Source organism: Platichthys flesus, chromosome 21, assembly GCF_949316205.1.
Source record: "Platichthys flesus chromosome 21, fPlaFle2.1, whole genome shotgun sequence".
Lineage (NCBI taxonomy): Eukaryota > Metazoa > Chordata > Actinopteri > Pleuronectiformes > Pleuronectidae > Platichthys > Platichthys flesus.
Window position 1 is genome coordinate 6,785,824 of NC_084965.1, and position 136,612 is coordinate 6,922,435.

At 44.0% G+C, this 136,612-nt stretch overlaps 2 protein-coding genes across 6 annotated transcripts; both read right to left on the reverse strand.

Moving 5' to 3' along the window:
• Window positions 1-12,896: 12,896 nt before the first annotated feature.
• plod2 (procollagen-lysine, 2-oxoglutarate 5-dioxygenase 2) lies at window positions 12,897-54,465 on the reverse strand. Of its 2 annotated transcripts, XM_062379664.1 has the most exons (20): window positions 54,216-54,464; window positions 32,485-32,576; window positions 31,493-31,629; window positions 28,684-28,847; window positions 26,378-26,490; window positions 25,819-25,882; window positions 25,457-25,554; window positions 23,886-23,987; window positions 21,949-22,074; window positions 21,719-21,840; window positions 20,547-20,651; window positions 19,551-19,676; window positions 18,333-18,474; window positions 17,445-17,507; window positions 16,211-16,324; window positions 15,840-15,905; window positions 15,560-15,664; window positions 14,427-14,573; window positions 14,084-14,209; window positions 12,897-13,916 (listed from the first exon to the last, which is right to left on the reverse strand). In XM_062379664.1, exons 1-20 carry the CDS (start codon window positions 54,316-54,318, stop codon window positions 13,761-13,763), a joined length of 2,271 nt encoding a protein of 756 aa, XP_062235648.1. In that variant the 5' UTR covers window positions 54,319-54,464; the 3' UTR covers window positions 12,897-13,760. The 2 variants fall into 2 exon arrangements, with proteins under 2 accessions (XP_062235648.1, XP_062235649.1); XM_062379665.1 differs by lacking the exon at window positions 17,445-17,507 and having other exon boundaries at window positions 54,216-54,465.
• A 6,599-nt stretch (window positions 54,466-61,064) lies between these two features.
• si:ch73-206p6.1 (phospholipid scramblase 2) lies at window positions 61,065-69,847 on the reverse strand. Of its 4 annotated transcripts, XR_009912026.1 has the most exons (9): window positions 67,996-69,847; window positions 67,292-67,419; window positions 66,284-66,326; window positions 65,949-66,169; window positions 65,625-65,786; window positions 65,015-65,176; window positions 64,106-64,268; window positions 61,412-61,453; window positions 61,066-61,254 (listed from the first exon to the last, which is right to left on the reverse strand). XR_009912026.1 is itself a non-coding variant. In XM_062380101.1 (7 exons), exons 2-7 carry the CDS (start codon window positions 67,352-67,354, stop codon window positions 64,239-64,241), a joined length of 681 nt encoding a protein of 226 aa, XP_062236085.1. In that variant the 5' UTR covers window positions 67,355-67,419; window positions 67,996-69,847; the 3' UTR covers window positions 64,055-64,238. The 4 variants fall into 4 exon arrangements, 1 of the variants encoding a protein (XP_062236085.1); XR_009912025.1 differs by having other exon boundaries at window positions 61,065-61,453; window positions 67,292-67,365; XR_009912023.1 differs by having other exon boundaries at window positions 61,065-61,453.
• Window positions 69,848-136,612: the final 66,765 nt, after the last annotated feature.

Below are 136,612 nucleotides of genomic sequence, written 5' to 3' on the forward strand. Positions count from 1 at the left end.
CAGGATGAGCTCTCCCCCCCCCCCCCCCCGTGCCACCTGATGTTGTCTCTGGGGACGGGGGACTTTTGGCAGATAAGCGTCCTCGTCCTCTTGAGAACCCCAAATCCCTCACATTCTATTACGCCTCTGCCACCCAGACAACACCTCGAGTCCCCGATGGCACCGGCATCCATCATATCAGCCCGGACACCGGCACAGAGAAGATAAACCGGAGCCTCCTCCACGACCAGTCATCTCCTCCTCCACTTGCTCAGTCTCCTCTCATCAAGCGGCGGGGGCTGAATCCCAATTATCTCCGACAACACTTGCACAACTTATTCCCTCCGTCTGCCGCCCTAACCCAAAAAAAAGGCCCGGGCGCCATTGTGTTCTGTGAGCTCAAAAGGCGAAACATGACTCAAGTTTATGACAAAAGATATGGGCCGTGCAATTTGTTTGTAGAAGGGGGAGGCGGGAAATAAAATGCACATGATTCTAGATTCATGCTTTTTGTCAGAGGCATCACTGATTCTGTTCTGGGCCTCGTGAAAACATCGACTTATACTTTGCAGATGAGGCTCATTTCTGATCCCATTTTCAGAGGGATCCAGCAGGCAGCCACATTAAACCACCGTGCACTGCTGTTTACCATCACCCCCCCCCCCCCCCCCAACAACACCACCATCACCACCAACCCCCTGCCCGACCCGCTTTCAAGCCCCAGTGGCATTCCCTTCTATTCGGCTGATGAAAGAGATTGCTTGGGTCTTGCACTAATGAATTGCCATTATTATTAAATGATGTTTGTAAATTATGACCCAGTTTGCTCCCGATGACTGGTGCAGAAACTCAAAACCCACATCGTCAATTAGGAGCTCACAGCTAGTGAGTTTTGTGTTAGTTTCAGTGGGTGTGTGAGTGTGAGTGTGTGTGTGTGTGTGTGTGTGTGTGTGTGTGTGAGAGAGAGAGTTAAACAGTTCTTTTGGATGCTGGTTGGAGCTCATTCCATTTGCAGCTCACCGGCGCCGCCTTGTGGCTCTAAGATGAACAAACCTCATTTTTACCTCCTTAAATTAAATTTGAGTAGAAATACATTAAAATATCAAACATTATTATTTTATTGACATAAAAAAAACAAAACACACAGTTTCATGTTCGCCTCGAGAGAAACAGTCAATAAAACATCTGGTTATATTTGGGGGAGGGGGGGGGGGATTTAATAGATGTTTTATTATAATTTCACAGAAATCAAATGTCATGAGAATATTTTCTTGGCCCAAGTATCTCCAGGCAAAGATCAACACAGGCAAAGCACGTGCCTGCATATCTAATGGCGGCTCCTTCATTAGGGCTGGTTCCGTGTCCCGTCCTCGGCCACTAGGGGGAAGAAGAGGGGAACAGATGCAAACACAGAGCTTCTCATCTCCCTGATCAAATATTTCCTTTCCATTTGAAAATCCGCTTTGTTGTTAATGATGTTGACAACAACTTCTATCCACTTGTGATAATTCTGATGGCTGATCATTTGACAAATGCAAATGAGCAAATGTTAATTCGTTTTGATGTGTGTGTGTGTGTGTGTTATTTTTAAACCTCTCCCTGCAGTTTTGATTAATTTTGCAGCAGAAGAATGGGAGGGGTTTCGTGCTCGGGACGGGGTCGAGCTCGTGGTGGCACCTTGTGGATCCTGGCGAGATCATGAGACACGTTTTAAACTCAAGTGAATCCAAACTTTGAACCGCATCCAGTCGGTCCCTGTTTAGTCTGTATTAAAGATGGCAGCGTGGAGATAAAGGCACTGGCACAACACTAATAAATAGTATTTGTGGATGTGTATTTTTGACATCACAGAATACTAAATCATTTCGAGAATTCAAATATTACCTTTCACCTTTGCATTTATATATCACGGCAATACTTTCAACGTGTGAACATCCTCTGTTCTCCTGTGCGAGTGAAAGGTGTTTGTTTAGTGTGAAATGTGGCTCCATGTTGGACTCAATTTGACCCCAACCACCCCCCCCACACACACACACACACGGACGGTAGTTCCAGGTGACATGTGTGTTTTAAGTACACATACACTTCACTGGTCCTTTCCCTCCCTCAGCTTGGACAGCTGTGTTGACGAAGGAGTCGGGGGTCGATCTGGTGTAAACAGCCTTACAACTGCACTGCATGGTCAGACCCCGGCTCACATCTCTGACCCTGCTCCATCCCCACGGGCCCTGCAGGTCACTCAGGTCCCCTGACCAGGACAGCTCATTCCAAAAACCACCTTAAAAACTCAAAGGTCATCATGCTTTCGATGTTCTCACCCAAACATTATGAAAATACTCTTTTCTATACTCTATACTTTATTCATACTGGTTATGTGTCACCATGAACACTGTACTGCTTTTTATTGTGTTTCTGTTCCTGTTTTTTCACTGTAATTTATTGCATATATTTGACCTGCTACTTTCTGCTGTGATTGTATTTAACATCATGTTACTTATAGAAAGCTGCTATTAAATAAATGTACCTACTATGTTCATGGTCCACTTCATCAACTTCTGTTATGTGCATGGAGTCGACAGCAAGATATTAAAAAGTCTGATTTTAGCTGATCAAGCAGAAATGTTTAACAGTGATTTGCTGTTTCCTCAGATATCAATGAGGAATGAATTTCCTCCAAACTTGGTAGAAGGACGCAGTCGGGAAGAACCCATTCAACTTTGTAGCTGATCTGGCTCCAGGAATTTCTCTTTTACATTGCGGGATATATTTTCACAGATTTTCCGAGAAATAATTCATGGATCAGGCGCATTTACAGGACTGATTTAAGTGTGGGCCATTTGGTGCGGCTTGATAGAATTTAGTGGACAGTTGGGCCTTGGCAGATGTATCCACACTTTTGAGTGCCAAGCTAGTTTCCTGGAATGACATCCTAATGCAGTACATGTCTATAATTGAAGAAGTCGCAATGAACGAGGTGGAGTGACTCAGACTGATCTTGTGTGAATACGCTGTGGGTTTTATTTTGTATCAGCACCAGTAGATTATTACCATCAACCCGCTTCATGTCCATAGATGAGGCCGATGCTCTCCCATCAGGCCCTAAAACTTTCTCAATACAAAGAGAAAAATGTATTTTTACACGAGCTTTAAAAAAAGTTTAAATTTGTATGTGCAACTTCTCTTCATTTCAGAAACACCAGAACTCTTGGGAGGGCAGGTTGTCCGACTGCCATTGCTCCACCGTCTCTCTGAATATATGACTGTGCATTTGATCATCGTTAATTATCTAACCGGCGTGGAATGTATCCAGCTCTATCAGCCCTTAGTCCCAGAGTCAGTCCCAGGGAGGAAACTCTCGGGATGAGTCGTCATTCTCTGGAAATCTTCTCGGCTTCTCTGTGAATACGCACCCCCCTCACTCCTGTCGCTGCATTTCACTGTTTGTGCTGATTTTTACCAACACGTCCACGGTGTTTCATCAGATCCCGGTAATAACACCGTTCAATTTGGCTTTTAGTTTTAAGTTCCCTCCATGCCGGGTGAAAAACTCACTTAATGCCTGTTTTTTGTGGCACTACCCTGCAATTTGAACAGGCTGGATTACAGCGCATATCAGGGAAATTACCCAAATCACGCCGCCTCCTGTTATTTTCTTTATGGCTTAAAGTGAAATGATATTATCTCAGCACCTGGTCTATGTGTGGCTCCCTGTGCGTTACAGGCTCAAACCCCACACTGTCTCCATTAGAGATGAATTTCACAGCTCCGTCCCTTCCACACATCCTGCAGCAGCGGTGAGAGCGGGAAGGGTCACATTCCTGACCCACCGAGGCGAAAGGGAAATGATGTCACCTCTCCCAGACTACCATGACTCATTAGTTTCAGACCGCGCTTTAATGCTGCCCCACATTTTAAACCCCGGTCCCTCTCCGTGTCTTTGGCAGTGCCACTGTGAGGAAAAACACCTGGGCCATTACATTTCTCTCTCAACACCCGTATCCTTGTTTTTTTCCCTTCGTGCATGAAAAACAAGCCAAGGTTTTTGACCGTGCTCCCGTCCACGTTACAGTCCACAAAAAGAGTTGTTTTTCTTATGAAGCACATTTTACTGCCTTGTTAGCGAGCTGTAAATTCTTCACTCCATGCGATGCGTCCCTGTTTGCTGTGGCGGGGAGTGCGGCAAAGATTTAGAGCAATACACAGGATTGATGATTCCTGTTTTGGCACAGGAGACCGTCCTCCATGTCTTTCTCTCCATCATGGCTCACTTGAGAGTCTCCTCGGATCATTATCGCTAATGTACGCGAGTCCCCGGGCTCTGAGGAGTCTTCTGCAGTGCTAAGGTTAAGTGATATGAATATTAAAAAATAAATCCTTGTGAACATCTGTGAAAGGTATTGAGTTCTATCAGTTATTTCCATTTTCATGCCGTACAGTGTAAAACAAGTTTAGAACCAGCAGCAATACCAAACCTACACATGCTGCAGTAATTAGATTCCTTCAAGTGCAGAGGTAGAGAGTTCAGTCTCAGTATCTGCACATTGTGGGCGGGACAGATGTATATTCATAGCTGGGTGTGCAAATTAATTGGCTTCCCGTGCAAGTGAAAATTGCCTGAATTTGTGTGTAAGTGCGCACGTAGGCAAACGTACGCCACCGCTGACTGACCACAGGTATTTCAGCCCACTGCCTAAATCAAATGAGTGTAGTGTGTGAGTCTGTGAGTGGGTGTAATGAAGTTGTGCCTGTCTGGAGCAGCTTATCACAGATATATCTTCCCCTGCATCTGCATGTGAGATGGGAATTTGATACAGATACACACAAATTCTATCTATCTATCTATCTCTCTATCTATCTATCTCGGATTTGTTCAATGTGATATCAGTTTTTTATCTCCTACAATCAGGCCTCCAGTCTAAACTCCTGAACAAATATTTGCAGTATAATTTATATGACTGTTAATAAAGGAACATTGTTTCCCTGGATGGAGAGGTAATCTAATCATTTTTCCACAGCCCTCTCTTTACCAGCATTATCATAAAAGGCGTTTTACTCTGCAGAACCATATGGAGCTAAAGATTGAATGCGCATATGGAAAAAAACCCTCAATGTGCTTTCAACATATATGAATGAGGTCACGGAGGCTCATGTATAAATATATATTAAAGTTAGTTTTTGGCGTCCGGATCCTCTTTCAGTCCACGTCTGGGTTGATCATCTGCAGCTTGGTCTCACCAGCAGAGATGAGTTTCCCAGTTACGATGTACACTACTCCAGCTGTTTTATGAGGATTCACACACACGCCAGCTTTGAGACAAGCAGTGAATTATGGGTCTGTCTCAAAGGACTGCTCATGCGTTTGATGCTGTTCCTGATGTATTACAGGTGGAGACTTACAGTAGAAGTTAATAAAAGAAACGTAAACTTTTTTATGAAACTGTTTGAAAAGCTCGTACCGGGCTGTATTTTTTTTATCGTCTCTGCCATTAATTTTGCCTCAATGCAATGAAGTATTTGAAGTATTTCTGGATCACATCCTAGGCTTGAGACCGTAGTACTTGAGAACATAGTACTTCACTACTCTGTAGCCCACACTCTTGCAGGGTTTGCCCTCACGAGGGCTTCCACCAGCTTGACATAAATATGTTAAGGTTTGAAGAAGGGAGATGAACCCAGATGCAGACGTATTCAACAAAAAGAGTATTTAATATAATAAAAGGCTTTAACTGGACAAACACAAAACAAACACTAAGGAGTGGAAAAACTGAAAAGCAAGAAGAGTACAAAAACACAAGGAAGCTACAAGGGACTCAAGGTGAAGAGGCTCAGGGAATCAGGAGAAGGCAGGACAGGGAATCAGGACAGCGGGTAGAAGAACAACACCATGGAACAACAGGAACAACAAGAACAACCAGAACAAGAAGAGCAACAACACAAGAAGGAAGAACAAACCAGTGAGCACAACAATGATCTGACAAGGACAAAGAGAAGAACAGAGGCTTATATATACAGAGGGGAAGGCAGGGGCAATTAAACACAGGTGAAACACATTAGGATTGGGATGACAATCAACAGGAAGTCAAGACAGAAACAACACCAGGAAAGCAAGACTACAAAATAAAACAGGAAACAGAAAACTCACAGACAGAAATCCATAAACTAAAATGACAGAACATTACAAAATAGGCTCTTTAGACTCGGCTGCAAGGAGACAGGGATGGACCTGACACTGGTCCAAAGCCTTGGCGGCTTCACACACACCACGAGCAAGGCCACCGTGGTCAAGCGCGGCCTTGAGCCCTTCAGGGAGAGCGGTGTTGACGTGCACCGCCCCTCCGGCAGCAGTGCCTTCCTCTGCCATTGTAGCTGTGTGATGGACGGAGGACGTTAGGTTCCCGACCTCCTCTTCCCAGGCAGCGGGTAATCGCTTCGTCACTCGTCTGTGCGGCACTTTCTTTTATCAGTCGACCCATCGCAACACATTGGGTCAACTGGCCAATCAGAGACGACTGGGCTTGTCTCGGGGGGGGGGGGGGGGACCAGAGAACTAAGAGTTGTACCTCAGTGCTCCCAGGTTCCAGGGAACATTTGGGCAATTGTCTGCGAGCCTTGAGAGGGGAGAGCTTGCGTAGAGCGGTCCGAGTTTAGGAGCTTTATGTGTAAGGCTATGCTAGAAGAGATACACGTACTCAAGTGGAAACACATGTGCGCCTGCACTACGCATGTATTCAGCAATAAATCGGAGATATTGTGGATTTTGACCACATGAATGAGCTCACTGGCCTCGCCTCATAGCAGAAGATATTAAACGTGTGTGCTATTTTTAACATTGTTGTTCGGTGGTCTGAAAGTGGTGGAGAGGCAAGGAGCAGATGAGAGGGGGAACTTTTGACCTTTGGGAACCCATCTCAGGCTCTGTGTATGTGTGTGTGTTTCCCACTTAGTTTCTGACCTCTGGGTGTTAGTTGTTTTGGTGGGGAGGACAACAGGGCGTGGAGGGGGGGGGGGGGGGGGGGGGTGGAGCTCCTGTGTGTGGTCGCCTCATGGCCACCACTTGACTCTGGCGCTGTGCTCTCCACTTGTTTCCAGACCAAACCTCGACCTTCAGTGGCTAAATGTTCTCCTCCATCTGGAGAGGACCCTCTGCTGAGTTCAGGTTCACTCTGTAATTTTATTAAACCACTGCTGATATTACACAGAGCAGCACATGACAGATATAACTGAAACGTACTGAACACCACAGACAATATGAAATTGCTAACATACGCTACTTCAGTCATTTTCTGACAGTGAGTGAAGACAATTCATAAGATTTGATTATAGCGTAAAAGCCCATAAAGTACAGTTTTAAGTTGTTTTTTTTAAACAGTACAGTGCATTTGTTGTATTTATTTTTCAGTTCTCTCCTAAATACACCTAAAAGTATTCATATTTAAGGATTTGAGATGTCCAGATGTTGTTAAGCTTAGCCAAATGTGAAATTAAAAAGTAGTCAACCCATTTAAAGTGACTCATTGTCCACACAGGATACCTCTCCTCATCTTTATCTAAATTCTTGGGTGAAAAAGACAAAGGTTTAATTGAATCTTAAAGCCTTTCACTCATGTACAATCATGACGTGTGCCTCTCTTGGCAAAACCCCCCTCTCCTGAAATCTAATATTAAAGTATAACACGGCTAGATTCACTTGACCCACATCATAAATGATCCTATCCGAGGTTGTGAAAGTCAAAACAAAACTGGGATTTTGGCGGCGGGCCTAGACGGAGGCAGGATGCCACAACAGAGCCGTACAGACCACAAGGTCCAGTGTGGAGGATTCGCTTGGTGCATGTGACAGAGGGGAAAATAAATCCCTCTCTTGTGGTGGTTCTTTTATGTCCGAGCCAAAGAGCCAGTTAGAAGGATTAGGGTGGATCACCACTGGTTTTGTCTTGATGAGCTGTGGTCACCAGATTGCCAGTTTGCTGTTGTGTCGCTTCGGGCTCCTCAGAGGGCTCCAGGTCCGCCTCCACAGAGGGACTCTTGGGTCTTTGGTTTTCTGATTGGACCTGAAGAAGTGCTAAGTACAAATCCAACAAGAGCCACACGACAGGAACGTGCAATTATATCGCAGTGATGGATAGACATGCAGTAGGAGAACGCTCTCTATGGCATTAAGTCCGGAGCAGTGATGGGAATGCTCACGTGTCACGAACGCTTGAAGCACGACCCTGCACTGCTGCGTCTGCTCGTCCATCAGGGAATCTATCAGTGACAGATACACACTTAGACACTGGGATGAAAGGAAAGATGAATGTGGTGGATGTATTTCTTGTTCTTGGATGAGCCTTTTGGAACCTTGGGATAACATTTGACTCATCACAGAATTCACAGGTTCAGATGTTTTCCTGGATGTTATTTGGATGATTTAAGAAAAGCACAGTGATGCTTTCCCGGATTTTCCTCTCTGTTATATTCGGTATGACGCTGTCGGTGCATTGTACTCACATTTATTAGCTTCAGGTCGTTTCCTGCTCAACAAAAAGCAAACAATATCATTGTATTTTTTACAGTTTATTTTATTTTTAGAAGTCTTTTTAACCACCAAGGAGGTTATGCTTTTACTTTTAAGCAAAAACTTCACAGATTGATGCAAAACTTAGTTGGAGGGGTGCAGTCTGGGTCAAGGAAGAACCTGTTTAATGTCGGTGTTGGGCCTAGATCCAATACATTTTATTTTAATTTTCTTTAACTTCGCAAGAATAATAGATCAAGCTTGACAAAACTGGCTTTGGTGGAGTCATTTTATACAGAACTCCCTTCGAAGTAATGTTTTTTTCTATACCGGTAAAGTGAGGTTGGTATAAAGGACATGTAGTCTATTTTAGTCGTATCTTCAGTTATGGTGTTTATATTTTAGCTGTAATGCGTTTCTGCGGTGCTTTAATTCAAGCTGAAAACCTAAATTAAAACGTGGATATATCAAGGTTCATCCTCAGTCAACTGACTGTCCCTTAACATCAGTTTTTCCCTTGCGTCATGGACATGGTGAACGTGGGTGGTCGCTTCCAGTATCGCGCCAAAAATCACAAACCAACTCTGGTGAAAGTAGCAAGGGAAACGATGATGTGTCAACAAACCCGACACAGTTTGTTGACAGACCTCAACAAACTTTGCAGGAAGTAGCTTCCTCTGACATCGGGGTTATTTCACAGATCAAAGACCCGTCGAGGTATTCCATCACTTTCTCATTGAACAGTTTAACACATTTCGACATCAGCTCTCCCTGTTTCCAAAACCCTGTCCCTACATATATGAGGAATGTGCTTAAATAAACTCTCACCGTCTGCGAATAGAAAATCCATAAAACGTTCCTTGCCTGACACGGAGGTTGAAGATGTAGTTCCTTGAGGAAACAAGTGCCATCAATGTGATTGCTCCAATAAGATCAAGACGCCATGCAGTATATTTCACTTGACACACAATCCGCTCATAAAACACTCCCGTCAGAGTTTCTGCTTTCGCTCGCAGGTGTGTGATTAACTCCTGTGCAGCCGCGTATTTGCTCTTCATTACATCCCAGCGCTCGCTTGTCACATGGAATATTAATGATTAATGTTGCTCCTTCTCCTGTCTGAGGTATTATTGCCAGGCTCCTCACCCTCACAGCGGCACACTGCAGTTTTTAAAAATGGCACAGACAGGGTGTACCCACATGGGGGCTCTTGGGGTCTGAACACCGTCCTTCTGTTGCCCCCCCCCCCCCCCATATTGCCCATATTAACCTAAGACACGTGGCCTCCACGTAAACACCAAAATACCCTCCACTCCCTCTCTTTCATCTGCACCTCGAACTTGCAAAGTGTAGATTGAAGGAGCAGCAGCACCAGACTAAACACACTAAAGGAATCATTCAGAACTACCCCCCCCCCCCCCCGAAAATAGCTCATAAAAGACATGTTGTGCAACTTGCATTTGACTCTGCTCACCACAGACGGAGCCTCTGTGGCTGCTCCCCCGTCCTCCACCCATCCACGTCCTCCTCCTTACTTTTGTCCTTTTTTTTTTTTTTTTACATAAATCAATATCTGTCTGGGGACGCGGGGCTGCTGATTGTTTTTACAGAGCGTCTCTGTGTAATTTGGCTAAATGGCACCCGCGCCCGGTTGACTCCGGGATGGTAAACAGTCTGGCTGGCGAAAAGGGAGTGTGCAGATCGTCTGGAAAGCATACAATCAACCGTAATTGCTGTTGTGGACCCTGGATGTATTTGATTACTTACCTGGATGATGGGTGTGATGGCAGCCTTGAAATAATAAGTGGTATTTGGGTTGAATTACACAATATGGATCATATTCAATGTGTCATGTTCTACCTAACAAGTCTGGATCCATTATTATGTCGCCTATAATCATAGTTGGTCGCCTGCCACACGAGAGATTTCCAACAGAGAAGTGATCAAGGACTTTGCACACATGAATTCCCTTGGTCTTTTTTTAAGAGCCCAATAAAATGTTACAAAAAAACGAAAACCTTTTACAATGTGTGAGAGTGGCTACTGTTGCCAGAGTCAGTGGGTTGAAGTTGTTAAAATCAAAGAAGTGAAGTCTCCTTCTCTTCAGCTGCTGCAGGACTCAAACTCACCACTCGATAATGGACGTACACAGGTTCTAAACAACAAGCGTGGTTCTGAGTCAACAGGGATAATGTAACGTGATGTAACTGCAACTGGAACCAATGAATACGTTTGATACTTAGGTTTTTTTGTGTTCTCCGGCACTATTATAAACAAGCACCCGAATGTTCCTCATGTGCAAATATGGATCATCATAATAAACTATAGATCATTTTTATTAATTTACAATGACAGTGACGTTGATTGCTCGAAACAACAGTTTCTATTTGATTCTTTAGTTTGGTGCATGCCCCTTAAAGCCCCATCAGACCTCATACCTCAGCGTTTCCAGCTTCTCAAAGAATGTGAAACATGGTGCGGATGCTCAAGCTGCCAGGTAATAAATTGCACAGAGGGGGTCACACTGGTTTCACACTCAGACGTTCTTTCATTTAATGTGGCTACGTCACACACTACTATATGCTACTAGATATATATCGGCTTCTTTGGTCCATTTGCAAGAAATGTGAAACTTGACGGATTTAACTCCATTTGAACGGCACTCACAAGTAGAAAAATACACAAATGAACCCACTGAGACGCGTACACACACACACGCACTGACATGTGTATATGCATTGAGTATTTCCTCTCTGTTCACAGGTTCTCAACCAGTTCTTTTCCACTAATCTCTGACTGTCAGTTGCACTGTGCGTGAACCCAGATACCTCCACTCCTATCCCTCCCCATCTTCTCTAAATACAATCTGAGTAATATACAGAAAGTCAATCGTCTGGAACCTTTACACTCACACCCCCACACCCCCCCCCCACACACACACACACACGCACGCACACACAGAGACACACACCCAAGCACAAGTTTGTACTTCTATCTTAGTGAGGACACTCATTGACATAATGCATTCCCTAGCCTCTCACCCAAACCTTAACCATCCAAACTAAAGGCTTAACCCGAACCTAAAGTTAAACTTAACCCTAAAGCCAAGTCTTAACAATCAAACAGTCCTTTTAAAAAGTGAGGACACACCCGGTCATGCCAGGTCGGCCATGTACTGCAACAACCCCTGGATTCATTCCCTCAAGTGGTGAATATGAAAATGGTGCAGATGTGACCCACAGGCCAGGAACCGCTCCTGCTCGCACATATGCATGACTGTCCTCCTCCAAACCATCAGCACCAGATAGCACATCCTGTATTTGCCCACACATACACTGGCCTCAGGCACTTCACATTCTGGGATCCTTGCAAACACTTAATTTAAATCCCGTGTTTAGTCAGGACCCGTGTGGGTGCCTCGGTAGTGGCTAAATCGCTGTCTGCTACTGGGCACCCTGCAGTTTGTGGAACACTCAAATCTACTTTGGTCGAGTCTCATGTTACCCATCGTTAGAGCTGCTGACCCCGAGCGTGAGTATTCACTGGGTTACAGGGGGGGAACCTGTGAGAACCTGTGAGGAATGCAGGTTTTTACTGCGCCTGGCAGGAATCAATGTCACCTTTCATGAGGAGGACGGAGGGAAGTGACGGCCACAAAGGGCTCTTTCAGCAGCGTGTTGACCCAAGGCCCCCCCCTCCCTTACACATCAGCTCCGCAGACATGCAGCCTTCACACAGACTTTACAGGGGAGCAGATACACGGGCCCTGTATCCGGGGAGTCCACCCTGCAGGGGTCGTCTCTCCAGGGAGTCATGTGTGCTAAAAAATTACGATAAGATCTGATAGGGAGGTGGGATTCCAGAAGATGTTTCACCAGTGAACTGATAATGATCAGTGTTGTGGTTTAGAAACATGGAACTGCTGCAGAGAAATCACAGTTCTCTTGTATATCTGGTTGTCGAAAGTTATATTTATGAACCATTCCCAGCTGATATACTTCCCCCCCATCACCAGGCTCACAGCCACCATCTGTGCAACTCCTCTGAAGTTGCGTTTGCATGTTTACACTCAGGCCCTCGCGTAAACTGAGCTACGTTGATTTACATCACCACACCACACCACACCCTAAACACTGCTCCCTCAGCCCCGTGCAGAGCTGGACTCCACAAACAGGCCTGATTGTTTCTACATGTGACGTGTTCGCGGCAGAGCAACTTGACAGACTTGGAAGAAGCGCCGGTAACAGAGATAACACAATGGAAACCTCTCTGCAGTGGAGCGTAATCCCGTCCAGACTTTGCTTTGCTTCTGCCAGAATCTGCACAGGCGGATAAATGTCTTCTTCCTTTTCGAGAGGAGCAGGAGAAGCTGCAGAGCAAGGCTGGTGTGAGCCGATTTCTCAGAGTGAAAAAAAGAACATTGAATTTCTTATAAAGAATTTTATTAAAATTTGACAATAAGTTAAACAACTTAATTCTCTGAGTCCCAAAATCCATTCACACACATCTTTGCAGAGGAATATCGAAGAAAAATATTTTCAAATGAATGTTGCCAATCTCCAAAACAAGAACGAAGCCTTTCAAGTAAAACAGAAAATAAAACTTCATTCAAACTGAATTCATATTGAATTCTGCCTCTTTGTTTTTTGATATTATATTTTCCTGATGTGCAAAATTACAAAAATATATTTTATTTTTTTTCGCTGGGCACAAATTATTCGACTGAAATCACACATCTGGATCGTTTAAGGGCGGAAAACAATTAACACCCCAACAATGTATGATTTGAATTTTAACGCAGAAACATGGATTGTTGATTAGCACCAGTAGAAACGTGTGACTTTACAGTATAAATGCATTCAGTGACATCTTACCTAAAAACGCAAATAGATACACAACAGCTGCACGACAGCAGGGTACAGCTAGCAAAGGCACGAGTGTGTGTTACCTGGGAATCATGACAAGCTACAGCACCAGTAAAGTCTGGGATTTTAATGGTTTAAATGGGAAATGGAAGCGCTGTACCCTGCTGGCATCACTTCTCTTACTTGTGCATCTAATGTGTGAACTCCTTTTGTCACCTCCATTTTCCTCTCCAGTCTCTGTTTGACAAAGATTTCCTTTTTTTTATTGCAATCATTTACTCTTTTAAAGCCTTTAAAGAAAAGGATCACATCGGCAAAACATCGGGGGCACAAAGAAAAGAAAAGAAACAGAACAAACGTGACAGAAAGAGAAGCAAAGCAAAGGTCGGAGGACTAATCTACAGCCTGATCGGGGTCGTTCAGGGGTCAATGAAGGACACTGCGATGTAGCGGGTGCCGTTGGTGGTGGGCAGGCCTTCGTGGAGGTGGGTCAAGCGTCCTGGGTGCATGAAGCTCCAGCCTTTCCTGGGTGAGTCTATGGAGCAGTTGTACCGATGGAAACGGCACCCCCCTCCCTGAAGAGGAGATGAGAATGTGAGGGACAGTCGAAGATGGGATTGATAATTGTGGAATGAGTCAGTGGGTCCCGGGAACATTGAGATTAAATCCGACCTGACTGATATCCAGATGTCAAACGGCTCTAATGTCAGAATGACTAATCCTACTTTTCTTTTTTCTTTACCTGAAAGTCTGTGTCTTTGTTGTTGAGGGCGATGTTGATGGTGAAGGTGGAGGAGTCGTGGTGGGGCCTCAGGTACGCTTGTCTCTCGGGCGTGTATTTTACCACGAAATTCATTATGGCGTAACCCTGCGATCGAAGCACATGATAACATCCAGTTACATGTGAATATATCATCCTATGTGAAAGCTGTCAGCTGCTGTTAAAGCTCAAGAATGTCAAAGACGTGTCAAAACTCATCCCAGCGAAATAAGCTAACTTTATTCCTGCTGTTTCAGCTTTTAGGTGAATATCAGTGGAGCTCGTTCGTTATCTCCCCTTCCTTTCTCCCTGTGGACACACTCACCTTTGTGTAGTAGCCAGAGAACACCTTTAACGTGACGGGTGAAATGAACTCTCGGATGAAGTGCAGCCACTCTTTATCGAAGCCGATTTGCTTCATGTGAATATCGTCCGTCGGCACCGTCTCGTAGCCGCCGGTGATCCGCTTGTCCTGAGGAGGAGGAGGAGGAGAGAAGATAAAGCAAAACACTGCAGTGTGATTAACGATGGAACAAATGACCCACTGTCCTCTTTGTGTGTGACCGCGGTTTTCAGTGTGGTGATGATGATGATGACGCGTCTATGTGTTTGTCTGCAAAACCGCAGGCTGTGCCGTTGCCTGCGTCAGACCTAATGACCCATCCAGCCCAGCGCTTTCTCCACACAGAGTTAGTCCAAGTATCTGTACACATTTAGTCTCCCAGGCAAACTTTTGGGCAGATTAATGACCAATTTCAATACCACATAAAACCACCTGCATGACTTAAACGCCATAAACACAACATCATCATGTTTTATTCCATTATATTTAAATGTTGGACCTGGAGAAGACGGTGATAAAAATTAAAAGCACACGTGTTTACAGGACCGCGGATCATCAGTTGTGTGTCTGTGTGCCAGATGGCGCGTGTCCTAATAAATACATAAAATAAAAATCTTAAGAACAAGCCATTCGCCGCTCAGCACATCTGGCTCACACGGGGGGCGAGAGAGGTGGATCGGAGATAATGACCCAGCCAATTCACCCGACTGACGGAGGAATGTTTGGAACAATAAAGTTTACAGTGTTATTTACTTACTTTCACTTCCTGTTAAATACAGCACACATTGAACAAAACATTCAAATACTATTAGACTTTGAAGGCTTCAGCTCTACGATAATAAGCATGTAATTCAGACACTTAAAAAGAAGTAAGGATTGCACAAAGTTAATATATTACAGCAAATGTCTTCAACTTGAACCTTAAAGGTCTTGAGTAAATATTTTTCATCAAGAATATAACCGAGTAGGAGTCAGAATTACAGTATTAGCAAAACAGCTACTCACAGGAGTACAATTTATTGAAAAAACTACTATATAATAGGACTATATCTAACGCGTAGCTACCTACATCAGCCACTATGTGTCTCCACGGTGTTCACTGCAGTTCTACTGACCTCATGATTGCCCCCAGACCAGGAACCGAAGTGCTCCATCTCCTCCACTATTTCATCGCAGGCCTTCACCGAGAACACTGGGAACCAGAAGACATCTGTGCAGGGCTGTAAACATGCATAAAGAGACGACTGAGAATACACTTCACTGACGCCTTCACCTCCAGCTGCCCTGACTGATGCGATACCCAGATCCTGCTTGCTAAAAGCAGATGTCGGGATTCCTGCACGACATCACGTCATTTCTCTTTACTGTATATGTCAAACACACTTAAAAACAAACCTGCTCCAGTAAGTTTTCAGTGAAAATTCGAGTGTAGTTTTCGTGGATGTATTTCTCCTTCCAGTCCTGGAAATAGAAAGAATTTCTGATTAGTGGCCTTTTTTTTATTTGGACTGTTTTCTGACCTGCATACCTCGAGGAGATAATCCTCTCTCCTGCAAGGCACGTCCCGGTGTGCCAACTAAATTAAATCACCCGGCCTTATCAGTCAGGAGTCTTATCACACTGAAGTCATTAAGTCAAATCTGTCTCCCATCTCTGATCCATTATGTCTAATAACCTTTACAGGTGGCTGCTCCTTATCGCTGCTGCTCAGAAAAGAAATGTCTATTTTTACGATTGACGAATAAGGAGAGATCATAACGACTTACCACAGGGTTTTGAAATATCTGCCACAAGTCACTGTTGTAATGAGAAGTGTTATAATTGGCGGTGGAGATGAGCCTCCCGAAGTCGTGACGGTTTGTTACGTACATGAAGACTCCCTGCAGCAGCCGGGGGGAAAAAACATCAAGTCACTTTCACAGATTTTAGGGAGGCAAGCAGTCTCAGTAATGTCTCACAGGAAGCATTCATAACAGCTATAACACGTGCAGATCTACAGTGCATGAGGTGCACTGCAGCTTATAACTATGGTAAATGTTTATGACTCTTTTAAGGTTAGCCCTGTTATAAAATAGAAAGAATAGAAAAAAAAAAAAACTTGTGGCAAACTACTTAAAAGCTTCATTTGCACAAAAACTCAAATCAAGTGTGATTTCAGTGTGTTTGAAGACACTGAAATCAACTGTGATAATCTTAGAGAGAACCAAAAACAGAGACAGGTGCCATATAAATAATTTAAGATTATTTATGGGTTGTGGAGGAGGGGGGTTGGGGGGGTGGGGCAGTCAGGTGAGAGGATTGGGAGAACAGGAACAGAGGGGGGGTGCTGGGCAGGTTGGGATAAAGCAAGTCCAGGAATGATATTCCCTCTATGTTGAAGCATTGGGGGTGGGAGGGGGGCTGTGTTGGGGGAGGGTGTGGACTCTGTCAGACTAGGCTTCCTAAATGACAAAAGTTGATGAATCGGTGATTGATTCTGCAAATGTTTGTTTTCAAATGGTGGGTGAAAGCTGAGGTTTGCAGCCGATGGTTTAAGACTGACAAGAATTTCCTTGGAGCCTAGTCTGAATTCAGTCGGTGTGTTTAGAGGTTGCAGGTGGTTGCATGTGTTTGCTGTGGGGTGGGGCTGCTCTCTGTAAAGCATCAGGACAGGGGACTTGCATGAGGAACTCCACTTTCTCCTCCCTCATCTCCTCTAGGAAGTGATCATTACAAAAGGGCAGAGCTCAGGTCTTTCTTTCTCTCTACCTCAGACAAGTCTGCTTGTCTTATCACAAGAAAAAAGGTCAACATCGATTTCCAAAGAGCTGCCAATCATCGTTTTTACGTACGGACATGAGGCAGCAACAAGGACAGCAACTTAGACTCCAAATTTGAACTCGGCGGAGCCAAGAAATCTTTAGTCAAATGAGAGTCTGTCAAGGAATGATCCAGATTCTCAGTGCTAACCCATTGGAAATGGATGTTTCACAAAGCAGAGTAATCAAAACAAGTGGAAACCTTTGGGGGCCTGAGCATATGGAATGATTCCGGAGAAGGGGAGTCTTTTTCTCTGTGACTGGTCTAAAATGAAGGAGAAGCATCGTGTAAATAGAATAACATGAATCATTGTTTCAGAATCAGAGACACGATAGAATGGTAAAACATGTCACATACATGGAAACTCAGGAGGAGGGGGAACACGCCTGCATGAAACAAAGGAGCAAGATTCCCTCTGAAGCTGATGTTTTTTGTGGGTTAACACGGAAGAGGAGTGCATGCTGGGAAAATCCATCCAAAAGTAACCCGGGGATTGGATCCGGCGGGGTAGTCGTTACGAGCGGAAAACAGGGGACAGGGGACATGTCAGTGAGGTTAAGCGTTAGCTGGAGACACATTTTTTAAAAGCTTGTAAACCCGTCAAGGAAAGGAAAACACATTCAGTCACACACAAGGTGGGTTTTGTCGGCTTTAGCACAGCCAGGCGCTGAGACAGGCTGCGCTGTCTGTGCTCATGTGACAACGAGGGCGAAAGAAAGTGAAGGATGATGGGATATAAGTGGAGCAAGGAACCTTTACACACCATAGAGAAACCATAAACAGGCAAGGATCATGCCTCGATGACAGACAAAGACATTTCAGTCCGCTCATACTTGCCCAGCTTCCATCTTTGGTTTCCGTTGAGCTGTTCACTTTTGTCAGGGTTAAGATTCATTGCATTTATAAATTTATAACGCTAATCAAATTTCCTCTAGTACAGACGTTAATCTTCTGGTATAAATGTCCTAAAAGTAGCTACGTCTTTACACAGACAGGTTTTAGACACGTTTTGTAAAGACTATATGGCTAAAATACAGAATATTAGTTTAGAGACGTGAATCCTTAAAGGTGGAAGCCGGGCCTTCTTACCAGGTCTCTGGCATTTCTACACAAAGCCATGTCCGGGTCCAGTTTCTCCAGGACAAAGTAGTTCCTCTCTTTCATTTCAGTCCTCAACACTTGGCCCTTGACCAGGTAAATGTGTGCCATGTAAGGAATGTTCCACAGGCCTCTAGAAACAACAAGAGAGGAAGAGCTCACTTTGCAGCAGCCAACCGCCCAAACGCTGGAGGAGACTTTGCATTACAGTCGTCAAGTCATCCGTGACTACAGGTGAGGAGTTGTTTGGAGATGGTACATGTTGGAAAAGACATTTCAATAAGTCCACAGAGGAGGTTGTGTTTTTCGCCCTTGTCCTTCGGTGTGTTTGTCAGCAGGACTACAAATTTTTGCATGGATTGACGAATCATTTTCCTTGACATTTTGAGGGTCATATTTTTAGAGCACTGTCACCTATGAGTGGGGCAATTTGATGCTAATCCAATAGAAATACATATCCAGCAGATTTAAATGTGGTTTCATAGGGTTTTTAGTGGTTACTGCTGGGCAGCATCAAATACAATCCGGTAAATACCACTAATGTGCAGCTGAGGGCATTTGAATTCGGGCAGGGACAAACAGTTTTAGAACTATTACTTAGAACCACGTCCAAATGAACATAACAGTTGTGCAAAATATAATTTTTTCACCCTGGATTAGCAGCAGCTCCTCTCATTTTGGGACGAATAGTTCCATTAGGCTTTAGAATCTCTCACCACACACGTCCTGTGTTGTCCTGGAAAGTCAAACTATTCCCGGATCCCAGCTCCCATCACCTCCTCACCCCTCTATCTACCAGGAGTGGAGGAGTTGCTAATGCAGCGACAGAAACCTGATCCCTCACTGTCGTCCACGGGTGATTAAACCTGGGTTTCCACTGCGGTGGGCGGATGTTTATTCCTCTGCGCCATCTGGCCGCTATTTCAACTTATTTTCAATCTCGTAAAATAAAAAAAACAAGAAAGTTTGAGTCTGTCAGAGAGGAGAAGTGTATTTGACTTCTGCTTTTCTCACGCCTCAGGCTGTGGTACTCTTTAATGACTTTGCATGTGTGCAACGTAGAGTTGAGCTTGTTGTTTATGGCTTAGCACGGGCACCAGTCGTTTCAGCACAATAATTACAGTCGTGAACAACAATAAACATATATACATGGCGTGTGTGAACCGTAACAATGCAGAGCCGTAGCTGTGTGTGCCACTTGTGACTTACATGCGTTTTCTCTGCACAATGTCCACGTAGTCTTCGGAGCGGGCATAATAACCATCGAGACTCAGGGCTCCCCAGAAGTTGGACCACAGCTTCCCGTGACGGGTGACAACGGGACCAATTATTTTTCTGTAGGGAAGCAGGAGACAGAGCGGGGAGATGGTAATTCTGTCGAGGCAGATTAAACTCAGTGACATCTCGCAGACGGCCGACCAACTAATGCACCGAGTGCCTCGCTGGAGAAGAGGAGGAGATCAGCCTCCCATTGGAAAGATGTACGCTCGCAGCCAAGTCGGTAACAGATCGTAGAAAGTGTATAACGCAAACCAGAGCTGTACGTAATGCTGGACTGGATCGCTTGCTGCAGTTCGGCTTTCTTTTGTCTGTTTCTTTCAATTTGCATGAGAAACTGTAACACTGGATTTTTTCCACTGCTTTTTCTTCTAGTCCCACAAACCACAATGAAACAAATTATTTTTCTATTATATAAAGAAACTAGGCAGGCTTTTTAAAAATCGGGCATGGGTAGATATGTGCTAAGTTATATGCTAAGGCTAAAATGTCTGGAATAAGATAAATTGGCATTTTAATTCCACAGGTTTTGTGCCAGTAGAAAATTCTCATGCTGTCTTTAAATATCCTAGAAAGGCTTTTGCTTTGCATGCTTCCAACAGGTCACAATGCAATCCCACAACCACATTGACATCTAGTTTGTGGGAAGCCTTCTTCACAGTCCTGAGCTGCAGAAGGAAAAAAGCTCTGCGTGTTTGTTTTTTGTATAACGCAAAGTGGCATTTCAGGGGTTAGAGCAATGGACTCCTTCACTGTTTCCATGTGGTCAGGCAAAAAACAGGAAGCCAGAGCCTCTTATTTTTAAACTTCAATTCACTCGGCTGTAATGTTCCTCTGCTTTGGCCAATGGAGGCAAGAATTCAATGCTTCAACGATCACAGCGGCTGACCAGGAGGTCTGCTGGTCTACCCTCTACAGTGTGTTTACCTGTTTTGCTCGATGAGGAGCTTCAGTGTCTGTCTGTTGGTGAGCATGACGTCCGAATCCATGCTGAAGTAGAAGTCACACGAAGCGTCCTGACGGCAAAGATCCCTGATCCCAAAAAACAAAAAGACACAGACATGGCAGAGAAAGACGTGATTGTATATTCCAGCCCTGATTACAGTCAGAGAAATACTTGGAAGTAATCACCACCACAAGTTGAAATTTATCAGCGCCTAAGTATAAGATGTCACTTTTAATTGCACAGTCAGACTCTCACTGACTATCTTTAAGCCTCCAGTGGATAATAGGATTGTAGGAAGATTAGAGGCTTCTCATAAACCCTAGACTTCTTCATTATAGGGATGTCCTGACCAGCGCTCTTTGGGGCTGCGTTGCTTTTGATCCGATCGCTGTGTTGAGGCCTCACAGATTGAAATATCACTGTGACAACAGACTGTTAGTCAACACTCAACAATGACAGGAAGGTCCCTGTAGGGGGGAAGCTGCACCTGAGATGCTGCCACGGAGTAAATCACTTCCACATTCTCCTCCAGTCTAACGAGCAACATTTTGAGCTGACCATAGACAATAGCTCTACCGATATATCTGTTGGCTGAAATGAGCCATTCTCTGACATCAGTATCAGCATTAATATTAGCTTATAACACAATAAACAAGGCAAAAAAGATTTACATATTATTCTATCATGTCTCATTTATATTTCTTGAACAAAATCTTGTTTTATATTTGTGGATGTTGTTCTCCTAGCTTACAGATACAGACGAAGCAGATGAAACGGAGCAGTACTACCGAAAATCAGGAGGCGGCAGTGTAGCCAATAGCTCAAGACACTTGAGAAAGATATTGCAAGAAGAGACTTTGCCGTTGGTAAGAAACGACAGCAAATACAACATTAATTCAAACAGCTGCTGTTGCTCCATAAACTCCTTCACCGTTAACATATTTCAACTCTGCTTTAATTCACAAAGTAAAATATTTAGAAAAGATTTCTTAAATAGAAACCACGAGGAAGCTTAGAAAAAGCCTTCAGCAGGCACCTTTTCTAAAGGCTATGATTAATCTGTGCCAACGCTGCCATAACATGGCTCCATCAATTCTGTTCTTCAGACCACAGGTTCTGAGAGATGATAGATTTAGAGAAGCGGCGTGCTTACATGGCCATGTTCCTGGCCTCTCCCTGGCTCAGATTCTCTTCTGGTCCCACAACCTTGAAGCTGCTGAACACATTCCGGTTTTCTTCCCAGAACTTCTGGATGTGCTTCTCGTGGTAAACCTCCTGAGGAGAGAGAGCCAGTGGATAATTGATCGGTAGTCAAACAGGAATGGATCATGTTTGATAGAGATGTTGGAAAAAAGAAGAAATTCAGAGCAGCTGGAGACTGACATTGTTGTGGATAAAAAGGTGGATTTTGTCATGAGGATAATCCAGGGTCAGCAGCCGCTGGAAGAATTCGGGAAGAAATGGTGTCGGCTGCTCGATGAACACGCCGACCAACACATTCGGAGATTCCTGTTTAGATTAGAGGAGAGACAAATTACGACTTTTTTAAACAAATAGGCCTGGTGAGGGAACACTGTTTAGAATCAATCATGGAGGATTTTGACGTTTCGCATTAGACATAAACAAACAGAGATATTACAGATGGGATCCATGAAAGCATTATCTTGTCCTTAGTACCACCTCATAACATTTAGTTAACGGATGTGGCCCTTGTGCGTGTTCTCTACAGTGTTCTTTCTTACAAATATACTTTAAGTTGACATTATAACACGTTAACAAACTGCTTTACAGGATCTCTAACCCACACTGCCACTTGTGACTCTCTATAAAGAACATCACATGTATACCATTATCGCTCAGACAGCTAAGCCTAAAATGACATACAGAAAATGATGCAAGAGACGAAGAGAAGAGGAAACATTTTCCCATGACACTCCAGCTCCAGCCCACACAGCTCGGTCTGGACTCTTGATCCTCTTGACCAGTTCACAGAGAAGGTCTCGGCCAGGGATCAAAGGGGATCCGAGCAGAACCGTCTAATTTGCAAGTTCCGCAATGACTGTATTTCAGGCACATGAAGGGAGAGCATCCAGCCAGTTGGAGCTTGAAGTTGTCACAGAATGACAGTGGAAAGCCAGCAAAGGGAAAGGGAGTGGCAGAAAGGGACAGGGAATAGCAACCGAAAACTGGAAGCAACACCTATTACACAAGAGACACAACTACAGTATAAAGCAAAGAGGTCTGGCTGGCACCGGAGCGGTTCTGGTGGTGTAACACAGTGTCTATATACGACCTAAACTCAGTCCTACGACCAAAGTACACAAAGATCCAAATGTTTTTTTTAACCACAAGAAAGGGCCGAATGTCCAGTGTTTCCACATGAGCTGATCTGCCAGGAGTCTCTGTCCCGAACACAGGGTAGCACAGGGGAATGAAATGCCCACTAACTGGTCTATTATTTCAAAGCAGTGTTTTCTTTGTATCCATTATAGAAGGTCACTGAGAGCAGCCTGCACAGAGATGCCTTTCACTTACCTGGGTTTGTCTTGAATCAGCTCCAGATTTAACTATTGAGCCATGTTTATTTAAGGAGTCTGCAGGAATACAGAAAACCCCATGTTGCTGCACTTTTAAACAGGTTTAGAGCGAAGAGTAGATGAAAACAAGGAATATAAAAAAAAAAAACTATATTGACTGTAATTGTGTGTACGCTTCAGAAAGAGAGAAGTACATTTGTAAAACACTAAAACATTTTTGACAGACGCAACCACACAGCCAGAGATATTTCCTAGTTCCTGCCATTCCTGCCGTCTATACGTTGCTGTGCTTGGCTGAACTTCGCGACAAATTTTCAGCAAAACCGCCATAACTTATTATTATGGATATAACCCATACTGCGATGCCCACTAAAAGCAAGGCTGGTCGACAGTGACACCCTTTTAAGTGAGCCCTTCCGAAAACCCCAGAAGCCATATCCTGCACCACAGCAGCGCAGGGCTTCCGCTTCCCCAAGTACTCTGGCACTTATGCTCTTTTAAAATGGGCCAAAAGGACCAATGGGTTCATGACCTGTTGTTGTTGGAACGGGAGAGTGTGTGTGGCACCAATGCTTATCTGTTGACATTGGACTGGCTGGGCACCCCTCCTTCTGTCTAGACTGTCATTGATAGATGGATCGCTCATGCTAGAATAACCAGGCTGTGTTTCATCCTTTCCTCTACAGGGAGGAGGCTGAAGACAGACTTTCCACAGTGGCTATTTAGAAACAGACTCAAGTGGACAGCAAATAGAAATGGAATGGGATCATTTGTGGGACTTACTTTTAACTGAGACAGGTCCACAACATCGTCGTCGCAGTGGCCACACCCATGTTCATAGTTCCAGGTGTCGGGGACATAGTTGGCTAAGGAGTTCAAATACATCTGTAAAGGAAAGAATTCAACGAAGGTGAACAACTGGTTACGGACGATTAATAGCAACATAAGCAACAAGTCCTTGACTCCTCTGTACTGTACAAAAGTACTGTGAACAACTTTGGATTTTCAGATCTACTGGAGGAATGTGAAACGATTGAGAAGAAACACTGGGTAAAGGATATCATGGAAATTTTGACTTGACTATCTAGTGGTAATAAATAGCAATAAACAAACGCATACACTTCTCAAAACAAAGTGTTTTACATGGTTGGACCACGATACAAAATTTCTGGACTAAAACAAATAAAGTGATTTTAAAATATGTGACTGATTGTGCAAGCCTCAGATCTTCAATCCAGTTTGAGGAGTTTCAGAGCTGAGGGGCATTGACAACCACAGCCTGGTCACCTTTAGTCTTGAAGTCCTGATTCATAAACCGCCAGCTGAGCCCTGTCTGAAGATCTGAGGCTGTACTCTGCCTCACATGGGAGTAGAAGAAACTTTGCAATATGGTGATAAGGTGATAAGGAAAATCCTGATAAAGTGGCAGGGTCACAACTCTGTTTACTTAAGAAGTGAGTAAACTGCTACATGCTTCAGTCGAGGGAACACAGCCGTGGTTCTCTTCATTAATGTCGACATATTGCAATCACAATCATAACAGCTGTGTATTTAGTGGGCGTAAATGTTAGAAATTGTCCGGGAACATATAATTTCCATTGCGCTACTGTTTATGAATCATTTATTACAGCCGTTAAAGCGTGATCATGTTTTTGTCACCAGATTGAACTTGGCGTGTGGACCGGAAAATAATATTAACAAATGGTAATAGATCCATCTAGCAGCGTTAGAAAACCACCGCTACGACACAGATTCTGTGATCTACAGTTTAGAGCGTCTCCTCCAGATTCTGAGGCCTCTGGGAAGAGTGACTCAACACTGCGGTGGGTTTGGTTCCTCACCAAGGACGACCAGAGACAGGCAGCTGGTGGTGGAGCGACACGTGTGAAGAGTCAGGGGAAGGAAAAAGACCAGGGAAGAAAATGTGCACGGATGTCCTGCTCTTCGGCCCGCAGAGCCCGTCACTCAAATGTACATGGAATGACGGGGAGGAGAAAATGTACTTTGCATGACAGCGCAGTTTTTGCCAGATCCTTTTTCTCCTCCCCTGAATAAGGAGCTGGCTTTTTTGAAGTGGTTCTGGGAAGTATCACATGAACAGAACGCATATTTCCCAACTGTATGGGAGTTTAGACACTGAAATGCAATCTTTGGCGATGAGTGTTAGCCGGAGGAAGATCTAAAAAGCATTGGCCAATAGAAAGTCATCAGCAAAAAGGACATAGAGTTCAACAACTCAACCCAAAGCTATATGCAGTGTCCTAGATAAGGAGGATTAACTTAGAAGTACACAATGTGCCATGAGTTGAATATATTTATATAACATGTGCGTGAGCTCATTATTCCTTACTTACTTTGGTGTTTCCGTTTCCATGGACCACCACGGGCAGAGAGTCGTGTGCTGTGTTTCTGACTCTCACTCGGTCTGTTCCAAACTTGAGAAGCACTTCGTCTGCCAGAAGGAGGAACATGAGACATTTAAGACCAGGTTATGAAAACTGACTTACCACATGGGCAAGAGCGGCAAGGCTTATTAATTTGCCGGGTAAGTTGCAAAGAAGTTCTCTGAAAATATGCGATCTATCACAGAAGTGTGCAAGCGAAACGGGGATCATGAAACTTGGGTTTTAAATGACATTATTTAGAATGTTTGACAAATATTATGCAGATAATCGGGATATTGAATCATAGAATAAATGTTTGGGCAATTTCTCACCAACTGCCCCGTTCAGGTTCTGGAAAATCTGGCACTTGTGGTCCAAAGTCATATTGAGTCTTTGCTGAAAAACATGAACATAGAGACAGTTACTAAGCTATTCAAGATACAAGCTGTGTCTCGATTCAGGGGCCGCATTTGAAACACTGATTGTGTCACAGCCGTTTCCAAGGCTCCTCCAGATGTGTCCGACTAAAGCTCCAATGGGTGGATCCTTCCCGGCCCAAACCTTCCCATGATTCATTGACTTACATTTTTTTAAAAAGGTTATGGTGCAGGCAAGCATCAAGATGTTTGATACTCGGGTATCAGGCTTCAACTCAACCAAACGGCTAATGGTAAACATCTTAAAAAACCAAGGATCATTAAATTGTGCTTGTCGTGTTTAACTACAGCTCTATCACGGGAATCCATTTGTGGAGCAGTCTGTCTAATTTCAGTTCAACCTTCACTGTGCATGCGGCTACGTAGATGGTAGGGGAGGCCACTGAATTGGGACACAGCTACAGTGTGTTTACCAGGGATCTATTCAGAGTTGTCATAAATACAAGATACTTACTCTCTGTAAGGGATCCACATATATTTTAGTGTAGAAGAGCTGGTCGTCATCGTTGTCATGGAGGTCCCACTGGGAAACCATTCTGTGTATGTACGGGGCACTGCCGATTATACCTGAAAGTAATAAACAGAATGATTCACACATGCAGCCGTTAATTATAGGTTGAGAGTTGTTAATAAGGTTGTATAGCTGGCAGGCGCTTGGTGACAATTATACCCTATCTGCGGGCAGCTTAGTCCCTCTGAAGCTGGAATGCTTCACACAAAGTGTGATTTTTGGCCAAAATCCAAAGCAGGCCAGAAATATGCATAGTCTTTCCCTTCCAACAGTTTGTCGAGAGAATAGTGCAATGAAGGCCTGTCTGGAAGCTGTGATCTATACATCATAAGTGTCCTACAGTGCGCTACCAGCTGAGCCTCTGAACCAGTCCGCATCTCACACCCTCTCTAAATGTACATTCGCATGGCAACCTGTCCTCCTGTTTTCCCTGACGTCTCCTCCGCTTCCTTCTCTCGCTTAAGGTCACTGACCACAGACGTAGATTGCAGGGTATGGCTATGTCGCTGGTCTGTGCCATTTTGCATCCCGTCATTAAAAAAAAGCCTCAGACACTGTAAACAAGTCGCTGGATAAAAGCAAATCACAACATTTCATTTGATTGGTATTGTCAGCAGCTGGTCCACAAAATGATGGCTTTAAAAACAACAGACCCTGGGAAGTGAATTTCTTTTTGGTCCCAATGCCTGTGGGAAAAGAAGTCACTGGTTTGCACTTCTCCCCAGTTTCAGGTTATTAGATGGATCACCTTAAATGAACACACAACCTCAGTGTATCTTGTTTCTATCTGCATCTCACTCTACTCTGTGACCCAGTAGTGAGTCTCCAGATTCTCTAAAACATTCCCTGATGGTCACTTGGGCAGGATCCATAGGAGCGCGATCAAAACCTACAATTTTATAGGAACTGCAGGACATTCGGGGGGCCAAGACAAATCCACATGTCATGTCAATGACAATGAATGCTAAAAAAAGTCTCTGATCAGCCTGAGACATCCAGGCTCCAATATGGGAGGTCAGGCCTGACGACCACAGGGAAGGCAGTAATCCGGTGTCCTGAAGAACGGGCAAGGATGCAGCTGGTCCTGTCATTTTAGGATATACTCATCCTTTGTTAAATCCTTTGCACGTACTCAGGGCACAGATGATATACCCAACATTCTGTGTCGAAAAAAGATGCAGAAAAACAAGTTAAACGACTCCTGCTGATCCAGAACATAGCGGCTCCTTGTAAAATCCAGCAGAGAATTCGAAATGCTCAATAATCAGGCGCAATCATATCAAACAGACCTAACAGTAACCATCACCCCACTGGAACACTGTACTCCCAAAATGCAGGGAAACTTATTCGAGGTTTCTTCCTGCTAAAAGTTTTTCCTTTTCACTTTAGCCAAAAGCCTCGCTCATCGGGGGAATGTTGGGCCTCTGTAAATAATATTGTAAAGAGTCCATCAGTCCTGTCCAGAGGCCCCAGAGATAACTGCTGCTATGAATTTGATCAATAGAAAGTTCACTTGAAGTCACACTGATGTTATGCTTTGGAACAGCTGTACACATGAAGGAGAAATATCAAGGAGGAAAAGGAGGATGATCACTCAAACAATGCATCAAGGGTGATAAACGATTGCAGTTAGTGTTGACAATTGGTTCCTGTCCGCGCATGTCCACTGGGAGAGGACAGACCACTGGGAGGCCGCGTTTCGGGGGTAAATGTACTTCCACAATAATAGAAGTCTGGTGGTTTCATATTCAAAAACTAACACTGGTCTGTCTCTCCACCACCATACATCGGCTACAATAAGGGTAGCTTGTGTTTAGCCCGCCCTCTGAATTCCTGCTCGGTCTGCAAGTCTTTAAGATTTGACAGCTGTTAGCAGAAGATGTAAACACACACACAGACACACACAGACACACACAGACACACACACACACACACACACACACACACACACACAGGGAGGTGTCGGATTTACAAGATTAACACTAATCTACCTCATCGTAAAATCTGTGGCAACCAGACTTGTCTCAATTAGACAAGTATTTGAGTCCGGAAGGGTCTGGGCTAAAAAATGGGGTTAAGAATTTAGACCAATTCAGATTACCACATTATAAAGTAGCAGCTACATGTAACCTGACCATCAAGTAGTTGAGGGTCACAAATGGCCTCTGACGACAAAGTGTTAACATGTCCGGGAGGAGATGTTCAACATTCCGGCATTTCCATCATATTTAGAATTTCTTTGCACCCACCTCCAGAGTTGAGGTAGCGTTTCCCACTGCGGACCGAGGGGTACTTGTCAGCAAGTCTCTTATCCGGCCATATCAGTCCCTCTGCAGCGAATAGCACTTTGTGATTGGCCTGCTGGAACTTCCTGAGAATCTCCTCCGGTCCCCCGGCGAAGATAAGATCGTAGCTGAAGGGGAGAAGTGAAATGCGGTTATCATTTCAGATTTGATCCTTTTACGGGCAGTGTGACAGTTTCACTACCTTTACCTCAGAAGCACAACCTTAGGCTCTGACTTGTGTAAGACGGATAGAGATCTAAATGTAAACAGTGGACATTCTTTGTGAGTGAGCGATTGTCTCTGCAGGCATTCCTGGACTGCCCCGTCAAAAGGTCCCTGCTGTGCCAGACATTTACCCACAAAGACACAGTGTTGATGCACGCAGTGTGGTGACTCTGTGGTGACTTGTTAAAAAGCATTGCAATCACTGGAAGGGCAGTTATTTCTGGGACGTGGAAAATCCTCATGTTCCTTTAATTACTTTATGGCGTGAGGTCGTCGTAGTAAAAGAGCTGGTTCACGCTGGTCACAGGAATCACTGATGTTGAATCTGGACTGGTGTCTGCCTTTTTTGTGTTTCACATTTCAACACATTCACATCACGTCTTTACACTCAAACAGCTTTAAACACCTCGTTTGCTCCGTTTTTCCTCTTAAATCCAACTCCCTCCCTTTCTCTGCTGATTTCTCCAGCTTTGACCTCTTGTCCCTTCTCGTGTCCCCTCCTCTCCCTCACTGTCTCGAGTGTCGATGCCGCGCTGAGCAGCGTCATGGGCGATGATTTACAACCTGTGCGATTGGTCTGTAAGTTTCCTGGGCCGCAAACCCAGAGCAATAAAAGCTAGAAATGCTGCACCAGTTAAATTGAAGTTGCTCTGTCAAGTTTAAATATCTTCTGAATGAGTTATTGAATATAATGCTGAGCCCGATTGGGACCGGGGGTGTGGGTCTGGACCGCTGTCCGCCTACGAGTGACCGTGGATAAATACACACACACCAGTTTACATAAGGTTCCAGAAAAAGCAGGACTTCTTCTTTATACAATCTGAGCTTCCTCAGACCAACAAGTCACGAGAAGAACGGAGTCAGACGAACAGCCGGCGCTAAAACCGTAATTACCAGACAATAATGACCAAACTGGCCAGGGAGCATATTGGCTTGTTTTACACTCTCTCAGGAGTTACTTTCTCTTTCTTAACTCAAGAGTGTGGTTTCTTTCTTTTTTCTGCGAGCATCATTTCTTCATTTCACTTTCAGATTCTGTGAAGATTTCCCTCTGAAACTTCTCTCTCTCTCTCTAATACCCGCTGCGCTCCCACACGCTGTGTGGTGACAGTCGAGCTCTGGGGCAGGATGGCTGAGCATGTGTGTTTCTTAACTTTTTCCATTCATAAACTCTGACACGCAGACACCCTAGGAACACGTCGCCATCAATTCAGTGGTTTCTTACCTAGCAACAGTGTTGGTGTAATTACGTGTAAATACCACTTGAAAACCAAGGATGTAGTGAGGACACAGGCATAATTAAATTCAAGGAAAACCTTTAATGAAATAATGGCACCATTAAAATAGATTTTCTCCCAGAGGTCTTAGATTTGTGTGTATGTTGGGACGTTTTCATTGGTCCACGTAAAACCTGGAGCGAGAGCAGAAATCTGCAGACATCTGCAATAAGTGATGCGAGGAGACTGACTCAAACTGAAGCACAGGACATTTGTGCAGTAGCAGTTAATTGTGGCTGAGTGCAGGCAAACAGCTTTGGGCACAATCAGAGCACTTTATACATGACACAAGTTTTGTTTTTTAGTATAACTGAACGCTCAGTAGAAACCATTTAATTGAGACTCAACTCAAGAGTTAATTTGTGTTGTAAATCAATAGCTGGCAGGACAGAAGCCAGAGGAGAGTCTAGAGCTGCACTGAGTGTCCTTCTGCAAACACAGCTCTAATGGCTCCTCTGATAAACCAACTTATCTTCTTATCTTCCTTTCTGAGATTCAGCACATGCTCAGAAGTTCAGTCAAATATATCAGTTATCAGAAGGGTTGAGGTGTCAGAGTTGCTTTATCGATTTAAATTGCACATGATTGTCTCATCATCTCCTATGAAGTGTGGATCTTATATATTACACAACAAAAACATTTTTTTACAAAAATAAAAATCACCTGTTTCAGGGGCGTGACAACTGTGCAAGTTGTGTCAAGCTACAGTAAGTAGCATCATCTCCTGTTCAATTGAGGAACTATGACCTTCGGAGCTGTTATTATCCCAAATCACTCTCATTACCTCATTCCAACTTTCCATCGGCCTTCAAAACTCATAATTCAGCCACATGCACGTGACCATTACCCTCCTCCTATATTTGCTGATGCCCTGTAATGATCACTCTGCATGAACGAGTGGAGGAAGCAAAGCAGCTATTACAGGCTGCTGTAGTGAAAATGAGTTTTCACTTTAAATACATAGACCTGAACTGTAACTGGAGAGGTTTTGCATCCTTCTTTGTAATAGTTTCATTTTGGCATGGAAGCAGATGAACATCTCTCATGGAAAGAAAATGAAAAAACACAGAAAAATTATATAAATCTGATTTATTGTTTATATATATGTATATTTGTTGGCTGCAAAAATATTGGTCCTTGAAAAGTTGAATTGATAAATATGTCAGATTATAAAGAAAATGCAAAGACGACAAAGAAAGAAGGGGAGGGGGGAAAGCACGTAAAGAATAAAATTAAACTAATTTCAAAAATATCTTTGGTGATCAACGTACCTGTCCACGGACAGGACAACAAGATCCTCCTGGTCAGCCAGAGCCTCCGTGGCCTCCTTCAGTAGTCTGACTTTCTGCCCTCCACCGATAGAACGACCCACATCTCCGCCCTTCCACGCCTCTCCCATTCCCAACACCTAAGACAGAAAACATGAAGGACAAGTTGTGGAGAAATGACGTCAACTGGTCTGACACCAAAATTCCCAGAAAGGAAGCTTTGCAGTGATTAAAACAATCTCTATTCAAAAAGGATTTCACTCGTTTTTTCAATATGCAAGAATGTTCCAAGACCTTCTCCGGAATTAAGGGGGCGTGAGTTTGGCCCGTCCACTGTCATCATGACAATTACACTTGACTCAAGAAAATAGGCCAAAGAATCTTGTCTGGACAATGGATCCGTTATGCTATCCAGTCCAATGATTACTAGAATGACTCACTGTGTTCACTTCTGTCTGTAAAAGCTGCCAGAACAAACTTGTAACATACCCATGAATAACACACACACACACACACACACACACACACACACAAACACACAGAGGTAATTGGTGAGAGAAAAATATGAAGGTTGGAGTTTACGATAATCTTATAGGTCCAAATTACCTGAGGCATTGAGGAAACACCTGAGCTGTCAGGGTTTGCAAGTGTGTGTCTGCAGGAGGTGGAATACAAACTAGTGAGGAGAGATCTGAGGAAACGTGAGCGGCTGTGAACTCGGCGCCCCACGCCACAAAAAGCTATGTTTTTTTAATTTTACTGTTGCTTTTGACCACAGAGGGGAATTCTGCAGCCACACTCGGCAGCGGTCGCCGTAGAGCTCCTATTGCAGCTTGCCGCACCTCACTGTTTTCCCTTAATGGGCCTAATCAATCTTGTGAATTGTGTTTTGAAAAAGGAAACATTTGGCTACCGTGTGAGTGTGTGTGTGTGTTTGTGTAGCATTGTGTGCTGGGACAAACTGTAATTTTGGAAGAGGAGAAAGGGATCCTTACCTTCACGGTGTAGTTGAAATAGTTTGCGGACTGCATAAAGCGGAGGAAGCCATCTGTTTCCTGTGTCGCTACGGTTAAGACAAGCAATTTTTCTGAAAAAGAGAGGAGAGCATATTTACACAGCTAATTACAGGGATTTGGGAATAAACTGTTTCAGCAGAAAGCTTGTGACCTCTCTTTAGTTGTGAATCCGGCTACATGCATTTGTACCTATTTTAGATTATTTAGATTTATACCTCAGTGAAGCGAGTTCCATGTAAACCTCAGACCTAAGTCAACAAACTGGTAACCATTTGGTTTGGGCCTCGGAGGAACAGAGCTGTAGTTTTTAATTGGATTCAATAACAGAGGCGTGTATTTTAAACCTGGACTCGATGGTTTCTATCTTCCTGGGTTAGAGGAACTCCCACAAACCTCCAGGACATTTCCAGTGGTCGTGAGCGCTGAAAGTCTGAGGTTTCAGGAAGGGTTAGACCAAATACAAATTATCACTGACGCTGGATGTGAAGCTCGAGAGGCAAGTCTTCACTTCTTGTGTTCACAGGATGCAGCTTTGATCCGAGCGGCGGCGGAGGCGATCTGTTGATGTGGGCCACGGAGGGAAGTAGTTCTGGTTCGTAAAACACTATTATAACACGTGGGTGGGGAGGGGCACTAATTCCTACCCAGCTGTGAACAGATTATTTGAAAATGCGCTAAACGTTGTTGTGTGTTCGTATTTTGGACAGACCAACAAAAAAAGTTGACAACCCTTTAATACGACTTCAAAAGCCACTTGAAGACTAATTTTTGCTTTTCATGTTTGCAGAGCCGATCTGCTTCCTATTTAATATGCAGCACTATGTTCCAATAAATCCCCTTGTAAATTATTTACCACCCTTCACTGGCAAGTAGAGTTGGAAGCGTCAGAGGAACCATAGGGTGAGCAGAGGCCTTGAAAAGACCTAAAGATTAACACATTTGTATCAGTTCATTTAACAGCAGTTTTTATGAGCCTGGAGTGTGTGGATTACTTTTTTTGTTGACTCCACAGAGAATCTTACATCTGAAACTAATAAAGCGATAACAGATTACATTTTAGATATGTGATGATTTGAACCATCTAGACTCGTTGTAACGACTCCCTAGAAATTAAGCCAAAGCATCTTGATCTGGCTACAATATAGATCATATACCCTGTCTTCTCCATGTTAGCAGATGGGACATCGGTTCAAATTTTTGAACAGATAATGTTCTAGAAAGTTTTCAGATCAGTTTAATAAGTTACAGTTTGACAGGTTAATAAACAACAGGTTGACACGTCACGATTGACAGCTGACTGGTGACTGCCAGTTCGCGCATATGGGCGGGACTACGATACCGCCATTCCCCCGATTTGCTACAACACAGACTCTGGCTCCGATATTTAGGATATTTCAGCTTCACGTCTGGATAATGGGAGGAAGTGGAGACGTCCATCTTTATGAACAGTCTATAAGTACAACCCGACTCCCTCCCACTGGTCATTCAAAGCCTCTGCTGCGGCCATGAAAGGGAAAGTTATGGCACACAAGGGAGAACAAATATGTTGACATAGTGTCTGAATATATACCAGACGCAGACTGTCTGTGTGGACGTTCAAACGTTGGACATAAAATCAAGTTACGGTGGATTTGTCTTATTTTACATTGGAGAGGTGAACGATATATAGGCGCCTTTTCATTTGGACCCAAATCCTCGACCTCCCACTCACTCCTCCGCACTAAAGTACATTACAAGCAGCTCGTTTCCCAGCTTTTCCTATCATTGTGACTTAGCCATTCTCTCATCCCAGTCTAGCCTGTGGCCCTGTCATGGCTCTAATAGCGATTCCAGCAACTGCTGTGACACAGACTTTCTTCTTACAGGTTGGAAATAGTTCCCCCCCTCCACCCACGTCCGCCTCCAGCCTCACAGCTTCAGATGGCACATGTCCTGTTTTGGTGAATTACTTTCCTTTCTCTTTCTGTCTCTATTGACACATGTAAAGCATCGTGGGTGTCTTCAGAGGCCTTACAAAAATTCAAGTTATTACTTTTATTATGGCTAGGAACTGGTCAGAATAAGAACAACATGAGTTTCACATTAGCGCAGCGTGGTGGAACGCAGAGGCTGCTTTGTGCCACAGGTGTGTCCTTGTTCTTGTACTTGGCTTGAAGGCAGGGGATGATGCAGCGTAGTGCTGGGAGCGGACGGTGTCTCGTACATCTGCGAAATGCATTTTCCATGCAGGTTGTTTTAATGGTTACATGAAAGTTTTACAGGCGCCCTACTTCCCTAGAAGAGCGTGTTGTACAACTTTCTACGGCTAAACATTAATAAGTGTTTTGGGCCTGAAAGAGGACAGATTAAAAGTCAGTGCTCAGCCTGAATCTGTGACATAAAAAAAATCGCAAATCATCCTGAAGTCTTTGTGTAGTTTAGGACTCTGAACTTCAGCAGCCACGTAAAGACATTTATGGGATCAGCCCGAAAAATTATGCCTTTCTGAAATAAACACAGAACAACTACCATGTGTTTACTGTCAGCGGGTGAGACTGTTACAACAGTGTTTACTAAAAAACCAACCAGACGGCTGCAGCTCATCCAGAACGCTGCTGCCAAAAGTCCTGGAAAAGATCAAGAAACTACAACACAACACACCGGTTCTCAAAATCACTGCACCGGCTTGATGTGTGTAAAAGAATGGAGTTAAAAATCACTATACTCGTCATCTCTGATTTACTCGAGCGCTGTGAAGCCTTCAACCCGCTCAGGTCACCTGGGATTTACTCTGCGTTCCCAGAATCAAAAGCAGAGCACTTCTTACCCCCCCACCCCTCCCCTCTAGGTTCAAAAGTCAGACTGTGTTAATAGATGGAAGACACATCTACATCACCCCCTAATGTGAATTTGGACTTTTTATAGAAGGCATCTAATGTCGGCTGTGATTGGCCAACCCGCGACCCTCAAGCGTGGATAGAGAGAGACTCAGTGGAAAGTATTCTGGTGCCTTGAGTATTTTCTGCTGGGATCTCTTGGCCTGAAATGTTTGCCTAACATAATACTGCGATTACATCCAGGAAATATGTTTTTTTTTATATATATCTGTGCAATGAACTCAACTCACTTCCAACCGCTTTGTTTGTATTTGTGTGATTTAAAGCAAAGGGTTTAAATTCTGTCAACTATAAGTTTTCCTTCACTGTCATACTCGTGATAAAAAACAGAAACACAGACTTGCTCCTGATAACAGAGAAACCGCCCCCCCCCCCCCCCCCGTGATCCCTCTGTGACTTCTCTTTGACCTCATAGATCCACACACTTTCCTCTGGGGTAAACATGCAGTCCACATGAGTGCATCCCAACAAGTAGCTCCAGCATAAATACGGCCTGGGGATGCAAACCTCTGCAGATTGACATTTTTTATTTGCTATTTTACGAGCGTTGAATTAACACTCGGCCAAGTCTCCTTCGTTCTTCACCCAGTTTCTAGTGGTGAAAGACTCACTCAGAATTCACAGCTGTGAAGATTGAGGCTGGAGTTCTTGGCTGCGTCTCACAGCATTGTCACCAAATTCGACTCAAAGTGCCAAGGGGATAATTATGATGTGTCAATTCACTGCCGAGCGGAGGCCATTTATCTCTGTCTCTCTCAGTGTTACATTAAACTGCCGTTTGACAATAAGCCGATCCCACTCCAGTTTTTGATTAGGGCTTTCCATCACTTCCTGGAAGTCCCCTCCTTATCGGCACGCTGTTTTTCAACAGATTGCTGAATTGCACAACGAGCAATGGATGAAGGCTGAAAGGGAACTGACCTCACACACTGTAAATGTATAGGTGCCTTTTTATACAGAAAACAAAACCCCTGGCAGATAATTTTTTCATCCACACTTTATCTTTACACAGCTAACCTTAGCTAATGTTCACCATCTCCAAAATGTGCACTTTCAGATGCTGCATTAAAACTTTAATGGAGCATAGATTTTACAATGTGGTGTAATAAAAGGAGATGAGGTTTCTTCCAGCATCACTCTCTCAGGTCTCAAGTGGAAAAGGAAAAGTAATCTCAACTATATTTCTGGTCTTAAAAAGCAGATTTGTATTCTATATTGAAATAAACAGTATGTGAACCAAATGCTGCCAGAGAGGTTAAAAAGAACGCAGAAAGAACTAAACCACACTATGGTCTGGAAAAATGTTAACTGCCACTATATAGTATACAGTATTACTTGGAACTATAGGCAAACATACGAAACACTTTAAGCCCATAGCCTCAAACATATATAGATGGTAACTCTATATATTGATATATCTATATCCCGATATTTCAGTTGCTCATAAAAATAAGACTTGGCAGTGATTCGTAAGATGTCATAATCAAACCATTATAACAGAAACAATGAAAACGAAAAAAGATCTTTCTTTCTGATATTTTCAGTTTACCTATAAAATATATTATAAATAACATATCCAACTAAATATATAGAACTAATAATATATATAAGAAACTTCCATTTAGGCTTTTTCATGCAACATGCAGGCCTGATATCAATTCATTGTATTAAGTTTGAGATGTTTTTGTATTCAGACTCGCTACAGAGAAATAGGAATGAGCCTATGTTAATGGTACCTGAGATGAGATTCATGCTGCTCAGATTAATCAGCCGGAGAGAAAACATTTGGAGGACAACAAAACAACACATTTTCTGTCTGCACATGAATGCCAGATGCCAGATGTCCAGTTCTCTTGAAGTGTTTTTTGACGTAAACAGCGTAATTAGAGGAATAATGAGGAAAAGCTTCCAGACACTCGAAAGGAGAAGCTTCTAGACAGCCGCGATTTCAGAGGATGAGTGTGTAGTCAGAGTAAATAAAGCATGTCCTCTTGTCAGTACTGTATGAACAGCCTAGAGCGGGGGGGAGAGGAATGTAGCCCGGTACAGTGCCGCCGTTACTCTTCTCCAAGAATGGGCTTGGACGCCGAGTGGTCTTTCCCTGAGACGCTCGCTCTCTGCACCACATGCGGATCAGCCGTCTAGGTAAACTTTCACACTTAGATGAGTAGAGGTCCTGACTCACTGGCTGGTGCCGAGCCTAAGTAAGCATTTCTTGCAGAACGTAAAGATGAATCGTGGGAATGTGCCCTGGCCTTGAACGTAAGGATAACCGGCTCTCTCCTCTTTTGATGAGAGATTCCTGGACAGCGAGCACAGAGCCCCTGCTCTATTTTGGTCATCAAGGGAAAATAAACAGATTTATACCTGTAAGTCTCACACAAAGAAAGAAAGAAAGAAAAGTGAACTGTGGGGCCAAAGGGAAGTGCAAGTTGTTGAGTCATTGGCCAAAGTAGCTTGACCAATCCGGTGGCAGATGGAAATGGAGACGACCACAAGTCACCTCATCCAGACTTTCACCTCAGGGTTTAACTTTACATTTAGCTTTAACTCAAGGTTTCCTGTGTGTTTCTTCCGTGCACATAAAATAATAATGAAAGGAGACGTCAGGATCACAGTACACAGCGAGTGGTAAGACATTTTTAAAATGTGCTGAGTTTAACAGCCTCCCAGGCTTTGACTTTTCATTGCCGGGCTCATGAGCTTTCGCCAAATTTTGACACTGACCCAACCTGCCAGGTTGTGTAGCTGAAACGTCTTGTGTTGCTGAAACAAACTGAAACCCATCCCATTAACAACTTTCTCTCAAAGGGAACGTTCTCAGCCGTGTTGCATCAGTAGACATTTATGGGACAGGATAAGATTTGATGTGGATACTGCAGATGTGTCATGTAGGATTAGCCAAAAGCACCTTTTCTAGGATTTAAACAAGTTGCTTTAGTTCATTTAAGTTGCTTGAGTTAGTAAAAGGACTGTCACATTGTTTTCACACTGTTGATCGATACCCCGATGGAAATCAAACGTGTTTACATCTGTTCTGAGTAACCACGTTTAAAGGTGGGGTTAAAAGCCAGCTTAAGTTTGACATCTCTTATATATGGTGATAACGGCAAACAAGTTCAAAGTCATAACCCTGACTTCATTGAATTGTTGATACCAGATAAAAAAACATCTGTATATATATTGTGTGTGTATTGGACTGAATGTATATATGAGGGAGAAACACAGATGCAAATCTCGTCTTAGTCCAAAACTGTTCACGCCTCACATACAGTACCCACCATCCCTTCATTTCTCAGCCCTCAGCTATAACAGACACATTTACTACACAACCTACACTAACTGGGTTTTTTTCTAGCTATACGTCCGACTTTTAATGTAACCACAAGCAGTGTCAGTGGTTTTGTTGACATCTGAAAGACAGGAGCCTCCTGACATGCATATGTTCCATTTCAGCTACAGTTACAAATACTATGGTCCTAACGAATGCCAATACTCCATGTGGATATAATTAGCCTCAGACCACGTATTTAAACATCTTCATTAAAAGGAGATCAATGGCGATTGGAGGATTGTGTAGCTGCGAATCAGAAATAATGTCTGTCCATACTATCACACCTGAGAATGCATCACATAGCCATGTACAAACTAAACCAAGGCATGCCCTGTGTCCACGTCTCCATTTTGAGGGGTCTAGAAAACCTCCAGAGAAGCATGGATGCCAAGTGAAACTATAGCAAGAGGGAAATCTGTGGATATTTCTGTAGTAACCAGATTCAAGGGATGCATACACACAGGACTAGAAATCCAAATAGCTCAGAGATAAGCTGGGTGACTGAGTCAAAGTCCACCATGATGGATGAAACACACCATTTCCACAACAACAGGGCAGCGGAGTGCATCTACAGATAGAGGGTGTGTTTTCAACTACATGTGATAAACCACAGGCTCTTCAGCCTCAGGATGTGGCACCATGTCACCAGCACGGGGCCAGGAAACCACTCTGAAGTCTTGTCACACGTCATTTTAAATCAAGAACAGTTTAATTACTTTATCCAAAACAAACCAACATCATAATGTAGAAATAACACTTTCATTTCATCTGGTTTGTGTCATGACCTTTCCTGTTGGGTTGTGTTTCCTCTGTCGGCCACACTCTGCGTTTTAGTGTTGCACATTAAAGCATTCTTTGTTAACAGGAACACACCTGGTTTATTTGAATAAAAACACAATTAAGAGTTTACCACAACAGTGTGCTTTGTTGTTTTTTTTTTGCTTAAATTACTTGGATTGGAAAAGCAAAATATACTTTAATGATATGAGCTGTTGTGTTTTGATCATATTCCCTGCAGAGGTGATCTGAATCAGGTATATTCATGTGCAGCCACATGCTGTTTCCTTGAAAAAGCTCCTGTTTCTACCTGGCGAGTGAATTTAAACTGCTTTTTAAAGATTAAGCACTGAGCGGCTCCCTGGAGAGCATCGTCTGGGATCTGCTCGTTCCTCCCAGCTGGATAATTTGTTTGAAGAGGTGGAGGAAGTAGAAAAATAAAGACAAAAATGTACTCAGGTAAAAATCAAACATTAAGTTTTCTACTTGATTAAAGGCAAATTCTTTTAAATTTTAAGTATTCAAAGTAAAAGTACATCATTATATCTGAGTCTCAGACTCCTTCAAATCTGTTTCATCATTACCAGTGATGCTGCTGCTGCTGGAGGCGGGGTCTAAAGTTACCTCCCCGCCCTGATTGGACAAATTCCTCCTAATGTCCTAATTATTACTAATAATTAAAAACTATGTGAATATTTAACAAAATGCATTGTAAAAGTAATAAATCTACTCAAGCAAAGTTAAAATAGATGAACAATGTACAGTACTGAAGTGAAAGTACATCTCACCCCCCGTTTCCAAAGCCTCTGGTGATTAATGCATGTACAGTTACTAATGATAACAGCTCAAAACAAAGCTATGAGTTGGACGGACATTAAGAATTTTGAACTTTCTGACCTCACAGCTGTATCAATATGAATTTCAGCCAAAATAGCTTTTAAAGATCCCCAGCTGCTCAAGTCCCTCTTCCAGACATTCATTATTTACACAACTTCTATGTTCGTACCATGATCCTGACAAGTCCACTGCTGAAATGTGATCTGCTTTCCGTACGCGTAAGTGTTGCATCCTGGGAAAGCTGCTGCATATCCTGCTGTTGATATCGGTTTCACGGTTGGAAGAAAACACATCAGACACAGCGAAGAAAAGAAACAAGCAGACAACACAGCACATCTGGCTGAAACAGAGGCACGGGATCAACCTTGTGGGGATAAAGTGACAATGTTCTGAGGCGTGATTACAGCCTTTCCCTGCCAACAGGGTTTGTTAGTTTGTTACTCTGGAATTACAGGCAATAGAGAGCTCCATTATCCAGTGTGTAAGTCCCGGGCAATCTAAGGTGGAGTTTCCTTTTCTTTCTCTATAAAACGCTGCCTGTTGACATGTCAGTGAAGTCTGGGAAAGGTCACATCCAAAGACGCCAATTCCACAGGACAGACCGCATCATCATGGTGTTTGTCCCAGTCTCCTGTAAACATTTACCCAGAATTACACACCAGTTACTGTCAGGAATACCAGTGTCTCCACCGAGTGAATAATAACTCATAATGTCGCTGCAATAAAAAGAGCAGTGAATCCTCCGAGGCCTGGTTTAAATCAACCTCTACCGTTTTCACATCGTGATATCTTGATGTTCAGCAGACCTAGAAAGGCACAGAATAGAACACATACCCCTACCTAGGCCCAACTGGCCCATTAAAACATATTTTAAAAACTCAGATATCAGTCTTCATAATATATCTGTGTTGGTTTAATCATGATCCATTAATTAATAGCTTCATGGAAATTGGAGAAAATGTCTAATAAAGACAAATAAAGTTCCTGGGTCCATCTCTTCTATTGACTTTTGCAGATATCTATTCATTTGTTTTTCCTGAAGACAAACACAACATACTACCGACACGTGAAATGTTTTTCTGAATTATCTTGACTCTTTTTCTTTTGTTACCTATTTGCATACCGATATTAGAAAGTATCTGTTTAAGCAACACATATGACAGAATTGAATCAAGAGATATTTAGCCGGCAGACGCAGACAAAAAGATCTACACGTTAAATCCGCTGTGGACTCTGCTCACGCAGCCAGTCAGCAGCCAGTGAAAGGCTCCTTTCAGAGGGCTGGACCGTCTGACTCCACACCACCCAGTTTTTGTAACTTTCCAAAACGGACACACCAACAGCCACGTCTGCTGTTCACTGTGCACAGCCACTGACCAGGTGCTTGGAGGTGAGGAACTGGTAGAGCTCTGCCTTTCTGTTAGACCCCCCCCCCCCCACCACCCCTGTCAGTGCTGAATACCACTGGTCACATCTGTGCTGGAGAGAGTTATAAGTATCGAGCCTGAAACCGCAGTGACACGCTCCCTCCGTCTCTTCACACAGCTGACAGTCAACATAGACAAGGGAATTTGAATACCTGTGTTACATGTCACGTAAATGGTTTCCGTGGATCTCATATTGGTGTCGCACCCACCACTGTTTGGGCTTTGTGTCGCCCCACCCAACAGTGGAGTGACTCTATGAACATCTTGGTGGATGACAGATAAGCTGACGTCTTTCTACAGACTCACACGCGGGCCTCGGAGCAGCTGGACGCGACTCACAGCGATCGTACCGAGTCCTTCAGACTGTTTGCTTCTCGTGTTACTTCTAGTTTTCTCTGGAAAATACAATAAAAAGATGGAAAATGACTCATGAAGTTTGATACGCCACGATGCTCACACTATATATGGTTGGTGTTGTGCATGAGTGCTCCTGACGCCAGGACCCTGATTGGTCTACAAACATCTGATTACTGGTGGACATGGTTTAGTCATTATGACGCAGTTGAAAACGTATGGCTCACGTTTTGCCTCCTGGGCCTCGATCTTGTCTGTCTGGAAATTTAAATTCAACTGTTTGCAAGGTTGAAAAACGCAAAAGTCTATTTTTAATGACTATTATAAGCCTAAAGACCTTCGCCGTAAACATGGCACCTGATAAAATCCTCAGTGAACGCAGCTGCAGTAGAAACAAACAAAACTGAATATGACCCAAATAAACTGCTTTGATAGGAGGTTATTAAATGTTCACTGCACTCAGTCACATAAAGGGAGAACATTTCCATTTACCGATTTCGTCCAAATCCTTTTTATTGTGGGAGGTTTTGTATTCGCTGCCTTACATGAATTCAGAGAACGTTCACGGTTCCCCGGTGATATGAGCCTTCCAAGTAGTTCGTAGCGTTTTTCAGGCAAACATTTTTAACAACCCATGTTAAAGTTTAAAGTGGCTGCTTTGTGGAGGACACCCACCGAGTCCCCCAGACCGGAGGACAATACAGGAGCCTGTGTGAGAGACTGGGGGGGGCAGCTGCTGTGCCCTGATGATGGCACACAACAAAATGCATCTGTGGGACAGAAGCAGATTTCCACACATCCACACTTTTCCTACAAGATGCAAAGTGAAAAGGGCTGTGTTTAACCATAGACTGTATGTGTTTAACTGAAATGATGTCTGGGCAATTAAGAGCAATTTAGCACCAGCAACATGTTAACTGGGGAAAGCTTTACACACAAGTCAATAAAACCGTGACGCATCGCTGCTGCTGCCGTGGGCGAGCACCACTACATGTACTTTATTCTATAGGTCTGAGCAATCAGCGGTAAGAGCCGGTGGCGCTTGGCTCTGCTCCACCAGCATTACATTACAACAGGTTAACGACTCCTGCGCACTGCAGTAAAGTGAGCCGTCATCTGAGAAGCCAGCCGCCACCGGATTTTTTTTGCGCGTCTACTTGTGGCTTTACGGTAAAATAGCTTGGTTGGCTGAAACGGCCTAAAATTACTACAAATACAACTTTATTTTTATTTTTTTTATTTTTCAAACCTTCATGGCGTATCTGCTCATGTAACTTATCATGTATTTTTACTGCAAATTAAAGGGCAAGTCTATAAAAAATCAACAATGTGAACATAATGTAACTATATTTGGATGCTGATTAAAAATATTCCTTGAGAGGTTATAAGCTACTTTAAGTGGATTCCTGTTCATGGTGTCTCTGACTATGCTGATATATATTTTTGTGTACTTTCACTGCAGAATTACTGAGAAAATTAAAGGGCAAATCTGTGAAAGTGGCCCAATGGATTCATAATGTTGCCATATTTGGAAGCTTATTAAACAAATTCATCGAGAGGTTATAAGCTATTTCAAGTCGATTCCTGTTCATGGTGTCTCTGACTATGCTGACATATATTTTTGTGTACTTTTACTGCAGAATTACTGAGAAAATCAAAGGGCAAATCTGTGAAAGTGGCCCAATGCATTCCTAATGTGACCATATTTGGAAGCTTATTAAAAATATTCATTGAGAGGTTATAAGCTATTTCAAGTGGATTCCTGTTCATGCTGTCTCTGACTATGCTGACATATAGTTTTGTGTACTTTTACTGCAGAATTACTGAGAAAATTAAAGGGCAAATCTGTGAAAGTGGCCCAATGGATTCATAATGTTGCCATATTTGGATGCTAATTAAAAATATTCCTTGAGAGGTTATAAGCTACTTTAAGTGGATTCCTGTTCATGGTGTCTCTGACTATGCTGACATATATTTTTGTGTACTTTTACTGCAGAATTACTGAGAAAATTAAAGGGCAAATCTGTGAAAGTGGCCCAATGGATTCATAATGTTGCCATATTTGGAAGCTTATTAAACAAATTCATCGAGAGGTTATAAGCTATTTCAAGTCGATTCCTGTTCATGGTGTCTCTGACTATGCTGACATATATTTTTGTGTACTTTTACTGCAGAATTACTGAGAAAATCAAAGGGCAAATCTGTGAAAGTGGCCCAATGCATTCCTAATGTGACCATATTTGGAAGCTTATTAAACAAATTCCTCGAGAGGTTATAAGCTATTTCAAGTGGATTCCTGTTCATGGTGTCTCTGACTATGCTGACATATAGTTTTGTGTACTTTTACTGCAGAATTACTGAGAAAATTAAAGGGCAAATCTGTGAAAGTGGCACAATGGATTCATAATGTTGCCATATTTGGAAGCTTATTAAAAATATTCCTTGAGAGGTTATAAGCTACTTTAAGTGGATTCCTGTTCGTGGTGTCTCTGACTATGCTGACATATATTTTTGTGTACTTTTACTGCAGAATTTCTGAGAAAATTAAAGGGCAAATCTGTGAAAGTGGCCCAATGGATTCATAATGTTGCCATATTTGGATGCTAATTAAAAATATTCCTTGAGAGGTTATAAGCTACTTTAAGTGGATTCCTGTTCATGGTGTCTCTGACTATGCTGACATATATTTTTGTGTACTTTTACTGCAGAATTACTGAGAAAATTAAAGGGCAAATCTGTGAAAGTGGCCCAATGGATTCATAATGTTGCCATATTTGGAAGCTTATTAAACAAATTCATCGAGAGGTTATAAGCTATTTCAAGTCGATTCCTGTTCATGGTGTCTCTGACTATGCTGACATATATTTTTGTGTACTTTTACTGCAGAATTACTGAGAAAATCAAAGGGCAAATCTGTGAAAGTGGCCCAATGCATTCCTAATGTGACCATATTTGGAAGCTTATTAAAAATATTCATTGAGAGGTTATAAGCTATTTCAAGTGGATTCCTGTTCATGGTGTCTCTGACTATGCTGACATATAGTTTTGTGTACTTTTACTGCAGAATTACTGAGAAAATTAAAGGGCAAATCTGTGAAAGTGGCCCAATGGATTCATAATGTTGCCATATTTGGAAGCTTATTAAAAATATTCCTTGAGAGGTTATAAGCTACTTTAAGTGGATTCCTGTTCATGGTGTCTCTGACTATGCTGACATATATTTTTGTGTACTTTTACTGCAGAATTACTGAGAAAATCAAAGGGCAAATCTGTGAAAGTGGCCCAATGCATTCCTAATGTGACCATATTTGGAAGCTTATTAAAAATATTCATTGAGAGGTTATAAGCTATTTCAAGTGGATTCCTGTTCATGGTGTCTCTGACTATGCTGACATATAGTTTTGTGTACTTTTACTGCAGAATTACTGAGAAAATTAAAGGGCAAATCTGTGAAAGTGGCCCAATGGATTCATAATGTTGCCATATTTGGAAGCTTATTAAAAATATTCCTTGAGAGGTTATAAGCTACTTTAAGGGGATTCCTGTTCGTGGTGTCTCTGACTATGCTGACATATATTTTTGTGTACTTTTACTGCAGAATTTCTGAGAAAATTAAAGGGCAAATCTGTGAAAGTGGCCCAATGGATTCATAATGTTGCCATATTTGGATGCTAATTAAAAATATTCCTTGAGAGGTTATAAGCTACTTTAAGTGGATTCCTGTTCATGGTGTCTCTGACTATGCTGACATATATTTTTGTGTACTTTTACTGCAGAATTACTGAGAAAATTAAAGGGCAAATCTGTGAAAGTGGCCCAATGGATTCATAATGTTGCCATATTTGGAAGCTTATTAAACAAATTCATCGAGAGGTTATAAGCTATTTCAAGTCGATTCCTGTTCATGGTGTCTCTGACTATGCTGACAAATATTTTTGTGTACTTTTACTGCAGAATTACTGAGAAAATCAAAGGGCAAATCTGTGAAAGTGGCCCAATGCATTCCTAATGTGACCATATTTGGAAGCTTATTAAAAATATTCATTGAGAGGTTATAAGCTATTTCAAGTGGATTCCTGTTCATGCTGTCTCTGACTATGCTGACATATATTTTTGTGTACTTTTACTGCAGAATTTCTGAGAAAATCAAAGGGCAAATCTGTGAAAGTGGCCCAATGCATTCATAATGTTGCCATATTTGGAAGCTTATTAAAAATATTCCTTGAGAGGTTATAAGCTATTTCAAGTGGATTCCTGTTCATGCTGTCTCTGACTATGCTGACATATATTTTTGTGTACTTTTACTGCAGAATTTCTGAGAAAATTAAAGGGCAAATCTGTGAAAGTGGCCCAATGGATTCATAATGTAACCATATTTGGAAGCTTATTAAACAAATTCCTCGAGAGGTTATAAGCTATTTCAAGTGGATTCCTGTTCATGGTGTCTCTGACTATGCTGACATATAGTTTTGTGTACTTTTACTGCAGAATTACTGAGAAAATTAAAGGGCAAATTTGTGAAAGTGGCCCAATGGATTCATAATGTTGCCATATTTGGAAGCTTATTAAAAATATTCCTTGAGAGGTTATAAGCTACTTTAAGTGGATTCCTGTTCATGCTGTCTCTGACTATGCTGATACAAATTTTTGGGTACTTTTACTGTAGAATAACTGAGAAAATTAAAGGGCAAATCTGGGAAGTGGCCCAATGCATTCATAATGTTACCTTATTTGGAAGCTTATAAAAAATATTTCTGAGAGGTTATAAGTGACATTGAGTGGATTCCTGTTCATGCTGTCTCTGACTAGTGGCCCAATGCATTCATATTTGGATGAATTTTTAAGATATTCCTTAACAGGTTATGAGTATTTCCAGTGGATTCCTGTTCATAGAGCCTCTGACTATGCAATGTCCACATTAAAATTTAGAAGAAACCTCCTGTTTTCAGACTCATTCCACTTCAACATGATAGTAGACCATCTCTGAGTGTCAGTGACATTATATCAGTAAAGACTGAACAAAATTTTCAAAATGACTCCCCTTTAAACTGAAGAGGGATTTAGTTTTAAATGTGAGATTCTCCGTTTTGATGGACTGGGACAGATAGTACCGCCTTCTTTGCCAGTGGAACCTCCTCTCCGGGCTCCAGGGAGAGTTCTTCGCTCTGATTTTTCTAACTTCACTTCGCCATGGCGGAGAGCCTATGGATAGCCATTGGCTGAGATTGGTCAGCATTTTGACCCGCTGGGTGTCACATTATTTCATTTAGTCATTCTCTTCATATTTAAATATCAGTTACAATATCTGTCCAGTCAGTCTCTGTTGGGGGTCCTTCGTCACCTTTCTGCTCTGCTCACTACCTGCACTCTACTTCACTGTGACACTTTTGCACATCGATGATTCAAACATGGGGCAACCAATAGTCCACTCCTCTTCAGAGTCACCTTCTAATGAATCAGAGTTTGCAGACTCCAGTTGTGGCCCGCTAACAGTCGGACACAAATCACTGACTGTAAAGGAAATGTCCCGGCTAAATATCGCAGCTTGTTCGGAAGGACTTTCAGGATGGCACGCATCCCATGGCTCTCTAACTTCATCTGGCATATGCTGGGGGCTGGAAGTAGCTCTAGGCAGCTGAATTTGTCCTGACTGACGGGAGATGTTTGCTCTTTTATGAAACATTGAGAAGTAACCGTCATCATCCTCATCTGATACATTCAGATACAGTTTTGTCGTTAGCCCCCCTCGTCCATCCTCCTCCTGTTCATTCAGTGAAGGATGACTTCTCGTTCCCTGTGATGCGTATAGACACCGTTCTGGTCCCTGTTTTCTCCACGGTGCGGTTCACGGGGATATCAAAGGTGAGCGGAACCTCGTCCATGTTGGTGATGTGATCTGGCCGGATCTTCTTTTCAGTGATCTTGTTTTTGCAGTATGCGCGGAAAGTGGCCGGCTTTTCTTGGTAATCTTTTGGCAGTTGCTGCATGATGCATGTAATGCATGAATATGATTTTGCTTCGGAAGGCATGGTTCTTCTTTTTGTACCACGGAAGAAAGTGGTCAGTCAGAAACTCTACGTACTTAGCTGAGGTCATTTTCACACCGTCAGGGACCCTGAAGGGGCCTACCAGCTCTCTCCCCATGATTCTGGCCCAAAACATGACTCTGCCACCTCCTTGTTGACGTCTCAGCCTTGTTGGGACATGGTGGCCATTCATCAACCATCCTCTACTCCATCCATCAGGACCCTCAAGGGTTGCAAAGCACTCATCCGTAAACAAAACAGTTTGGAAGTTAGTCTTCATGTAGTCCTGAGCCCACTGCAACCTTTTTTGCTTGTGAGCTTGGATTAGGGGTGGCCGAATAACAGGTTTAAGGACACTTGCAAACCTCTTGAGCATCCTACATCTTGAAGTTCGCGAGACTCCAGAGGCACCAGCGGCTTCAACCACCTGTTTGCTGCTATTCAATGGCATTTTAGTGGCTGCTCTCTTAACCCTACGCATTTGTTTGGCAGAAATCTTCCTTATTTTGCCTTTGTCTGAACGAACCCGCTTGTGCTGTGAATCAGTGACAAATTTCTTCATCGTCTGATGATCACGCGCAATTCTTTTGGAAATATCCAATGTTGTGATACCTTGACCAAGGTATTGCACTATTTGCTGCTTTTCAGCAGCAGAGAGATCCTTTTTCTTCCCCATTTTGCCTGAAACATGTAGCTTGCTTAATAATGTGGAACATCCTTCTTAAGTAGTTTTCCTTTGATTGGGCTCAACTGGCAAACTAATTATCACAGGTGTCTGAGATTGATTTCAATCATCCAAATAGCCCTGAGACACAATACCATCCATCAGTTTAATTCAAAAACTAAAAAATGAATGTTTAAGACCCTTAAATCCAATTTGCATAATAATGTGGAACGTGGTGTACACACACTGTACCGGTAATATTATGTTCCCTTATATTCCACGTGGTGTGAGCACAAGGGGACAGTGAGTGGGGGGCTGCAGCTGTAACGGATGTAGAAATGTGACTCAGGATTTGGTTTTTGGGTCTTTATTCACCTACAGAAACCGCAGACACCTGCAGACACCAACATAGGTTTACTGTTAAAACCTCCTTTTTCTCCATACAAAAGTCCTCAGTGATGAAAAACTAAACTGAGGTCCAACAGGAAGTAACAAACTTTCAGGGAGCACAAAGGTGGTACACAGCAACATCAGCACCACAAGTAGCACTATCTAAATAAAGTAATAACTTAATAAAATTCACAAATACAAATTATAAATAAAATAAATACAGTGCATTCTTAACTCTGTTACACAGTGATCAGTGAAAGAGTCAAAAATGGCTGGAGTAAGCATCCTGAAAACTGCTCCTGAAGGGTCCTTTCACTCTTTTATCCATGTCAGCTTTAACGGGTCAGGAGGGAAGAGGAAACTCCGGCAAGATAGAGGAGTCACGGTCAATGTGAGACTAGAGGATCTGGCGCCAAACTTCCACCTGCAGTTACCGCTTACATTTGGCGTTCTCTGAGTTTTCTACATTTTTCACCCCCTGTTATTAGGGTTTTTATGTGTATTTTTTCCTTTCTCTTGTTGAGGGTTATGGACAGAGGATGTCGCACTTTTGTATTCATTGTATATTTGTATAAATATTACTAATGTAGGGAAAGCCATTGAATACATCAGTATTAAAACATTTTTCAACAACACAATTAAGCCATCATAATTTAGTATGTTTTCTAATGTATTGATGTTCTACTTGTATTCTATGAAATATGCTGCATATCTTATTTTAGTTCCATGTGAAATTTTTATTGCCAAGAAAGTGTATGAACAGTCTATATTATTATTCATTCTGTTAAACAAATCTTATTTCCTGCAACATTAAAACCTTTTGTGGTTACTCTATTTTTGTTTGATTTATTAATTCTCTAGTACTAAGTGACTGTGATCTTGTATGTTATCTTAGATGTTATATGTAATGTTACTTAGTATGTAATTTTTCTATTTTGTAAAGTCGCCTACTGCGTAGATGTTTGCCTGCCATGTCACAATAATTGCACTGCTCCGATGCCGCTGTCATAGGTGCATGTGACAATAAACTTTGATTTGATTTGATTTGATCAAAGTTGACATATGTAAAGTTGACACACTCCAGCTCATATCCTTGTACGTATATTTGGAAATGCTTTTTTGAGAGTACATCTAACAACATGGGGGAAGGTAAGACACCAAAATGATATTCAGTAACTAATTGTTTAAAAAATAAAACTAAATCCCTCTTCAGTTTAAAGGGGAGTCATTTTGAAAATTTAGTTCAGTCTTTACTGATATAATGTCACTGACACTCAGAGATGGTCTACTATCATGTTGAAGTGGAATGAGTCTGACAACAGGAGGTTTCTTCTAAATTTTAATGTGGACATTGCATAGTCAGAGGCTCTATGAACAGGAATCCACTGGAAATACTCATAACCTGTTAAGGAATATCTTAAAAATTCATCCAAATATGAATGCATTGGGCCACTAGTCAGAGACAGCATGAACAGGAATCCACTCAATGTCACTTATAACCTCTCAGAAATATTTTTTATAAGCTTCCAAATAAGGTAACATTATGAATGCATTGGGCCACTTCCCAGATTTGCCCTTTAATTTTCTCAGTTATTCTACAGTAAAAGTACCCAAAAATTTGTATCAGCATAGTCAGAGACAGCATGAACAGGAATCCACTTAAAGTAGCTTATAACCTCTCAAGGAATATTTTTAATAAGCTTCCAAATATGGCAACATTATGAATCCATTGGGCCACTTTCACAGATTTGCCCTTTAATTTTCTCAGTAATTCTGCAGTAAAAGTACACAAAACTATATGTCAGCATAGTCAGAGACACCATGAACAGGAATCCACTTGAAATAGCTTATAACCTCTCGAGGAATTTGTTTAATAAGCTTCCAAATATGGCAACGTTATGAATCCATTGGGCCACTTTCACAGATTTGCCCTTTAATTTTCTCAGAAATTCTGCAGTAAAAGTACACAAAAATATATGTCAGCATAGTCAGAGACACCATGAACAGGAATCCACTTAAAGTAGCTTATAACCTCTCGAGGAATTTGTTTAATAAGCTTCCAAATATGGCAACGTTATGAATCCATTGGGCCACTTTCACAGATTTGCCCTTTAATTTTCTCAGAAATTCTGCAGTAAAAGTACACAAAACTATATGTCAGCATAGTCAGAGACAGCATGAACAGGAATCCACTTGAAATAGCTTATAACCTCTCAATGAAAATTTTAAAATAAGCTTCCAAATATGGTCACATTAGGAATGCATTGGGCCACTTTCACAGATTTGCCCTTTGATTTTCTCAGTAATTCTGCAGTAAAAGTACACAAAAATATATGTCAGCATAGTCAGAGACACCATGAACAGGAATCGACTTGAAATAGCTTATAACCTCTCGATGAATTTGTTTAATAAGCTTCCAAATATGGCAACGTTATGAATCCATTGGGCCACTTTCACAGATTTGCCCTTTAATTTTCTCAGAAATTCTGCAGTAAAAGTACACAAAAATATATGTCAGCATAGTCAGAGACACCATGAACAGGAATCCACTTAAAGTAGCTTATAACCTCTCAAGGAATATTTTTAATAAGCTTCCAAATATGGCAACATTATGAATCCATTGGGCCACTTTCACAAATTTGCCCTTTAATTTTCTCAGTAATTCTGCAGTAAAAGTACACAAAAATATGTGTCAGCATAGTCAGAGACAGCATGAACAGGAATCCACTTGAAATAGCTTATAACCTCTCAAGGAATTTTTTTAATAAGCTTCCAAATATGGTTACATTAGGAATGCATTGGGCCACTTTCACAGATTTGCCCTTTGATTTTCTCAGTAATTCTGCAGTAAAAGTACACAAAAATATATGTCAGCATAGTCAGAGACACCATGAACAGGAATCGACTTGAAATAGCTTATAACCTCTCGATGAATTTGTTTAATAAGCTTCCAAATATGGCAACATTATGAATCCATTGGGCCACTTTCACAGATTTGCCCTTTAATTTTCTCAGTAATTCTGCAGTAAAAGTACACAAAACTATATGTCAGCATAGTCAGAGACACCATGAACAGGAATCCACTTGAAATAGCTTATAACCTCTCGAGGAATCTGTTTAATAAGCTTCCAAATATGGTTACATTATGAATCCATTGGGCCACTTTCACAGATTTGCCCTTTAATTTTCTCAGAAATTCTGCAGTAAAAGTACACAAAAATATATGTCAGCATAGTCAGAGACACCATGAACAGGAATCCACTTAAAGTAGCTTATAACCTCTCAAGGAATATTTTTAATAAGCTTCCAAATATGGCAACATTATGAATCCATTGGGCCACTTTCACAGATTTGCCCTTTAATTTTCTCAGTAATTCTGCAGTAAAAGTACACAAAACTATATGTCAGCATAGTCAGAGACACCATGAACAGGAATCCACTTGAAATAGCTTATAACCTCTCGAGGAATTTGTTTAATAAGCTTCCAAATATGGTTACATTATGAATCCATTGGGCCACTTTCACAGATTTGCCCTTTAATTTTCTCAGTAATTCTGCAGTAAAAGTACACAAAACTATATGTCAGCATAGTCAGAGACAGCATGAACAGGAATCCACTTGAAATAGCTTATAACCTCTCAATGAAAATTTTAAAATAAGCTTCCAAATATGGTCACATTAGGAATGCATTGGGCCACTTTCACAGATTTGCCCTTTGATTTTCTCAGTAATTCTGCAGTAAAAGTACACAAAAATATATGTCAGCATAGTCAGAGACACCATGAACAGGAATCGACTTGAAATAGCTTATAACCTCTCGATGAATTTGTTTAATAAGCTTCCAAATATGGCAACGTTATGAATCCATTGGGCCACTTTCACAGATTTGCCCTTTAATTTTCTCAGAAATTCTGCAGTAAAAGTACACAAAAATATATGTCAGCATAGTCAGAGACACCATGAACAGGAATCCACTTAAAGTAGCTTATAACCTCTCAAGGAATATTTTTAATAAGCTTCCAAATATGGCAACATTATGAATCCATTGGGCCACTTTCACAGATTTGCCCTTTAATTTTCTCAGTAATTCTGCAGTAAAAGTACACAAAAATATGTGTCAGCATAGTCAGAGACAGCATGAACAGGAATCCACTTGAAATAGCTTATAACCTCTCAAGGAATTTTTTTAATAAGCTTCCAAATATGGTTACATTATGAATACATTAATCCTTTCCTACAGACTTGCCCTTCAATTTGAATTAAAAGTACATAATTTACATGAACAGATACACCATGAAGATATGAATAAAATAATCAAATGAGAGACTATAACTAAAATATAGTTGTGTTTACGTTCTTTTTAGGCGCTCACACTATCTCTACCGCTTTACCGTATGAGGCACGAGTAGACGCGCAACAAAAATCTGGTGGCGGCTGGCTTCCCAGATGACGGCTCACTTTACTGCAGTTCCTGCGCTGGGGTTTTACTCACGTAATTGTTTGTTTAACATAAGCATCACATACTAATGGGTTTCTTGTGCATCCTGACGTTGAGTAAATCCTGTCTTGTGACTGACACTTGTGGTTTACTCTTGGATGAACAAAGCAAAAAAAAAAAGGGGCGAACAAGCGAAAGTACTCGAGTGGAGTTGGAGTTGTTTCCAACGGGCTGACATGTGTGTGTCTGTGCGCAGCCAAACATCATGACATCAAAACGGGATTGTGACAAACCGCAGACTGTTCTTTTGTGTTGGGCACCATCATGTAATTTTACGCGCTGGCACGTCGACTGTGCAATCTGCACCTCCTGTACTGTAACATGATGTAAAGTACCCCCCCCCCCCCGAAAAATCACTTCCACTTTCCACTCTTGGCACAGCAGCTCGGAGATGTTCTATGAAACGCTCAAAAGCTGTAAAAGTGTGATGTCGCTTCGTGCGTAATGGCAGACAAATTTGACCGGTGTGAAACCTGACAGGCAACAATAGGAGGGAGAGAAAGTTTTGTCTTTTAATCGAATCTTACCTTTTGGAATAGGCGCAGGAGTCTGAGGTGAGGCGGTGGAGGAGAGAGAAATTGCCAACTTCATCCAGCATGAAAATACAAAGCAAAACGTGAGGTACTCCATGGCTGCGGTGCGTGTTCCCGGACACGGAGCGCCTGGCTGGGTCAGCGACTGGACTGTTGCCTCTCAGACCCACTGCAGCGGACAGCACCAACCCGGGAGGGTCGTTATGTAGCCGCCGGCTCTCGCGATATTAAAGTTATACAGGGAAAGTGGAAGTGGGGGGGTGGCGTAGAGGAGTGTTTTCTCGAGGCTGCGCTCTGTGCGCCGCTGCAGGCTGGGGTCCTATAAGTACTGCAATTCACAGACATTAGAGCGCAACAGGCGTGGTTGCTTAATTGCAACTGCAGCCACTTGGGCTCCTGGTGGAGTCACAGCCCAAAAGAGAGAGAAAGTGAGAGGAGGAGGAGGAGAAGGAGGAGATACAGCACGAGGAGCAACAGAGAAACGCACTGTGTGTTTACGCATGTGGGCTACGTGCGTTTTGCTGAATTGTTGAAAACGCCACATCAACACTCATCAGAGTTTTTAGTTAGGATATGTCCTGGAGACCTGGTTGGTTGTTGGACCAATCAGAAAAGAGCTGCGGGGATACAAGTTCATACAAGTTCACATGAATAGTTCACGTTCATAGTTCACCATTTCCATTCTGAACTCGTTCATAGTTCAGTTAATTTCATAGTTGGAAAGTGAGAATGAAAGACTTAACTTGTTAAAGAAAATTTGCTTTTAATAAATTAATTGATTAGTCGACCAACAGAAAATTACCCGTCAACTATTTAGATATTCTAGAAACATTTCTTTTTACTTTTAATTTCCTGTTGTGTTTCTAATAATTATTAATGTTGATAAACATTTCCTTGACAAATGGGTGGAGGTTTTATTACCTCTGCTAAGGAGGTTATGTTATCATGATTTGTCAGTCAACAGGTTTATGTAATAATGGACCAATAACCACACAACTTGGTAGAAGGAAGCTTCATGAATCAGAGATGAACCTATATGGCTCTGTTGAGCTCTACTGAGTGCCAGTCTAGTGAATGAATCTGGAATCTTCTCTCAAAAAACATCCCCCCCCCCCCCCCATAGGGTTTGTAGTATGAAGCTAATGAGGTGTTTTATAAAGATGTGATCGAAAACGTCAGACCAAGTGAATCCACTTTATTTCAGCATGAACAGAAAAAAAAGAAGGGACCCCTTTTCACTTCACAACAATTCCCAATAGCAGCATGATGCACACAAAGAGATGTATAAAAACCTATTCATTTTGGCAGCATAGTGTGTTTATATAGTGTTTCACCAAAGTGGATGTTTCTCCACTAACATTACGCTGATGTGCTAAAACCGTTCTGTGATATCTGTCTTGGGTGTGGGTAGTTCAGTTTAATGTGTGGGTTGTCAGTTCTAGGCCCACAAAGCCGGCTCTCCAGGAGTAAGCCATCCATCATTTGCCACAGCTCTGACAGAGATTGAACCCTCCATATAGTCCACACGTACACACACACACACACACACACACACACACAGATGTGCAAACACACACAGCAAATTGTTTTTGCTCTAATTTTAAAGTTTTTGCCACTTTTGTTTATTCTTGACTTGCCTGTAAAGTGCAGGGATGGGATGGTGTGGACGTGCTGCAGGAAACACCCCTCAAGCCAAACCTAGAATTTGCTTTCAACATGATGATCACTACACATCAGGTTTAATTATCAAGCCTAACATGACTTCATCAGAGATCTGGGACGTGGAAGTTGGGAGGCCAATCTTGAGAGACTTTAAAATCGTCTATATAGCAATTGTGTTACTTTCCACATCGAGAGTCTGCGAAGTTCAGCGTGATGTCGATTTCTGCTTTCACAGGCACTGGTTCCAAATTTGCATGAACTGAAAAACATGGACTCTGAATTTAAGAGAGAGGCTTCAGGGAAAAGTTCTTCTTCGCTTTGCAAACAAATGAGAAGATGTAAATAGGGCTGCTGCCCACACTGCTTCAGTTAATCTTTAAGAGATCGACAGCAGACAAAGCAGCTCTTCTTTGCATGGAGGGGATTCGATTTGAATCAGGCAGCACAGCATGCATGCTGCACCCTTCGAGGAATATATAAAGCAATCCACTTTGCATCTGTGGTTCAAGATGGAGTATAACCGAGGATAAAGTTGATTAATTGCCTGTTAAATTACACAGGCTACAGTTGGGTGTGGGTTGTGTTGCACAGAATTAGCGGCTGTGTGTGTTCTGCACAAGCCCCCCCTGCCAATTTTCTATGACATAACGATGGCAACACCTACACCCTGCATCAGATGTGTGTAACTCAGATGCGGAGGTTCTTTCCAATCTTTGACGTTTTGAGGAGGTGTCGGTGAAGCGTTTGATATATAACAGTGTTCACACCTGACACTGGGATGTTTTGTGCAAAAGTGAGGCTGAGCACAGCTGTACCCCCCCCCCCCCCCCCCACTGACCCACCTGTTGGCTGCTAAATACCCCTCCTGCTGGCCGCCTCCCACTGAGCAACAGCTCCTGTCACTGCACTCACTCCACAGCATCTGCTCTGAAGAGACGTTTTCAGGCTCAAGTGTGAGAGGTGGAGTAAAACTACAAAATCACATCTTAAAACTAACCATGAATGTATAAGGCTTTATTCATTATTTAAAAATTGTTCACATAACTTACAGTAGTTCCCTTGTCCCTGTTTTAATGATGTGTACGAGGCAATATGGCATGAATATGTCTCTATACTGGCAGTGGGAGAAGTATTCACATCCCCTCCTCAATGAACCACAATGTAAAAGTACTCTCTTGCAGTTAAGCCTTGCATTTATTAATAGAAAAATGTACTCACTCTGTAAGCTGTTTCTGTTCAGAGAAGCATATATATGTTTAATGTGCATTATTTTTTTATTTGCTTCTCCTAGGTTCCATGCACGGCTGTGTAGTAAAACCCCCCCAAAAAGTGTAAAGAGAAAATATACAACTTGCTTTTATGTAGAATGTAAACATGAATGCACATTGCTATTCTTTATTCTGTATATTAATAATTGTCATATCAGCAATCCTGACTGCAGGTACTGATATGTGTGCAAAACAGCTCCAATGGCCTTGCATTCATATGTTCAACCTTGTGATGCAAGAAAAGTTACGGCCATTACTACTTTCAGAAAATTGATAAATTCCTTGATTTGAATTTTAGTCAAATTAACCATTTCTTTATAAAACAGGGGAATAACCGTCCTGTTCTGAACCACTGGTCGACCCAAGGCTCTGGACATTCATATGATATTAACTCTAGACTTCAGGGTCTTTATCGGAGGCATTTGACCTCACAATTGAAAACTAATTCAAAAAAGAGCTAATGATGGGACAGTCAAATAATGACGGCACATGTGTGTGTGTAAAACAGTCAAGTTGCAGATGCCATAGTTGTTCTCTTACAGCTGTGTACACACACACACACACGAGGGAGAGATGATGAGGAAAACAGAAACCAGACGTTAAATCCAACTTCCATTTACCGTCGGATTGTATCTGCGTCTCCCCGCGTGCTCAGCTGACCTTGATTCCAAAGCTTTGTCTCATTTGCGTCTCTCATGAATTATCAGGAGGGACAGAGCGGCCCCTGTGGCTCGATCCATCCTGGGCAACACTTTGCGTGGCACTCTGTGACTGCTGCCAACGCCCAGCCTGTTTCACTAAATGACATCACCAGGCTGGTGGTTTTAAATGCAGGAGTAGAAGCACTAGTTCTTTTTCTTTCTTTTTTTTTTGCAGGGTAAATTGCTTCTCTCCACTGGGGCCCTGTTAACCTTGAGAATGTAGAGCCGTGCCAGAGAACTCAACACACACAAGTTGACTTGGGCATCGAACATTCCTACTGTAATCCAGTATGCAACACTAGAGTGAGCGCATTATTACGTGTGTCTACTGTAACTGTATCTCAAGTTGAGACACTCTCCCCCCAACAAAGGACATTCTCCCCATTGAGAAACCATGAAGACAAACACAATCCCCCTGTGCAGCAGCTTTAACCACGGTATCAACTTCCCCCAGCTGGAAAATATAAGTGTTGGTGGTACAGAACCTCATGTTGCATCTTGGCAGCGAGTCGCAAGGAGTGTGCTGCGTCTCGCTTCAGCTCACCGGCTCAAATCTGAACACCCTCCAAATATTTAGAGAAAGCTGGAGAAACGTCCTCTGGGTTTGATTACACTCTGACAAATATTGTATATGTTACACCGGAAGATGGGGCCATTCGGTTTAGTCGTACATCTTTGTATTTGTTGTCGTTTTGTGAGTTTGTAGTGTGCAGGAGTGGGAAGGATGACGAGGGTTACAATGACCTTCACTCACACAGAAATGGTGAGATAGCGCCAACAGAAGCTGGTAGGGCACATCTGGATGAGCAGCCACACATGCAGAGACCCTGAACTCCAGCAAGCCTGTTTACCAACCTGCACAGACAGCCCCGACTGCTGGACACCCTCCTACCGCTCAGGTGGTTTGTGCTCCCCCCTTACCTTTTTTTATTTTAATTTAACTTAATTCCAGAGCCAAAGAAAACACACAAGCCTCCCCTGTCCTCAGCATCGGCCACCGAAAGACTAAACAGTGTTGCAGCTTCCCGGCGACAGCAGCCCGGCGTCTATTTCTGGCACAGTCGTGGAGACAGTGGGTTTGCCGCCGCTGTCTCAACTTAATCAAGCTGAAAGAAGAAACAGATGATTCTTTAGCTAGACTGGGAAGCAGATGCCCAATATTGTATCACGTAAAAACTAGGAATTCTATCGAGGGAAAAAGAGGGAATAAAAATAACGACACATGGGAAAGTGAGGAGGAAATTGCTCCTCCATTTATCCAATGATTTCCAGGACTCCTACCATCACTGTTTGTGGGTATATAATCTAAAAACAATGTGTTGCCCCTTCAGGCGATATCGAAACCAAAAGCTAACCCTAACCCCTGGTTGTCAGTGGTTGAGCTCCACCTTGGACATCTTAACTCTATTTTTTGACACAACCCTCTATTGGTGGCACGGCCGGATGGTTTTGCAATTGCACGGGTGAGTCACAGATCCTGGAGTCGTGGTCCCCATCGACCGCACCGGAGAAACCACAATTGCGCAATGACTGTAAAAGAATGGGGTTTTATTTTTAAACCCAGAAGCTTTGATCGTTTACATTTGATCGATGGAAAAGGGGGGCCGCTCGTTTCCTCCGCGACCCATCTATCCATCAACCCTCGGACAACTTCTGTCTACGCCAGCTCCTCTTATGAGGCCGGGGGGGGCATCCACTGGCTCGTGGTGTGGTCCGGGGTCTTGTCATCAACAGCTCATTTAATCTTAGCGCAAAGAGCTTTTAACAAGCACAGCAGACTACATCTTTAATATCACCCCAGTGTCTGGCTGCAGAAAGGGGGAACGGGTTTAGACGAGAATTAATTCACTTTGTTCCCAGGCGGTCTTTCATCTGTTGTTTCATACTGGGCTAACTACAGAGACCTGAGCAGCGAGTGACTGTAAACTGCTGAAGGAAAGTTGAAGATTTTTTTCAAACCTGTGCGATTTTGGGGCCCCTGTAAAATTAGCATCTCCACTGATTCCACCTTTTTTCTTTTTAGGGGCAGTGATCCCTCCAAATTACACATAATGAGCTTTTTTCTTGGCCTTTCCTTTAAATGTCATCATTAGGGCGGCCCACGTTAAAAACCACAAGGCTCCAAAAGTGTACCAGACGTAGGTCGAGGAGAGAAGGCGTCTAAAGTAAATGAATCATGTCCTTCCAGTGCCACTTACTGATGTAATATAGTTATAAACAACTCAATTGATTTGCAGGGTATTATTTTGAAGAAACTTAAATATATGCCAAGGAGTTTATGCTTTTACCGCTGTTTCCTGGTTGTTTGGTTGGATAGTTGGTTGGTCAGTTGTTTGTTTGTTTGTTTGGTTGGTTTGATAGTTGGTTGGTCAGATGTTTGTTTGGTTGTTTGACTGGTTTGATAGTTGGTTGGTCAGTTGTTTGTTTGGTTGTTTGACTGGTTTGATAGTTGGTTGGTTGGATGGTTTTTTGTTTTATTGGTTGGATGTGTAATGTGACATAATTATTCAAAAACTACTGAACTGAAATTGGGCTTAGAAAGAGCCCATTAAGACCCATTGCTTTCCCTAACATTGAGAGAAAGGGCAATTTTTTCATTTTGACAAATTACCAATATATTTATCCAGATAAAAATCTTAATCTAGTGGACTTGAAAGTGTTTCGTGATAGGACTCTTGGGCTTTGGCGGATCATTGAGCTCCAAGAGAGCCTTTCTTTGTAATTTCCTGTATTTTGATTCACAGATAATGATTTTCAAAGTCCAAAGAGCTGGTTGACGTCCTTCTAATGGCACACCTTGAGCTAAGCCAGTGTTTACCCCCCCCCCCCTTATATATTACATCTGCTGTCCCCCAGTCTGGTGTTGTGTGGTGTTTTCCCTGGCAACGTTTGCACAGATGTTGCTTTAGCCATTTGTTTATCTCAAGTGGGTTCATGGCACAGATACCAGAAATTCCAGTACGTTGTCGGGAGCCAACGAGTGGTCACCATTAACAATGAGCAAACCCACTTCTCCGTGTGGGACCCACCCACAGGCGCTACAGTCCTTTCTGTGCCATGTTGGACAGAAACACTCACACTCACAGAAGCAAAGTTCCTAATGCTGTTGTTTGTTTGACTTCAAAGTAACTCGTGTAATGAATCATGTCAATTTTAAAGACGCAGCACAACAGAGAGTGATCACACAGTTTACGAGCTGCACAACTTTAATATGATTCTAATTACAAGGGGGGAGTCTATGAAATGGGGTGTTGCACAAAGCAGAATCCCACAAATAAACATCTGCATTTTTTCCCAGACTGGGAAGTCGCAGCCAGCAGATCATCGCCGGGATGACATCATCCGTATGTATCACTGTGAGGCCTCAGCATTAAATTCATTCCAAAGGACGAGTGCTGCTCTCTAAACATGTCATTCAACAAAGCAGGAGATTAGTGTTTAGTATTTCTCAGTGGTTTCGCAAGATATTTGTAGGAAAATAGTAAATCTTAATCTTTGCTAATCACAGCTGTAAAAGGAATTCAAACGCTGTCTGTTTTCATCAAAAAGTAAACTTTACATCATGCCAGAGAACAGGATCCTTCGAAGTTGTGGTCACCATCTGGAGGAAATGAGAAAAAAGTAGTTTAACATTGTTCTAATTTGTGTTTATTTCAAGTCCGGTGATGGCCAAAGTCTGTAGGGTTCATCCTCTGGGGACCATGAGCAACTGTATAAAAATGGTACAGGGGTGAATTGAAGGACACTGTTTTTCTGCTGTAAAAACATTTTCTTTTTAAATCATGTCATGCCTGGCAGAAGTGTACATGCCTCCACTGCTCACATTGTTTTCCAACCACAGCTATAGGAGTCAGGGCTGTACTTACCTCATATGTTCCAGACAACTACGCCAGGGAATGTGTTAAACTAACACTAACACAAAAAGCCTCATTCTTACCATGACTCATGGGAATTCATAGAAGTCAGAGATAGAACACTTATATGAAAGGTTAAATGCAGCGGACCTGTGGCCTCAAATGTTTCTTATCAGAAGAGTTGCAATTCAACACAGTCCTTCTGATCTTCTGTCGATTCAAAATGAAAAGACTCTATTATAACAGAGTTTAAACAGTTTGATAAAAAACACAGTTTGAGCTGAGACGGTAAGAATGGAAGCACGACCTTCATCTTTAGTCAACCCCGGAGCAGCTCTTTCCATTGTTGTGTGATTAAAACAGGGATTTTCTTTACTTTACACCAAATGTTAACTGCTTCAGGTTAATGGGCTTATCTGAAAACGGAGAAAAGTGAATCGTCTAATTTCCGTTTTTTCATGTAATCGTTTCATTTTAATTTTATTGGTCCCATCAATTACTCGCTGCGGCAGTTTTTTCTCTTTTTTTCTTCCTACTTTTCAGATTTCACCTGAGCAGTTTCCGGATGCTGCGTTAGCACAAGATGAAGGCGGCTGTGGCGGTGGCAAATGAGCTCCACTAATTAACAAGCAAGGTTCAGTGGTTTTACATTAACTTTGACAAGGTCTGACCATTGTTACCCTCACTGTTAGTCGGCACTGGAGGGAGGACTCAAGGCCAGATTTTGTTTTTTAAATCTAATTTTGAGGCTCAGTGAGTTTTGGAGTTTAATGGATCTGATGATTTACAAAACAACAGAAAACAAGGACACGCATCACACTTGGGTTTTATTGAAGCTCACAGAGTTAGTTTGCATTCATCGCATGACAAAATGACAACATGGTTCATTAGTTCACAGTATTAGTGCAAAAGTAGAAGAATAAGTACTTTAACTATTAAATATATAACTTACTACAAATAGCTGAATTCCCTTTGTTTCACATTCTGACTTGAATGTTTTGCTTTTAAACACAATCACAGAGCCTTCAGACTTTAGAGGATCCAGTACCAGCCTCTACTGTTAATGCTTTTTAAAATAATGTTAATGGCAAGAATGTACTTCAAATTTCTACATTAAATCGAACAGTTACTTAAGCCATAAAAACAGAGAAATATGCAAAAATACATCCATCTGAAGCACTCGATCACATAGTTTGACTTGCAATGCTGCTTTTAAAAGGTAAATCCACTTATGGTCATTCTACAAACAAGTGTCATTGTATTGAAGGCAGAAAAACAAAACTGTTGACACAAGAAAATATAGGTCTGCCGAAGGAAACACGTCCCAGCGGGCTGTGTATACTACTTCATACAGAAATAAAAAGCCTTTTAAGCTTTTAAGCCTTAATATCTAACTTTGGATGTGACTTCCAGGTGCATACATACGACTGAAGATGCTACAAAGGAACTTTAATGTTGATGTAGCACAAAGCTAATGTCTTTGCTGCAGTACTTTCCTAATCAGACTGATTGCCACACATGTCAAATTATATTCATAATGCTGCATCAGCTGCATTTTCTGAGCTTTGCATTTAAAACTATCAAATATGTAGAGTAAGAGTGGAATAGATTTTTAAAAATCCAGGATGCACCAGGATATCTATTGAAAATATGACATATAACATTAATATATATATATATATGATTTAATGTATAAAACCTCCTCAAACACTGAGGTGTGGGATTCCCAGAGCCAGCAGGTAAACAGCCAACACTATTTTACAGTACCATGCAGTTCAACCTGAGTTTGTCCCAAAAATATTTTGAATATGATCAAAAGTTGAGTTTGTTCAATTGGGCATTATTCTTAAATGAAAAGCTGCCTCCCTCTAGTGGACACGACCGGGACAGCATAAAGACCTGTAAAGTTCCCCCGGAGTCGACGACGCATTATTGTTATGGCACTATCCTATGATAGTTCATATTTCCGTGAACACACACACACACAAACACACAAGTGCCCTCATAGCACACAGACACGAAAAAGCTACGTGCACCTCACACACTGATGGGGACAAATAACACAAAATATATTAATCAATAATTAAGATCTAGGAACGAATGCAGCACACGAGTCCTGCAGGTCTCTCAATATAACGACAAGCTGAGTGATCTCTATAAAGTAACATCTTGACTATTGATCTGACCAAAGCACACAAGGCTGACGAAACCAATCCTTCCTTCACAAACTTTTCATTAACGTGTTTCTGGTCGTAATAGTTCAATTTTAAAGTTTTGGACTCAGGGCCCAGTGTCATGTTTTTCAACCTCAAACAGCAAACGTTAAACCCCCCCCCCCCCCCCCCCCCCCCCCCCCATCAAGGCATCACTGTTCATGCAAAATGAAAACACTTGGACACCTCTCAGTACTTTCTTTACTTTCCGTCGGACAGGTTGCTCCGTGTCAGGGCTTTTGGTGCTGATCATCACGGCTTCATGGCCTTGCTCTTCCAGGAATGTTGAAACGCTTTCTCGGGAAATCCTGCTCGGCCCCTAGTTGTTTGTCTCAAAGAACATGAAGTCCTGTGAAGAGAACAAGAGAAGAGAGTGACAATACTGTAGAAAGGCAAAACATTGACAATGATATTAAGGCCTTGTTGCAGTGAAAATACATCAGCCATGGAGACATATCCGTTCATGGATACATCACCGCTACAATAACATCCATGGAGCATTTTTACTTCCACCAATATAGGATTAGTTTGTGTTTATACTTTCATCAACATTATGACATTTTTCAACATTTTCCTTCATCTCTCAAAGAATTGTTCATGGATCTTGATGAAATAAATCAGGCACATTCAGGGGACTGATATCTATGAGTAGGTGAGTTAGTTACGCACTTAACTAACATTCGCGAATATCTGTGGACAGGTGTTGTAAACTAGCATTTATGCTAATACACTGTAAACAATGCATCTGGTTCGTCCAATGACATTGTCATGTCCATGTCCAAATAAAATCAAATCAAATCAATCAAATCAAGTCATGCAACTGCAGAGGGAAGCTCTGACAAGCTGTTTTGCATTTGTGTCGATCGGCCTGGTTCCACATTTCACACAAACTGTGGAACCATGTGTTGCATGAAGAGGTGCGTACATGAAACATCCAAACACACGTGAAGAGGAAAACATTCCCCATAAAAGCCGGGTCACGTTTCCTTTGCTATGAGAGAATCCTTCGCCAAAGAAGTGTAACTGTAACTAACCATGGATAGATAAATAGATAGATAGATGGAGTCGTGCCAAGATTCCTAACATTGCACTTACGATGAGGAAACACGCGCCGATCATCACAGCCTTGACCTTCACGTCCAGGTCCATGGGGAACTGGATTCCAAAGTTGTCTGCATCTGTGAACATTTCCCGCAGAAGTCCCGTCCACTGTTTACTGATCTTCCCGATTTTACTCACTTCATCCATGGTGAGAATCTGAGGACGGAGAATTAAGATAAAGATCAGATCCTTGAACTCATTCATTTCACTGCAGGGAGATCAGGCTTTTTTTTTTTTTTTTTATGCCAGTTGCCACAGCGACCACAGTAATGACTTCCAATCTGCTGGGTGACATCATGGCTCAGTTGGCTCCTCCCCCTGGTAGAAGGTCTGTGTCATTGACCCAAATCCTTGTCTCGGCTCAGTGTAATGAAAGCAGCTGAGCCGTGGAACAATGGCCAGACTGTACCACACAGGAGAGCCCCCCCCCCCCGTCCAAGCTACAGTGCACTTTGATTGGAAACACATTTTTCTGCTCCAGAGCTCAAGGAGGATCCAGTACAACAAAAAAAAAGCAAACCAGCCCCAGAGGGCGAGAAGGTTACCGTGTCATGTTGTGTTTTCACCAATTTAATGGTTTCTCCTTGTGTTTAGAGAAACCCACCTCAAAGTCAACATCTGGGAGGCAGCTCCATCCACAGAAGGGCCCATGGATCTTCAGCACAGGCTCGCGGTGTTCGTCCGTCACCAGGAATTTAGGGGAGAACGGATGCCACTGTTGCACAACGTACCCCACTGTGTTCCCAGGGGGGGACTGCACCTCCAGCTGAGGGAGGGGTTGTGGGAGAACAGGGTGTGATTAGTAGGCAGGACCTGTTTCCAAAAATACATGTTAATTTGAAGCGATATCGTGAACCGCGACCTCTGCGACCTCTGTCATTTCAGGGACACAGGCGGGTCGTGTTTAGAAAGAAGAGGCTCCACTCACCTCCTGCAAACAGCAAGGGAAGAAGCAGGACATGCACTTCAGCGGTCTGGTGACGGTGATGACCTCCTGTCCGAAGTTGTCGAGCACGTGGATGTTGAAGGAGCGCACGGGGCCGCAGCACTGTCGACTCAGGCAGTCGTTCTCCTCCACGGCGTAGAACACGTTCTGACCCATGGCGTTACGGACTTCATACTTGTTGTTGCTCTCGAAACCGACGAGGGCTGCGTGGGGGGGGGGGCGACACGAGCGGAGGAGTTAGTGGTTAACGTTCCAAACGGCACAGAACAAACCAGGAAGCAGTGGTATTTTTCTGTTTCATTGTTATCATATTGTACCTTCAACTACTTCAACCTTCTGTTTGATGAGCAGCTGGTCCACCTAGAAAACCAGAGAACACAACTTGAATCTGCAACAACAACAACAACAAGAGTGAAGGCCAAGCAGGCGACTGTCTGGAGCCCCGAGCTGAGGAGGGGCCCCTGGGAACAGATGATTATATCAGTCCACAGCAACAATAATTGTGTGAGAACCCAACTTATATTCTATGATCCGATATGTTCAGGTTCCGGCTTGTACAGGTTTGGTAGAGGACTAAAACGTCTACAGGTGTGTATTTGAGAATGTAGTGAAGGTTTGTACTTAACTACTTTACTATTATTTATTTGTACAATGTCAATGAAAGATATGTTTTAGGATTGGAATGATGTGGTTTGATATCAGGTGTTTTTTTACTTTGGTTTGGCTCAACGCTGGGCCCCCAAGGTCCCCTTTGCCCAGGGTCCCCAAGGTCCCTTGAAACGCTCCTGGTAGTAAGGTGACTAAATACTAAATAGTGTGACTGGGCCTCTGTAACTAAAACCAGTAGTGCAGATCAATGGTTGTGGACTAATTTTGTCTAGTCTTTGTTGGTATAATCTTTGCTACTATCTCTCACTGGAATTAGTTTCTTACTGAAAATGACCCAAAATACTCTTTTGTGTGGGTTGACATGTTTTGTGTTCTTTCCTCCTGCTGTGCACGTACTCTGGACTCTCTGTAAACAGGAAACCCATCTATAGCGAGTCCCATGAACCCACAACAGATTGACAGTGAGCCACCGTGCACAATGACACTGAAGCAACTACAGTTTGAATGCAGACATTTAGTTATTCATTTGAAGAGGACACCTAAACCTGCTGTTGTGTATTTGTGCAAGTATAAATATAAAAATAGGGGAAAAAAGTTAAATATAAAACAATTCTATAGACTGGGAGACTGAGTTATAGAAGGCAAAAGGGGAGATGTTCCAAATGAACAGGTGACATTTCATAAAACATGTGCCACATATAAATAAAGAGGCTCACCTGGGTCAGGTATTCTAGTCCTGGGGGGCAGCCTGGTATATCCGGCACAGCATACATATCCATCTTTAACAGACCTGCAGGCAGAGCGGTCGATCAATGGGAGGATTCAATCGGAGATATGGCGCCACCTTGTGTTGGTGCAGGCGAGAGTCATAAACAAATCGACAGATGGATGTTTTTTCTATTTTTCTGTGTAGAATCCGGTGATTTGAACTGTGTGGAGGAATGTTGGAATGCGTGGAGCGACATTATCCATCTGCCACACGGGGAGTATTTTTATTAGAATAAATAAATAAATGGTGGGTTATTTGTTATGGAGCAGGTCCACAGGCTGGGCGGGGCGGGGGGGTGCAGACACTCTATGGTGGGCGACACATAATCTTGGCTGGACTTGTGACGGGAACACACCACCACGAGAAATCCTCTTACTCCGCGTGTGTGTTTGCACATAAACAACACATCACAACGTGTTTGTGAACATGTGGCTCACATCACTGCACATCTTTACGACTCGTTATGTCAAACGTGGACGATTCATCCGTGCGTAAAAAGCGCGCACGCCTTGGAACGATGCGATCCAGTCTTACTCATCCACCAGACACTTTCTACCTCCGATACTCATGTCTCATAAATACATAATGTGTGCTGCAATTAATATTAACCGGGAGATACACAACTGTAACGTTAGAATGAGGGCTACTCACCGCTATTTCACCTGCTACTTAAAATAGAAACAGGCCAGTCCGGAACCAGGACTATGGAATAAAGATCTAATCCCATTGGTCGGCGTCACCGGACTTCCCATATCGCAGGGCCAATCACGAGCAGGAGTGTAGAACCCAGCACAACAGAAGCAGCTGCTAGGCACTAGAGCAAAATACAATAGAATCGATCTTTATGTCAATAATGTGCATAATGAAACAATCTGGGTCAGAGAGGGGATCCACACAGGTCTGTTTATTTCACAGCAATTCTAATATGTTTGATATGTTTTAGGAATGTTTTTCGTTTATTCAACCTCTAGATGTCACCATTGATGCAGATAAACTAAATGAAAAGGGTGAGATTATCTCATATAAACAACGTTTGCATTGATGAATCTCATTTTCTATTTTTCTATTAATTAATCACAACATCACTCTTTCAACTGCTCAGAATAACAATGTCCCTGATGCGTGTGGATCTAGTGGAGAAATGAATGATGTGCTCCCAAAAATAGCACGTCTCTTCTACTGAGCTGTGTTCAGACTGTCAGATGTCGAGCAGTGATTGTGTTGCTTCCCCTGTATTCTGGCAAATCACATGTTATGAGAGAAAGTGTCTCATCAATGCAGCGGTGGAGTCATTCTTCAGAGCTGTAATCACAACCCTGTGCTGCACGTCACTCAGCTGCAGAGAGACAAGCAGTGGAAGCACAGAGGTAAAAGTTCTCTGGATGCGATTGTGAAACGATAAACAGACGTGCTCAGCTAATTCAGGACATTTAGAAATGGCTACATCGGATTCAGGTCGAGTGTGAGAAGGTGTTGAGTGTGGTTTTACTTTTGTGATTCATCTGCAGGAGGTAGAAGACACAGAGACGGTGGACTAGTGGCAGAAACTTGGACTATGGGGAGAGAAGGTCTCTGGTTCGTCTCTGGTTCGACTCCACGGAGAAACAACAAAAAGACGAACCTGGATTGATCTGTCCAAATATCCAAGAGGATTCTCCCTACCCTCTCTAGTGCCCCTGAGCAAGGCACCTTTCTCCCCCAACATCTGCTCCCCGGGCGCCGTACATGGTCGCTCACTGCTCTGTGTGTCCTGCACCAGAAGGGTCAAAAGCAGAGGTTAAATTTCCCTACCTGCATGAGGGTGCCTGTGCATGTCTGTGCATGTGTTTGGGACAAATAAATGCATCTTAATCTTAATCTTTCTGAATGTGTCACTTGTACTGAGACGGAAGTTTCTGAGGTTTTAGCACATGAGTAAAAAAGTTGTGAATCAGTTCACAAACAGATTGTTTAGTCAGAGTGACTAATATTTGTGTCACCAATCAACCAGATTCCTCTCTCGTAAAGGAAGTATTCACAGCTCATCTCATCAAATGATTGAAAACAACAGTGCAGAGAAAGAAAGAAAATAGATCCCTGTTCGTTAAGGAGCAACTATTGACAGATGAAATATGTAAAAGAGCTGAGACCTGACTTCCTGGAGACTGTAAAGTAATTTATTCAAAACAACACACAGACTAGAATGGCACTCACCTGACAAATACTACACTGTGACAATTCAAGAAGTTTTTACCACTGAAAACGTACCTGTGCAGACCTCAATCTGCTTCTCTCATGGTTGTGACCACCAGATGCTGGTGGACATGTTGCTGAGGCTGAAGTCAATAAGTGACCTACCTTGAGACTTTGTGCTGAAGAAAGTGAGTACATGCATGTGTGTGTGTATCTGGTTATGATAAACATTGGTGTTTTAGTAAGTGAGAACACTTCTTACGTCTGTGTCCCTCCGGCGCTCTCTGCCGGGTGAGACTTTCTAATGTTTAGTGACCACAACATAAAAGGATTAAACACTGTCATCATTTTAGTCATGAACATATGAATCAATGGATATATATATGGAAGAAATTCTCCCAGGCTCTCTTCATACCCTTCCACACTGAGAGATGCAGTGAATGCTCAGAAGTTTGAAATGCCTCAGTCAGAAATCAGCGGCTGTCCGACAGTTGATGAATGGAAGATCAAAGATTCACACAAGCTGTCAAATAGGAATCAGAATTTTCACAATTTCACATTCATTTCACTGTTATTATAACTTTCAATGACACATAAAGTACAATATTCCATACATGATATTTCTATTCTTCCTCTGATGAATATGAGCCAACGTTACTTGCTTTGTCTTCTCTGATCTTGTTCCCACTAAATCCTCCAATGTTCATATTTTCTTTTTCACTCAAGTAGAGACACATGTGTGTATAAGTGTGTGTTTGTCTTTGTCTTGGCTTGAATCGAGTAAAAATTTAATAAATAAATAAAAAAACATCTGTCTGCAACATTGATGTTGTGTTGTTCCAAATGACAAAACGTTATATTTATGGCTCATCTATAAACGCATGGACATCATAAAATAGTTTCACCTGATAAAATTGTATTAATTCAACAAGGCCTGAAAAACAGATAAAGAAAGAGTCAAGGAGGAGCACAGGGAGAGATGGTGAACAGGTAAGTAAAGTAAAAGGGTGCACTTTGACTTGAGAGATGGATTTGTCAGCAGCCACCTGTCCTCAGCACCAGAAGGAAGTTACCTGAGGCCTGTGATGGGAGAGCGACATCCTGAGCTTCCATTCTGCCATCTGCCCAAATCCAAACTCATCTTGTTTTCCAGGAAGCTGCCGTCCTCCCCGTGAAACTCTGGAATCAGATGCAGTTAGTGACATAATGAGACAAGACCTCCCTCATCCCTGTCCTACCTCCACCAAGGCCTGACCGGCCCTGGGAATTCCAGGTGGTTACAGGATACTGGTTCTATTTGTCACTGTGCAGCATTTCTGTTTGGATCAGTTCTTCATCAAGGTAAATTCAGTGTTCCCTGGGAAATTGGTGACAATGCAATGGCAATGTTGAAGTAAACTGAGAAAGTGACTTTTTTTTGGACCATGTTCCATCCTTCCACCTGTTTTTAGGAAAATTGGATCATTACTTTTTTTTTTAAATCAAGGGAACAGGTTTAAACCATAAACGTCCTGTGGAACAATGACCTTTAACCTTTTGTGCTTCATACAGTAGGAAACATAATAACTCCACTGACCTGTTTCAAGCATTTATTTTAGCCAGTGCTGAACATTTGGCTGTTTTCGAGTTTGAAGACACAAATATAACAAAGAATATAACGGAGACACACAGTTGATGTGCACTTGAACTTTATGGGCCGGTTATTATACTTTAAATCCACTGGAGAGCAGTGTTGAGCTAATGGTGCTCGGGCCTCGTGGGCCATTACCAAGACTAATGCAGGATTTGCCTTTTCATTGTAAAACAGAACAGTCACAAATAGACTCACAAAGACACACACACGAAATACACACACACACACTACTCCTTTACAAATGACGTGACGTTGTTGGGCCGAGTCTCCTTATTTGCGAATACAAATTACCTGATTTCCTCGAGCGCCACTGATTTCTCCCAGAAACACTAATGAGAACAAACGATGACTCGCGTGCAGATCTGCTGACACTTCAGGCCCGGACGACTGAAACCCCTTTTTTTTAATTGATTCACGTTACCGCCATTTCCTACGGTGACCTGAAATAGCCCAGGAAACGCTCAGTTGTTCTCTGCGTCACAAACAAACCGATGTCTCAAGCCTCGAAATCTGTTTTGCATGGATTTTCTCTCCATGATAGATTCATATTTTTTTTTTTACATTTTTGAGCATGAGTGCGGTTAAATTTAAACCCACTACGTAAAACATGACACAAATGGAGCCGCTAGTAGCATCAAGGGCCCGTTTTATTATCCCGACTGTCCAACGAAAACACCCAAACTTATGTTCTTCATCAGCGAGATCAAAACAAAGTAATGAAACGGCTTTGAAATGGCGGCCATCTCCGCTCCCATCTGAATAAACACAGCGGACAGTCGGGGGGTCTGTGAGAGCCAGTCAGATTGTCTTCCTGAGGCCAAGAGCCCAGTTACTCCCAACAGGGGCTTGGATGTGTGTGTGTGTGTGCGTGTGTGTGTGTGTGTGTGTGTGTGTGTGTGTGTATTTTTGTGCGTGTGTGTACCAATTGTCCCTGCTCTCTACATTCCTACCTGTTTCACCATTTCTCTGTGTGTTTTCTTGTGTGCGTGAAGGTGGTGCTCTTTCCCCGCGTGGGTAATCTTTCGTGCACTCCTAACGAGGTTGTCATATCCGCCGCATAATGAGGAGCCTAAAGATGAATGTGAAAATGCCTCCATTACACCGCTTTCATCCCCTTGTTCATTAGGTTAGCATAAGGTTACAATACATTACTCCGCTTCCCGACGTGCCGCACGTACACAAGCGCACACATTCATGCCCACGATATCACCTGGATAAACTTAACCCTTGACTGAACCTCGACGTCACCCTGACTCTCCTATAAATATCCATCCGACAAGGGTTTTGCATGACAATCTGTGTGTAATTCACCCTCTCGTAAGAAAGCAAACCTATTGTGCACGTCGCCATCATCCGTGCACGTCCAAATTTGCCCCCATTCGCCCGCTTTTGTTATTCCGTCCCTGTCTCCTCACCTCTGCCCGTCCCTCACCTCCCCTCCCCCCCCCCCCCCCCCGCCCCCCCCTTTCACTCCCGTCCCCGCACCCCTGTCAAGTGCTTTGTTTGCTGTGACTTTCCATGTGGTTATCTGAGCGGGGACAGTGTGCCTCACCCTGGCACAGGACCTCAGTTTCCACGGCAGCTTTATAATTGTTTTGGACGCCTTCCAGACGCCACTGGAGGCCGAGGCGTTATTGATGTCAAAAGAAACATGTATGAAACCAGGAGACGTGGAGGCGTCCATATGGTGGCGCACACAGCCTCATGCGAAGCCATTTAACCGTTTTTCAATGGGAGGTTTTGTGATACCGCTGAATAGATCCCGCATGGGTCACATGATATTTCATAATTTTGATCTTTCTGCGTTACAAAGGGATAATAGCACGCAACTGAGCTGTGCAATATTTCCTCTATTAACACCATTAAGGACCTTGTCACAGTGTGCACAGTATGGTGACCTTACTGAATACAATATGTCCATCATAGGGATTTTTTATTATTTGGCGATATGAATAGTAATATGAATGGAAGATAAAAGAAGCTTCTCCGGTTAAAGTGCAATCGCTGTCATTCACTTCAAGTCGCCTTTTGTTTTGACAGGAGAGCCGTTGTGAGTTATCCCAGCGCTCGACACCGTAACCATATTGTCACCGCCAGTGGCACCACACCCCACCCCAACCCCACCCCGCCCCACTACCCACCGACCCCCTTCACGAACACACACACGGCACCTCCGAGCCATGAGATGTGGCCACATTAACCACGACGCCGCCACACTCATTAAAATAACATATAGTGTCAACAGCAGCGCGGCCCCAAGTGGATCAACCCCAAACCGCCTCACTCACAGATCCACAGCCGAGACCAGAGAATCTCTGAGTGGCGTATTCCTCGTTCGACTCAATCAACTCCTCCAGCTTCGGTTAGGTCATAGAACACAATGTGATACAAACCGACTGGAACAGAACAGGGTCCTGACTGATCTTTTTTTTTTTTTTTTACCCCGGTTCTCCCCTGATCTCAAGCCTTCCCCTCCCTCCGCTTAATTTATGACCTGCGAGGAGGAACCCAGGGAGCGAGAAGTGAGTGAGACTGGTGTGAAAGCCCTGAATAGAGCAGGGGCAACAGGCCCTCCAAACAACACAAAAGAGGCACCACAGCTGTTTGGAGGCAAAACAAGCCGTCAGGAGGCACTGTCTCCTGCCCCGAGCCCCCGAGCCTGGCACTCACGCTGACTCTGTGAGCCGGCATGCTACATGAACGCTGCAACGCAATCATCACTTCAGCTTTGTGGGTTGGAAAAACATTCCCCGGGTGAAGTCCACGTGAAATTTTTTAAAAGTTTAAAAGAAAAACAAGTGAAATCACAAACGTTTTCCCCTTGATTGGAATCCCATCGTTTTTGGTAAGACTATTTATGGCGTGCCCCAGGCCGTGTCCCCGAGAAGAGGATGTTTCAAACTGTGACATGTGTGTTTGGAGGGTTTGATCTCGATGTGATGCTAGCAACCGAACAAGAGGAGGAAAAAGAGGGTTGGATGCAAATGAGGCGGAAAAGAAAAGGGGATGAGACCTGCTCTGCTCCACGGCGAGTAGCCAAGAGGAGGAAAAGAGAAAACAGCACAACAGCCGATCGCCTTCAGAAGAGAGGGCCGGATCATCCGAGGGCCCCGCTGAGCCACAGGGAAAAGTGTCACCGGCCTTCGTGAGCTCGCTGGCTGTCAAGTGCCGGTTACCGACTGTCAACCACGGCTAAAAATGATTTCAGAATCCGGGGTTAGAAGTTCAGCGCTGTGCTTCCTTCCCCCAGACTGAAGGGAAAACGTTGTCACTGTCACTTGGCCCGTGATAATTCATTCCCCCCCTGAACAAAACTCTCTCCGCTCCCCCGCTCCTACGGCTGCCTCTTTGGTTTTCCATGCAGGACCCACGTGACCCCTCGGAATGACGGCAACTTTCCGTATAACTTAATTTTCGCCCGTGTTCTCCCCATCGTGACCGTGCTAGAGGAAACACCACTGGTTAAACCCTCAGTCCCTGGACACACCAACTTGAATTTTTTAATATTTGGCAAAATGAGGTCACGTCCAGATTCTTTTTGCATGTCAAATCTTTCTCTAGTGCAAAATATCTGAGAAAGAGAAGTCCCTCTCTCTTCTCTCTTCTCTCTCTCTCTCTCTCTGAGTGTCTGGAGCCATCTGCAGACCACGATCCATCCCCAAACCCCGGGGATCACAAAGGTGTTATTTTTCAAAGCTGCCCCTGTCCACCTCCTGCGGAGCGTGTGCGGCTGCGGTTCAAGGGAAGGTGGGAAACTTCTGAGGCCCTGTTCCACTCCTAGAGCCCCCCCCCCCCCTCCCCTCCCTGTCGCCTGCCTCCTCGTGGGGCAGCCCTTTGAGGGTGTCATAACCGCGGCCTGTATAACATGGGTTACTGCTGACCGCGGTTGGTCACAGTTGATGAAGCCTTTAAAGAAGCTTCCCGGTCTCATGGTTTCTGTTAAAGGAGAAAATTGCAGCAGAGCGACCAGAGGATTACAGACGTGCAGCAGGCGGGACGACTCCGGGGCCGGGGGTGCATTTTGACCCGCGATGGGTAGAGGGTGCTCCAAGTCCATGTTTGAGGAGAATGTTCGTTCGGTGCATTGCAATCCTACACCACCGCCTTCTTCTTACCCCCCCCCCCCCCCACCCCCCACCTAAAATTTGAAATGACCCCTCTCCATTTTAGTTTGGTGCTTCCATGCTGCCTTCACAAAATGAGTCCTCCGTGTTTTGTCTCCATTTCACAAAACAAAAACAAACAAAAAAACCCTTGAAGACTTGGACACTTGCTGTAAATGGATAAAGCTGCAGAACATGCAGCTGTTGTGGTGCCATCCTGTTGTCTCGGGCATGGGGGGGGGGTGGGTGGTAATGGTGCGAGAGGGGTCGCAGCACCCGGTGTTCACCGCAGAGGCCCTGTGGACACGCTGCACCGCCGGCACACCGTAAAACTTGATGTGGGAGACACCGACACGCTGCGACTGATAAAGAGAAAAACTGGACATGTTTTTATTTTCAAAATTTTTGTTGTGCATCAAAATTTCAGTTTTTATATGTTTACTTCCGACACAAAATGAAGTCAGTCACAGTACAAAACAATCTAATCACAGTTTCTTTCTCTTTATGAATAATATATTAGGTACATTGGCACAATTACATATTTAGATTATTGGAAATGACAGATATTTATCAATTTCAGCTTTTAGTACTTTTTCATTTATCTAGATTGTAATTTCAGAATAACTACGTTTTAGATGAATCAATTGTGATTCAATGCTAAAATGAATTTGCTAAGGATTAAATAGAGATTTAAATTATTAACAATTGACACTGATCCTGCAGTTTTCCCATGCAAACGCAGAGTGATTTGAAAATCAATGTTTCACAGTTACAGTTTATTTTCAATAAATTCTTCAGGAAAAAGTTGAATTTTTATGAAATAAGTTTTTATTTTTAAGGTATTTTTTTTTATAATTCTTCTAATTTCGATTTTTTTTTTTTTTTTTATAATAAAATTTCCCATATCTGTGCAGTAAAGAAGCTCATGGAGATGAATGTGCTGCAGACAGTGCGTCAGTATTGAATATTAAATTTATCACCTCCACGTGTGTATAGTGTGTCTATACAGTGTCTCCCCGGGTGCAGGGAGTGTGTTGAACCTGGCCCGAGCCGGACAGATGCAGCGCGGCGGCCACCTTGGCCTGTGTGAGTCAGTGTCGGTGCAAAGGGCAAAGGTCAGCGCGGGTCAGGTCTTCTCCTCTGGTCGGGCTACGTGAGCTGCAGCATGTGGACGAGCAGCTCGGAGTGGACCAGAGGAGGCTCAGCGCCGCACAACGCTCCACTGTTCTTTGTGTTGTGCTTCGATCTGCCTCTCTCTCTTTTTGTCCTGCAAACACACACACACACACACACACAGACACACAGACACACAGACACACACATCCATGCACGCACACTGAAGAGTTCTCTCCACACAGTTGGAAAGACAGGGGTCACCGACTGGATGCTCCCAGCTGAGTACTTCAGTGCAGCCCTTCACTGAAGCACACACACACACACACACACAGACACACACACACACACACACACACACAAACACACACACACACACACACACACACACACACACACACACACAGACGTGCACTGTGTTAATGTCTTCTTCCACGCTGGCACAAAGCTTTGGCCGTGTTGTAGTCTGCATGTCTCCCCGATACTCGACCATTAGCTGGATGTTTTTATCTCATTCATTTTATAATTATTTTTATAATCAGTGAAACTGGGTTTGACAGAAACATTGTCCCACACCTGACTGTCGCTGTAGGAACAACACTCTTCATTGTAAAATCATTTTTAAAAACAAATGCCTTTTGCTTGTCACAGTTCAAACTGGTTTGGGTTTTCCACCAATTCTAACATTTTATTTGGGACATTTTATTGTCAGAAGAAACAAATTGTGTTCTTGATTTAAATAACAACATTTGATTCTCTACGTCCACTGTCACCGCTGCTCTGGCGCAGGTGCTGCAGGACTTCCTGAGTCTTAACCAGGAAACAACTGAGATCTGATCCTGGAGCAGAGCAGCCGTCAGCCTCAATCCTGGAATCCCACTTTGCGACCCCACGTAAAAAAAAAAAGCTGATATGCTTTTTATATTCATATTACAATAACTCGATTAGTAACGGCTCGGGGGAACTTGAACCCATGCAGGACATTTGAAAACAAGGTTTGCGTACAGTGAATGGATATTTCATTAGTCTTACAAGGGATGTCCTGCAGTGATTAGCTGGAAAGCCCATAAAGCTACGGAGATTCTAGTGCAAGGCAAGTTTTTCACATTACAGTAACTTGTAAAAACTTGTAATAGAGATAAAAACAAACTGAACCCACCAAAAAGAATGGACGGGGGGGTCGATTAAATTATACATGGGTAATAGATTTTGCTTTCACTGAACTCTCTTTTGGGTCTAAACTGCTGAACCCTCGTTCGGGCGGCTGATTGAATCGACCACCTCTCAATGCTGCGCTGAATTAAATCACCGGCATAATGCTGCAGTATCGATCGCCAGCACAAAGTGATCCAGTCGCCGTTCATCACACGTGTCAAAATTGGAGAAACATAACCCAGCCGGGCGGTGCGGGGGGGGTGCAGAGGAAGTGGAATTTCACAAAGGAACAGGGAGGTTGATCCCTCCGCCGCTTTGACGTCAGGCATCCATCTACTGGTGTTATTCCTTAATCTGATTCACTTGGCCGCTCAGCGGAGCGACGTTGCCTGTTGGAAAGGTTTCATGTGTGTGATGGATGCTGTTGTCAGAAACGCCAAGGTCAATATGCGACGCAGCGGCAGGAAAAAAAAAAAAAAAAAGGGAAAAAGAGGACTTTCTTGTTTCCAAAGTGCTTCCCATGTATCATCGTCTCTGCCATCTGACCTTGCTTCCCTCTGTAATAACATTCAGAGGGAGGAGGACTGCAGGGTGCAGGCCCGTGAGGCCGCCGCTGATCTCTAAAGCGGGTCACGGCGCCGCGGAGGAGAGGCCCGTGTCACTCATGGCAGCGTGCAGGCGTATTGCTTACAGTGAGACAGATTTGGAAAAACGGAGTTGCACTGTCTGGCGTGGAAAAGCCGGTGGGACAACTACGTCTTGATTTGGGCCTCCTGACGGAAGGGGCCGCGGCTTGAGCTTTCGTTCTGTTCCACGGCAATTAGCTGATACCGAGGAGCATCGTCAGGAAAACAGAGACGAGCGCCGACTTTGGCAAGCGACAAAAACAACGAAGGAGAAGTTGATGCACAAGCAGATGGGAAATTCAAAAAAGCAGTTTGAGCGACAGCGTCAACCTCGGTCGCCTCTTCATCACAGTTTGTGATTTATCGAATCTCATCACCATTAAAACCTAATCTCTGGCTCAGGCTGTTATTAATACCACATGAGGCCGGTGGGCAGACTCAAGGAAAGTGGGATTTTCTTGTCAACATGTCCTGATGCAGAAACTACATGGGCCGATCAAGTTAAATCCCCCCCCCCCCTCCTCCTCCCAACCTGCTGCAGGAGTGTGTTAAAACAGTCCACATGGAATAATAATTTGCGTCTCATCAGGTTTTCCGACACAAGAAAGTAAAATTAACTACCGCTCCTTCTCCTTTGTTAAAAGACACAGAATCCATGAATATTCTAATATTCTTCACCTCAAAAGTTGAACACATTCACTTCACTGAAAACTCTCTTCGAGTTTCCACGTCTCACTGGTTTGTGATTAACTGCAGACCAGTTGTGATGTCATCAAATCCAGTTGAAGGTGCTAAACTTCCTCAGACGAACGGCCTCCACCTCGGGCACACGCATCATTCACATTCTCTGCACAGCGAAGGCCAATCACACAAGTGAAATAATCAAAACACAATTCCTCGACCCGAGGGGCACTCTGAGCTGTTACCGCCATCGCCGCTATACTGTTCATTTTCACTTAGCGCTCGGCTAATGGCTTAATTACTGGTGGAGCTTTAATGGGAATGTCTGACGGGGAGAAAAACAAGACATGTCGAGTTATAACAAGGCTCTGATCAGTGATCACCCAGCAAGGTGGACATCACAACATCAACCACCCCCCCCACCCATCATTTTTTAATTTTTTATTCAAGGAAAGGCGAACCCGATCGGTGTCCCCCCCCACTGGGCCCTCATCACTGACTGTCCACTGATTCACCGCTGCCACAGGGGACACTGACCTCCTCAGCCACCTGGGGACAACCCCCCCCATCCAGAGTTAAATCTGCTCACAGGAAGGAAGCGGCGAGGAGGAGATCCTGTGGTTACGGCCCTGCCCGCCTCCTCCACTCTGTCCAGCTTCTTCTTTTCTTTTTTTTTTTCTAAGGCCAGGGAATAAGAAATACCCCAAGACTTAGAAAATGACTTCAATTAACCGTAATGTTAATCACTATTGCTCAGAAACAAAAGTCAAGCTGAGAAATCCCTTGATGGAAATTGTTATAATTGCCCTAACAGTGGGGATGAATATTTCTCCCCTCTTTAATTACATGTGACTTAATATTTAAATATACCATTTGTGGGTTTTAAAGTATCTTAATCACAGCCATTAATTTTAAATATCTAGCCTTTGGAGTGGCGGGGGAGCAGACAAACACCTTCTGCAGTGCGACTGGTTACGTGTGGCAGGTAACGTTTGCAGAATGTCAGGTATGTATTATGCACGAGGCGCCGCTGACAGGGCCTGTGTGCCTCGACTGGAACAGGTAATTGTGCCCCCCCCGCGTGCGGTGGGAGGTCGGGAGCGATGGGCTGCACACGAGCCGGAGTCGAGTCCCGACGCTTCGACCGAGTCCGCCGCAAACAACGACGCCTCTAAGGGAAACACTCAATCTGAATTGCTGTCGCTGGTTGTGGGAATGAGCTGAGCTTCACTGCAAAGTATCTTTTATATTTGTGTTTACTTCTGAATGTGAGGGATTCAGTGCTGGAACGATTAGTTGTGTTAAGTCGTGTCGGCCGGGAAATCAATCACCCACGGTTTTGGTAATCGCCTAATTAAGTTTGTCATTTGTTAAAGCACAAACGCTAAACTGCTGGTTACAGCTTTTAAATTGTTAGAATTAATGGTTTAAATCATGTGTTGTTGAACAACAAACTCAAATCAAAGAGTTTAGGGGGAATCATTGATATTTTAAAGCCTAAACAGGGAATTCTTCAATAATGAGAATTTTCTGAGGGTATTCAGCCCTTTTGGGATTCACCGCGACCAGGAAGATAATATATTTTTTTTTTAAATGAGTGAGGCGCTGGTCATTAAAATGTTCGTCCCCCCCCCCCTCCCCTCACTGTGGTCATTTAGGAGCTCTGCGTGTGTCGTGGCTTCTCCAGGACCAGGGGTGGCAACCCTGGCGTCCTGGCCCGCAGCCAACAGTGACTCTCCCAATCTGGCCACCTAAATCACCGCCTCGTCTAATTGGCCAAATCTCCCGCTGCTCTCAGACCCCCGCCGCTGCGTGGCAAAGGCCTTCTGAGGAATCAGACAATGTTTGCAAACTGTTAATGTTGTGTGTGGGTCGGCGTCCGGAGGCGCTCCCAACAGTTGTGAACGTGCAGGTTGAAAGGTCGAGGGAAGAACAAAATAAAACAAGATCAATATTCAGCAGAACGTTATTCCTCCATGTTGCGTTGGATTTTCGGCTGAGGCGAGAATAAGTTTCCAGTTGCAGAGCAATTACTGCAATATACACAAATCAACCCGACACTGGGATGCAGAATCTCCACCATGCTGTCACTTATCCGGAGCTGACAGTCAGCCTGAACTGCTGCGGGGCTAACAAACACACACAGGGTTACACGGAGACGCACACATTTCAACGGGCGAGCGCGCGAGCACACAAGTTAAGTTAAGCAGGCCTCAGAGTCACGCAGTGTGAGTGAAAAACAGAGAGTGGGAGCGAGCGAGCAGCTGCAGGAGCCATGGGGTGGGTTGGGCCTTACGGCGAGCAGCGAGGGGGTGGGGGGGTGGGGGGGCTTCGAGGGGGCTGGAGGAGGCTGGGGGGGAGACCCAGAGCTCGGGGCCGCCTGTTTAATTGGAGCTCATTTACACAGCAGTGGAGCAGGAGACACCTGAAGGGCCTTCCCTGCCTTATCAGCTAAATGGCTCCCGCTCCCCCATCCTCCACAAGTCGGATTCCTCCTCTTGTTTACTCACTTGTTTCTCCCTCAGAAAATCACTTCTACGTCTGATATTCTTTCTCTTTTCCTCCACTTGAACCACTGGTTAATAAACTTTGCATTGAAAGTGACTTGGGAGAAGACGCATTCATCTGTGCATAGAGTTTAATTACACTCCCAATTTGAAATGACGCATTCATTTGATAAATCAAGCTGCTGTAGCATTGTGTTGTGAGGGTGTTAATACGAGCTCCACCTTCCTCCTGTAGCTTTGCCAAAGGAGGTAGATGAAGGCGAAGGTGGAGAACAGGAGGGAGCTGCGAGCGGGGAGGGTGATGAGGAGGAAGAGGAGGAGGAGGAGGAGGAGGAAGAGGAGCCAAAAGAAGGAACAACCTACTGTAATCATAGTCATGTTCAATCAGACACCTGCTATTAAGTTGATAAATACACTTTTCCCAGTGTGAGTCAGGATGCACTGAGTACCCCGAAGGCACTGTGCTGCTCTTTAACTACCCACTCTGCCCCGGCTCCCTCGCTCAGCCGCCGACTCCCTCCCCCCATTAACTCACATTTCACCCGGTCTCACAAGATGTCCCCAAGAAATCCATTCCTCACAGGGCTCGGCGTGATGGACTAAATGGGGGTCCTCGAACGGGGGGGACCGAGAACAGATCCGGTGAGTGGTCTCTCTCGCCGCAGCTTTTTCGGGGGAGTGAAAGGGTTTGGGAGTTGGGGACGTTTTTTGGTCCATTAGTAAGTAACTATTTTGTTCTTTTTTCCCCTTCGTGCTTACGGTAATAAGAAAAAATGGGAGCGTCAGAGTGTTCGTGTGTGTGTGTTTGAGTGTGTGTGTGTGTGTGTGTGTGTGTGTGTGTGTGTCTGTGCGTGGAGAGGGCGCACACAGACAAAGCTCCCGGCCTCCTTAATCTCTTGTCTCGCCTTTTCAGCTCCCGTCGGCCCCCACATGCTGGTGATGGGGCCGAGAGGTTCCCCCCCGCCGAGAATCTTACTCAGCACGTTGTCATGGCCGCCGCAACACCTGATAAACATTAAGTACAGGCTGTGATACCTAAGTGTTATTATTGTTGTTGATTCATTTTATGTCCCCTCAGTGTTTTACAGTCTCCGCAGCTGTCGTCCCGCACGATAAGGAAGTGGGTCGGGGACGCCCGCGTGTTCTTTGCATCACTTTTTCCCTTTGGAGCAGAGAAGGTATTTATTTTAGCTCAGATTCTGGATGTAAGTTTTGGGCTTTGGGATTTAATTAGCCAAAGTTATCCGGATAACTTCTTAATCCTGCTTTGGAAGTCAGGGAACTGAACTACAGCTGTTTCAGGGACTGTAGAAAAAGTACAGGGCTGCTGAGGGGAGCGATTTGTCTTTGAACTCTTCTCTCGGGGGCGGAAAAAACTAAACTACAACAATCTTCCCAAAACATGTCAAAATAATATACCAGTGTTAAAGTTGTTCAACTTGTTTGTTTGACTCAAACCTTAAACAGAGTTTCCAGTAAACTCCGGAATAGTCACGTTAGCTCTTTAATCTTCATATCTCGCTCTGTTTATCATTTTTTTTCCTCAACGTTGGCTCAACTCCCGTGGTTTCAAATGTGCATTTTAAATAAACCTGACTTTACTGATACTTTAATGGAACTTTTGATATGTGTCACCAGTGTAAATTCTATCAAAACCCTGATACAGAGACTTTGTACACGTTCTCTTTTCCTTTATACAAAATATCTTCCAGCATCTTTCGTCCTTCTGGTTGTTATTACCCCCCCCCCCCCCCCCCCCGGGTGGCAGCCTCCGGCCCTATATCCATAAGGGATGCGGAGCCGCTGCTGCGAACAAGAGTCTATCTGATCAATAATAAGAGCGTTGAATGTTCAAGCCTCTAATTCTCATGGTTGGAAAAGTTAAGTTGCACAAATTCATCTTTGCTCCTGAGTGAATCCACTAATAACTCTCCAGTCGTCTGCCACAATATTGTGTTTGGGCTCCGCTTGCGTCAATATTATCAATGTTTCTAAAGAATGGGACAAAACAAATTTGTGGAAGCGGTTAAAAGGCAGATTTTCCCCGATGTTAGCCCAGATCAAAACCTGCTTTGAAACATGAATATCCTGTGTAGATGGTCCCCGGGAAATATTTTCCTTTACGTTCCTTTGAGCCCGAAGAGAAAACTCATAACTCTGCGGTCAAAGTTCAAAAGCATCGGAGACTCGAGCACATGAAAAAATAAAGACACAGTTTCCCTCTTAGAAAAAATCACACGTCAAGGATCGAGCTGAAAACTGAGCTGAGGGGGGGGGGGGGGGGGCTCTCTAGCTCTCTATATATCTATCTGTCTATCTGTCTATCTATCTATCTCTCTATCTATCTATCTATCTATCTATCTATCTATCTATCTATTTATCTATCTATCTATCTATCTATCTATCTATCTATCTTACTGTCTATCTATCTATTTATTTTCTATCTTTCGTCCATCCATCATTCTTTTTGTCTTTCTTTTTCCATCTATCAAAACATCGATCTGTCCTTCTCTCCAGTCGTCTATATATATCTATCCATCTATCTATCTATCCATCTATCCATCTATCCATCTATCCATCTATCCATCCATCCATCATGTTTAGTGAGGGTGCGGCACACAGTAAACCAGTGAGCGGGTGAGAGCAGTGCCTCTATATCACAGTGTGAATGAACGACCTCACGTTGACCCGACCAGGGGAGGAAAACACATGTTCTGCTGGTCTTGGCTGGCTGGCTACCTGCAGAGAGGGTTGGGAATTCCTCCAGCAGGAGGGATGGGGAGATGGAGGGATGGAAGAGGTGGAGAAGGAGGAGGAGGAAGAGAGACTGTCTCCATGTGTCCACTCAGCCCCGACGTTAACTGGGAAAGGATGTTGCCTTATTGTTCTCCCTGTGTCCGACATGGCGTCTCGTTGAAAGCGGTTAATAACTGAAGGCGTATAAAAAGTTAGTGGAGAAGTCACTGGGAGTCAGAGCCTGTGAGCTGAATGGAGGTTTGGTGATTATTAATAGTGCATTGAAGTTGTTATAGGATCAATGTGCGGGTGTTAACCTCTGCTGGGGCTGCAGCCTAACAGACGTTTTAACGTGACGTTATAAAGCGGCTTGCCTCTCTCAGACCCGGCTCACGCTGCAGATCCTGTGCTTCCTGCTATGAGCCCCAGCCGGCTCTGTGGCTGCCTATTGTTTTTTTATTACGTGTAAAGCATTTTTCCACTTTCTAAATCTACGGGGGAATGTGAACTCTTTGTCCGCCACCGCCTCCACTCACAATCAGCCTCTGTGCTTTCTCCACCCGCGTTGCAATGAAACGCAGCTCTGGATTTCATTAGCGGTGCCCTCGTGGGTGTGTGCGTGTGTGTTTGTGTGTGTGTGTGTGCACATGTGTTTGTGTGTATGCATGCTTTCATGGATGCAAAATGGAGTCACTTGAAAACCTAAGTGTGTAAATACGAGCCTGTAATTTGCTGCACGCTCATGTGTGTTAACAGTTGTGATACATGTCCACGTGCTGCTATAACAGATTACGTGTTGTAACGTGTGCATGTTTGCATTGGTGAACTTTTTTGCACACGTGGCGGCTCGCTGTTAGCACCACCACCAGAGGCCATGTACTGCAGCTACCCGGCTGTGTTTCAGTGTCCCACTGTTACACACCGTGGAGAGGGGGCCTCGGCCTCATGTTCGGACACGGAGCAGCAGAATGCAGTAAAGGCGGCATGTGGCAGTGGAGGTATGGATGGCTACGGGAGGGTGTGGTCACTGGATAAAGAGACCCATTCCTGTTACTGGGCTCTGGGATGAAGGAAAAGGGGTTGGTAAGGGGGCTGCTGGAGGCGAATCCACATCGCCCCTTTATTTACTTTGACCCCAGGTCCGCGGGAGGCCCGGGGAAGGGCACATGCCAAACTCCCCAGGCGGGCAGAGCCGTCCTGCCCTCTCTCTCACCTCGCTGCCCGCCCCTCTGTCTCCAGTTAGATATATGTGTGTTTGGAGCCGGAGCTGCATGAGCGCCGATGATACCTTCTCTTCTCTTTTCCCACATATGTGGGGTGAGACAGTTGGTCTTAGTTGAAATAAGATTTTGTTAATGCTGTTTGCTTTAGAAACTGAGTCTTGGAAATGTTATTTTACACTATTAGGCTACATGTACTATCCACACTATATCATGTACTGGTATTATAAAGTATTATTCCCAGTAAGAAAATGTGATTCTGTAAAACTAACACACTCTTTGTTAGTTTTAGTGATATTTAATATGTTTAAAGAAAATCCTTCATCATTAAGAGTTCTTTTTTTACAATTATGAGTGTTGAGGTGACGCCGCACATTTTATTCTCTCGCTCTTTTGTGTTTCACTCTAAACGAACCTGTGATTTATATTCTCGCTAAACAGCAAATTAATAGCAAATTAATTCCTCGCTCACAAACAACAAGACACATGAAACTTTAATCTTAAATAAATGTGGCGCGTGTTACTCGAAGGAGGCAATTTTATAAACGTGTAGAACTAATTGTTAAATTATGCACGGGCCTCATCAATCCCTTCCTTAATAAACTTACAATTAGAAGCAGGAGTGGAGGATGATAGAGGGGGGGAAAGAGAGGGGGGGGGCAGTGGCTCTTAAGATGTTAATTATTCAAATGAGACAAAGTGTACCTGCCTGATGTCAATGTCATCACAGTGGTAATTATTACCATGGCAATGCCAACGCCACGGTGAATCGGAGTGTGATTTATTAGTTAAGGCAATTAGGTGCTTTGATTGGAGATGCAAACATGATTTCAAATTAAAAGCCATTTTTCACTTTTATGGGACGTTTTAATTTCTCAGCGCACATTCCTGCTCAGCGACCTTTGACCCCCAGCCAGAGTTCAAATATTTCAATGAATGTTTCTCGGTTTAAATGTTTCTATTAGGAGTTCACGAGAAAAGCCTTTTCAAACTTCAGGGAGGAAATCAAATCTCTGCTGAGGAACTTATATACAACAGCACATCTTTATTTATTACCTTTTAAGGCCCCAGCTTCCTCGTTCACGCCCCGACACGTCCGACGGCGGAGCTCAGCCTGCCGCTGACGTCACGGGCTCTTGTTTAGCGAGGCCGCGGTTAATAGATTGTCAAATCGTGTCACGGTGCAGCGGGTAACTGGGATGACTCCGGGGCAAACGTGTCCTGGTGAACGCGGTGCCCTCCTGCACGGCGAGCTCAGCGTGGTCGGTCGCGGCACAGTGGTGGCGCTGAAAATGTCACCCCGAGATGACAGTCATATTCCATTACAGCCATCGCTCAATACCGTCATGCGGGGCAAATTACAGCGTTTTAAACGGAGCACAATGTCACAAAGGAAAAAGCAATATGGGAATAAAATAAACCAGATTTATCGTGGCGAGGGCTTGATAAGCTCCTAAATTGTGTTTTACTAGTGGATTTGATGGTTAATCGTGATTTCACAGTCGCATTCACGCTTTAGAAAGAGTGAAGTTCTCCAAAAAAAAAAATGAAGACAAAACCCCTTGAAGACAGACATGTTTTGTGTTGAGAGGAACATGCTGTGACACATTGAATGACCAATTACTCTACTGTAAACCGATTTGCCATTGAAAGCTGCAGCCGGTGACAAAATCCATCCAATTCCAGCGGTTGTAAGTGTCCTGAATGTATTGGACTTCTATGGGGACGCGAATGAAGCCGCTGGGCATCCGGCGAGTTCTCAGCTCCATCTTGTTTTCTCTCGCCGAAAGGCTCCGGCGTGGGCCCGCGGTTGCCAGGCGCCTCCTGAGGTGACTCTATCAGAGCCAGTCAAGCCTGAAATCAATCACTCACACCCATCAAAGAGTGGCCTGCACCGCCATTGTGACTGAGCCATCTGGGCCTCAGCACACTGTCTACATCTATCTCTGTGAACTGTATGTGGCTCTGCCTGCGTGCCCTCCTGTGCGTATGACTATATTATACAGTATGTTTGTGTATGAGTTTATTAAAGTGTATATTTGTGTGTTTGTATACTTGTTCAAGTGCAGATGAGCTGAGAGAAACCGGATGAAATTACTAAATCAGGAGTTGTGAATGCAGGAGGAAGCGGTGGCAGCTCTTTGCATCCATCATGCTTCTTTTCTCTTTTTTTTTTGTTACACCTGTTCACAGCCTTCCACTACATGCCTCTCCTGCATGGCATCATCTGCTTGAGCCAGTTTTCCTGTGTGGAGGTCCTTTCTCCTTTGGCCCCTCTCTGGTCCGTCTCCCCGGTCTCCAGTCCGTCCTCTCAGTGCTGAGTGCTAACTGCCCAGCACCGGCAGGCGGAGTGGAGTGGAGCGGCGCTGAGTGAGTGTATGCATGTGTGCGAGTGTGTGTGAGTGTGAGTGTGTGTGTGTTTGTGTGGCAGCTGCCATTGGAGGGCAGTAGAGCACCGGCGCATCCATCTCTATCAAAGTGGGGGCCCCCCCCCTCGCCCCAGAGGGTGCCCGGGTGTAAAGCAGTACTTAGAGGGATGTTGGGAGCACAGAGACAGGCTGGGGGAAATGTGGACAGGTCAGGCCAACGTTGGACTCCAGTGGCTCGATGGACTCGGAGCAGTAGGCGCCCTCACGGCTTCACATGGAGACACACTGACTGGAGCAAGTATATGGAGACAGGGGAAACCTAATTGCAACCAGGAAAGAAAACTGTCACAATTAAGGGCTGCGATCAAATGATAGTAATAATAATTGTTATATGAATGTGTAATTTAAATTGGAATATACCTTTAATGCAATATAATCATCCTGCCGACTCGAATTTACCGAATACAGAAATATGCATATGACACTGAAGATGATATAAATAATGCACTATACATTCGTTCAATAGTGTAAAACCTATGAGGCGTTTACTGGCCAGTCGTAAAACATAATTAGTTTCGATAACTCTAATATTTTAAAGTTATTCTCCTAGTCCTTTAGAGAAATAAGGCTGTAATTTTGATAGGAGGACATCTAAGGTCAAAACTGTTCATCCAGGACCAGGGTTTTTTGAAAAGGACATTTTCCTCTTTTCCCTTTTTGCCTTGACATACAGCCTCTAATCCCTTATTCAATAACAGTTCAATACTGTGAGGATCTGGTGCCGATATCCATCAGCTTCCCTCCTCATATTATTCAAATCCCCTCATATGCATTTGGCCAATAATCTACATTAATGTGAAATGAGCATTAAAGCCTTGTTAATACTGTACAGACACAGTGTCAGGTGACGACTCCTGATTTCAGATTGAAAGTCATGTTTCCAATGATAATCTTTATCTCTATATTAAGGCAAATTAAATTAAAATTTCCAACTCTAAAGGTATTTTTTAAGTTGATATATTATGTAGAGGAATACTATTGACACACTGGTATTGTACAGTGTACTGAAAAAAAAATATGTAAATGTGAATTATCATAATTAATCAAAATAAATTGCAAGAATTCCATTCATGTTTCTTGCAAGAACAATTTGCCATAATTGTTTTTTGCAAAGAATATAGTCATAATATTCTGACTCAGTTGCACCAGGATCATTAATCTCTTTACTTTTAACTTTTAATGTTTATGCTTATCTATAATATTTCAAGCACCTCTTTTTTATTTTATATTTTTACAAATCTAGTAAGTCTAGTGTTTCAATTATTCACAAATGTCACTTACTGCATTTCTGCCATAAATTAATTGATCAAAACCCAAGTTACTTTGGACTCGGCAATAAAAACTAATAGTTAGGAGTAAAGCCACGCAGAGCCATGTGAAAGAAATTAAAAAGCAGCAGCACGTTGTCCCACGTTTAAGTAGCTCTCGGTTCCCTTTAAAACACAGCAGCCCGGAAACTTTCATCTCAGGAATAAAAAAACACATGTTCCTTGTTTTCTGCTTTTACATTAACGTCCATGTTTTCTCCATTCCACTTAGACAAGGGAACTGGGATTCCCCGGGTCCCGAGTGCAATGTCCCAGACCTCGACCGGCTCTTTTATGTAAACAGAAGCTCCTCGCTGTGAAGGGGTCCCATAGTTAAGAATTCCACTTAGAGGGAGCACGTTGAACTCTGCCGCGATACGGGCGCATTCGTGTTCTCGCTCTGCGCCTTAAAGCTACTTCATGTTCCAGCGCTAAATGTGGCCTCAATGCCCTGTTGGCTGAGAGGAAGTACAATAAACAGTTCAAGTTGAGTCACTAACTTGTTTGCTTACAACTGTACTTTATTATGTTCGAGCCTCCGTTAATTCCATGTAAATAAACACGTTAGTCGCCTGTTGATAAAGTCTGCCCCTGAAGACGTGGTCAATATTTACCAGCAGTTCTTATTTAGCTGCTCTTTGGTGAGAAGGATCCAGGAGATAAACCCTGTGAGATCAGTCTGCTGCTGCTGTGTGAGGAAAATAATAGAAACAGTGAGAAGTGCTTTCTAATGTCACTTCTTTCCTTTCTCCCTTTTTTGCAAATATTATTACATGGGAATTGTGCATTAATTCAAAATGAACACAATCCATTTCAATTAATTTGCCAGTGATCCGGAATTCACACTGTTCAGCATCAAATTCTGCAAAAATAATAAACTAATTATTTCCCTCGTTGGTTTAATTGTCGAAGTGACTTTCCTCTTTGTCAGGATTTGGTGTTTTGATAGCGTCGCAACATGCAGCAGGAAACTGAACTTTGCACGATGACGGCAGCGTTTTCCAAAACACCGTTTCCATGTTTACCAGTGCCGCGGGGCGGAAAGGGACCTTTTATTTCCCTCCTGCTAATTGTTTGATTTCCCGGTGCCGCTGGAGAGCTCTGGCGTGCGGTAGGGGAAGCGAGAAGGCCCAGGTTGGCGCACAGGAGCTCGCTCGCTCTCACTTCATTTGTCTGAAACACTGCGATGGCTCCGGGCTACAGCCTCTCTCTCTCTGGAGCTTTAGCAGAAATACCAAACAGTGACATCTGACGCTGTCTGTCTACAGTTCCTCTTTTTTTTGCCATCCCCGTGTTTTCCTCTTTTTTTTTTGATTTTACCCTCCGCCATCTCAAGCTGTTCCTGACACCCTTGCAGTGCCTGTCATTGTTTGCTCTGCAGCCCTCACTCCACTAATAAGGAAAGGATGTAACACCGATGCTTCCACGCTCATCGTACGACAGACCGTGAAATGCTAAATCGTAAATCATTGCTTTTTAAAGTGCAGGTTTTAGAGGGAGGTGTCCCCGGGTGTTTATATTGCCTATATCTGGAGCTTGTCATCGGTTCGTTTGCATAGAGATATGATCCTCTCATCCCACTATGATCCCAGTTCTTACTCCAGCAGGTGGTGGGCTTTAAAAGTTCTTGTTTGTAAGCTGCTGTGGGAGAGATGACACATTTACGATGAGCGGCGCAGGCCAGGCAGCCTGGACACAGCCGGGCAGGGAAGGTTCCCCGCTCGGGGCGTGCAGCGCAGTGCAGTGCATTGTGGGGCTTCCTTCTGAGGGGCTCGAACACCACGTAGGGCGCTGGACTCACCTACCACGGTTTAATCACAGAGGGCCATTCTCATGCAAATGTATGTTAATCAGGACACAGGGAGATTGTTTTAATCGGATTGCAGGTTTTTGTTTTGTTTTCCTCTGCCTTCAGAACTCGGGAATGCACCGGGAACAATAAGTGCCGTGGTCGGGTGGCAGTAAGCCAGTAATTCCTCGCGCAGCTTTTTGACGTTAGCACAATCCCAGCGACAGACAGATTCTCTGCGGGGACCTGCACGGTGATTGGGCTTCTGTGCAATCTCACCCCTGAACCTGGGCGCTGTCCTTTTGAATTAACTTTAAGAGAGGCTGCAAAGCTGGGCTGCTGGAGCTCTCAGATCTGAGACGGAGCCGTGAAGAAGCTGTAAAAAAAAGATACGGAAGACAAAATAAAGAATGTTTCCATGAAAGAAGTACGAGGCAAGGTCAAACGACAGAGAAAGTGAGAAGCTAACTTTTAATGTCACTTCGGAGCTAAACAGCTGTAGTTTTACAGAAACAGTCAAATGAGCACAAGCTGAAATTAAGTCTTTACCTTCTGCTCATTAACCTAAACATGCATCACAATGTAATTCTGTAAGAACAAGGATATAACCGAATCAAAATCGAGTTATATAAATGTCTTGAAATTGCATTACATCATTTATTTGGTGTGCTTGTGATGTGGAGAACGACAGCGGCTGCGAGTGACTGACTTGTGCCACAGCGCCTTGGGTTTTGTGTGACGGATGCCCCTGCCAGTGCCAGTGCATTTCTGCCTGCCAGCAGGCCTTTAATCCCTCCTAATGGGGGTTGTCATCTCACTGCTAATTTAAATGCTCCAACCACGGAGCTCCCCCACCTGGCTAAGATAATCCCAGTGCGAAGGGCCCCCTACCCCACAGCTAGCCGCCTCGTTTCGGGGCCCGGGGGCCCGGGGGCCTCGCCACCCTCCTACACAACAACAGCATCTTTCAATCATCTCTCCCTGATTGTATTAATCTTATCTGTGTTTAATTACATTTTTTAAGATTATTGCTGTATGCCATCTTTGCACACTGTGGGGGCCGCAGAGGGCTGCTCATTTCAAATGCATTTTCATTTGGCCACAAATCCCCATCAAAGACTGCCAGAAATTATAGAGGAGCCATTCTTTCATGGTTGGGGGAGTTTGTAAACTTGAGTCTATACAGTTATGCAGGCGATAGTTTTACATCACATTGTGTTTGAAAATTGCAATGTCTGTAAAATGAGCCATTAGCAGTTATCTTTTATTGAGATTAAAATGAATATACATTAAGGGCCATTGGTAGAAAATAATTCACAAAATAATGTGAGACACAACACTAGAAATACTCTGACAAGTAGTGAAAAGTATTATTTGTAAAATGTACTTTTATGTTCAAACGTGAATGTATTTCTTGAAACTCAACCCCTTGGATCTCTCTATAAATGTTTATTAATTTTCTATTAATACACTGTAGCATTTTATTCTTTAATTTTAAATAGATAAAAATCAAGCAAAATGTCTTTATTTTGAAAAGTTCATTACAAAACAATCAGGAACCAGTTATAGAATTAATAAAAAACTGTAGAATATGTAGCTAAGATCCATATTTAGACCTTTCTCAAATATAATGTCTTGTCAGTTTTATTTCTATTCCTGTAACACCAACCTTCCTTTCCCACAAACTGATCATAAAACATTCAGGCGTTATGGACTCGTGTTTCTCAGGTGTGCATCCCCTCATTAAAAATGCAGAACTTTGCCTTGTACCGACAGTAAGTCATTTTGTTTGTGTCACGGTGCATTATTTACAAAGGGGAGAACAGCTGCAGGAAAACAGAATATTGCAATGTTGGTCGGCTTTGTGGAGGATGAAGAAGGCGTGGAATGAAGAGGTGGAGGATGAAGAGGTGGAGGATGAAGAGGTGGAGGATGCTGGGAAGATGCTCCGGCAGGTCCAGATCAACGTTTACCTGGTGACTCACAGGTGTTTCCGCAGCGACATCATCGTGATTTCCCAGCTCATGAAGCTACGACGGTTGCGGAGTGATTGCAATCAGAAACACGGCTTTTCCTTTTTTTTCAAAGCCAATCAGCCATCTGGTCAGACGAGGACTTTTTTGTTTGATTGCAAACTCCACGCTCGTTTTCTTGGCACTGACCCACTGCGCTCGAAAACTACACAGAGCAATTACAGAGCGTCTTGAGACAGGAACTGCACAAACGCACCATCACTGGATGGAAATACATGAATTAAGTGTTTCTATGAATAACTGCTGTGTATGTGAATTGCTCTTAGCGAGTCCGCCCGGCTGAACCGACGCATCTCAACACCGCTTGGCTTTTATCAATAAAATGCACCATAGCAAAAAATTGTTGGTGTTAAATATTTACACACGGTCAGGATGAAATCTCTCTGCGGCTCAGATCAGCAGCGGTGTAGAGCTGTGACTGTAAAGCTTGTAGCAATCAGCAGGACCTTGTGTAGCACGTTAGTGAGGGATACTGGGGTGACAGCAGCCACACGCAGAGCCCGTTGATGATTTCCTTTTTTTTCCCCCGTGCACATTTCAGGGACCGATCTGAAGTCGAGTCGCGGTGTTTCCACGCTAAGGTGGCGAGTTAAACGCTCGTGTCAGTGCAGCCTGGCGAGGCCCTGATTTGGCGTTTGTGTAGTGGCTCCCCTTGAACCCGAGATACCCGGTCCACCGCCCAGCAGGGGGCGGTGGAGCTGATTATTAAAACATTTTAAAGGATTTGATGTTCAAAGGTGCAGCACCTGAAAGGGGGTGACACCATCGCATTAGATTACGTGCCCGTTATTGTTAATGCTTTCGAGTGGCGCTGCAAAGTAAACGTGATGCCAGCCTCGGATCATTTGAATAATTTGCAGCGTGTGAAGGCAGATATGGATTTTAGGGGGCCGACGGAGTGTGATGCTCCAAAAGGGACAAAGAGATGAGACCCGGCAGCACATGACCATGACTTCAGACATTTAATCAGAGACGGGAAACCTGTGATTTCAGATGTATTTGATCCGTGGGTGTCTCTCTTCTTGTTGAGTGGCCGTGCAATCCAAACGTCACCCGGGTAAATGGACGTGTAATGACGTTCTCTAGATTCCATGACCCTGCAGGCCCACAGATCGGATCAACTCAGAAGCTCCATTACAGCCATTCAGCCCTGACACTGGAAGAGGAGCCCCAGTCCAAGTGTGACACTGGAAGAGGAACCCTGTAATGACTCCCCTTCAACAAAAGCATCACTGATAAAAGGATTTAACTAATTCAATTAGCAGAGTAAAGTACTTTATAACTGTTAATTATGTGGTTCCCTCGGCTGCTCTGGGCCACGAGCACCCTTTGTCTGAAAGGCCCTTGTGTGTCCTAATTGACCTCTGGGGAGCTTTTGGTGTGTGCGTGGGTGTGTGTGTGCGTGGGTGTGTGTGTGTGCATTGGAGGGTGCCTTACACAATCAAATGGCAAGTATAAACAAACTGACAATTTACTTTGGTGTGGAGTGACACTGAGGCACTGAACGCGGGGACACTTGCTTAAATGACCCTGAATGTGCCACCAGAGATTGGCGCCTCTCTCCGGACCGGGCCCCTCAGGAGCCTCAGTGGGGCCCCCTCCTCTGAGAGGGCCCCACTATCGTCTACAACAGGACAACATGCAGTCAGAGTTAAAATGGCTTCCCTAGTTTTGCAGACATAACAGTTATTTTTTTATATTTTTCTAATATTTAAGTCCAATGTATACAAAACTTTAAATTGCAGTCACCGTTAAATACGTTTGTGAGCACCCATACTAAATGTATTTATCTGTTGCTTGCACCATGATGCCAGTGTGCCACATAGTGTCTTATAAAACAACACAAAAAAGTTCTTTACAACTTTGCGGTGCCATCACGGGAAGGCAGGAGACTCTTTTTGTCCTCAACGGTGTCCCCCTTCCAACGCGTGGCCAATCACATTCTTAATCTCCATGGCTGCGGTCCAAAGGTTGATATATGTGACCTGGTCTCTCATCCATTCCCGCCCGAGCCGGCTCCCAGTCAATCTTTTTAACCCCTTCCCCTCTTCCAAGGGGCGCGGCCACCAAAGTCCTAATGACGCCCTTGACAAGTGATCCATCAGTTGGCAATTACAACATCTGTCGCCATGACAAAGCTGCCCGCAAAGATGGCTCCGGCACTTTCTCTCTCTTTCTCTCTCTTTTGGGGCAACTCTTCCTCCCCTGCGATTATGTCTGGGGTTTCGGGGAGAGATGCAGAGTTGGTGGGGTCATTGTGGGTGGAGGTGGGGTGGGTGGGGGGGTTGGCCATTTTGTGCAGTAGAAAGGGGCCGCCCCACAACACAGACAGACATGTTGACAGCAAACACAAACACAGCAAAACAAATGGTTCACGCCTACCTCTTTAGATTTCCATTCAAATGCACTCCACAACTCGGTGAAAGTGCTCTATCTTCTATAGAGGGAAGAACCTACCAGCTGCCATCGTCTCTCCTCGCCATAAAGAGGACCTTTCACTCGGGGAACAATGAGAGGGCTTCTCTTTTCTCTGGGCCCGGGGTCTCCGCCCGCACCGTGTTTCATTTCAATGGCCATAGATCAATGCAGAACAACGCTCCCGAAGTGATAGGGCTCATCTGAGTCGGCCAACGAGACTTTCGTTAGCGAGCGTGCGTTTCCAAAAGGTGATTCGGGGGGGTAACCTACAACTGCCCTTGTAACGTGCCGCATTTAACCAGCAGGTATCTCATCGCAAACACCTCCACACTGTCCAGAGCCCCCTAATCTGTGGAGGTGTGTGTGTGTGTGTGTGTGTGAGTGTGTGTGTGGGGAGGGGAATAAATCCTGTTTTCAGGTGGATACATTTGCAGATGATGCCTTTCATGCTGTCTTTTCTGTGGCTCAGTGGGAGGAAGGTGTGGGACTTTGCCTCGCTTTTCTTTCAACCACTTTAAGTGGAGCACGGGATAGATGGCATGACATCACGGGCCAAGCCGGCAGCACAATGCAAAGGTCACGCTGCCCATTGATCTAGGGGGCCCCTGATAGAAACCCCCTGTATTATGGGTCCGCGCACGCGGGGTCTTACACACACTGAGCCATAGAAACGGACCACAAATGGAGCCTTGTTGTCTCCCCATTCAGGGCCTGCAATCAGCGGATTTACACTTTGATGTGGAGCTGAGGAATAAAGCCCTTTCGAGCACTGACCTTTATCGGCTGACGGATTAAAATCCATAGCTCTCTCTCTCTCTCTGTCTCTCTCTTTCTCTCTCTCTCTCTCTCTCTCTCTCTCCTAACTACATATCTAAGTTACAGTCTAGCTCGCCCGCCACAGATGCCGAGCGTTTTTTCTAAAGCCAGCCCCTTTCTCTCCCTTTATTCTCCTCTCTGCTCTCAGCCTGACTTTTGTGTCGAACATGGAACGAGATTTTTTTTGTGTGAGGAAATGACTGGCTGGATGTTGGTTGACGGGTTTTATTCATGAACCAGTGAACAAACAATAGGAGTAACACTCACAGCCAAAGCTTACTGCCTGACTCGGTGTCAGAGCTCTTTCAATGATAATCCGCTTCAACAAATGCAAAGAAAAACGATGATTCAACAGGAGATTAGGAGAGAAATCCGCCATTTTTATTGCACATACACTGAGGCAGTTGTTTTCTTCCACCTACATCCGACAAGTCTATAGCTGTTTTTAGAAATGAACTCAAGAAAATGGCATCCACACATTTTCCAGACTTTGCCTTTCGCATAAGAGCACAGCAGGAGTCAGATGTGTTCACTACAAAAGGAAAATGTCCGGAACATTCAGGCGAGGGCGTCTAAGTAGAGCATGGAGGAGGCAGGAGGTGACATAATCCTGCTGCAGAAACTATGGCTTCTTCTTTAAAGCAAAATCAACAACAACGTCCTTTATCGCCAAAAGATCTCAAATCTCAAATCTTAAGATATTTGTATTGTCTTTTTTATTTTTCAGTTTTGTGTCTCTCACATGTTTGAAACCTCATCAACACATTCACTCTCTCGCTGTGAAATTTCCCGCTACTTTCTCTCATGGGCTCACTCTTGACAACTCCCGGACATTACCAGGGGTTTGGAAAGTATCGGAATATTCCAACAACTGACTCTCACGTTCAGCCCGTCCGGAGAATGTCCGTAAAATGTCTCGAAAGCTGCTAAATACCAACACTCCCCTTTTCCCATATTTCCTAATTGTTTTCATTATTGGATGGGAAAAAGTTCTTTCTAAATACTGTGCCTTCGAGATGTACAGTAATGGGCCTTGAGACTTTGTGTGGAACAGTTTCCTTCATTCTCACTGTGGAACAAACACAATCCCACCGCCTCCATTCCATGCTTCCGAACGCTTGGCTTCCCATCTATTGTTTTTAAAACCATCCCAGATGCCCACTTGGACATTTCTCTGTCTGCTGGCCTCCCAGCGGTGCCAGCTTGAACCAAATTAACAGAAACAGATTGTGCCTCCTCTCGGCCCACTGTTGGGGCCAACTGGTTTTGATAGCCCCATTCTGCTTGGTCAGAAACACGCTGTAATCCGCTAAAAAACACTTAACAACCAAGTAATGTCACGGTACACCAGCGGCCCGTGCGCCGTGACGCACTTTAAAAATATTGCAGCCACATCCACTTAATTCAGCTAGTGCTTCAGGAAGCCCCACCTGAGAATTGTGAGACTGCCTGCGAAGAGTCAACCATCAGCATTAGAGAGCATTACCAACATGGAACAGAAAAAAAACAACATTCAGGGCTATTTCCCACAAGAAGGTTCCAGCCTCCGAGCCGTTCCCAGAGCTCTTCTGAGTGCAATGAGAATGTCGCTCTGTTTACTGCCGGCGTTCCAGGCCCACATCACCAATTTGAAGGGTGATACGCGACTCGTGCTGGAGCAATTACTGTTCTGTTACTGTGAGCCCTTTTGTTAGGGAGTCGTTAATTTGTTAGCTAAACAATCAAGGGCTTAAGCACTAACCGGGAGTTTAAAGGGATTAGAGCCGTATAGATCACGAACGCGTCCTTTGTTTGCAGCTCGCGGCTCGTGAAAAGGTCTCGGAGCAAAACAATTACATCACACCGCAACAAGGTCCTGAGTGTAAAACAATGACAAGAGAATTGTGCCTTCGGGCAGAAAACACTTTGCACTCCGGAGATGGAGAATTGAGTCGGGAGTGGGGGGGGGGGGGGGGGGGTTGCAGGAGCGAGAGGGGGCATTTTCTGGTTGACGAGCATGAGGTACACGGTCCGTTCAGACAAATGGGGAGAAACAACAAGGTACACAGAGAGACAGCTGCAACAAAACAGAGAGGGAGAGAAAAAAAAAAAACAGTTCCATGAAATATTAATGGGATATATTTACTGACAAGCTACTGTAACCAGCAACTCTCATCAGGCTCTTCAGGGAGAGAGAGAGAGAGAGGGAGAGAGAGAGAGAGAGAGAGAGCTTGTTTTGACTGACAACCGCTAGGTGCAGAGGTACATGCACACAACACGCACCGACACAGAAACACACTCATACGTGCACTTGTGAAATTATGACAGGAGCGGGGGCCAGGGCGACCCCTCCCATACCTCCAGTGCACAGAGAGCATGTGTGTTAGTGTGTGTGTGTGTGTGTGTGTGTGTGTGTGTATTCTGAGAATTGCATGACAAAAAAATGTGTGTTGTTGAAATGAAAAAAAACTCACGATCACCCGTTTCTCCGTGAACATGGCAGGGAGAGTTACGTAAGCGTGAGATAAGACTCCTTTATTCCCTCATGCACGCACCCCCTCTATCTCTCTCCGAGCCCCCCCGCTCCCCAGAATCGCACTCTGACCCAGTAATTCCAAACTTTGCTTACCTAATTTCTGCAGCATATTTCTCTGCCACAGGAGGTGGTTATGACAAATTAGAAGTCTACAAATGCTCCGATGGTGTAGAGGCTCCAGCTGTCACTGGGGAGATGGTGATCAGGTTTCCAAGCTGCATGGTCTCTTGGCGCCACAAAGAGTTCCATATGGTCATCCAAATGCTGCACCTAAATCTGCTCCCAATCTCCACCCCGGAGCTGAGCACTCCCACTGAATTAGTCACGAGGCTTCTGAGCATATGAAGTACAAGACAACGGCAATCATGTGTCCTCCATGTCAAAAAGAAAAAAAAGAAGTGGAAGGAAATCGGAGCGATAAAAGGAACATTCAGCTCAGGCTCACGTTTCGTAAATTCATTTTAAACCACTTCATACATTTTTCTCGAGGGAATTTACAGAGTGAGGCGAGATGTAAGAATACTATAGAGAGAAATCCAACAGTTCCCATAATAAGCAAGTGTTTCGTGAAAGTGGATAGAATCAAACACTCCCTCTTAACAGGAGGAAATGGTGAGAGCAAGAAGGACCAGGCACAGTTGTGTTACTGTACTTACGCACAGTCACACTGGTTGTTATTGTCAATAATAAAAGCTAATATCACAGGTTCAACCGTGTTATTAACAGTTTATAACAATAAAAACAGTTTCAGGAGGTAATCTGGATCGTGCAGCACTGGAGTCACAATCTCTATTTTTCAGTAGAGCAATTTATGGTCCAGTAAGGGCCTGGATACCATGTGACTGATATGAATGATATAGTTACGTCTGGTTCTCAAAAATTAAGAATGCCGGTCTCGGGCCTTCAAAATGGCAGTTCACAAAAAGATGATGTGGTTTTGCCCTGGATTGGGATAACATGAGATGAGTTAAGATATGATGGAGAAGGACTATGTTATTATATTCTGGATTAACAGGGAGACAATGACTTTTCTAATGTTGCAGTCCATAGTTGGACAGGTGGAAATTCAGCAGAAATCCCTTAAATGACAGAACCACACTTCTTCATCCGACGCAGGATATGGAGATGCTTATGGGAAAGGAAAGGTGAGCTGCACCAGACCTGCCAGCTGAACTCTCGCTCCTCTCATGGCTGAGCAGTGAAGAGCAGGGGATTGGTGATCTATAATTAACCAGTGGGTCGGTGTTGATGTCATTGACGCAGCGTGGAGGTAGAAGGTGGCAGTGCCAAGGCACCTGTTGTTGTGGAGTGTGGCATCTGATATCATTACCTACCCAGCCGGAGCGCCAATGTCCCCGCTGGGTCGCGAACTGTCCAAGCTACCGACCACGTTCACCTTTCACTCGCTCTCACACACACACACACACACACACACAAACACACACACACACACACACACACACACACACACGCACAAACACACACTCATCTACTGTCATCATGTCCTCCTTTACATAACTAACTCTGACGGCCCTGACACCTAGAGGGTAGAGATCCACAGAGACTTTCAATTACCGTTAATGATATTTTGATGGGAGCTGGTTAACGCATGCTTTCGGTCAGCATACAGCTGTATAAATATTTGATGGTGGAGGAAATCTTAAACAGAATGTGGGTTCACGGCCGGAGGGGTTTAAAGGAACAGTCCCAACATATCCGTTATGTTTGCAATCAGACCCAGAATCAGATGTTTGAGCCTCGTGAACATTGGTTTGAAGACTGGAATCAGAAGGAAACACACTTTAAAACTTAGCTATTCAACAATGTTTATTTATATCTTTTGTGTCTAAATCAAATATCAAAAATCAAATTTAATTTCTGTTCATGTGGGTAATTCCGGGTTTATTTAAAATGTTGGTCCTAATTGGATTTTGTCACCATCCTCCATGTAAAACAGCCATGTTGGAAACATCCGGTGTTATTCAGTTTCTGGGATCTGCTTGTTTCTGATTTGCCCGGGAGAGAGAATATGAGAGGGAGCTGGAACGTCCACTCACAGAAGCATGAAAAATGAATCGAAACTTTTTACAGTGAGACAATGTGACCGTTCCGGCTTAATGCTGTTTATTGGTGTAGCAGCTTTCCCAAGCAGATCAGAACCACTAAGCCCTCGACACTGAAGGAGGATTTCACAGCCCAAACTGATTTTCAGGCCGGCAGGGGACACGCAGACTGACTCACAGAGAAACCGACACACAGACACACACAGACGAGACAAACAGTAACACACAATCACATATACACACACAGAGAGAAACCGACACACAGACAGACACATAGACGAGACAAACAGAAACACACACACACACACACAGAGAGAGAGAGAAGCCGACAAACAAAAGACAAACTTAGACACGGACAGGGAAACCAACGCACACAGAAAAGACACACACATGACAAAGATGCACACAGAACGGGGAGAAAGATAGGACAGAGACACAAAAAACGGACAGACAGCAACACACACTACAGACAAACTCACACAAACAACGCACTGAGAGGACTGAAACGCATGCTTACACAAACATAAACACCACACACACACACCAACAGACAAACAGAGACACAAAAACACATTTAACACACAGATCACGCACACACAATGTACAGAGATACACAGACACACGCATTGGACAGACACACACACATACGACACCCACACACACAAAATAGAAACAGACGGACACAGAGAACAGAGACACATGCTCTCTCACACACACACACACACACACACACACAAATACAGTGGTAATTTGTTAAAGTATTTTAAAGTAACTGTTTTCATTATATTCCCAGGATTTATAATTATTCAATTTCGGACGCTGCGACCATAAGTCAAGGATTTCTGCAGACGCTGCTGAGTGTCTGCAACAAAGAGCCACTTCTTAATAACTTCATATGTTTTACTCTTCTGTGAATCATTACCGTGGATGCATACATCAATAAATTAGCAGAAAGAGACAAAAAGGGTAGAAATATCTTTTCATTTCAATATACACAAAGCCCTGGGCAAGCAAATCCCATAATGTAATGTGCTTTTTTTAATGAATCAGTAGCTCCCTAGATGTGCAATAAAGACACAGCAGTGCTCTACATTATTGATTCAGCTTCATAACAACCCAGAGTGTCTTTATTCACTGCAATCGGCGGAGCAGGAATCACACACACTTATTTAAAAAATCATTGCACCAATTAGGGAAGTTGGAGCCTCTCTCTCCGCTTTAATAAGTCCTGCGAGATCTGATTTATAATAACTGCAGCATTGTGTTCACGGTGGCGGTGTCTTATTGCTAATTTGAAATCATTTACTATATTACTGAGCAGTCAGGAGGTATTTCACATATCACCGGTATGTACACAGCGGGTCGTGCAGGTAAGTGTGTGCACAAGGGCGGGAGAACACACAAAGGAAGATCCGTCTTGTTGGGTCGGATCTCCGGGTTTAATCATTAATGCCGCGACCACCGCGGTCGCTACAGGAAGTGCATTGGTTTTCTGTCAGGAATCTGTCTGCATAAACCAAAACCTCATGGCTCTGGTCGGGTTTTCAGATCTCGTGGAAATATCGAGAATTTCGTTGTTTTTGTGTCAAATAAACATTAATAACTTTTTGGAATAAACTTTCTGCAGCGTTGCGCTTCAGTCTCTCTCTCGCCCGCTATCTCTCCTGTGGTATTTCTTCAGGGAGCCGATTGCCTTTTCATTAATGTCCCTCAGAGTTAAAGCCCGGCGTCCTCTGGGACCGCGTGTCATTGACTGACAAGGTTGAGGGATTTGAGTGAATTTCCCTGCAATAATGGAAATATCCCGAGCCCCTGGGACAAACAGACAGGAGACCGGCAGGAAAATATCTTAATCTGCATTGACCCTTTGTTGGCACAGCCTCATACCCTTAGAGAGAAGTGCACGTGCACCCAGCCCTGGCGTACGCGCACACCTCCACACACACACAGCGTAGAGTACATCTGGATCGTGTTGCAGTGACCGTCGGCCCCTGAGTGTGCAGCCACAGTGGCAGTGCGTGGGTGAGAGCCAGGGTCCCGTGCACCATGGTGAGGGGCCCTCCATCACTCTGGCTCCTGGCCTGACAGGCCCTGGCTCTGGGGCCTGTCGAGGTCTGGCCGGGTGCACTCAAACTGTGCACTGCTGAGGAAGGGATTCTGTATCCTCCTAATGGATTGCTCACCCACATCACCTGTCTGAGTGGATTCTGTTGACCGACAGACACACAGCCCCATGCAGATGTGCTCACGCAGGCCCAGGCACGCTCACATCTGCAAACAACTTTAAGGAAAGCCACAAATCATACTGAAACGATTCCTTTAAGCACAATCTACTCTGCATCGTCAATGTTTTCTTTGTACAATATGAAAACATTTCTCACTTTTTCCTAAAAACAGCCGAACAGCCTTTTTCTTTAGAGCGGATCGCTTGTAAAGTTCTTTTCTCTTCTAACTGAAAAGGTCACATCCATGCCTCCATCATTTACTCTTAATTCAGACAGAGAGAGAGAGGCTGGTGTCACGCTGCTGGACACCTGCGGACCCCGGCCAGGGCTGAGGCCCTAATCAGGCTAATACATATGTGTCACATCCAGTGACCTACCGGCTCTGTTCATAATAAAGGTCGCTCAGTGAGAAATACTCTGTCCCCCCAGGTCCTCCTTAATGGGGAGCCACTGTAGCTTTTATTACCAAGTGCACACGAGTCACTTGGACACTTACAAGTATGTAAACTGCACCAGATCTTGCACAAAGACATTATTTACTAACTCCTTACAGATTTAAACATAATAACAAAAAAGCCTTTAGGATATTAGGATATTTTGCTTTATTTAAATTAATTTCAGCCTATGATCTCTACTAAACATGGGAGGAAGAAACATTTAAGTTTCCTTAGATAATGGCGTTTTTATTTTGCTTTCACTGACAAAATGAAGTAAAGAAAACACTTTCACAAACTATATCGACTCTGATTTTTCCTCAATATTTATAAATGTAATCTGATTTTGGACTTTTCAATAATTATATATTATTTGGAGATCCGGCGTTTTTCAACATTTCGCACATTGAGGGGACAGATATTTATGAGCATGTGCAATGTTGTGCATTTGCAACACTTGTTTGTATCTGTTGGCTTTTTCACTTTTATTTGAAAGAACACAGAGATGGTAAGAAGAGGTGGTAATAACAGTATAGTACACGTATATAAGTACACGTTTTAAACAAAGCTATTGTATTTGTATAGACAAACAAAACAACCAGCAGATGAAATAACAATAATCATGAGCTTCAGGCCGGAGACTTAAAGATAAGTAGGAAATGTGTTTGGTGTTTACACCTGAATTTCTTCTCTGCTTCAGTCTTCAAAGCCCATTTCCTCAAGGTTAATAACAACATATCCCTTTTCCTCCCAGACAGATACTGTACATCATTTTCAGAAAAACTGTGAAATGCAATTGCCAGGGCATAATAGCCATAGAGGTCAGCTATTGATCCAGGACTGAAGGGGACCTTAGGGGCATGTTAAGAGAGGCTATTGTTGCTTGTCAATGATCCCTTTATGGCCCTGGACTCGACAGGTCTTCCTGCTATAAATCAAGGTTAAACTAGTCCCCTAATAGCAAATCAATGGCGGTCAATAGATATTATCATGTGATTATAATTCAGTCGAGCAAAACATTAGTCAAAACTTAAATAGTCCATCTGGTCGCCGGTGCCGAGTCTCGGTGAGGTTCGTGTATTGATGCAGACTGTTTTCTGAGTTTCCGGGGAAAATGACAACGTCCTCCATTAGTTTAACAGAGAAGGTTGCAGAGATTTGAGAGAACAATGCAGAAGTTATATTGAGATAACCTTTACACAGGAGCAGATATTTCAGCTGCATTACGATTTCCCCCGAAGAGTAACCCACTTGTTATTTAGCCCTAAGCCTCCTCTATCTATGCGACTTCCACCTATTTGAAAGCAGCATCCGTCAGGAGTGTCCGCCACGCTACTAAATGGGGCACGGGGAGATATCTATCTAACGATAACCTTTGCAGCACTGATATTTATGATAAAGACCATTACGCATGTGTGAGTTTCTTGGCGCCAAGGCTAACAACGGTCGTGAAGCGAAGCCGCCATTGGGGGGGGGGGGGGGGGGGGGGGTTCACGTGCGTGTCTGGTGTCACTGGTCTGTGATGCAGCGCAGGTACAGAGCAGGAAGGAAATGTCATCGTTTGGTGAATTTCCAGAGGTTGTGACACGAGCCTCATCGCTAAAACTCCGGTTACGTAAGCACGCAGAGGATAAAAGGAACATGACGTGTTGTTTTTCCATCCCTGTCTCTTAAGGATTGATATCTTTGATGCTCATGGCCTCCTCTGCTCCACTCAGCACAGGCTGCACACTCACCCTTCTGTCGAGGACGGTGTATTCTCCACGCAGCTCAGCCGAGGAAGATGTGAGGAAAGGTCAGGAAGGTGTCACCAAGTTTCAAAACCTTTAAATTTGAACCTACAGCAGCAGTAAGTGTTGATAGAGACATTTCCCGAGTTTCACTTTCGCCTATCAATCTAATTTAATCTGTGTATAAGATGTATATTAATTTAAATGATGTATATACAGTATATAACCAGCTGTATTTCATGGTAATTTCCTTCACTAGACAAACCCTCGCGTTATTAAATACATCTAGAATTCAGTGTCTTAGGTTGTGCGTCTCAATGCTAATGTGCAAAAACGTCGACTACAAAACAAATCAAATTCAAAAGTGTCCTATCAGTTGCATCAACACAGCAGCGGGAAGCCCCCTGTCTTTTATTTTGCATATTCATATGATTACTCTTCCAACGTTCATGTCAGTGCCGTTGTGCTTTGATTCCACATGATAAAAGGCGGTCTCATTTCATTCTTGCACCTTTCTAGTCCAAACGTAGACACTCTGATTTGGTAAAATGTAATTCTAATTTATCATTTTTCTGCCTGAGGCAAAACTCTCTCAGGCCTGGGGCTGTTTGAAAAGCAGTCGGACACAAAGACAGACCCTGGGAACTTTGCCCATGCAGTCAATCAGTCAGACACCCCAGAGTGCCCAGGCCCGAACAGCTTGTTTTTTGTCCACAGATATCAAACAACTTCTCCTCTCCCGTTAGATAATAAAAACATGTAAATAGGAGTGAGTTGTTTCTGTCTCTTTTTTTTTTATTTACTGGAGATGGTTGGTGGATAGTCAGTGTCTCTGTGGTCAGGGGCCGGGCAGCAGAGCGGACATCAAACAGCAGCAGAGGTCTGTGACGGTGAATGCAGCTGGTGTCTGAGTCTCGGTGCTGGACACAGCTACAGGCAGGGCCTCAGCTGCCCCACAATAAAGACACACAGGGGAAGCCTGAGCCTTCAAAGGCTAAACAAATACACTCTCAGCCGTACACAGACGAACACACACACTCGCGAACACACAGGCAAACAAGCACATGAACGCAAAACAACAATTGTTTTCTCCACCAAAATATTATACAGGTTTTTTGGAGAATAATTATGAAATCGTGGTGTGTGTCTTTTTATTTCTTTTCCTTATATCTCATAGAAAGGATCTGTCTTTGGATTTTTTTTCAAAAGGACTCTGAAATGCTCCATATAGGATGGTTTTGTTTGCATTTGTCCAAACACTTTTAAAGCCTGTGTATTGTAAAGTAGATGTAAAAGAGGGGTTTGACATGTTGGCTGCAGGGGGCCCCAGGGAGATCCTAGAGGGTCGGTGGAAAAATGAGAACTCACTCATTTCACTGGAAATTATTCTACACAGAATTGTGACAAATTTATGTTTAATAATTGATTAAATATATTCAATCAGATTTTCAGATCTGTAGACATTGTCTTGGTTAGAAAAATAAACACATAATGAAAAATAATTTCCTTTATCAGGATGTTGGGCCACTATGGATCTGTTTGCAATTTATGTGATGTGAAATATAATCCTGACACTAAGTCTGTGGCTATAACATAGTAGCCATGTTTTTTTTTTTATATTATTTTCATCCAGAGGGAAAAGAGAGAAAAACTGTGAAGGACAAAGAATGAAATCCTGATGGCATGCTGTGGACAGCTTCATGTCTGATGTGGTCCTGACTTCACAGTGGGACTCTGCGTCTGTGCTGTTGACAGCTCCTCCCTCAAGTCCACTCGGGAAAGTGTCTCCAAGGCTCCGAGCCTCATACAGAAATAACACTACTTTATATATTTATTCAAAATAAATGATTTTTCAAATTTGACTTTGGTGAATACAAATCACAAAGTGCCTTTTTACACATTGCTTGTTGATTTGCATCAAATTAAACAATTGTTTTCTCCTTATTAATAATGCATCTATTCATAACCCTTCATAATCATATTTGAAAACATCGTCTCAGAGGACAGATTTCCAGTTTTCATGCATGTGGACTCTCAGCTCCCCTTTCAGCCTGTAGAGGGCATGCCTGAACAGCAATCTTTTCCAGCTCGGTGGGGAGTCCACAGACACACAATATCCCCACAGGAGAAAAGCACAGGGCAACTTTCATCTGTCTATAAAAGGAGGAAATGGTTTTGTTGGATAGAGGAATACTAACGCTCCACTATAGGGGAAATGAAGGTGGGAGCTGTGCTGATTAACTCACGTTTTACAACATTTCACCGAGACTTTACAAATCAAATTGGATTCAAACCGAAGAAATATTACTTAAATCACAGAACTTTGGTGCGGTCCGCGTAGCTTTATTAAGAGCGGGAGATCGTTAAATCGACCAATGAAAAATACACTTTTGTCAAAATACCACGTCCGAACTTTAACTCAGAAGGAATTGAAATCACTCATTAGGGCGGCCTCCTCTTCTCTCTCTTTAAACGGCTTCTCGGGCCCTGAATAAAACATGACTTATCTATTGCGATCGCGTTAGCCGAGCCATTATTCATTTAACCATTTATTTATTACGCCATTCGTCTACATAAATATTTAAGTATGTCTTGGCATCTTTATGGACTGCTTGCTCTGCCGCTCAATTACAAGGCGCACTGTCCTACCACGGCCATATGCCTTCTATCTGGCGACACTATATCTCCACAATTTATGGATGCCAACTCTGTGCAATATCATTCTGTCGGGTTTTATGTACGCCTATGCAAGTATTAATCTGAGCCTAATGACTGGCAACAATATGTTCCAGCCTGTGTCCCCCAATAGGGCCACTATTATATACGTCTAATATGGCATCAAACAAATTGAGATGTCTTTTCCCTGTCATGGTATGGATTAAACGGGGAAGCTGGATTTGAATAGTGGTTTATTGCTCACACGCCATATATTCACACCGTATATCATAAGCCCTTACAAGTTTTCACTTCCCCTCCTGCAACAAAAGCTCCCGCTCGTCTGGCGATGGGAGCACGGAGGCATGCAGGACCGAAGGGGGACGCGAGGAACCGTAAACGCCCACCATGGGTCCTGCTTCAAAGTGATGAACAGCAACAAAAGCAGCACTGGTTGTCTGCTGAGAGACAAAAAGAGCATTTGACCACCTGGGTGCACATCATTTTCTCATGCCGTTTCTCAACCATGACTATCAGGAAATGTCCCCCTTTAACATTACACGCGGCTAACTCAACCCAATTCGCGAGTCACATACACTGTGGCCTCTCGGAGAAAGCTCTCAGCACCGCGACACTTTCTCATGTCACTTCCCCCGCCGGGTCGCCACCAGCCACAGCAGTTGAACGGTGGAGGTTCCCATTATTGCCTGAAAACTGAGGAGAGAAGCCACGGTGAGTTCACGAGGTGGCTGAGGGAGTGTTGACAGCCCAGCTCCCAGCAATCAGGACTCGATTCCTTACCTTCCCATCGCGAACATCCTTTAAACGTGCTATATATCATTATATTGAAGGGTCAGAACTCTAGAATTCCTCTTCAAGAAGCCGTTTAGAGTTTGTGTTCTGGATTTTAACTGTGGATCTTCTGCAAAATCAACAACAAATCAAAGATCCTTGTCCCAAAAGTGAGATTTTTGTCAATTACAGTCAAAAGAACTTCAATTGTTGTTGTGTCCCTTCTCTCTGACTATCTGTTTTTGCATTTATTTGATAAAAATCACAGGATACCTCCCCAGATCATCAACTGTAAGGTTGTGTTATTGATTTAGAATAAACCAACGATCCACCAATAATCTCCTCATGTGAACAGCAAGTTGTGTTTGTGTAAAACCTGTCAAACTAAAAACACATGGAATCCTGTTCTGTTCTTCCACACGATTCACTAATCACACAATCAAATCAACATTTACTTGAACTGTAAGTCCTCTTTCTTACATAATAATAGTGATATATTATAATGGATTTTTATTTAAATATTGAAAAGAGTCAGAAGCCACAGCTACAACACACATGTATCGTGTTGCGTTAGGCACTTTCAGTAGAAACACACCTCCTCCACTACTTTGTAAACATGACCGCTCTCCAGTGACCACCGGCGTCCCGCTGGCTCAGCTTGGCCTGCGAAGTTTGCCTGGCGCATCGGTGACATGTCTGGCATGCCACTGCTGGCTCTCTCTGATTCGTCGGAGAGAGTGCGTGACTGGCAGGCCATGTCCTCCGCGTCTCCGTGCACCGAAAAACAGCCGTCACTCCGGGAGGATGTTTTCAATCCCCGAGCCCTGCACCCCTCACCGCTCGGAGAGAAGGTCAAGTTGGGCCCATCAGTCACTGACCAAAGGGCGGGGCCTAGCAGCTGGTGGCCATCAATGGCTGTTAAGATGTTTAGGCGTCCCGGCCCTATCACATGTCTGTTTTTATGGTTGCCTCTCATATGGTGAGCTCAATCAGGAATTAAGTTTAGGTCACAGGGATGCAAAGAACTTGAATTCAAAGTTAAATAAGCACTCGATGATAAATGAATCCTGATCCATTGTTAGAAAGTTTAAAAAATGCAAAACGTTGCACTTTGATGTAGACTATATAAATACTTGCACATTTGACCTCACGTGAAGAATGCGTCCCACTAACAGGTCGTACGTTAGAGCTCCGACACATTCAGCTGCACGTCACGACTTCAAAGAGGAAGACCCACGAGGCGGTGGTCTGCGTGTTTACCCAGGTTTGGGTCAGTGTTTTCAGGTGCGTCCACACCTTTACATGCCCTTCTCTCACCACTCACTCACACACACACACACACACACACACATCATTTAGACCCAAAACTAGATCTACACTGACGGCCACACACTTTCACTGGTGTTGTTTTAGCGGGGGGGGGGGGGGGGGCAGCAATGGTCTGGAACAGGTCTGTTTTTTAGTGCGGGTCAAACTTTGGCCAGGCCTGAAGGCAGCAGCCATCCGATCCCTCCCGGGGAGCCTCTGGTGTGGGACCCGTTTGAACCTCCACCTGCTGAGAGGACCTCGCTTTAGATACATTGTTCAGGCCTCTGTGAACGCGGCGGAGGGGAGGCGGCACGTTACGTTAAAATCAACAGCCCAGGATCAGGCCACCCTTTGTACTGGGCTTTGAGGGTGACCTCCATTCCTCGGACCATGTAAAGTGAAGATGGAGTGCAGCGGCCTATGTGGTCCCACACATGGGCCCGAGGAGCACCGGCGTAAAGATGTTCTTGTTTTTTAAACTGACAACGATTGTGGTGATTCAACGGGTTACTGCAGAGTCAGCAGAACACACACAGCACTGGGTAATGTGATGATCTATAACGTGAGACAATCAACCGTGAAGAGATTTTACGATTCAGTCTATACCGAGGAGGCGCGTCTCCATCACTGGCGCAGAAGTGATACTCGTCTTGATGTATCGCTAATGATCCGATACATTAAAGACACATATGAAACAACTGCTAACGCAATGCGATCCACCCCCTGATTATGATGCAGTGTGAACACCAGCAAACCCTGGACCTCGATTGTATCAGTCCCCCTGTCCTATTACACTTTGATAACACCGCACGTTACAACAGTGTGAGGAAGCTCAGGGTTGTTGGAACTTCTGCCAGCAGACGGATGAGCTTTACACTTACAGCAGGTCGGGCTGACACGTCAGTGAGCAGGGAGCTGTGATGCTGCTTCTACACTTCTATGGCACGTTCTGCAAATTACATGCATTGTCATATCATCCATCTGTCTTGCAAAAATCTATTGTGTCATCAAACATTTGTTCTGTACCAATTCAGCGGGATTGTCTTCCTCCACGATAATGTAACATTTTTGTTACAAACTCTTTTCCAATGATAAAGGGTACTCTTAACAAGTGTAGAAAATTGAACTACATTCTTCTGGAGATGATGTTACATAAGAAACAATACATCCCAAAAACTGTTGTGAACTGTTATACCGGGGCACATATACAAATCTGGGAATCTCACCATCTCTATTTTATACTCTGTCTCTCTATCCGTCCCTTGCAAAAAAAGATATCTATAGATATGTAGTTCATTAAGTATTGAGAATTAAGGGGATCTATTGGCAGGAATTGTAAACAGAATACATATAGATATTTGCAGATTTTCATTAGTGAAAACCTTAAACTTAACTAAACTTCAACTAAATCTGACTCACCTAACCCTAGAACAGAAGTCTGTGAGTTGGCCAATAGCCGTACGTTAATCCACAATTTAAATAACTCCTCTTTGGTGTAATGGTTCTCCTGTCAGATTGGCTAAAACGGCTACCAAAACCTTTGTTTACTCAGATGCCAATGGGGCATGTGATGGTTCAGGGCTGCTGTTGGAATGCCTGTCCAGGTTTAACAAATATAACCAGTCAAATATATATTTTTCATCAGTTGACTGTATATATATTCAAGAGCTTCTCCTGGCTGCACGTTCAGGTTCCTCTGTGTGGTTTTCCGCCTGTGCACTGTACTTGTCGGAAGGGGCAGGATGAGAAGTCATCCATCTCGAGCTAACAGCCACCAGTCTGGCCCCATGCTGGAGCCCCAGAGAGAGGAAGCCATCGCTCACAGCACAGGAGCACATTCCCCTTCAACACAGGGGGGACATGGCCATTTAACCCATCAAAGCCCGGACTACTTTTCTTTGCTATCATGTGTAACTGTGTGCACCAGCGTCTGCCACAGTGTATGTTTCTGTCATTACACGTGCACATGTTTGTGTGCTTATGTTAATGTGTGCGCAGTCATTATAACCCTGTTACAGTGCTTCCTGTTTGCGTTGGTGGGCCCCTCACTACACTGCGCCTGCCGGTAAGTAGTTAAATAGCAATCCAAGGGTCCCACCACATATGGAGCAGCACAGCCCATCCTTCACATCTTCCTACCTCGACCCCCTATCCCCCATCTCTCCTTGATCCTCCATATATAATTCCTGGAGCACCCGCCCCCCCGGTCTCTGTCCGACTGGCACGACGAGAGCATCCCTGGACACTCGGAGACTTGCAGCATAACCAGCCTGAGGAATTGACACTCCCAGTGTTTCTCCACACGTTTTGTAATGGCACTGTGAGCCCCCCGCCACTGTTGGGATGGAAGGTGTTTAGCACCTCACTGTTTTTACTTTGACAGAGGAAGGACACCAGCACTCCCCTGGCTATATAGGCCTATACCACATCCACTGTTTTCATTTCGACTGTGGGTACGCTTCCTCCCACTGAATCAAAGGTATTTATGTGGGTGGCAGTTTACCTTGGCTAGCTGTGCTGGTCCTGTAAGCTCTGGGCTGGTTTGAGGTTTGAGGCAGATTCAAAACTCTCTGGACAATGCAAGCGTAGGTGACACCAAGGTGAAAAGCTCAATTTGTATGTGGGGTAATGCCTTAGACAGACAGATGCGTGGCCGGGAGATAATGGTTGACCATGCACCATTACAGAAATAGAACTGTCCATGAAGAATGAGATGACAATGAAGGGAACACTGGAAATGAGAGAGGTCTTGCGTGGTGAATACATATGTGCCGAAGCTATTCGGTGAGAAAGGCGAAAACTGAACGGATAGTTAGGTCAAGAAATGAAAGAAAATGGAGTCAATAAAGGTTAGGCACAATGACTTTTAAACAATAAAATTGACGACCCTTGTCTGGGGAGGTATAGTGCAGATGTTGTGAGCCATGACCAAAAGCTATTGTTGACTAACCTCAACTGAGTGCGTTATCTCTGACCCCCGGGGCTAGAAATGGAAAAAGGGAGGGAAGGGCTGAAGAAAATATGAATTGCAGACAAACGTGTGGCGTTGTCACGATGGAGGGAAAAGAAATGAGTCTTTACACATTCAGAGTCAATTGTCTCGATGATCGCACAGCAGCAAGTATCTTCAGGTAATATATTTGTATTCATAAAGAAAGTGCAGCAACACTCTTTTTTTCCCCTCGTCTTTATGGGCAGCGGTCTCCGTGACAGAACAGCATTCTGGGAGAAGACAGACTGCAAAGGTCATAATTATTTGCGGCCATGCTGCTCCTCGCGTAACAGATGGAGACAACCTGAGTCGACATTTTTCAATTAAAAAAGAGAACACAAACAAACAGAAGGGAAGAGAAAACACACACTCACACGTGCACACAGAGACATACACACGCGCGCCGGAAAAACGGAAATGACCTTGAAGACCTGATACCTCATTAAAAGTGATGCTCCGAGCCTGCAAACAGGCTAATTAGACAAATCCTGCTCACACTTCGCAGTAGTGCACATGGTGGGGGGTGCACGGGAGCGCATCATGTTTGTGTGCTGGTTGAATGTTGTAAGGAAGCTTGTTTTTGTCAGATCTCAGTGCAAATATCTGAAGTCAATTAGGTTTGTTAAACAGGAGGGCAAAGTGATACAGACATACACTGAATTAACATATGCACATGAGCATATGGACGCATTAAGTTTTGGATATGGATGGACGACAGCCTCACTCACCGAAATTACAGCAATTCTAGCTCCATATGAGGCGAGGATTAAAATTACATTGAAAATTAATTATGTTTCCATGTCATTTCCCACAAAGTTCACAGCTTCAAAATTTTAGAAACAAGTTTAAATGGCCAAAGTTTGTCATAGTTATGAATAAACAGACTGGAGGAGTTCTGCATGTGTGTGAAAAATAACTGAACTGACGGAAATCGGACAGTTAGCCTCAAGGCTGCTGCAAACTACAGGATAATGCCGACGTGATTGAAAGTGAAGTGTTGGGCCAAACTATCGGCTGCTAACTGCATTGTGGGTGATGGTAAGAAGTTAGATTCAGCTAACAACTGTTGAATAACTTCGACAAAAGTTGACCCTCTTGAGCTAATGGTACAAATCTGCTAACTCACTAATCAAGCTAACTTATCTTATCTCAAACAATTGGTAACAAACACAGTCAGAACCATTAAAGAGTTTCTTTCAGGCTTGTTTTTAAATTCCCCTGCAAACTGGATGTTGAACATACACCCTGCATAACCAGTATATGCACTCGATGGCGACAGGCTGGATGTTTGTTCCACCAAAAAACTAAAGCTTCATGGACATAAAGACCTTTTGACTTAGCGGAGACATAAGGAAACATTTCATTATATAACTTTAATCAAACTAGAAATAATTTAACTTTCTGGACATTACTCACAAACCTAATAATAAGCGTTAGAGTTACGTTCATAACTTAAACTCATACGTTTCTAAGTTGAATCTGAAAAATAGACAAATATGCAACTAAACTGAATTCAAAATAAAAAGATTCATATCGGAAAGTATATTGTGATTTATAGCGGACTGACCCTTAAACAGTAAAGGAAGATAGTAAAGCAATATCAGTAACTTTTTTTGGGGGGGGATTGACAGCAGCATACTGGTAAACATCATCTCAAGCTGACAGCCCCAGAGAACTTAGCCAGAGTGTGACAGCCGTCACAGACCTGCATCCACACATGAAAAGGCTTTGTGTTGAGAAGCCCCTCTACTGAGACAGAAGAGGACATGTTGTTCTCTGTTAGAAACAGCCATTCAGAGAGAGAGGGAGAGAGAGAGAGAGAGAGAGACAGAGAGAGAGAGAGAGAGAGAGTGTGTTGTGTGTGTGTGTGTGTGTGTGTGTGTGCGTTTGTGTGTGTCCTCACAGCGACAGGACAAGGAGTGCTGATTTAGACATAGCCAACCCAAACACAGATGCCCCAGTCCTTCCTTCCTGTGGGTAACAGAAGGAGACACAATGTGTTCAAGAGGCCGGAGCTGACAAAGGGATTAATCCGACGACAACAAATGCTGCAATCTCTGGCACACGTCGGGACGGAAACAAATACACATCATATGGTCGCAGCGGAAAGCCAGACACACAAAAAATTGAAATAAAGTCGAGGTTTCTGTTGTAAAAAAAGGGAGCAACTCAATAGTTCTCTGCCCTGAATGTTATAGTGTCACGTATTTTAGCACCGGCATTACCTCCAGAAAAACCCATTCCTCCAGCCCTGGGAGTGAATCTGCAGCAGCGCTCTTTTTTTTTATTGACATATAGTATCTCCCACTGGTAATCTGTCAATCTCACTATTATCTCCTGCTTTCTCGCCATTCTGGGTTCTCACATCTCTCTCTCTCTCTCTCTTCCTGTGTCTGTCTTTTTTCCCTCACACCCCCGTCTGAATGTTGTCTTTTGGCGGTGGGGGGGGAGGGGGGTCTGATATGAACCTGCGAACATCTGCCTGCGATACAGTGGGAAGAACAGACGAGAGAGAGAGAGAGAGAGAGCGAGAGAGAGAGAGAGAGAGAGAGAGAGATGAGGTTGAGTTCATGTGAACCACCCATGGCGCCGGACTGTTACGGCCATCAGTAAATCTACCGTCTCACTGCTATCAAAGGTGCACTCTCTGCCTCTGTGTCCGTTTTCATGCGTGTGTATGTGTGTGTCCACGTTCTCCTGTGCGTGTCCTCGTCTCTCTGTATGTGTGCGCATGTGTGTGTGTGTGTGTCTGTGTGTTTTCTCCTCAAATAACATAATCCCATAAGAGGGTGAGAGAGACATTTTTTTTTTTTTCCGTTGGTAGGATAAGGGGAGAAAAGAGAGGAAAAAATGATGGCAGCGAGGAGAGAGCAGGCGATGAAGGGAGGGTGGGCGCACAGTAGAGCCGGAGAAAAGCATTAGTAGTTCCAGCCAGCTGCCAAATGATGCCCTTGATTGCCTCTCTTCTTGTGCAGAAACAGAAGGTGTGAGGGGTGATTAGGCCTGAGCTCGATCCCTGATGAACAGATGTTAATAACAAAGCCCATGTTCATTGTGGTTAATAGCCAAGCGCGCCAGGGCTGGCTGCTGAGGCTAGGGGAAAATCTGCCTCCATAGCTCTTCTCCTCTCCGCTCCCTTCATGGGAGAGAGATAGGCTCCCTCTACTAATGTTTTGGCTGTACACTAACGTAATGAGCATGGTATTTGCAAGAAAAGGTAATGATAATCAGTCACGGGGGCGGGAAAGGAAGAAAAAAAAGAGAAAACACAAGCAAATGATGGTGCGTCGCATTCAGGAGATAGAGGAGCTCAGGGTTTGTGCGGTTAACTTTTAGTTGATGATGGGCTTCTGATGGTTTCAGAGATAGAGGGGCGGTAATAGAGCCGGGCTGCAGAGCTCAGATCTCTCTGGTTGATCCTGTTGTCTTCAGGCCGTAATGAAGTCGGCTGTAATGTGCAGGGAAACTGTCGCGATTCAATTTCATCAAAGCTGAAATAAGAGTTGGAACGGTGTGAAAATTATTATAGTGACCGAATTTGTCACCGTCACCGGTGTTATCGCTGTGTTGTTGAAATGTGCACAGACTGAAGTGTTTGTATTTAAATAAAACGATATTCATGTTATTTATCAAAGCAGAGGAGAGAAGGTTGACAACTTGTTACGTTAAGTGCAGACTAACAGAAAAACAATATGTAGTATACACTAATGTTTAAAGTACATTACAAAACACCTTGTCTGTTATATTCATCTATTATCTGTATGTGCAAAATGTGAAATAATTCTATGGTCTGTTTGCATCTTATTTATCTCTTTATTCAGTTGCATGCAATATCTTAATGTCTGATTGTACCATAGGTATCTATTTATCCTTTTACTTATTATTATTATTGCCATTGTGTTCTCCTGTCGAGTGTTCTTGTTTGTTGGCTGAAAGACTAAAGTGAATCTTGGACGTCAGAGTCAGGACAACATATCAGCATCTGTTAGACTCACTCAGTTTGGCGACAGTGGAGCGTTTGTTAGCGATGGCCGGAGCACTAGCAGCTCCTGCTGCTCCGTCCGCCATGTTTGAACAACTAACACGTTGCTTGCTGGTCCTCAATCTTGTAGATTCGCTAACTTTGGTTCATTTTGGACAGAATCAACCGAAATGAAGTGGTAAATAAAGATTAATGGTTAAATTATCATAATATTCATCCCTAGCTGAATTCATTCAATGTTAAACAATAAACTCAGGACATGAAGCTAAATCCACCAGTGCTAACAAGCTTTAATATTTTAAATATAAAATCTGAAAAAATATAAATACAATGGGTTTACAGGACAAGCCAGAAAGTTGTGGAGTTGATGTAGAAATACATCATCATCCCATCCTTGATTATGACACACACACCACCTCCTCCCTTTATAGATTACACAGTTTACTTATAAAACATTCAAGTGGAATGAATTATTGATGTGAAACAGATGCTGTCAATTGAATACTTTTACACCGTCTCCTTGTTCGCAAGGAGAGGAAAAAAAACTTGCTATTCGTTCCTAAGCATGTGTGCGCCGACACCAATTCTCTTTTCCCTCTGTGAACGCAGCATGGAGGGAGACTCATCTCACACTCAGATGTCTCCGTGGGGGAATGGAAAGATGGCAGAGATGCATGCCGAGGCCACTCCTTTTTATCCGGGGCCGCAGAGAGAGAAACATTGGCACTGTATACGGGGGGGGAGATAAATGTGACATTTTTCTGCACCGTGATACCTCACATCTCCAAATTGATGCCTTGTTTGAAATAGACAGAAGGAGGCGTAATGAATGTGCTTTAGTGGCACAAAGGCAGGGAACTCGGACGTGGTGGGCTCTCCGCTCTGCCTCGAATTGCGACCGCTTTGCTTTTTCAGAGAACGCCGAGGTCCGGCTGTTTGTGGTATTCAAATTGAGAAGAGTTGGGGAAAAATGTGCGTTCATCTGCTGTAGCGGGGGGATAATAGTTTAGGATGAGAGCTTCCACTTTTTAAAACCGCTCTTTGTGCTATTTTTGTCATTCAGAAAACACTGAAAGGATTAAAATGATTGTCGTTTTCCTCAGCAGTCACACTGTCATCTCCTTCAGCAACTGAATCATTTATTCCTTACGTGAAATCTCTCGCTGACAGGAAACCATTTGAGTGTATGTGTGAGTGTGTGTGTGTGTGTCTGTGTGTGTGTGTGGCGCACAAACAGGCGCATGGGAGGTCATGGGAGTGCTGGGCTGACAATCAGGGGAGCAGCTGTCACTCACGGCCCCCGTCAGCAGCCGCGCGGTGTCGCATCTTGTGACGACCACATGACTACAATGGCACTTTCCCCGTTCTTTGACACGTATGTATCAGTTTGACGGACTGACATCACAGGAAGTCCTTTATCCTGATGCACACATCCTCTGTAATCATCCCGTTTTTCCTTATGGGTTCAAGAAACCCCTCACTTCAGAAAGACACAAACATATGGATATGGAAACGTATGTCAATGTGTCACAATCACTATATATATATATATATATATATATATATATATATATATATATATGCATATTCGTATATTTAAGCCTTTCCCCCATTGTTTTGAATCGTTATTATTTGCATCTGTCATTTTTGACTATTGTCTCATACTTTCATCTAACATCTCAGACATTTTGGCTCATTTGCCAATTACAGAATTTAAAATACCCTCAATCACAACATGTGGTTGGGAATCAGAGCTGCATATAACTCCTGAGGCACAATAATTATTGTTGGTGAATAAGAACGCCTTGATATCTCTGATGACTCACATTACATTCAGCTCTCTGACATTGGGAACTGTATTTTTGGTGATATCTGGTATTTTTGGGCTGCAGAACTGGACAGTAACACACACTCAACACGGGGCCAGCTGCAGCCTCCTGAGGCACAGACACTATCAATTTGAATGCCAAAAAATTCAGTGGAAACAAGAGAATTATATAGATGACAGCTCAGGTGTTTTCCTTTAAATTGAAAGAAGACAATACTAGTTAAGAGTTATATTCCCAGCGGCATGCTTCCTCTCACAGGCGTCAAGCACCGCTGTTTAATGTACACTCATGCCCCATCTCCCTTCTCCTCCATTATTCCACTCCCCAAACCTCTGTCTCATGCACACTTTCCCCGGGCCCCATGCTGTCCTCCTCTATTTATTGAATACATCTTTTCCTCTGCAACATTTTTCCACCTGAGCTGGCAGTTGCAACTTTTATGGGGGGTGGTGCACACGGGGCCGCGGAGAGAAGAGGGACCCTCGTATTCTCATCGCACGCATCATGCTCCAGCGAGCGAGGGCCATCTCGGCTGAAATGAACGAACAGGGAAGATGACTTAGACTCCACCTTGTTGTTCTCTTGTTTATATTATTTAAGGAGTGATAGCTGCACTCGCGATTGCCCCCACTTTACTTCATGAAAAAATAACAACAATTCAATAGAAGGGCCCCCAGCTGAGCGGGAGGTGAATGGGGGATTTAAAAAAGGGTAAGTAAACAGCAACCTGATCAGCAAAACAATCTATTATTCAATGCCATTTTTGGAGAGATCAGTTTTTTTACATGGCCCCAATTTATCAGGCAAGCCAAGCAGACAAAACACATAAACAAGCCCTCGCCGCGCTGGACTCACTGAGGCATCTTTGATGGTGTCATGTCGCTGGTAACCTTCATCGCGACATCCAAAGAGAACCACTTACTGCCCATCAGGAACGTGTTCAACTGTTTCCAATACATGATATTAGCTCTTACTTTCCCCGCGTGCACGGTGAGAAGCATCGCGGCGTCCACTGTCCACCTCGCCCTCTCACACACGTGCATCACTATGACAGGTGTGTGTGTCTGCATCTATTTTTTTTTTGCTCAACACAACGTGTACGTTCTGTCAGGTGCAGCTTTTCCAGAGATGATGAAACCCTATCAGACACAGGTCAGACCAGGACGAGTGGCGACGTGAAATTCACTCCATTAGACTGATGCCCGGCTTTGTATTCATGGCAAAGGCGAAGCTTTCCAGCAGAATTACACCAGCTTTGTGTAAATAATCAAGGGCTGACCTGTGGGGTTAAACCCCGTAATTGAAGTGATACTTCAAAGAGACGACTACCACCTTCTCTGGGCGGCAAAACGCTGCATGGAGCAGGCGAGGCAGACAGGGGGAGAGGGGGGGGGGGTCCTTCAAACACACACACACACACACACACACATGCATGCATAGACACACACGTACACACACATTGGCAGGAGAAAGAGGTAATGGGGTGCCCAGATTGGATGACACTGTGGGAGTGCCTATTCTGTCATACAAGTGCTTTCTCTGTCTCTGCCAAATTGCATCCCAGCCACAAATGAGTAAGTGAAATGAACGTGTGCTTCCTTCTCTGTTTCCTGTCACAGGCCCGTGCAGTGTTGAACCTGCACAGCAGAAGTCACGCCATGGACTGAACTCATGGGCTAAACTTTTATGCACATGTGAGTGTTAGACCTGTGTCTGGAAAAGGTGTAAGTGGGGTTCGGATCTGAAAATCTGTGAGTCATCTACATTGTCTCTCCTCCTACAGTACTAACACAACCGTTTAACATTATTCATGACTATTTGTTTCCACTGACAAATGGGGTCATGTGGGTCACAGAGATGCATCCATTCATCATTTGCACTATGAATATATAATCATTCATATGCCACGATCCAAAAATTATGTGTTGGAGGAAACACATCAACAGTCACAGATTGAATGAGCAGTTTTTTAAAGCAAAAATCTGCTTTAGCTCAAAAAGAAAAAAAAGCCAACAGATTCAAAATATCATTAAAACCCACTGACCCAGTCAAATATAAAAAGTGAAAAAATTCTGACCCAGAAATTGAATCTGGAGAACAAGTGTTTGAATTTTCTCTCTTCCTATGTAAGCAATATGTTTACTTTGATATACCTTGAACATTTTAGAATGAAATTCAAACTTCCTCTTTCCCCTTGTGAAAGAATTTAAAACCCATCTGAGCCAAAACTAAAATAAAACCCCCAGCCGGCCCAGAAATATCCAGAGAAAGACTGACCTGAAAAATCTAGAAGATAAATCTGCAGCGTAATAGATCTATAAATAGAGGGAGTGTGCAAATGTCCCTGTTTCTGCTTGGCTGTAAACGCCCCGATCAGAGAGAGAAAACACCCAGTGACACAGAAACATCTCCAGAAACCTACAGTGTAAAACATCCCTGACGACAAAATCCCCCTCTTCCTGTTTTGACAGCATCCCAAAAACCCTTTGACCCCGCAGCCATCCCCATGGCGACAGGGACCGCATGCAGCCCCCCCGATGCCGAGCCATTTGCACTGAACCGGTCTCGCTCTCGCCACAGCACATCGCCACTGCACGCCGGTGAGCGCGGAGACACTTGCCCCCACTGCAATTCAATTAGAGGCTGTAAACAAGTGACAAAGGCACAGACAGACAGACAGACAGACAGACAGACAGACAGACAGACAGACAGACAGACAGACAGGCAGACAGACAGACAGACAGACAGACAGACAGACAGACAGACAGACAGACAGACAGACAGACAGACAGACAGACAGACAGACAGACAGACAGACAGACGGGAGGCCTTGACGGAGAATGAATCAGTAGGGTGCTGGTGGGTAAGCAGCGGCCTTGTCTGTCAGGGTGGCGAGCAGTGACTGGCACTGCTGTAATCACTCATTTACAGTAGTGATCACCGCAGTGCATTGTGGGAGACGGATGCCCGGGCTGCAGCAGTATACAAACCCACTATCTCCCCCCCCCCCCCCCCCCCTCACGCACACCTCCAGCAAAGAGTAGCAACCAGCGGAGAGAGGCAGATTGATCCCTGGATCGTGCGTTGCTACGGGCCTCCTTCCCTCATTAATTCTGCTGATTCCACCAGATGGGAAACAAAATATTAATTTTATTCAGCCCTAGGCACACGGCTCTCTGTTAAGGTGTTTCACTAAATCACCAGGGTTTTTCGTCCGGGATGCTCTGATACTGCAGCCCCGGCTGTAAAATTGCCGGGGCCGGTGGGTGGGACAAAGGTTCAAATTGTCATAAATGTAATTAATTGTACGGCGGGAATGATTAATTTATCAGAAGTGGAGGAGCGGACGTGACGAGCCAGGACGCCTAGCCATGCCTTCAAAGTGGCAGTACATGCTCGTTTGAATTATGCAAATTAATTGACTCTTTCAATGTGGCATAAAATGCTAGTGCAACTACATCGCATGGTACATTAGTCTGTTCATCCAATAAAACCGCATTCTTTACAAGTGAATCCTTGACTCAGAGGGCTCTGGGATACAATTCATTTTCGGCACAGATGTGAGAGTCTGGCAGCATTTGGCAGAAGGTTTCAGGCGGAAAGTGAGAGGGGTGGGTGGGTGGGTTGGTGGGCGGAGTAGGGGGGGTTGGGGAGGGGACTCAGAGGAAGATGTACTGTGCGGATGTATGTGTGTGGACGTTTGGCCGCTGACCCCACTGGAGCCACACTGGCATCAAACCCTTGCACGTTTGGAGATGTAATCTTCCCAGCCTCGGTGCACCGTGCTTTTTTTTTTTTCTTTTTTTTTACTTTCCCTCCGTCAACCCTTTTGTTTCAGACCCAGATGACAACTCAGTTTGTTGGTCACATCTAAAGAACCATGGATCATTGATTTCATTGCAATGTTGCAGCGCTGCCCTGCCACCCACCGAGCCATAGTGGAAACTGGCAGTGACGAGGCATGTGCTCAAATGCACAGCACACAAGAACGCACATGCACAACACACACACACACACACACACAAACACACACGTGCAAACACAGTCCTCATTATAAGCACTGCTTTGCTACAGTCAAACTCCACCGAAGGGTGATGATTTTCCTGAAAAGCAGCAAATCCACACAAATAGATTGTGGAATGTGTCAGTGAAATAAAAACCAAAATAATCAGGAGCAAATTTCCACATCATAACAATAACTCCTGACCAGGTTGGTGCAGAGATTGCATCATCAATTGCACAGCCCCCTCCTGCTTTCAACCATTCGGCTCCCACACCAGCACCAGCCCTCTCTTCTCATTCTTATCTATAAACCTCACTTCTTTACTGCAGAATAAATATCTTCATCTTCCTTGATGCTACACCTGCCGTTCACATAGCAGCGAGCTGGATGGAGAGGAAGAGGAGGAGGAGGAGGAGGAGGAGGAGGAGGAGGAGGAGGAGCGTTACCTCACCACCGAATGGAAGCCTGGCTATACCACTCTTCCTCCGCTGCCCTCCGCCTCCCGCACACCCCCACCTCCTCTGACAAAGCAACCTCCTCACCCCTCCAGCCGCTCTCCCCCACCCCCACTTTGATATACATGTGTCAAGGCAAAGTGACAAATAGCACATATTAATTAGGCACTAGGCCGGGCGAGATTGCTGTTATTAACGGTGGAAAAAGGGGTAAGGTTGGATTTAATTGCCTGTGACATCAAAGTCAAGTGACTGGTATTTCAAGCATCATTTAAAATGTTTGATATTGAGGCCATTGTGCTCACATAAAGAACATCTAAAAATATAAAGGAGACTGATGGGGAGGGAAATACCTACCTGCCCTTGCTGCAGCTATCTCGGAGCTAATAACATCTCTCTGCTGATAAATTGACTAGATCCTGATGGAAAGTATATTGTGGTCGCCCCTGGCTGACTATCGCTCCCTCTCTCCGCTTTGCCATCTACTCTCCCGTTCTTCACTCGCCTTTTATATCACTTGTACTGTGTGAGAGAGAGAGAGAGAGAGAGAAGGAGTGTGAGAGAGAGAAAAATCATTTCAACATCAGCACAGACGTGGAGTAAATTTGCTTGGTTGGTTTGCAAAGCAAATGTAATGGTGTTTTTATTACAGAGTGCATCTGCTAAAGCTAAATGAAAAAAGACAAATGGGCGAAGCTGTCGTCCTATTACTTTGTGAGCGTGTGTGAGTGCTAAATAATAGGAGCTTTTTTTGTGCGGAACGTGAAGATGAAGATGAGCCCGAAGAACGAAGGATGAAAAATGCATTAAATGCATCGAACGTGTGGAACATCACATGCGGAACAGAGTCGTAGAAATCAAATGGAACGTTTAACAGGTCCGAAATTGTGGATTTAACTCTTACCTAGATTTGTCCATGTCAAAAAAAAAAAAAAAATAGACTGCTATAATTGGCTGTGTGGCCGGGGCCCCTATCAGACTGTAGAGTAGACAGTGCTTTTAGCTGTTAACTGTTGCCATGGCGATTCTGTCCTCCTGTTGGGCGTTCTGCTAACCCTGAAATTAGTGCCGAGGTGTGGCGCCACCCCAAACCGCGCTCCTCAGCCGAGCCTGCCTTGATTTGCTGTCCGCGGCTACCCGAGACCTGTTGAAAAGATAAGCCCCTGACGCTCCCTTGGAGGCAGTTTGCCGGCTAGACGCCCCCCCCCCCCCCCCCCCTTCACGCCATGCAAGGCAGGTGAAAGTGATAAACAGCAGATATATACTCCAATAGTCAGGACCATAACCATCACCCACTGCAGCCCTTTTAAAGGTTTTAAAGCTTTCCTCGGTTATGGGACGGTGCTAGATGCCTCTAACATCTGCATGTCACAGCCATTTCCATTTTACCACCGGGCCCGGGCTCTCCGAAACAAGCCCCACTGGGGTCCCTCCGGCAGTCCATTCAGACCAGTGCTGTCACGCTCCTGTCTACATTAATCTGAGGCCCTGCTCAGTGGAGAGCTTATAAAAGCCCAACGCTGGTCATTACAGGTCACGGTGGCCATGTTGAAAGCGCCACTTCCTCTTTATCTCACACCGGCTCGAGGGGTCTCTCGTTTAGCGAGACGCAGCCACTTCATCCCACCTTCATCCGAACGGCCCCCGTTAACGCCACCGTGTCGTCAGTACCGCCGCTCTGCATGGGAATAACCGAACCCGGTGGATGGGTTTGATGCCGTTTCACCGCAATAAGACACACCAGGTGCGCTCGGTCTCAAATTAGCCGATCAACAGGGAGGCGACACTGGCATTCTGATGATCCCTGGCACCAGCATGGCACATCATTTAGAAAATGGCCTATTATTTTCGTGCGAGCATTAAAAATAATTTACTGTCTTTAAAGTCTTTGATTTCCCCGAAGACGTGAGAAAAAAAGAAAAAAAAACGTACAACAACTTGACATCGGGTTCATTTTGTTGGATAAAAAACAAACCGGAGAGGAAAACACCTACGAGTGTGGAAGATGATGAGATGTGAATTTAATATCCCATGTGGTGGTGGAACTTGTTACTGGGGGCTGCTTGTTAATGGCCAAACAATACAACACTTTTAATTGTATATCTATTGCAAGACTGTTATTTATATGCAGATTAAAAGAACTATGCACTTTTAAACTTTCTACTTTAACTAAATCTACATGCATGTTTCCCATCGTGTATATAGGACATAATAGATAGGGTTAATTCCTGTATTTGTTATGTGCCGAACCAGTATTAACCATGATAATAGAGTGGTTCACAACACAATCCATTGGCATCACATATTAACCCTGTGTGAGAGTTTCTAAGGTGAGATATAGAAGTAAAAATCACAAAATATGTTTGTTTCATATCTGTGGTTATTGAATTATGTGCACAATTGAATCTTCCACACATTCTGTGTCTATATTAGCACTTGTCTTTGCATCATGTTTCTTCTGCGGACGAGTTGGATCCTAATGGTGATACAATGAATAACTTTATTTAAAAGAGTCAAAGACACAGAGGGAGACAGAGAGAGAGAGGCTGGTTTGGCACAGTGCCGTCAGGGGCCACTTGGAAAGGTGAAGAAGGGGCGAAATCCATATTGATAAGATGTGGTGGTACAGGCCCCTGTAGTCCCTCTCCCAAGACAGGCCACAGACTGGAATTATAATGAGTGGGATTAACACTCCCTATACCAGTGCTGCTTCCAACTCATCAGCCCCCCTGCCCTCCTCTCAAAAAAAAAACCACACACACACACACACACACACACACATTGGTTCCTCGCGAGCACTTCCACTCCACGGTCTGCCCCGCGCGCAGAACAGGAAGCCAAGTGCCAGCGAGCAACATACTGACGTTAATTAACAACATCTGACACAGATGCCACGCTTGTACTCGCTCGAGAGGTGGTCCAGCACATTATTTCATTTTGGTTATTTCCTTTCATTTTTTTCCCTTCCTCTCCTTGCCTGATTCCCTCCTTAATCTCGTTGACATGCTGTCCTCTCGGTGCGTTGGGGATGCGAGCCCTGCACTGCCTCTGAATGCAATTAACTTTCCACTTGTCAGCCACTTTTGTTTCATTTTTTGAATAAGGCCTTTGTCGTATTAATAAGGAAGCTCTAAAAATCTGGTGCTGTAGATACACGTGGCGATATTCACACTTTGATTTTGCTCTAATCCAGTGGCTCTCCCCCGACATCCCCCAAATATTGTGACACCAGACACAACACAGAGGGGCCCCCGGCGAACCCGAAGCTCCGTGGCCCCCGTGCGCCACCCAGGAGCCCTCTGACAAAGAGGAGCCGCTTCACAACTGCGGCTCGGGAGGCAAAAGTCAAGCTCTCAATCAAAAGGTGGCGGAGGAAAAAGGCCGTCAGACGCTCGGTAATTAGCCGCAGCGTCGAACTGTGCTGGAGTTGCACCATGCCAACACAAAGAGTGCAAGTGACACGTATATGCTCGATCCTGCATCTGCACCGCTAATCAGCCGACCTCAACACTAAAATAGACGTGTGACTTGGCAACTTGTCTGCAGGCGTGTTGATAAGTGGCACACATGTCAAACTATTATTTGTGATGCAACTCGGGGAGAGAGAGAGAGAGAGGGAGAGAGCGAGAGACAGAGAGAGAGAGAGAGAGAGAGAGAGAGAGAGAGAGAGAGAGAGAGAGAGAGAACGAGCAAAGTGCTGCAGCCGCACACTCTCCAGGAACAAAGAGCAGAGGTGAGGATGGGTAATAATCCCCTCGCTGTCTTGAGGGACCGTTCACCCATCAGGGGCCCCCGCGTGCGTCCCCTGCAGAAGACACGAGGAAAGATGTGACACGTTCTAAACCGGCCTCGACACTTTGCGCCTCCTCCACTGTCTCACTCCGGTGGCGAGAATGACCCCGGACTCCCTCCTGACCTGCCTCCGGTAATGACCGTCGTACATCATGTCTTAAGTGCCGCAGTCCTCCGTCGGCCGATGTCCGCCGCCCATTTCCATCTGACCCAGCGAGTCCTGGACCGGGGCCACGGCAGGGAAATTAAAAATGCATCGCGTGATTCATCTTGTGAACGACTCCCGGCTCACGAGGGGACCTGGCCACCGCCGGACGGGTCGTCACAAAGGACCTTGATGGCTGCTGCACGTCTGTCCAGGTGTCAGCCAGAGATGCTTGGTTTTGATTTTGTTTTACGAGCCCCCCCCCCTCAAAAAAATAACCATAGTATTGTGAAAGTAGACATGTGACGAAAGGTACTTCTCAGATGATGGGGATCTTTACTGACTGACTGGAGAGACAGTGCAGTGAGTTCGAATAATCAGCTCAGGCCTGATAGAAACACACGCAGGAGCAGCTCTGAATCCCCCCCCCCCCCCCCCCGTCAGTGATCGATGAAATAACATTTGCTGAAATGTTGACAGTTTTAATTTCTCCGTGAGCTGCAGGATGAAAACACCTGTCAATATTATACACCGGAGAAGTCCGCGGCCCAGGGGCTGGAGGGGTGGGGCCGCTCAAACGTTCTGCTGCCGCCACCTGCTGGTAGGCAGCTTTTGAAGCCTCCTCCTCCTCCACCACCTCCCCACTCTTCCTCCCTCCCCCCCCCCGCCCCTGCCATTCAAACTCCCCACCCCCGCCTCCCCCCTCCCCCTCGGAGCAACCGACAGTAAAAGCCTCTCCTGCCTCATGCTTCACTTTACAAATCCCAAAGCCGGATAAGTGTTTATTTTTTCAGCCCGTAAAAAATATTTCCTTTCACCTTTTAAAAAACCTCGTCTGCGTGTTTCCCCGTAATTCGAGGGGGGGGGGGGGGGGGATAGGGGGTCCGTGTAACTCTAGCACGGGTGCAGACTGGGTTACAGATATGAAGGTCAGTGCTCAGTTTGCATGCAGGTTAATTATTCAATAAGGGAACACATGGCACCTGATGAGGAGGACACTGTCTCCCGCACAAAGGCCACGTGTTTTCCATTAAATAAGATAAGATAATCCTTTATTAGTTCCACAATGGGGACACTTTTGCAATATCACAGAAGCAAGAGTCCAAATAGGCATCAGTAAGTAACATTTAATAGTGAAGTGTAAATCTCTCTGCAGTGGGCCTGAGTCCAGCAACAGACAAAGACACCTCTCAGCCTTTCATCTTCAAGAAAAGACATTTCCTTTCTCCTTTTAAAAACCTGCATGTCTCCACATAGGTAGAAATAAGGGCCTGTGTAGTTGTAGGTGCACACATGGTTGCACATATGCAGACAAATGCTCAAGTTTGCATGCAAGTTCTGTAACGTTAATTATTCTATGATGCAACTGATGGCACCTGATGAGGGGGACATTGTTTCCTGCACAAAGGCCACGTGTTTGTCCTGAAGAACAATTATTTCACATATTGCAGATACGAAGGTCAGAGCAGACACATGGTCACTTAAAGATGGAGCATATCTGCTTATGCAAGGTTAATTATTCTATAAGGAGAGTGATGGCCCCTGATGAGAAGGAGGACCTTGTCTCCACATGATTTTTTCCTTAAATCTTAAATCACATGTGCATCAGGCCTGAGTCCAGCAACAAAGACACCTCTCAGCCATTCATCTTCAAACATGTGAAGGTGCCTCCACCACATTACTCCGCAAACACGCGCTTTTCAATCGAATGAAATACATTCTAGTGCTTCTCGCTAATGGTCACATCGAACACTGACCACGGGAGGTAAGTCTAACAAAATTAGTATGCAGAGGAACCTGCCCTCGCGAGGCCTATAATTTCCCCCTGCAAATGATTTGAGGATGAAACGAAAAAAAAAAAAGAAAAGAAAGAAAACCAGACAATGGCACTTTTGAGCGTGCACGTGCGGCATCCTCACGCACAGGCTGCATTTAAATAACTTAACCCCACGACAGCAGGTGGGAGGTGGTGGAAATAAGGTAAAAATGCAGAGTGGAGAGACCCCGACTCTCTGCATCTTTGATATTTAGCTGATAGGCTTTGGCGTGACGCCCCGACGGTGCGAGCCGGGGACAAAAACAAGCGCCTCGGAGAGCGTCGGCCATAAGAAAAGGCCCCGCGCTGCTCCTGAGGGCCACATTATGTGCCGCGGGCCAGGCCGCCTGTGCCATGCTGTGACATCTTTCTCAGGAGTTAACTTAATTAAACCTATATCCGCCTCGCATTGTTTTGCCCAGACAGACTTCAACTTACACATAAAGGCCTTTGAGGAGGGAAACACTTCGCAGGGGAACAAGCCACTATCCACAGCAGCAGCAGCAGCAGCAGCAGCAGAGTTGTTATAATGATCATAATAATAATTATTATTATTTTAACTAACTCCATTAAAGTATATCGTTTGCAGGGCTGCACGGGGCCTATACGAGCTGCATGCTGCATCCATTCAGAGTCTATGAATGTTAATTGCACCGTTTCCGAATCATAAATACCGACATAAATCACCGGACTATACAATATTATGCTCCACTTTTTATGTCCCCTACGTGGTCCGCGGGAGCACATCCCCGTCCCCATAAATCACGTCCCTGCAGCCTCCACCACTGATGCTGTGCCCGCGCACTCTCCGCAGCTCCGAGACCGTTTCATGGTATTAATTTGAATGTACATAAAAGATGGAGCTGCGGGCAGCTTCACGTGTTCGATGCCCGTGTTCAGTAATCAATCAGGATTTATAACGGGGCCCGCTTACCGCGATATTAAAATCCGGCCTGGGTTCATGTAATTTCCCTGAGAAGTCACTGGAATAAAGGATGGAGCGGTTCGTTAGTAATAAAACAAAGAAAAAGGAAATTATCGTTCCTATTATTGTTGTTATTATTATTAATATTATTATTATTAAAAGTGTTATTATTATTATTTATATTAATAGCCAGTATAATTGCCATTCTGGAAAAAAAAATTTAATATCAGATTTGAAAAAAACTAACTATTTCTTAAATGTGAAGCATTTAAAAGGATTAAAACTGGTATAGTATTAAATGTTAAATATGTTCAAAATTACAGATGGATTAGTTCAAATCCAAATACTCTCTCTTGCTTAGTGTCCTACATTTTAATTTTTTTAAATTTCTTTCAAATAATTCAAAAGTATTTAAATTAATTTCACTTTTTAAATATTGGGGTTATCATTTATTAATTCTTCTTCCAGCCAAGCTAGAACCAGAAATGTATTGAACCTGTTTTAACCTTTTAAGACTAAATGTCTTTGCTTATAATGTAAGAAACACCATGGGCATTCTATCAATTACAATAACCATCTTTTTAATGATTAAACATTTACCTTTAATGTGCAAATTACAAAATATAAAAAGGTGAAAATAGATTTTAAGATGTTAATAAAACATTAATTTACATCTATTCTAATTTCCAAACAAACATGTATTGTTGCATTGTGACTTTTTTTAGGTCCCCTTGCACACAACAGCAGTGAGTGGGCGCCTGGTTCCTCCAGTGTGCACCGTCTCTCTGTGTGTCTGTGTCATAACCTCCATGAGGGTTTCATATTTCCCTCTTCCCTCATCTGTCCCAGCATGGAGGCCTTAATATGCATGTCTCCGCACCGACACGCTCTGACTAAATGGCCACATTTGCACATCTTCTTTTTTTTTAAAGCCTATATGTCCAATCCCCTTGCTCCGTTAATGTGAGTTAATTTCTTCCCCCTCCAAAATAATACTTTGGCAAATCATTCTCACAAAGTGCTACATCATTTATCCTGAAGACTTCGGTGAACTTCTTTGAAAAATTAATGCCTTTAATTTTGGTTGATGGCAACATCAGTGCAGCTCTGTAAATTGCACTTTAATGAGATTTTGCTACAGGGGATAATCTGCAACTGACAGAAAAAACATCTTGAAAACATCTGTAGACCTATGATTCCACTCTGACTCTGATGATACCCCCCGTAAATCTCGGGAGCGGAGGGATGAACAGAAAAATGGTCACAACTTTATGATCCGAACTGCTCGGAGTTGAATGAGAAGTGAACTTGGGAGTGTGAGTTATTGCCGGTTTGAACGTGTAAATAAGACAGGGAGCAGGGGGAGGAGAGGATTCTTGCTCAATAAGATGATTAAAAGAAGGGGCTTAATGGAGCCTGAGGAAAGTGAAAATAATCATTATCGACTTCTATGCTTGATTAAGCATAACTGACAAATCATAAAGTTTAAAAACAGCAAGAAGTGGTTTGCAAATTAAGTGCAAAATCATAAAAAGAGCAAAAACACTCCAGTGTGAAGTGGAAATTGAAAATATTCTCGAGAGGGTGAGGCCAGCTTTTGCATCTTATGACTGAAATAGAAGTTCCACATTGATATTCAACATTTGATCATGAGCAAATCCCATCGATCCACGTTTGCAGACGATCCAAATTGAGCCCATCTGAAGCTCAGTGGTGTAGATCGGCCTCCTCGGGGTGTCTGGTCCCAGTCCCACTTCCCACTAACTCCTCCAAGGAGACCGATTTGGACGTCGCCCAGCAGAAGTATGAGCCGGGTCATCTGCAGCCCCAGCTCAGCCAAAGTCCCCCAAATTAAAGCTGACACTTCCAATCTCATCAACATGGTGTGTGTGTGTGTGTGTGTGTGTGTGTGTGTGTGTGTGTGTTTTTAATGTGTTTTTCTCACACTGTCACCTGATCTCTTTACAGCACCATGACACTATGATAATCTCATTTCTTTTAAAAGGGTTATTCCTCTTTCTCTGCAGCTTTGACCCCACTGTTCCGGATTCTGCAAGCTTGAATGTGCCGCCCAAAAACCGTCCCACCTGGCCTGTGTTTCCCTCGATCCCACTTTATTCCTCCGTCTGTGTTTTTGTCTGTGTCTCGCCTGCTCCCGTCGTCATGGAAACAATGGCTTCCCTGAGCTAATTGACCGAGCAACAGACGCAACGTGGGGATGTGGCTGAGGAATGCTCGTAATGAACCTGACGCCGGAGGTAAGTGATGGAGTCCCGCCCCTGATCCGTCTGATCTCTGCTTTTCTGAAATTCCTGACATTTACTGGCCCGGTCCTTTTTCATTCAATGTGTAAAGGGTTTAATGTTTTCCACGTGCAACCTCATAACCCTGGAGAGGGAGGAGACGTGTTCCTGAACGTCTCATGGTGAGGACGTGTCTCCTGTGGAAGCAGCTCCTTCACACAGAGTCACCCCGATAACAAAACATTTACACGCCCTGTGATTGCAATTGCAAAAATGGAAAAAAAGTACTGACTACAGGAGGCTGAGGGCAGATCTTAGGGATTGTATTGAATAAAAAAAAGAAAAAGAGGGTAACCCTGCTTGGTTTCATGTGGGCGAGCAATCATGCCTTTCACTTCTGGTTCCATCAACTTCTTTTTTTCCCCCAAGAGTGACACAATTAAATCAGCTCCAGTGATTGGTGCTGCCGGCCGGTGCCAAGTCGGGATCACGCTCCCAGCACGGTCCTGGGCCTTCTGCGGTTTGAGCAGACAACTCTTGTCTGGTCGGTGGCCGAGCCGCGCTGTCGGGATGGCAGCACCTGTCAGAGCCGGGCCCATCATGCCAGCGACTCACTGGGAGCCCCTGAACCCAAAAAGGAAATGACAGGCTTGTGGTGCATGAATGTGGCACGTCTCCTCACCGCAGACGCCCCAAGACCAAGATGCACTGAGCCCAGCCACAACCAGTACAGTGTGTGTGTGTGTCTGTGTGTCTGTGTGTGTGTGCGTGTGTGTGTTTATGTGTGTGTGTGTGTGTGTGTGTGTGTGTGTGTGTGCGTGTGTTTCTTTCTCCATCTCTCGCATGATTTCCCTGACTCGGGCTCCCCGGGGGTCACTCATCTTGGTCATCAGCTCTACTCGCAGGTCAATTGTAGCAGCAAGTGGTCGGCCAAACAATACAGAAAATAAAGAAGGTGGGGGGGTGGGGGGTAAGAAAGAAAAAAAAAGTTACAGCCATGATCCACCACCGCGCTCGTGTCACTGGTGCATGAGGAGACCAGAGCAGACATGTCGGCCCTAAACAAGTCGATGAGGAGGGAGAGATGCGTTGAAGCACTCAGAATGAAGAGGAGGAGAAATAACATGATACATACTGTAGATTTGCATCCAGTGGGGCTTTGTGCATCTCTGAGTGACTCCCCCCCCCCCCCCCCAGCTGATCTCCAGTAGGGGAAACAGTCCTGCCGGGGCAAATTAACCAGAGAGCCTCTGCACACAGGCCCCGTGCACTAATGAAGAGGCCCAGAGGATATTTGCAGGGTCACACAAAGAGGTGGTATAGATGCTGGATGGAAATTGGGCATTAAGTAAGATGCCATGGGTGGCTCCAAACTACTGCAGGCCTCGCTTCCAGGGAACCATCACTGGGAGAAGGAGGAAGAGAGAAAAAAAAGGAATCGCTTCTCTATCTTTTATTTATTAAATTACTTTCAAGAAATGAGATGATTATTCACAGAGTATATCTGCATGTTTAGCAGAGGAGCTGTCATCATCCCTCTTATACCCTGCAGACCCACAAAGAGAAAAATTAACATTTACTCAGGGCCACAGGACTTTTATTGGCTCCATACGCCGGCTGCAAACCCACAGGAAATTTCAATTTGGAGCCACTTAACTTCGACACGACTGCACTCATCTCCAACAATGAGCCGTTTATAGGTTTTAAGTATGGAGAGGGAATCCCAGAATGCAAGTGTCACGGCGCTGCGTTCCAGTCGAGGCATCGCCGCGAACGCCGGCTTCCACCGATGTTTTACAGCACCGCTCCTTGCAGAGGGCGTCCAACTGCTCCTCCCAATGTGAGGTATAAGTGAATTAATAACTCGGACCATACATTTTCTGCCAGGTCCCACGCGGAGATTCAGAAACATGGGGTGCAATATTGCAGCAGAAGTTGATGTACTGCATTTGAGGATTATAATAATATTCATGTCCTCTTCATTTTCCATCTTTTCATCTTTATAATAAATAGCTGTATACCCTTTTAGCTACAATCTTGTTTACGGTTAAGTTTCTCACCTCGAATATGCTGCGTGGCCATTTTCCAGCAGAGCTATATTTTAATTGTTCATCAGATTTTTACACCTCTGCTTCTTTGCTCAGCCGCAATTACAGAATCCAACGATCTGTTTCCTTGATGAATTCTTCTTCCAACGCGTTTGTTTGATGAATAAGGAAACACGTCAAACACCGGCACTATTTATAGTAATTAAAGTGAAAAATACCGTCACAATGTAAATCCTTAATTGGACTCCCAGAGAGATATCGGAAATTTGTCTTTAATAATAGGTGATGACTGGGGACAGAAAAACAAAGCGTGTGGAAATGTGGCTGTGGAAGCTCCATCCATCACCACCACGGAAAACAAGCAATTTAGCATCGGCTCATTCAGGGAATCACCAGGCCCAGGTAATGCACTTTTAATCATCCTGCTTAAGCATCGCACAGTGAAACAACAGTAAAACAGAGACAACTCTCACACACTCTGGGAGGATAATGTTTCTCTGGGTGCTGCGAAATGTTCCCGTATAATGGGACGCAATTAATAAGGAGCCCGGGAGAGGTCTGTCATCCTCACTACACCTGTGTGACATTTGGAGAGCCACACCGATTTGGTTCTGAGCGTTTCACACACACATCGGTATCAGCGTTCAGGTTTGCAGATGTGAAAACTTGTATTTAACAGAACTAAACTACGCAGAAGAGATGTGCGTTCATGTTCACATCTTGTTCACTAAATTGACGTTGATTCTCCAGCTCGAGTTTCACTGAACTCCAAAGAAGCAGGTGAACAGCTCTTTGTGCAGCCTCAACGTTCTAGAGGACTGAGTCGGGCTTTACTGGCCGTGGCTCGGCTACTGCAGGTCACCGGTACAGTTTTTAGAAAGAAAGCAGCTACTGGAGTTAACGCAGGTCAGGGAAACAGCTCATTTCGAAAAGACGTGTTAAGAACGGTCACTGCAGCAGGCAAACAACAAGACACGGTTTTGTTTCTTTATCATACAGATATGAAATCTATATATATCGCCTTATGTATCGTATCGTAAATTTAAAAGTTAAAAACCCGGTGAACACATGAACAATGTTAATAATGTATTGGAAATATGTAGCAAAAATAGCATAGTGTGGTTGAAGACTATTTGATAGTCGACTTTAAATGTTTATGACCTGAAACCTGTTTGACCTTTCTATATAGCTGTTTGACCTTTCCATTACTTATTGACTGTCCAAGGAACCCAATAGAAATGTATGTAAATCTGTTGCTCTTGTCTAAAACTACCCTACAGAACCGGTCTGAACTGGCTCAGGCAAACCGCCTTGTTCTCCTACATAAGATCCGTGCATTTGACTGTTCTGGATCTTCACTCTGAGATCCTTAGGACTCTCGGTGTGTTGATCCTTTCTGCAGAAAGCCCCTCATTAAATACACATAGATACCTTTGTTGCTTCCAGCCTCTTGTATTTCCAGATTTCCGTCACGATACTCAGAGTACATTGTGTGTCAGTGAGTCAATAAACTGTGCTGGAGCCAGTCATGACCTGGACCTTATAAGCATGGGTCAGTTAAATCATACGTGGGAACCGACCTGACGTTCCGCCGCTTTGACGAGTGAGGAGCTGCTGCACTCGGTAAAAAACGATCTCGCATCAGAGATGAAAGTTTTCGGCTGTTTGCTATTCTCTCATTAACAACGCTGCCAGCCATCTGTGAAGTGCCGAAAACACACCTGCCTCACCCTGGGCCCGTAATGGCTTTTCTCCATGTGTGTGTGTTGGTCTCCGAGTATCTCAAGGAGAGAGGGCTGTTATAGACCTGTCATCCCGAGATCATCAAGCAGACGCACAGCACCTTGTACTCCGCTCGCATAATTATGGATATTGTAAAGCTTGGAAAATGATCAATTTAGCCCGCCTCTGTTACCGGAGGAGTTATTAAGGCACTTTGTGTTGATTTCAATGTTCGTAATGTGGAGTATTAAAGCACGCCCAACTGTGTCAATTTCCGAGTTGTGTTGCAGAGCGTGGACTTTGTACAGCTCGAGGCAGACGACTTGCGAATGTGTTTGCGAGGAGTCGATTTTACGCGAAAAAGCCATTTTGCTTGGGCCGAGTCCAGAATCTGTTTAAAAAACTAAAACCCATCAGTGGTTCCATCTCATCACAGAAAATCCATTACGTGATGAGGGGGAGAAGAAAATTAGAAGGAGCTGGGAAAGCTAATGAGGAATATCTGAAAATAGGTCTTTGTTCAATACCAACACACTGAAGGCTCCTCAGGGTGGGAGCATTACGGAGGTGATGGTTTGTTACTGGATGATTCATTTTCGAACTGGGAGCTCTCAGAGATGTTGGCACCTTTGAAGTCTCTCACTTAAACCTGAAATGCCTGACAAAACAAGAGGCGCTGAACCACATCAGGTGCCGAGATGAATGAACACCAGCAAATGAACTTTGGCGAGACCCCGTTGGATCCTTTGAACTTGCTATCGGGTCTGTTTCTGGTCTGTCAGGGCAGCATGGAGCGCCGTGGTCACTCTGTGGTCTGGTCATCAGGCTCCCGGCCCCTCCGCTCCTCTCTGCCAAT

Bases quoted from the DNA above. Each gene is read 5' to 3' on its own strand.
- plod2 (XM_062379664.1), bottom strand. From the start codon at position 54,318: ATGGAGTACCTCACGTTTTGCTTTGTATTTTCATGCTGGATGAAGTTG. The intron at 28,848-31,492 runs GTACGTTGATCA...TCTCCCCTTCAG, and splicing joins GTTGTCCTGTCCGTGGACAG to CTACGATCTTATCTTCGCCG. The intron at 14,574-15,559 runs GTCAGTAGAACT...CCTCCTCCTCAG, and splicing joins GGTCTGGGGGCAATCATGAG to GACAAGCGGATCACCGGCGG.
- si:ch73-206p6.1 (XM_062380101.1), bottom strand. From the start codon at position 67,354: ATGGATATGTATGCTGTGCCGGATATACCAGGCTGCCCCCCAGGACTA. The intron at 66,327-67,291 runs GTGAGCCTCTTT...CTGGTTTTCTAG, and splicing joins GACTAGAATACCTGACCCAG to GTGGACCAGCTGCTCATCAA. The intron at 64,269-65,014 runs GTAAGTGCAATG...TTCTCTTCACAG, and splicing joins TCGGCGCGTGTTTCCTCATC to GACTTCATGTTCTTTGAGAC.